This window comes from Enhydra lutris, unplaced genomic scaffold (assembly GCF_002288905.1).
Source record: "Enhydra lutris kenyoni isolate GAN:26980312 unplaced genomic scaffold, ASM228890v2 scaffoldscaffold29, whole genome shotgun sequence".
NCBI lineage: Eukaryota > Metazoa > Chordata > Mammalia > Carnivora > Mustelidae > Enhydra > Enhydra lutris.
In genome coordinates, this window is record NW_019154113.1 from 18,207,293 (window position 1) to 18,351,471 (window position 144,179).

A 144,179-nucleotide genomic window follows, 5' to 3' on the forward strand; every position below is an offset into this window, starting at 1 on the left:
ATCTTGTTACTCAACAAACGTGCATCCAATAATTTTAGCACCCATCGATGATTCTTGCCCTTTCCCTATTTGCTTTATCAGAATGGACTCAGTCTTATTTTATCCATTAGGATATGATCCATTACTGTTATTATTTTTGTATTTAAAGTATCCTGGACTTGACCTTCAAGCTGGCTTCCCTGTCCTTTTAATATGTCCCCGTCTGTTTTTTAGTTGTTTTTTTTTTTTCCTTCTGGACGCAACAAGATGATCCAGGCTCATCTTGCACTGCTGTGGTCAGCCCCAGAATCAGCCATTTCTCCAAATAACCTGGTTTCTTTTCACGGAAAGGGGTTTTTTAAGCACTGGTTTTCTTCACTTTTGGAAGCTAGTTCTTTCTTAGTTAGTTGGATTTTTAGAAGAGGAGTTATCCTTTAGTTCCTATCACATCCTCCTTTCTAGATGTGTTCTATTATGTGTCTATCTGCAGATTTTCCTTGCCCGCCAGACCTCAGTGCCTCTGGGAATGTGTTTCTCCAGAGACAAAGGCCAGTGGCTATGAACAATCTTTATCAAGTACACATGCTTACATTTTCGTATGAAAACTATTTCACAGACAATTTGGGGCAAAATAGAGAATACATATCTGTAACTTAAGGCCAAACAGGTTTAAAAAATAGTTTTACCCAACCCGAAATGTAGAATGGAATACAAAATCATTTAGCAAACGTGAGATACAAATGCCCATCTTTGCTTGTTTCCTAAGTAATATTTACTACTTATTAAAAGCTCAAGATCGAGTTGATTGCCGCTTCCCCTCTCTCCAGCATTTCAGAGTGTGTTTCATGGAACACAGAGCCTCACAGGTGGCCGACAAGAGTTTCCTGCAAAGTAAAGGGTTGGGATTGCACTGTATAATCCATTTGGGGAAAAAGTTAGGTAATCCGAAGTTAGGCAGGTTTCCTGTGTGACTTCTAAGGCTTCTTGAATTGCTGATGCCTCTTATGACTTGCGTGTAGAAAGATGGAACATGGGGTTTCCCAAACTTTCTTGACGGTAGAATACCTCCTGCTGAGCCCTTTCCTGGCTGTGTTGCACACGGTTCCATGGCTCCCAACAGCCAGCATACCGACTCCACTTCCCAAATATCCCCAGAATTCACACACTTCTGTCCATCCTATCTTTTTTTTTTTTTTTTAAGATTTTATTTATTTATTTGACAGACAGAGATCACAAGTAGGCAGAGAGGCAGGCAGAGAGAGAGAGGAGGAAGCAGGCTCCCCGCTGAGCAGAGAGCCCGATGTAGGGATCTATCCCAGGACCCTGGGATCATGACCTGAGCCGAAGGCAGAGGCTTTAACCCACTGAGCCACCCAGGCGCCCCCATCCTAACTATCTTTATCTACTTCAGCCGCTGGCCTCCCACACCCAGAACTCTCATTCAGTGAGACTTTAATTGGCCCACTTGTGTACCAGCGTCCCAGCAGGAAACAGATGGAACACTCAGACTGGTAATTTGAAGACAAGGTAATAAAGAAAGAGGGCAGGATTTAGAGAGGATGCTCCCCCGGGGCTAGTTACAGCGGTTGGCACTGTGTGCCCCACGGCCGTGGGGAGGGACTGCTTCCTGCCACAGGGAGAGGGCAGTGTTGGGTGAGAGCCACCCGCCCGGAGCTCTGGTCTTTGGTAGGGAAAGGCAGATCGTGCAGCAGCCTAGAGAAAGAAATCTGAACGCTGCCTTCTCCCAGTCCTCCAGTCTCCCTGTGATGCCTGCCATTGGCCAAACACAACCAAACACGCCAGCGGCCCTGGGGCACAGAGGAAAGTGAGGGTGGGCAGTGGGTCCAAAGGGACACACAGAAGACCTTAGCACCCATTGTCCTGAGTCTTCCCCCCCTTGTCCCCATTCTTCCTCCCTGTGTCTAAAGCCCAAATCTGAATATTTCTTGTTCTTCTTGAAATCCATCTCTTAGGGGCGCCTGGGGGCTCAGTTGTTAAACGTCTGCCTTCAGCTCAGGTCATGATTCTGGGGTCCTGGGATTGAGCCCCATGTCAGGCTCCCTGCTCAATGGGGAGTCTGCCTCTCCCTCTCCCTCTGCCTGCCGCTCCCCCTGCTCATGCTCTCTTCTCTCTCTCTCCCTGCCAAATAAATAAATAAATAAATAAATAAATATATATTTTTTAAAGAGAGAACTTATAGATGAAGATTTAGAAGACCTGTTAACCAGATGTGATATGTGTGCCTTGTTTGGCACCTGATTCAAACATATGAACTGTTTGAGGAATCACAAGACACTGGAGAAATGCAAACACCGGCCAAATAGCTGGTATTTTTATTTTATTATTTATTATTTATTTATTTATTTTTTAAAGATTTTATTTACTTATTTGACAGAGATCACAAGTAGGTAGAGAGACAGGCACAGAGAGGGGGGAAGCAGGCTCCCTGCTGAGCAGAGAGCCCGACGTGGGGCTCGATCCCAGGACCCCGAGATCATGACCTGAGCCGAAGGCAGAGGCTCAACCCACTGAGCCACTCAGGTGCCCTAGCTGGTATTTTTAAATGAGTGTTTAGGTGTGATAATGGTTTGGAGATACTTTTCTTAAGTGCTTCTATGGAAAGAGGGGGACTTCTCACCCCGGTACTACTGACATTTTGGACTGGATAATTCTTTGTAGAGGAGACTGTCCCGTACATTGTAAGGTGTTGATCAGGACCCCTGGCATCTACCCACTAAATGGGTAGCATGCCAGCAGCACTCCCTTACTTGGGACAACAAAAAATATCTCCAAATATTGCCAAATGTCTCCTGGGAACACAACTGCTCCCTAATTGGAAACACTATGCTAGAGACACATACTGAAGTATTTATGGGTGAAATGAGACTATATCTGGGATTTGTCAAAACAACCTAAGGGGGCTTGGGGTGGCATTCAGGAGGAACAGTTTGACTATGGGTGCATAACCACTGAGGCCACATGGGAGTTCATTATACGATTCCTTCTATTTATATGCTAGTTTTTCCTAATAAGAAAGTTTAAAAATTGTAGTGCTGAAGGCATATTAAAATAGTCCCATTTCCCCCAAGCGTCTTAGCATATTGGGTTAAATAAGTTGTCCCTAAGTCAAAAGGTTATGACTTTAATTCAGATATTTAATAAATCTTAGTGAAGCCCCTTGTCTACTTCCCAAGTCTGGAAAAAGTGGATGATCTCATGACTGAATAATAAATTCAGGTATTTTTTTCCTTTTTTTGGCTTTTAACAAAATTGGAAGACCTAATCGTGTTCTAATTATGATAAATCATTGAGATTCTTTGGATAAACTAAGGAGTTTCCCCAAATGGATGCCATCATTCTAACACAACACCCTCTACTGCCATATGCTTATTTGGCGGCAAAGGTTCTCAGCGCTTACATTTATAAAAATGAAAACCAGAAGAGAGCTGGCCATGAGCCCTATCTCACTCTAACAAGTAGCAATGTTTATCCACAAGTTTCTTAAACCTTCATTTAAAAACTCTTCGTTTATCTCACTAAGAAACACATTTCAAATACCTTATTTATACAACTGTCCAGACAATACACAACTTTGATAAAATATTCACTAACGAGAACTATAATGACACAAGTATCTTTCTGGATGTCATTAACAGCCTTATAGTCAAAGGAAATTAAACAAATATTTATTTCTGTTAGATAATCATGACAGACTAATAAAAAGTAGGATTTAAGCTTTAAATATTACGTTAGGATAAAATTCTCAGGGAAGTGGAATGGAAACATGAGTTTAAAGAGGAAAAAGAGGGGCACCCAGGTGGCTCAGTGTGTTAAAGCCTCTGCCTTCGGCTCAGGTCATGATCCCAGGGTCCTGGGATGGAGCCCCGCGTCAGGCTCTCTGCTCCGCGGGGAGCCTGCTTCCTCCTCTCTCTCTCTCTCTCTCTCTCTGCCTGCCTCTCTGCCTGCTTATGATCTCTGTCTGTCAAATAAATAAATAAAATCTTAAAAAAAAAGAGGAAATATGTATAAGGGTACATTTAAAGTGTACCTTTAAAAATGGATAAGGGACAAAAATAGACATATGGATCAATGGAATAGAATAGAGAACCCAGAAATAAACCCATACTTCTTTGGTCAATTAACCTACAACAAAGGAGAAGAGAATATACAATGGAGAAAAGAGCCTCTTCACAGAAGAAAACATAGGCAGTCATCTTTGACACTGGCCTTAGCAACACCTTTCTGGATATGTCTTCTTGGGCAAGGAAAACAAAAACCAATCATTGAGACTGTAATCAAAATAAAAGCTTTTGTACAAGGAAGGAAACCATCAAGAAAATGACAAGGCAACCTACTGAATGAAAGAAGATATTTGCAAATGATTTATCTGGTAAGAGGTTGATATCCAAAATACGTTAAGAACTTACACAACTCAGGGGTGCCTGGGTGGTTCGGTGAGTTAAGCCTGCCTTCATCTCAGGTCATGATCCCAGGGTCCTGGGATCAAGCCCCACATTGGGCTCTCTGCTTAGCAGGGAGACTGCTCCCGCCCCTCCTCCTCCCCACTGCCTGCCTCTCTGCCTACTTGTGATCTCTCTCTCTGTCAAATAAATAAATAAATAAATAAAATCTTTAAAAAAAACTGATATTAAAAAAAAAAGAACTTACACAACTCAAAAGCAAAAAATATCTGATCAAAAAATGAAGAGAGAGGAGCACCTGGGTGGCTCAGCCAGTTAAGCATCAGGTCATGATCTCAGAGTTCTGCGATCAAGTCCCGCGTTGGGCTCCCTGCTCAGTGGGGAGTCTGCTTCTTACTCTCCCTCTGTCCCTCCGCTCTCTCCCTCTCAAATAAATAAATAAAATCTTAAAAAAAAGAGCGGGGGATCTGAATATTTTTCCAAAGAAGACTTACAAACGGCTAAAAGACACTTGAAAAGAAGCTCACCATCACTATTCAACAGGGAAATGCAGATCAAAACGAGATTATCACCTCACATCTGTCAGTATGGCTAGAATCAAAAAGACAAGAAATAACAAGTCTGGGTGAGGATGTGGAGAAAGAGGAGCCCTCGGGCACAGCTGGTGGGAATGTAAATTGGTGCAGCCATTGTGGAAAATGGTATGGAGGTTTCTCAAAAAATTAAAAATAGAACTACCCTCTGATCCAGTAATTCCCCTTCTCAGTATTGACCCAAACAAAATGAAAATGCTAATTTAAAAAGATATATGACCCTCTGTTTATAGCAGCTTTATCTACAATAGCCAAAATATGGAAGCGGCCCAAGCGGCCCCCGATGGATGAATGGATAAAGATATGGGCTACAGTATGGGCTATGGTGAGTGCTGTGAAGTGTGTAAACCTGGTGATTCACAGACCTGTACACCTGGGGTTAATAATACATTATATGTTTATAAAAAAAATTTAAAAAAAGATATGGGCTACACACACAATGGAATATTACTCAGTTATAAAAAAGAAAGAGACCTTGCTACTTGAGATGACATGGATGGAACTACAGGGCATTATGCCAAGAGAATTAAGTCAGAGAAACAAATACCATATGATTTCACTCATGTGGGATCTAAAAAAAAAACCCAAAACAAATGAAGCAAGAAAAAAATCAAACTCTTACTTATAGGGAACAAACTGACGGTTGGGGGTGGGCGGGTGAAATAAAGGGGATTAAGACGTATAAACTGCCAAGGAGTAAGTCATGGAGAGGGGAAGTACCGCATGCAGGGCCGCCTGGTTGGCTCTGTCAGAGGAGCGGCGACTCTTGATCTCGGGGTTGTGAGTTCGGCCCCCACGTTAGGTGTAGAGATGACTAAAAATAAAATCTTCAAAAAAAAAAAAAAGGAAAATACAGCATAGGGATTAGTCAGTAGACTGTAACAATGCCTGGTGACAGAGGGGGACCGCATTTACTGTGGTGAGCACTCGGTGTAAAGAAAAATGGACAGCGGGTTCTGCTGCATACCTTCGAAAGTGAGGAATTTTTATCTTGAAATTCACAGTATGTGGGCACTTGCACGCTTCATAATTAAAAGATTACAAAATACAGATGTCAGGTTTAAAATCCATGGAGGGGTACGTCGCCCCAATTCCTCATGGGTTTGCACAGGCATCAAGGTGGGAGGGACACAGCTGCCGGGGGAACTCACTGTCTGCCTGCATCCCTGGGGCTTCCTCTCCTTTCCCCTGGTCCTGGTTTCCTTATTTAACAGTTCTGTCCTGAGAAGCACCTTTCTGCCTCCCTTGATTTCTCTGCAGGACAACATGGAGCCCAAGTTGTCTCAGTGACACAGCTGCAGAGAGCAGCTCCCCCACTTCAGGAGAAAAGTGGGGTTCAGGGGACAAGCAGCTGGGCCTGGGGGGTCCTGCTCCTACCATGGCGCCCACCACGCTTCCACTCACACGGAATGCCGTCTTCTATTTCCCACTGCTGTTTACTTTAGAAGCATTCTGTTTTCCCTCTTATTTCTTAGTCCCTAATTTTCCAATAGAGCCTAGCCACAGTTTATAAACACAATGGGATGCTTGTATACATACTTGTATTTTGAGTGAGGCTGTGCCCTGGGGCCTTACTTAAAAGGAAGCACCCCCCTCCCCTTTTGCTGTTTACTCTTTCCATATGCAGCTTCCCCAGGTCCCTTCTGGTGACTTCCCCCGAGGGACCTGGGGTGCTGCCACTCCTAAGAGATCAGATGCTGTAGCGGTTTTAAACTTCCGGCTGTCAGCTCACCAGCGGCGGGAGGACGTATGCTCTCCCCACCCTGATCTCTTCCTCTGGGAGGCTCCTTGAAGCAGGTGACACTTGAAAAAGGCTACCCTCCCAGGCTAAACATCGCTTTGCGGTGACTCAGTGAACGGGTAGCTGACTCGGGTTGGCTCCTTCAGAAGGACTGGCAAGGGGGTTGTTTTCTGTTGTGGTTTTCAATCATTAAATCTCGCTCTGGTCGACACTGTTGAACAGGAACTGCTAACAATGAAACTGAGAAAAATAAACACAAACATGAACAAATGACCTTTTATTTCATACAGAGATACAAAGGCAATTGTGTGCAGCAATCTGATGGGCGGTCCGAATGGCTGGAAGTAAATTCACGAGAAATGTCACCATAGCCAGTGGAAGAGAAGGTCAGAGGCGGAGGGACGAGTCGGAGAAGGCGGCGGCTAATACTTAGGAGGCCGAAGGGCTACGTGGTGTCAACGCCGCGATGTGAGCTCGTCTGGATGCTTCCCGTGCGATCCGAACCGTAATGCTACCCAGCGACCACCAAGATCTTGAAGTGCGTTTTGTGCTACTTTGCATTAGGAGCTGTATCAAGGGAACTACAATCCTCACAAATAATCCAAACACCATATTTTACTAAAGGAGTTGTAAACTCTGCTCGCGGTCTGCCGTGGAGGCCCGACGGGCATCTCGGATGGGTCTCCTGTTAAAGTGAAAGGGTTGATGCTTTGGTTGGTCCCAGTTTTTGAGGTGATGCTACTTGTCACAGCATCTGCTTTTAAGCTGAGGAAAATATTCACTGAAAAACGATCTTCAGAAATGCAGGAAAAAATCAGGTCAGGCTGGTGGCGCGCCACACCTCACCTCTTCCTGGCTGGGGTGCGCCAAGAACGCAGGCAACTTGCATTTGCACGGCGGTGGACCCGACTGAGCAAACGGTCTCTCAGGAAAGACACATCTCCAACACTTACATTTGTAACAGGGACACATCACATGATTTGTTATTAACGAAACAGTTTATTGGTTTCTAATATACATCAATAAATTTTCAAATGTAAGTTTATTTTGTTAAACTTTATGTTTTATGATAAAGGAATACTGAACCAAAACATCAGAGGACACAGAGGCTCAGTAGCATGATTTCTAACATATTTTCCTGGAAAAACAGTTGTTTGTTTGTTTTTTTCCTAAGTATATAACTTTTTATGTAATAACAAAAGCTTCTGAAGCTCAAAGTTTAGAACTGAATTGTTTTTGACTAAACCCAGAAAAATGGGAGCTCATAAAATAAAGGCATGGCAGGCATGGGTAGCAATAGAAGGGAAAAAAGTGGGGAAAAGCGATCTTAATACCAAGTTTATGTCCGTTGGCTGGTTTTGTTTGTTTTTGTTCGGGTCTATTTAAGGCAGGATTACGTCCCTGCAACCCTGTAGATAAATCCTAGTGTTGTAGCTATATAAGAAAGTTCTAAGAGTTCAGATATACAAATAAGCCAATTTTTAAAAACCCTTTTCTTACAGTATTCTAAAGGCTTTTAAAGCATTATATAAATCTTCCAAATTCCTATCACCCACATTTCAAGAAGTAAATCTACACTTTAATAAGGCACTCTTGAGATATAAAACAGTTTTGAAGACAATTACACCCTACGCTAGGGCTGGCCCATCCGTGCCCCAGGGACAGGGCTGAGTGGACCACCTTCTGAAATGGAGCCCCCTTCCGTGCACCAGCACAAAAAAAAGCAGGCCCAGCGGACCGTTGTGACACCCCTCCTTCCCCCGCAGCCGGGTGTTATCAGTGGGGCTCTCCCACCCCCTGATCAGAGCTACACCAACAGCACTGCTCACATTTAATGGTGACATTTGAAAGCCGTCTCTCCCCTTTGCTAGAAATGTTTCCTTTGAACCCAGAACAGGGACTTCTGTTAGCTCCTGTGCATAAAGGAAATCAGAATGGAAGAGAACCAAGGAGCCCCTGGATCCCTTCATCTGACCGACAGGATGGAAATGTACAGGAACTTCACCTTTAAATGACAAGCTAGTGACTGGAGATGATCTGACATTCGAGTTGTGTGCCTTCCAGCGTGTCCTTAGTGCCAAGTGCGCCCACTTCCAAATAACAAGAATTCAAGTCCCACCAACCCTGTTGCTAATTCACACAAACACCAAAGCCTACAAGAGGGTCATGCGGCCTCTCAGCCTGTACCAACCAAGAGGGATTTTAGTGGAGCATCTGCTCCTTCCTAAGTGACGGAAGAAAAGGAAGGAACAAGAGGGTTAGACTAAGCCTGAAATACAATTTCACTATGAAGACAGGGCAGCAGAAGTCCCATTAGATCGGGAGGGGTTAAGAGGGTGGTGTTGGGAGTGTATCAAGTTGAGGCTCTGTTCGGGGCTGGGTCTTTGCTTCCAATGAGGAAAGAAGGACCCGAGAAAGGGAACCGTGAGGAGCTTCTTTCCTTCATCCTTCTGGGCCAGCAGCAACAGATCAATCACTTCCCGTAGAACTTTTTGTTGAGGAGGAAGATCAGAAGGTTGACATTTACTTTAGCTCTATTAAATAATTTCATGACCGCGACACCTTCATACTGTAGCTGCAGCAGGTCCTGTTCAAAGAAATATTTGGACCGTCAAACAAGCCTGTGGCACGAGACAAGACACAAGGTAGGGAGGAGGGACCCAGAAGGAACGAGGAAAGACAGACGTGAAGTGGGGTGAGAAAGGAGTGCCCCACGACAGAGCCGTCCCCGGCACAAGCCCCCTGAGAGCCCGAGGAACAGGGCACACTGCTCAACAGAATGTCCTGGTCCACTGGGAGTTAAGAAGTCACATGGTTCATATCAAAATACACAAAACAGGGTAAGAAAAAGCAGCATGTTCATTCAACATACAGACTTCCTACTTCAGAAGCGACAATATCGTGTCTCCAGTTTGTCTAAGTGATGGGTCACCTGCAGAAGGTGAAGGCATTTCAATCTAAGATAAACACACGCGTCACTAAAACCAGGACACGGCCACTCGGGGCGTTGCGATGGGGTCTGCTAGAGTCTTACTTCCTATTTCACATGAGAAAGCTTTTATGTTCTGAAGGCAAGGGGGGAAAGGACCTGTTTATTAGGTGTCTACTTTGTATGAGTTCCACACTGGGTAAGCACATCAGATAGTATCTTTCTAAGTCCTGATAAAAGTCTTAGAGGTGAGATTGTCCCAAGTTTAAAGAAGAAGCTTAAAGACGGAGTGGATCTGGACCCAAGTAAAGCCCCTGCTTCTCCCACTGCCCTCCACTGTCCGGAGCACCTTTAGGAAGTGAGCAGTCTCACCCGTAAACTTCAGAAGAGGGGCAGGCGACGAGAGAGCAAGAATCAGAGTGCTTGAAAGAACCCCCAAGTTCAAGTTCAACCAGTTCAGCTTCTGGAAAAATCCTAGGGGCTCCATGAGAACGAAGGCCCTGGTGGGTCACCCGATCCTCACTCCATATTTAATGCCCCTGTGCACGGATGAGCATGCCACCCGAGGCGGGCTGGTCAGCCCGCAGAGCCCCGGGGACCCTGAAGGCCTGACGGGGTCTCCTTTCACGGAAGCACCTGGGCATGTGCACCATGGAATCATGGAATCACTGAGAAGGCAACGAAGATACACTACAGTCCTTACGGAGCTCAGTGTGGGGAGCGCTGGTCAGAGTGGTAGCATGTATAGAGGAAGAAAGGACAAGGATTTGGGGGAAGGGGGAGGTCAGCAGGTGCAGAGAGGGCCCCTGCCCAGGCCAACAGGATAAAGCAGTGAGAAGGGAACGGGGCTGACGAGGACAGAGCCCAGGAGGCCTCGAGGTACCTGGGGGCTTTGCTAAGGTGTAAAACCTAGAGATACTACAGAATAAAAATTAGCTAATATTACGTTATAAAATGATTCACTGCAGAGTTCTTCCTGAATTTAAAATGGGATTTAGTTTACAAAGACGCAATTTGCACACAGCTTGTCACAAATACACCTTTAAGCCGCTACATCAAATCAAGATGAGAGAAAACATTTCGAGCTACTGAACAACAGGAAGCAGAAGCTTCAGACAAAAGCTTGGAGAAGATATCCCGGTCTGCCAGAGCTGTCTGGGAGTGCAGACCATGGCAGAAGCACAGCAGCCCTTGCTCCTTCCCCGGCTGCATGCGGCCCAGCTTACTGGGGGTGTGGACAGCCGTCCCCGACCCAGTTCCTTTTCACCTACTCTCCTGCCTCGCTGAGAACAACCACCTCACATCAGAGCTTTCGGTTCTTCATGGTGTGTACCCACCTGATAATGCAACATAAACGTCTCCATCTGAACGCCCATGAACTTGGCTTTCACTTCAAAGTCTCCAACTTCTTCTGTTGGACTGATTTCAAAGATAACATTCTTAAACCTGTTGAAACATAACATCGTAAGGGTGTGATTTTTACGTTCTCGTATAAAAATATTTTACGAAATGTAGAAAGGAGATTAGCAATCTTCAAGGGGCGCCTGGGTGGCTCAGTCGGTTAAATGTCTGCCTTGGGCTCAGGTCTTGATCTCAGGGTTCTGGGATCGAGCCCCCTGTCAGGCTCCCTGCTCGGCGGGGAGTCTGCTTCTTCCTCCTCTTTTGCCCTTCCCCCCTCTTATGCTCCCTCTAATTAATAAAAATTAAAAAAAAATCTTCAAGAGTGAAAAGGGGTATAAACTGAAGGTCCAAAGTATTTCCACGGGTGAAGCAGGGAGGGGCTGCCACTCTAAGTGCCGCACGCTTGAAGACCTTGGGAGAGGCCACAACTTCTGCCTACAGCCCTCGCGTTCATGGCAAGAGGGACCACTGAGGACGGCCACGAAGGCCTCTGAAGGGATGACATCACACGAATTCTCTTGGCCTTCCCTGTGGCCACTGCTGAAATCTAATGATAAAAGCATAATCAAGAGGAAAGAGAGGGAGGAAGGGTGCGTGTGTGAATGCACGCGTGTTTGACGATTGCAAGGAGTGCGTAAGGAAACTAAAAGGAGTAAGAACAAGAAGAGCCATGAGGGGAGCTGCCCTAGATATCAAGGCACTGGGTACCCAGTACCACCAAAGATACACTGCTATTTCCTGAAAATATTTAAGGTATCATTCATTCTCAACCTGTTATGAATTGGCTTGGAATTTTTTTTTTTACATGAGCTTGGAAATTTTATGGCAACAGGAGAAGGTGTTGTTCCCCAGATGATCAAAGTACATCAGCCCGGATTTCTAGAACTCAACTACAGAGAAAACTTATCTCCCAGAAACAGGGCTGAGAACCACGAATGATGCAAAAGAGGCCAAGGAGAAGCTACGAGAGAGGTCACAAAGTCCCCGCACAAGAACATGAGCATCTGATTCAACAAGAGGTCCTCACTGGTCACTCCTTGAAGGTAACTTCTTGTGATAATTTTACTTTAACCAGTTTGCTTTGTTATCTTTTTTTTTTTTTTTTAAGTTTTTATTCATTTATTTGTCAGAAAGAGAGCACAAGCAGGGGAGCAGCAGGCAGAGGGAGAAGCAAGCTCCCTCTGCTTTAGGTTTTCTGATCTGAAGTAACATATTCATTACTGAACTTCGGAAATTGGTAAAGCATGAAGAAAAAGAAAAGGCACCTATAACTTCACAAGCCAAAGACAACCTCTAAAATACTTAGTGCATGTTCTTCTGCGCCTCTGTTCACATAAAGTTTATCTAACCACCCACTTACTTATCTACCTATTTTTTTTTTAGCATAAGTTATAAATATAGTCCTGTAACCCATCTTCACTCTGGTTAACATTTTGAGAGTTTTTCCACATTCTTTGAAAGCATCCTTTTTCATGGCCATGCAATATTCCAAGTTAGAGTTAAAATTTAACCATTCACCTACTGTACAATACTTAAGCTGATTTTACTGTTTACATTATTACGCTTGTGGTACATGTTTAATATGTAAATCTTTGGTTTTTACCTCTGATTGTTTTTTTATGACCGATGCCTCAAAATGGAATTTCTGGTCAGAGTATTAATATTTTTTCATTATAAAAACCATAAGACAGGGATGCCTGGGTGGCTCAGTTGTTGAGCATCTGCCGTTGGCTCAGGTCATGGTCCTAGGGTCCTGGCATTGGGCTCCCTGCTCTGCTTCGCCCTCTCCCACTCCCCCTGCTTGTGTTCCCTCTCTTGCTGTGTCTCTTTCTGCCAAATAAATAAAATCTTAAAAACAAAACCAAAAAACTACAAGACATAAAATTTACCATCTTAACTATTTTAAGTGTGTAGTTTAGTGTGTAGTATGTATATATACGTACATACATACATATATACATATGCATATACATACATACACATATACAATGGTAGCAGAGTAGCACAGCGGAAGCATGCTGGGCCCACATATACAATGGAATATTATGCAGCCATCAAAAAGGAAATCTTGCCATTTACAACGATGTGGATGGAACTAGAGGGTATTAAACCTAGTGAAATAAGTCAACGAAAGAAAGACAATTATCATATGATCTCACTGATAATGAGGAATTTGAGAGGCAGGGTGGGGGGCTGTAGGGAGAAGAGAGGAAAAAATGAAATAAGACAAAACCAAAGAGGGAGACAAACCATAAGAGAATATTAATCTCAGGAAACAAACTGAGGGTTGCTGGAGGGGAGTATACTGAAGGGATGACATCACGGGAATTCTCTTGGCCTTCCCATTGGGCACTGCTGAAATCTAACAATAGATTGGGTGGGATGCGGTGGCTGGGTGATGGGACATTGGGGAGGGTATGTGTTGTAATGAGCACTGGGTATTATATAAGACTGAAGAATCACAGCCCTGTACCCCTGAAACAAGTAATACATTATATGTTAACTTAAAAAATAGTAATTAATAATAATACATACATACTTTTCCATGTTTTTGAATTCAGTAGTTCAAGAATAGTATCCCATTTTAAAAGTTCGAATTTTTAGAGTCTGGTTGAGTTTGCATGTGTATGTGTGTTTGTGAATCATGGCATACTATCTGTATTTTCTCCAGTCCTTTTTCAGTTGGGGACCTTGGTCCTTTTGAGGGTTTTTTTTTTTGGTGTTGAGCACTTTATGTATTTTTTGAGTTTGTCTCATATTTATATCTCTTCCCTTCTTTTTGTCATTATTTTCTACTGTTCAAATGTCATCCACTTTTTCTTGCCTGTCTTTCTTCTTTTTAATTTGCTGTTAAAGGCTTTGAAACCAGGTTACAGAGACACCTTGCTGGCTCAGTCAGTTAGGCATTTGCCTTTGGCTCAGGTCATGATCTCAGGGTCTTGGGATCGAGCCCCGCATTGGGATCCCTGGTTAGTGGGGAGCCTGCTCTCCCTCTCCATCTTCTTTTGCCCTTCCCCCGCTGCTTGTGCTCTCTCTCTGACAAATAAATAAATCAAATAAATAAAATCTGATAAATAAAATAAGAAAAAAAGAGAAAAATTAAGTTTCATCTCAAACAAACCTGTTGTTTTACCAGACTCAAAATAGGCAAGCTCAGCTGCAAGAGGTCACAGGCCGCTGAGTCGGTGCGCAACAATGCCCGCAAATGAAAGCCAGGCCGGGCGGGGATCCTGTCCACAGCAAGCTGGCACATCCCAGGAAAGAGAAGGAGGTAAACCCCTGATTCCCAGCCTCAAATGGAATAAAGCAAACTCCTCTTCTTGTTATTCTAATCGATTCTTGGCTTAGACACAGGAGAATAAGAAATGGCATCCTCCTTTAAAGAGGAAAGGTTAAGGGGCGCCTGGGTGGCTCAGTGGGTTGAGCCGCTGCCTTCGGCTCGGGTCGTGATCTCGGGGTCCTGGGATCGAGCCCCACGTTGGGCTCTCTGCTCAGTGGGGAGCCTGCTTCCTCCTCTCTCTCTGCCTGCCTCTCTGTCTACTTGTGATCTCTGTCTGTCAAATGAATGAATGGAATCTTTAAAAAAAAAAAAAAAAAGAGGAAAGGTTAAGATGGGGCCCACATAAGCAGGTACGAACACAGCCTGGGGCAAATATTCCACAACAAAGGAGAAGAAATACTTTCCCTTCTGTGACAGACAAATTAACTCTGACTATTAGGCCTAGTGCTGTCCTAAACAGATATATAAGTAGATAGAATATATGAAAATGACCAACCACATAACAGAAATAAAGGCAGTAAGATAAAGAGGTAATAAAGTCAACATATAAGACAAAGTAAAAAAGTAAATACTCACTGGTTCACTTGTAGGTCCTCAATTTCCAGAAGGACTCCTTTTTCATGTAGTCTTGCTGCCGTGTATTTCAAAGAAATCTTTTTGCTTTTCTTTCCTTTCATTTCCCTAGGCTTCTTGGAGACCCTGTAAAAAAAAAAAAATCACACCATTATCACTTTTTTCTTTTTTTTTTTTTTAAGATTTTATTTATTTATTTGACAGAGAGATCACAAGTAGGCAGAGAGGCAGGCAGGGTGGGCGTGGGGAAGCAGGCTCTCTGCTGAGCATAGAGCCCGATGTGGGGCTCGATCCCAGACCCTGGAATCATAACCTGAGCTGAAGGCAGAGGCTCAGCCCACTGAGCCACCCAGGTGCCCCCCATTATCACTTTCTATATGTAACTGTGTACTACAAGTCTGTCGATAGTTCAAGGATATGAGGTCAGAAAACGAACTTCCCATACACCAGCCTAAGTAACATACTGATTCTAAAATGGCAAGTAAGTATTAGGATTAACCTGAGCAATCTCTGCAGAGGAAACATCACTAAATTGCTTTTGCCTTTAATTGTACTTACAAACCCACCATGAATTTAACCTTCTAGCACCAACATGAAGGAACTATACTGAACCTCAGGGGAGTCCCTGTAAGCCCCTTGCCCTGGCAGGGGAAAAATAAATATATCTCAGAATAAGTAATGTTTAGAAGACTTTAAACCAGTATAGCAAATACAGAGGAATGGGGACAAGTAAAGAGAAACAGACCTTAGGAGGCTATTGGGATAATCAAGGTAAGAAGTGATTTTTCAAAAATAAACATGGGAAGACTAGAGATCCCTGAGAACTGGGATTTGGGGTTCCCACAGAAGGCCCTCAAGAGATGGGGCGGGAATGCTGGTACAGGAGTTAAAGGAAGTAGCCACCATAGAAGGCAACTGAAAGATCTATAGAAATTACAACTGTACAAAATCTTTGATCCAGTGATTCCACATCTAGGAATTTATCCTCAAAAATACGCCCACATCTGCAAAATAACCTAGGTACGAGAGGTTTTGGTATTTGGTGCAGAATTTTTTTAAGTAAATAACTAGAAACAACACAAGTGTCTACCATTACAGACCTGATTACATCAATTGCTGTGTCTCTGTATGCAATGGGATACCACAGAGCCATTCTGTCTGCTTAGAATGCCTACAAGCAACGACGACCCTGTGGCAACGAGCACATCTAGTGCGTGGATTTTGGTCTCTAAACACCACTCTTCATTAGCAGATTCTTTTTTTTTTAAAGATTTTTATTTATTTATTTGACAGAGAGAGTTCACAAGTAGACGGAGAGGCAGGCAGAGAGAGAGAGAGAGGGAAGCAGGCTCCCCGCTGAGCAGAGAGCCCGACGCGGGACTCGATCCCAGGACCCTGAGATCATGACCTGAGCCGAACGCAGCGGCTCAACCTACTGAGCCACCCAGGCGTCCCACCACTCTTCATTAGAAAGCACCAGGAACGCTTGGAGAAATGGCTAATTCCAAGCGTGGGGAGGGGAAAGTACAAGTTGAGCCAGAACACCTGTGTCTATATGAAGTCAAGAAGTGCTCAAAGAATGATGGGGAAAGGCCAAAAGGTCACAGGAACCAGCCCCACAAGCTGGATTGGGTGGGCCTGACTTTCATCCCTGCCTCACCTCGGTCTTCCAGGGAGGGAAAGAGAGAGCCAGAGTGCAGGCAGAAGAGTAAGGAAGCCAGACAAGAGGAGCTCATGTGGTAAAATGCCAAAAATACGTGAAGGGTACATATTGCTCTCTTCTCTCAACCTTTCTGAAGTTGGAAAATTCTTAAACTGAAAACTGAGAAGTACAACAAAATAAACTAACCCTAGATAGCAGTGCAAGTAGAACTTGGACCTACCACCCCATCTCTCTGGGTCCTCAGTTTCCCTCCCTATAAGATGTGCGTGTTGCTAATTGTCACTGGAGCCAGCTGGGAAAAAGCTGGGGTCTGGGATCCTGGCACCAGGAGGTGTAGAGAGAGGCCAGGGGATCAAAATGTCTATCATATTCCTTAAGTGATTTTGAGGCACAGCCGGGTTTGGGGAGCACTAACTAACCCCCTTCCATGATTCTTTCATTTCTAGGGCCAAGAAGATATTTTAGAACCAGGGATGTTTAGAAATAAGCACCCTGAAGTACCCCCTCCATTATTTATTTATATCACACAATAACAAATGGAACTAGGTAATCATGCAAATAATCAGAAGCAAAAACAAGAATTAAAGCAAAAAAATAAACACATATGTTTTAAGTAAGAACTTCCAAGGACACTTCAGTTGCCTCTATTTCTTTTTCCCTTGATGCTGATTCTTTAAAAAAAAAAAAAAGAAGAAGAAGTCTATATATATACACTCACTTGCCCTTGCTGGCCAAGTTATCCAAGCAGGTTTTGATATAGCTTTTGTAGTAATCCACCTGCTCTCCATAGAAAGTGGCCTTCGAGTTCAGAGCAGCGTACGTTTGTTGCAATTTCACCAGCTCGGCCTTCCTTCTCTGTCTGTATCTCCGCTGATTCCGAATGTCCTAAGACACAATTTTCAAAATTAGGAAAATGACGGTAGATGTCACATGCTTCTCAAATCATCCACGGCAGAGCCTAGCAGTTCCTAACTGCTTGCGTGATCACATGCAGCAATTTTTAAAGATTTTATTTATTTATTAGAGAGAGAGTGTGAGCACATGCACGAACAAGCCATGGGTGGGGGGAGGGGCAGGGGCAGAGGCAGAGGGAGAAGCAGACTCCCTGCTGCTCGATTCTAGGACTGGGTGATCATGAGCTGAGCCGAAGGCAGATGCTTAACCAACTGAGCCACCCAGGTATCCCAACAACAGCAATTTATGTTCAAAAATTAGCAAAGAAATTCAGATCTCATTAATCTTTTTCGCTGTCTATATTTTCCCTGTCTATATTACAGGCAGGGAAATATGTTACTTTTACAGAGTTCCATGTTCTTGTAATTTGCTTGCAAAGCTGGTTTAACCTCTCAATACGGTGTCAGGAGAAGGAAGAAAAGATCATCTTACTGTATCAGTTAGCAAGCTCCCTAGCGTGCATGGCACTGCCTTACTGGGCCAGCAGTGCGCCAGCCCACACTCTGGGCCCACACCAGAGCCCCTTACTTGGGAAGACTGACACAAATCAAGGATTTCATGACCCACTGGATGTGAATTTATGTGTCACAGCAGTCATTAAAAAGATCTAGAGGACTTCCTTAAGGCCAAAGACAAATCAAGGCATAGGAAGCTCTAATTAGGGTCTCTCCCTAGTGACATAGGCCATGGAGTAAGTCATCAAAGGGCAGGCAAGGTCCCTGTGCTGGAGAAGCTGACAACAAGCCCTCAGAGAAGAGGTCCCTGACCTGCCTGTGCACTGAAGGCATGCTGTCCTCCAAACGGCTACAGTCACCTCACAAGCCGCTGAGACAGGCTTGCGCATGGCCAGGCCGCCCCTGCCCCTGCCGCACGCAGTACCTTGGCAATGTCGTTGATCAGCTCCTGGTATCTGTTCTTTGGGTCCACTGTCCCAAGCTCCGTTAGCTTCTTCAAGCCCGACTGGATCTTCTCCTTCTTCTCCTGGAGGGTGAGGTTGCTGTCTTCCTTTACGAATTTGGACTTTTTCATCTTGTCGGGAGTTTTGGCGTCACGAATAGCGCGCCTCTGCATGGCCCTCTGATGTTCTGCTTCCTACAGACACAGAGAAGAGAAAGAAGTCGCTGGCAAGTTCAGCGCACTAACCCAAAACCCGAGTCTACTGAGCATATCAACACCCAGATTTATACAGCTCTGACAGTTCACTCTGGAAACAGAGGGAACAAACCTGCCCTCTGACAATGGAGAGAGAAACCGCATAGAGCACGGGCAGATCTCCTCTAGAAGAGATTACATCGCTGAAGTCACAAGGCCTCATGGGACTTCTGTCCTGGATTCTCACGTACAGTTAGGAGACTGGGCTCCAGTGCTACAAAATCCCTTGTTTTTTTCCTATCACATTTTGAGACATGAGAGCCATTTAATTTTCCCTGAAACACAGCTTCGCCCTTGGGTGAATGTTATACCAACAACAAGGCGATACCAGTGCTCAGTCGATGACTTTTGCCACCTTGACCAGGCTGGATCATGCTGAAGGCCTCCCTCTGCTTTCAAGCATGCTACAAATGCCAGTGTCTAGAGAATGAAAGTCCTTCCCGTGATTCTTCTTTAGCCAGTCAACATCCAGCGTTTGCCCATTATGTCTCTGCCCAACATGACCCACATCACTAATCCATTTTTCTGGTGCTTTCTTCCTTCTTCAGCTCTCTGCAATCTGGCTTCTGCATCTCTACTCTCATGCCCAACTACCACCCCTCATTTGTACCCTCTGCACTTTCTCCCTGCCCTAGGCATGGCTTTGGTACCTCCAAGGGACCCGTGGCAGTTTCTCTCCAATTGTTCATTCTCAAAACCTCACTCATCAGATCTATGCAGACAGATCTCACATCTGTGCGGCTAAGCCTCTGGTACCGCATTCTGAACTGTCTGTACCGGGATGCTCCCATTTGGAATGGCTTGTGACTCCTCCCAAACTGGAGCAACTCCCTCTCCCAGAATGCCCCTTCCTCCTGCTGTCAAGACCACTCCGCATTGCACAAGACGAAGGGCATAAACCCTGGAGTCAGATGGAGTCTGACCCAAGATTGGTTCTGCCTCGACACGCGGACAGCCGTGGGCCCGTTATGTGATCTCTAACGGTCTTGGACTCCGTGGCTGTAACAAGAGGATGAAAAGACTCACCTCACAGGGCTGGTGGGAGGAGGACAATGAAAGAACCCAGGTGAGAGGACCACACTAGCAGCAGGCTCGCATTAAACACGGGGTCTGCCTTTCCTCCCCGTCAAACAAGCTGCAGTGGTTGGTTCTGATTCTCTTCTCGTCCCTCCCACACATCTAGTCAGTAATCAATCATAGCATGTAAGAGCTGAGAGTTCATTAAAAACAGTGATTTTCAAGGAGTCCTGGGTGCTGCGATAAGGGACACCCACAGGCACCCAGAACCCTGGGGGCGGGGTTGCAAGGGCCCCATTCCCAGTGCTGCCGGAGCAGCTCCTGTTTTTCCTGCTTCATAATCATGTTTCCAAGTAAACTCTCGTCTAACAAAAAGGATACTTACACTCAACATTTTAAACAAATGACCTATTCTTCACATTCTACAAATGCAAAAGAGGGATCTTAGACAGGAAGTGCCTCATTCACCACTTCCTACTGCCAAGCTGCCCCCCAACCAGCGGGACCAGACTTGATCCCACAGCTCGATTGCTCGACTACCGTCTGCTGTGAGAGTAGTTAATGGTCCCAGGGTTACAGAAGTCCTTTACTCTGCATCTGTCCAGTGCTTAGCAGGGGTTCTACTTAATTTTTTCTCCGGTCTTACTCCTCCCTGCTCACGCTCACCCACGTCTCCATTCTAGAAATGTCAGACCAACTATATCAGGCCCTTCCCTCCCTCATGCATCTGTTTGCGTGGACTCTCCCGCCCACGTCTACGTGCCTCTCGTCTACGTGCACACCCAGTCCCATCCACGCCTCCTGAGTGTGGCTCAAGTCCCGCGTCTTCTGACGCTTTGCTCCTCACTGGCCTCTTTCCTGAGCTTCGGCTATTTTTATAGCCAACAACAAAGACAATTTTTAATGGTTTTCTAAGTATTTCATATCTGTATGCCACATTTCTCCAACTAGATCATGAGTTCAGTGAGTTCAGGAGCTACATTCTGAAATTTTCTTCTATCTACCAAGGCACTTAACAAAATTCTAATGATACAATAATATTCAATCGATTATTAGACAGACGTGCCAATTCAGCCTCAGTTAATTAAATTAACACATACACAGACTGCATAAGCCTTGAGCCTTATGCCCTGAGAGCAGCTGCCTCTCGATGTGGGAGCCAACAACTTTCTCAGCGGGCTCCAACCACCACCTTGCCCCAGTCATCTGACAGCTCATGGACGGGATCACTGTTCTGGGCCGCCCGCAGGGAAGCATCTCCTGGGATCTGGGTCCCACCCACTCACCTGTGGCCCGCACCAATCACGGGAGCTCCTGTGCCCCTTGTTAAGTTTTACCTGTTCACTGGTGGCTGGGGTTTCCAGGATTTCCGTCAAGGTCTCGCCTGGCTGGAACCGGATGACGTCCACAATTAAACGTTTTGTGCTGAAAGGAGATGGGGGGAGAGCGTCACTGTCACCGGGTCTCCCACCTTCCCTTGAACGGAGCTAAGCAGCAACATACACACGCTGCCTCACACAGGTCCGGCTGGGCAGCTGCCAGCACAAGGCACTCGAGGCCCCAGGCTTGTTCATGCGATGACAGCGCGGGACCAGGCTGAGGACTTCTCGGGTGTGAGTTTCACCTCAGCCTCTTATTAGCAACTGAGGCAGGTAAGCCCTGCACCGAGTATAATAGATAAGGGGGGCCGGAATCACGACAGGCTTAAAAGGTCGCGGTGACGGTTTTAGGGATGAACAAGTGAACATGTCCGCCAAGGCCAAGGCATCACTGTGCTGTGTCTACCTCCTTCTTCCCACTCCCAACACTCCCAGCACTCACTTCAGCAGGATGGTCCGAGCATCCATTTCTGCATTCTCATCGCCAGGCACGTCAAACTTGTTGGTCAGCGTGAGGGACACTTCTGTCTTAGCCAGCGCCTCCTTATTGGGGTCATTTAAATTGCCAGCGCTCTCTCCTGCAGTTTGGGGAAAGGAGAGAGGATCAGCATAACAAAGAGAGGAGACCCTGGAGGAGAGATGTTGATACTCAAATGCCCGCCTAAGGAGATAGGAATGCCAGCCTAAGGGGCCTAAGGAGATACGTGAATAAGCCAGCAGCTCCGCTGTGGCAAGGACACCCTCTTGTTGAGAAATAAAGAAACTAAAGGCCAAATGACAAAAGCAAAGGATCCATAATAACAATTTCATAAATGCTAACAAGTCATTTCAGTCATTGCAATATGACAAATCTCTAAGATATCCTGTTCATTTCCTTTATAGGACTTCTAATTTACTTATAGGATTATGTGTATAATATCCATGTGTAAAAGTCCCCCTTCCACTGGACCTCAGCTCCTCAGAGACAGGGGTGGGACACATCTGTTGTCTTCCCTCAGGCACACTCAGAGCTGGAAGGACACAGAGACTGAGAAGGTGGCAGTCAAGCCTTCCTCCAGCACCTTCCCTGTCACCTTCTGGGTGGTCAAGCCAGAACTTTACCTATCAGGGACTCAATGGTGGGCACCTCGCCCAGGTCGTCCAGCAGCTCATGGATGGGATCGTTGTGTTCCGGAGCAATGGCGTCCTGATGATCCAACAGGAGCTGCATGGAACATCCAGGAGTCAAGTCCATGTGCTACACAGCCCATCGGCCCTCAGCCCCACCAATGAGGCCCGACAGCACAGAAGGGTCTGATAACCAAGCTCCTGCATTCAAAGAACTGACAGGCCAATCCCCAGCAAACCAAGCCAAGTCAACCTTATAACACGTGAAGCATCACGCTGGCCTCTGCTGGATGACTTAGGGGATAACGCACGGAGAAGAAATACCAGTACTCTCTCTACCTCGTGGATAAGAGGGATTTAAGCGTACCCTACAAGGGCGAGAACGACAAACCCCACAGACTTCAAAATCCAAAGTTATAATGTACCCTACAACAAATTCAAAAAACTCAAATGCACACTTGTACTTAATGTGTGCTGCTTACAGCATCTCTTAGTTCAGAGCAAAGTACACTGGACCCACGGCCTCATCTTGGGGGCGCTGAAGCAGAGCCTTTAAGATACTATTGTCCCAAGGGATATCCTCAGAGAGTATAGTACCTGAAATTTCCTTTACCTTTTTTTTTTGGAAGATTTAATTATTTGTCAGAGAGAGAGAGAGAATGCATGAGCGCACAAGCAGGGGGAGCAGCAGAGGGAGAGGGAGAAGCAGTCTCCCTGCTGAGCAAGGAGCCCAGTGTGGGGCTCGATCCTAGGATCCTGAGCTCATGACCTGAGCTGAAGGCAGACACTTAACTGATTGAGCCACCCAAGCTTTACTTTTTATGTATTTCCTCATTTCCTGTTCTGTTTCTCCAAATGAGAAAAGAATGAATTACAAAAATATTGGGGAAAAAAAGAGCACCCAAGGGAAATCACTCTAAGGGCCATAGAGGAAAAAGTGGGTATTTTAGATGTTGAAAAATCAACACCGAGGGCCACAACAAACAGATCAGTGCTCACAACGGTGACTCTGGAGCCCACCCATGGCTACTGTGTTTCAGTGGGCCTGTCGTGGGGTCCAGGAACTTCATTTGTGACCATCAACCCAGGTGACTCCGATGCAGAGGGCCTCGGATCACTTTGAGACACTGAGCAGATCTTGTTAATACGCAAAGGGAAACAAGGCAGATGTGATGTCAGCAAGACCAAAGGAAGGGGTGGTATCCGGCTTTCCAGAGACGGTAAGCAGCACCCAGGGAAGGCAATCAAGGACGGAGCAAGGATGTTAAGTAATTAAAGAAAAAATACTTACAGTGTGGGTGTTGATGATTTCACCAATAGAAATGTAGATCACTGGTTTGGTAAGAGTCACTAAATCAGAATATTCATCCACATTAAATTTATCCTGAAGCTCTGGGACATCACAAGCAGTTTGGAAAAACCGTCTGAAAATAAACATGAGAGCCAGATCCCCAGGTGACACATGTGTGCAGAGCCGGCGGGAAGACATCCCACAAACCTCTGGAGTGAGGCGTTCAAAGAGAAGACCGTTGGTCCAAAGATTCCGAGAAGCTGCACGTGTTCGCTGCTCTTCCTGGCCTCGGGGTGGTGGTTCTAATAACTTCTCCCTCCACCCAGTTTTAATTCCACCCACAGGAACGGCTCACCCGTAATTTAAGACCGTTTGCAAACACCGGAGTCATTAGGCAAACCAACTTTATCTTTAAGACAATGTCCTGAACTCACAACTAATGTTTAATTTGCAAATGTTGAAAGCACTCCCCAGTTCTTCTCTGATTACAAATTAACACCTGCCCATGCGGGTTCACTGCTTTTATGTTAAGTGTGGGCTATTCTGTTGGAATATATTTTAACAGCTCAAAATCCTCTTCTTCACATCCAGAGGCTATGAGCACATCAAACACATATCCGGCAGCATAGCAGGGTCCAGGGAAAGCCAAGTGTGGTACCTATTTTTGTCCCGACACTCAGAGATAGAAACACGCCCACAAGTACCTTGTTCCTTTTCCCCTACCTGAATTTCTGGTAGGACTGGGAGAGATACTCGTTAATGATGCCCAGGTGCGCATTATCTCCCAGAAACATCTTATTGGAAGCTGCATGCTGGAGCATCTTGGCAATGGAGCCAAGATTTCGGCGTTGGTCCGTGGTGAGCTGGCCTCCGGCAGACAGGTCAATGATATCAAAGGCGTCGGGAGCGACAATGGCTGGATTCATGTACCGATAGTAAAGCAAGTTACCAATAATCTGCGAACAGATGGAAAAGACAGATGGGTGTTAAAAACCACTCCACCAAGTAAGCCACAAACGACTTTGCTAGCAAAGAAAACCAGAAAATGCAGTCCTGTGGGGAAAAGTAAACACCATGCGCGCGCCCACACACGCATACATGGACACACTTCCTCTCAGGGTCTGAAACTAGACGACCAAACATCCCTCGGTTGGACACAGAGAAAAAGAGAACGAGAACAGAACTGAGTATCACTACAAGGAAAGAGCAGCTTCAGGAGATAACGATGACAGATTTAAAGTCTGTCACTGAGTGTTTTAGGGCACCCCTGTTCACATTATCACAGCGGCAAATCGGGCTGCCGCCGCCCGCATGACCTAATTAGCATAGTGTCATCTGTTCAAGCCCACCATCCTCATGCTGCAGACCTCAACGGTGGACAAGTTCATGCCTCTGAAATTAAAGTCACTCGACACACATCTCCACAGAAGAATTCAAGGATAGTCACAGCATTTCCCTTGGAGTTTCATTCAAAAAAAAAAAAAAATTTAATTCACCTGAATAGAAAGTCTAGAATCGAGGCCTCATTGTAGGAAAGCACAGAACTAGGAGAGAGAAGAAAAAAGCGTTCAGATTAAGGGGAGGAAAAAAAAAGGGAAGGAGCATAGCCAAGTAAGAAAGACAGTTATCAGCAACAGCCTTAACAGAAACAACGGCGCTTGCTGCCATTCACCCGACCACCAGCAGAGGGAGCAATTCTTCAGCGAAAAGATAGGACCTGAGAAATTTCTCTTCAGACAGGAAAATCCTCCTCTACTTGTTAGACGTCTGTGTGCCAAATAGTAAAGGAGCTACACAGGGACTAAGAGAGGTATCATTTATGATTTACGATCACTTTCAAGAGCTCACAACTAATGGGGAACTATTGCTAGAATCTGCACTTGCACAGTAGCTGAAGGTCTCAGTCGGGCTCTCCTCAACGGGCTGCCGGAGGACAAGGACGGGCCAGCGTCCGGTCTTACCTTCAGCAGCTCATCCTCACCGGCGTCAGGGAACTTCTCGTGCAACGAGTCCTTCAGCACTTTGGCGATGAAGCGCATCCCGTAGCTGTGGGACGGACAAAACTCCATGAGAGCGGCCGGGGGGCAGAAGGGCACTCACACTGGGCTCTATCCGGGCTCCCGACTCATGGCACTCACGGGATTTTGTCCACAGAGCTGATGATGGCCGAGAGAAACTTGTCTGTCACGGCCCGCATGTTCCTAATGGAGTTGTCGAGCCGTGTCTTGACCTCTTCATGAGCCAGAGCCTGCTCAGGGGTCACGTCATAGGGCAGTTTGCTGGGAAAGCAAAAATCATCCCCAACTGGGTTAGGTAACAACCAGGAAGAGCCCGAGGCAGGACTGTGTCTTTCAGAAACAGAAGGACCCAGAGAGATCAGCTAAGGTGCTGGTGCTCGTGCAGCCGGTCAACGGTGGGGCCGGAATCTGAGCTCAGGCTTTTCAGATGTGCACAAGGTACCTAGAACTACGTGCCAGGCACTGTGACAGGCCCTTGGGATAAAAGCTATCATAAGACACGACAGCTTCCCGAGTCTCTCACAGTCTGGTGGGAGAGACATGCCGATACTGGTAAACACACTACGCCATACAATAAGCCAACCGGTGCCACAGGGCAGGGGGCTGCCACTCAGATGGGAGGAACGGAAGAGACACCCAAACTCGGGGAAAAGGGAGAAACACTGTCCTCCAGGAAGGAAGCTCAAATGCAGAGCAATGGAAGAGGAGAAATGAAGTGGTCAAGTAAAGAGGGGCTGGGTTGTAGAGGGCCTGGTAGGTAACACTGAGAGGTATGGACTTTCCTGGACGCCAGGGAGAGCCACCAGAGGACAGGAGACCTGAGCCTGAGGAAGATTTCTGTGGCTCCCCATGAAGAATGCATTAAAGACGGACAGTCCCCGATGAGAAAGATGGGTTAGTGCCACAGCCTGATTAAGAAATAATGAGGGCATGAGCATGGTTGCAGCAGTGGGGACCAAGGGGACAGATCTAAGATGCTAAGGGGACACAATCAGTGGGATGTCACCACACCCTCTGGGTATTGGTAAGAGAAGTGACAGTTACATATAGAAACTGAAGCCTGAGGAGCTGATAAGATCCCTCAGAGAGAGTCTAGAGAAACTGGCAAGAAAATATAGTAGACATGCTAGGCTTAACTGGGAAGGATAGGAGGGGCTAAAAGACAAGAACGAAATGCTGGGATCAAGGTTCTGGTACTGCCAAAGAGGTCAAAAAGGAGTAACGATTATCCTGGATTATCCGGGTGGCTAAAATCCAATCGTAGGTGTCCTAACGAGACAGAGGCAGTGGGAGATTTGACAGAGAGGGAAGAGAGGGTGACGTGACTACAGTGATCCGGCCACGAATCAATGATGCCAACAGCCCCCCGGGAAACTGAAGAGGCGAGGAACGGATTTCCCACTAGAGCCTCCAAGGGGAGCCCGGCCCTGCCAACACCTTGCTTTTGGCCCGTTGATACTGATTTCGGATTTCTGGTCTCCACAACTAGGAGAGAGTAAATTTCTGTTGGTGTAAACCACCAAGTTTGTAGCAATTTGTCACAGCAGCAGAAGCAAACAGATATAAGCAGATAGGGATACAATGGCATTTGTCATATTATGTCGAATTACAACTAAGCAGACTACCAACACCAGACTTCAGCGAAAATCAGTAAAAGCATTCTGTTTGAAACAACTGGCTATGTGGAATTTGTAAGAGTAGCTATATTTTGTTATTTGAAAGTTATGTATTCTGTACCTTTTATATCAACAAAATGTTTAACTTTATGTGTAACTGACATTTGGTAAAAAATAGTAATGAGCAAAGGGAATGAAAGTGCTCAGCACAATGAGTGAAGTCAGAGAGCAGAACGTTACATTTCTCAGATTTTAGAGGCAAACATTCCCAAGAGGGGACCAGGTCCCAGTCCCTGTGTCTAGCGCCTGAAGCTCAGGGCTTCGCGATGCCCGCAGGCAGGATCGGCTCCCACTGCACTGTTACACCTCCCAGTTATCACTCGCAAAAAATGTGTTGAAATCAATTTCCATTTTATGAAAAATATAACAAAGTAGGACACTAGTTTGTGACAGGCGCTCACAGGGGTAGGGTGGGGGAAACAACCCTGACATGCCTACCAGAACTTTGATCTGAAACGGCCTGACTCGTGGACCATGAGAAGGGGTAACTCTGCACCCTTGAGCCAGTGTCCTGTCGGGCAGGGGCACCCTGGGTTGTGGGCAAAACTTCTCAGTCCAGCACGGCATTTGTCAACCACAGTCCCAGATCTGAGCCTCAGGTTACAGGGCAAAACACAAATGCACTTTCCACCACACCCAGCAATGACCCGCCTCCTGGTGACAGACACACGTTACTGAGAACAGATCAGGTGCCCAGTGATCCCGAGGAGATAAGGCCTTTCTCAGAGTCAGCAGAGCATCAGTCCTCAATCCAGAGTGCACCTTCCCCTTTGCCTGGGGGCCAGGCACCTGGAGAGCATGACACTGGGCAGCAGAGCTCAGAGTGGGAGCTTGTGCCAGTCCATGACTCCATCCGGGACGGGAAGGAGCCCGACCCAGGATGGAGTCAGCGCCCTGCTTCCTTCCCTGAGAAAGCGTGGCTATGAGAAACACCAGCCGAAGTCCACGTGTGCTGAGGGATCCAGGATTTTCAGCTACTGGCCCACAGAGGACACTCTAAGTAGCGACAATACTGAGAGCCACCCCTGCTCAGCTCCAGGGAACTTCACGCACAACCTTGACCTCGACCTGCTCCACGATTGCCTGGAAAAACCAAAACCACCTGCACCAAGCTGCTCAGCCTCTCCGCTCCCACTCAAGCTGGAGAAAACCAGACACATGCTGGCTCTAGGAACTGTAATTTCCCAGCATCGCACACTCTACTGACACACCTTTCTCTAGATGTGTTCATGCTGGTGGTTAAACGGCCGCCCTGGGCCAGAAATCCTGAGTTATGTTAGTCCAACCCACCCCCAGGGTTCCAGGGCCGCCCCACACCATCTCCTCCCCTTTAACAAAACACACTGATCTCACGCACCTAAGTCTCCCGTCCAACTGCATCTCCAGGGATGCTAGTGTCCCTTCAGGTCCGGGACCCCCAAGCTCCTTCCACCTCAGAGCGCTCAGATGTGAAGCGCCTGCCCCTGGCTCTCAGCAAGACTGGCCCCATCTTAACCTTCAGGCCGCAGTTATGTGAAATTCCACCTTCTCGGAGACGACTTCCCTAACCACTAGACCTAAGTTACTTCCCTCCTGTACTCCCCATTACTTGTCCCCGAGGCAAGACTTCATAAAACTCTCAATCTGTCATTTCATGTTTAGGTGCCTGTGCCTCCCATGCAAGAAACCATGAACAGAGGGCAGAGGGCTTGTCTGTTCCGTTCGTACTGTACGTATGCCCTACACAGAGCCTGGCACACGGCAAGCACTCAATAAATATTTGTGGATAATAAATAAATTGTGCAGGGATAAACCACCAGGTCAACAATGTAAAGAGGAGATTTCTAAGGAAAAACTATTTGAACAAGTATTACTTTATAAATCAAAGGTTAAATGCTTAAAAAAGAAAATAACAAAAATACCAAAAAGGTGTTGTAGTTGCCTTACCTTGCCTCTCCCGTCTGAGACTCCATCTGATTAACCCAAGACTTGTATATATCCACAGGGTCAGTTTTGATGTTGAGAGACTTGTCGTCCATAATCTCCTTCACGACGGGGGCCAGGATTTGTCTCAGGGCGTTCTGGCCCCGGGCGCCTCGGTTAAAACTCACAACCATCTTAATGACTGTAGGATTTCCTGTCACGATCTCTTGAATCTGATCTACTTTTGACCTACAAAACATCAGACACAAATTCAAATTAAACTAATCATGGAGTTTATCAACATACAGACAGAACATCTACTTAAAGAAGGGCCCCATCCCCTGGAAAGAGAAACCATTGGCAGGAAGGAGGTACGTGCTCTTTCTCTAGAAACACTGCCTGACACTGACCTGAACCCAGGACCTTCCTGCTGTTTGCAAACTGAATCACGGGAACATGAATGGGACCTTTACTAAGATAAAAATGTGGCATCTTCATGTTTGGATCTGCTTTTTAAAAAATCATTATCTTAATATAGAATCTTCCTAAAATCACTTCAGTGAATCTCTTACTCTACCACCTCCCTGAAGCAGCAACACTTTGTACTTGTGATTTAAAAACTGGAAGCTTCTCTTGAGTCAGTGTTTCACCTAGATCACAGTGTTAACTGAAGTCAAGCAGAGGACGGGCAGGCCTGAATCTCAAACTGTGAGTGAGTGTGACAGTGGGACGGGGTCCCAGCCCAGCAGCCGTCTGCTCGTACTTGATTTCCTCCTGGAGCGCCGTCTTGAAGAGCCGTAGGAGCAGGTACTCCTCTCGCTGGTTGGACGCGTAGTTGTACAGGGTGAAGATTACAGAGTCCATGAACTTGGTGGATTTGTTCTGGGGCATCTGAAAAATCAGCTTTGCCAAATAGGTGGGGTTTGTCTGAAATAAAACCAAGGGATACGTAATTTCTAGGTAATATAAGGGCTGGCACGGATATTCAAACTCTGTTGAACTTGAAGCATTAGAATGTGTGGAAGTAATCAAGAAAAGTGAGACAGCCCTTTTGCTCACCCCTCAGTGGAAGCCAGAAATGCTCTCACAGAGATGCATGTTAGCTAAGGTCTTCTTGTGGGAAAGGAAGCAGGTTAAGCCTTACAAGAGTGGCTCCAGGAACCACTCACCTGCAATAAATAAAAGAGGTGTTGGTAAGCCTCCAGCTTCTCTCTCTTCTCCTTGCTCAAAGCCTTGAGACCTCCCTTCTGCTTATTTAGCATCATCATATCAGACAACTGCTCCTTATTCTTCTTGGTAAGTTTTTTACTGTGGGAAACCACATCCTGGAAATGAAAACATACACATAAATCAAAAAGCTTTGAAAGATGAAACTGGGCACTGCGGGAAAGGTCTTGGAACACCAAAAAAGCTTGCAGATCCCATTAACTATTTTAGAATCGCTACACTGTAGCCTATTTTCAGCACACCCATCAAATCTCCTACTTCCAGCTCCCTCTTGAGAACTTGCAGCAGGGCTCCTGGGTGGCTCAGATGGTTAAGCATCTGCCTTCGGCTCAGGTCACGATCCCAAAGTCCTGGAATCGAGTCCCGCTTTGGGCTCCCAGCTCAGTGGGAAGCCTGCTTCTCCCTCTGCCTCTCCCCCTGCTTGTGCCTTCTCTGTCTCTCTCTTTCTCAACTGAATAAACATTATCTTTAAAAAAAAGAACCTGCACCACAAAAATGTCCATAGACTCAGAAAACCAACTTCTGGGAATCTATATTAAAAACAAAGTCTTAAGGGGAGCCTGGGTGGCTCAGTGGGTTAAAGCCTCTGCCTTCAGCTCGGGTCATGATTCCAGGGTCCTGGGATCAAGCCCCGTGTCGGGCTCTCTGCTCATCAGGGAGCCTGCTTCCTCCTCTCTCTCTCTCTCTGCCTGCCTCTCTGCCTACTTGTGATCTCTGTCAAATAAATAAATAAATAAAATCTTAAAAAAAAAAAACCAAAAAACAAAGTCTTAAATACCACAAAAGCTATGTATTCACTAAGACATTAACTACAATGTTATTTGTAATAAAAACCTGAAAATAATGAAATGTCAGGTAGGTGCTGCCATTAAAAACAGTATTTAGGACTAGTGATCACATGTGAAGCATCTTATCCCCTAACAGTAAGCAAAAATGGAAGATACAAAATGACCGTGGGGGGTGGAATTCTGGGATGATTTTTGTATCTTTTCCTCTATTTAAAATTTTGCTACTGAATTATTTTGTTTTTTTACGTAAGTTTTAAAGAAGGCATTAGCTGAGAAGAAAGCCAGCCTCCACCCTACCTGCAAGTCAGAACAGGTAAGACAGGGAGAACCAAGCAGGACAAAGGGGCCCAAGGCCTTTGCGGGCGCCAGACCATACCTGCAGAGTGATTTTATTTTTCACGAGCAGTCCAATTTTGATATCCATGAGATTGAGGTCATTCTCCAGCTGTTGGTTAGAACGAATGAGGGTAATGACCTCCTCCCGCATCTTCATAAGATCAAGTTCCTCCTGAAAATCTTGGTCACTTTGGTCAAGAAGGTGGACAAATTTTCGGACCACGATCATCGGAGGATCCTCAGCATTGACTGACAGAAAGAAAGCGTGTGTCAGACACACAATGCAATTACCAGAAGAAGTTCTAAGTCCTGGGGAAACGTCAGCCTTGTCTTAAAAAAATAACTCGACACACACATAAGATACTTGTTTATTTTTGAGATGCGCAAAGGTAACTGGCACATGTAGCCTTCTCGGTCATGCCATCACTAAGTTACTATAACAAAGGTTAAGACGGCAAGCATCAAGACATCTAGCCACGGGTTAGCAAAGGGACTTACATCACAAGCAGCACCCCAGCCCCCAAGCCTTGCCTTCAGGACCCGAAAAGAGATCCGTGGAGAATACCCAGAACCTGGTAGCTCTCAACCACTGCCTCAACTCTTGTCTGCTGAGCACAGTTACTCACTGAGAGTCTTGTAGTCATCACGAGCTTTGTTTGCCCGAATAAAGGCCTGGATTTTGATAATGTCATTTATCTAAGGAACAAAGAAGAAATTCCTTTGTTCATTTGTTCACCAAAAATAGAGCCAAACTAATTCTACTGGTCCTTATCCCCAAGGGTACTTACATGGTCTCGGAAATACTGCAGGCGATCTCTATAGCGCTTTCTAGCCTGGTGCATCCTTGCCAGGGACTGAATCTGTGGAGAAGGGATCCTGGATATTAGAACAGTCCCCCTTCTCAACACAGAGCACGTTCACGTTCCGCGCTGAGAAATGCTGCCGGACTACCATACCTTTACAACTTCATCTTTGTGGGCACGCAGGTAAGCTAAGCGATCTTGATACGCCTTCTTCTGCTTATATCCTCTCCACTGTGACTGAAACCATCAAATGTGAGCAGACATATTACTTTCCAAGGATCAGAGGGAGTTAAAAAAAAAATTTCGTCTTTGTCAATTACCCAAATGCAATTCACAATGAAGCTTTCCAAAGAACCATACCCAGAAGCGACAGAGGAATGAGGGTGTGGGCTGTCCCTCCATCAGGGGAACACAGGGTTACCTCCCACTTCCGCTACGTTAGCACAGCACTTCAGGCCTTTCAAGGCCACCCACACAGGTTCTCTTATTGGCTCCTTACAACAAATCAGGTGAGGAAGGTAAGTATTAGTATCCCCACTTACAAACGAGGAAGCAAACTGAGAGGGGCTCACCACCACCTGGCAGGGGTGGGGCCTTGATTGCTAACTTGGAATTCTTCCAGTGACACCACACTACCCTGTCACTGTTGTCAGACCAGATTCAGATCTGACACAAAAGAGCAGTGTTAGAAGACAACGAGGTACCTAGGAAGAACCCCATCTGGGTCAGACAACTCACCCTGAAAACCATCCAGCCCATGTGATCATTCTGATCACAACAATAACAAAGAGGAAGTATTTGTCAAAAAAGGGAGAGACCAAGAAGTCAGAGGGCAAAAACCACTCCCACTGGATCGTAAGAGCTGGTCTTACGATCGTTAAGCTGCTTCTTACCCCTGCTCCTGAAGCCCCCCCCCCCAACGCGGTCTGCAGAATGGGCTGAGATACCTGAATGCAGGTGATGGCCGGGATTTGTTTCTTCAGGAAGTTCATCCTGGATCGGAACTCCTTTCGAACCAAGTATCCACGGCAGCGAGCCTGCAGCCTGGTGATCAAGCCTTCGTTGGCTAGCCAGAGCTGTTCTCGGTTGTACGCAGCCGTCACTCCCGAGATGGAGCTCTGGAAAAGCACGTTAGAGGACACACACGGGGGGAACGGACACTTTAACCACTCTCCTCCGCCGCACACACACCAACCCTCACGCCTAAGTCTGTCCCATGTCTCTAATGAAGCAGTGGGAATGAAGACTTCAGGGCTATTTCCTGGGGCCAAGTTGTTCTCACATCCAAAAAAAAAAAAGTTACAAACACACATGTGACCTTTACACACTCACTGACCCAACCCTGCCTGCCAGAAGCGTGCTTGCTGACAAGAGAACGGAATGGCAGGTATAACACAGGACTGGGTACCGAGCCCCAGGAGCCCCTAGAATGCCACAGTGGAGGAAGGACACCACAGGGAAATGGCAGGACTGCAAATGGCCTTGAAAAGTAGCCCAGAGTGTGTGGATTGGGACCACAGGCACTAGAGAACCAGCACGCCTTCCAAGAGAGGAACAGAGCCAGGAGACTTATTTTTAGAGAAGCAGCACTGTTATCAGAGCAGCTGGCAGGTTAGCCTGAGTGGGTGAATCAGAACGCTGTTACTGTAATCCAAGTGAGGGGTGACCCAGGGCTGAGCGGGGTGGCAGCAGCGAGCACAGTGGGAACATGTGGTTACCCCCCTCATATCCACGTTCCCCTTTTCCTTGGTATCAGAGCCCTGGTATCATTTTCTGGCCACCAACATGTGCAGGTAAAAGACTCCATGAGCTGGGGATGGAAGCAGCCTACGCAGTGTATGCAGTTGTCTGGGGAGACCTCTGGGAAGGCTCCTGAAGAGAGACAGATAGGGGACATCCTGCCTTCTCTGCTCTCCTTCCCTTCCTCCAATTTCCTGCCTGAATTGGTAACTGGATGGCTGATACTCCAAGAGGTCACTCTGGATGACAAGGTGACCTTGAGAGTAGAAACCGCGTGCTAAGAAAGGCAGAGCAGACAGACAGACGGATCCTGGGAACAGACTGTGGAGTCACCACACCTTCACTGGACTGCCAGACTCCAGAATTATTTAATGGGAGAAAAAAATACACCTTTATATACTATTGGGGCCTGTTTTTCTGAGGCTGTGTTTGAGATGCCTGCTGGACGTCTAGACTGCAAATGGAAAGGCAGACCTGGCAGTTAGGAGAACTGAAGTCCAGAGGTACAAGATTTGGGGGTTCATAAGCGCCAAAGAGAGAGCTAGAGCCACGGACCTGAATGAGGCCCCAGAGATGATCAAGTGGAAGGGAAGGAGGCCGGGGGCATCCTATCGTGATTCAGTGGGGGGAGAGAAGGCAGATTAAGAAGGAGCCCTGGAAAGCGGGAAAACCAGAAGAGAATCGCACTAAAGAGGCCAAAAGAGCCACAAGTTTAAGGAAGAAAACACAGTGAGAGGTCAAATAGGAGGAGATCTCCTAAGTGAACCTGGCAGTTAAAAGGCTATCCGTAAGTTCTAAAGCAAGAATTCTACCAAAGTAAAAGCTGGACGGGAAACCACACTGCTGTGAGCTAAGAAGTGAATGGCAATGAGGGATGAATTAGTGAGGGGCCAGACTAACTTTCATGCATTCAGCAAGAAGAAACACATGACAAATCTGTAGGCAAGGCCAAATCAGGAAAATTCCACAGGATTTTAAAAATATTTATCCTTTTTTTCCTACAATGAAGGCAGCATGCCTACATATGTAGGCTACTATCAGAAATGTACCCTGGGGCCAACGGCATCAGCGTCGGGAAGGGGGAGTCGGTCAGAAATGCAGATTCTTAGGCCTCATCTCATACCCACAGACAATTCAGAAAAGCACAGATCCAGGTTCCATATGAGAATAACTGGAACTATGAGAAGAGAAGGAGCACAAGGTGGTTGAGGAACTGGGAGAATAAAATCAGAGACAAGATGAACGATAAGGTTTGGAGAAGAAAATGACTAAGGATTCCATGAAGATCCAAACTGCAGAAGTGGAAAGTGCAGAAGTGGAAAGTGGGAGAATCCAATTTGAGGGCCACTATTTTTTTTAAGGAGGTTAGTGCCTGCACCAAAGTGAAGGAACATCCCTCCCCTGTTTAAAATTCTATTAGGTCTATTTGCAAAACATTAAGTAGGAGCATCTCTGTGGAAGTTAATGAGATAATTGAAGGGGTGTGCGACTCAAAGTTAAAAATCACTGTTAGAAGCAGTGGCCTGGTTCCTTACTGGGGTACGTCAGGCCCTGGAAACTCACCGAGGCCTTTCCTCACATGCCAGTAAACAGGCCCAGGACTGCTCGTCTCCCAGTAAATGGCCCATGCTCTCCCAGGCTCTTTCCCCACACAGTCCCTTCCCCTTCTCCACGCCTGCTAAAATATGATCTGCGCCATCTTTCTCCAGAACAAAATTAACTGCTTCCTCAACGTTCCCTCCACATCACGGTTCTCGGGCACCTGTTTGTCTGCCTCACGCTGCAGGACCTCAGTCCCCTGCTGTCTTCACCGTCATACCGGGAAGAACAGGAACCCAGAGACTGACACATCTTTACATCCCATCACAGAGTTTGAGCGCTTTCCTTAAATTTCCTCACGGTGAAATCATCAGCAAAGACGGTGCAACACTGACCAAGAAGGTGAGAAGAGAACTTCAAGCCCAAGACAGAAACGCATCCCTCTGCTAGGTGTTCTGAATAAGGGACGATCTCACTTTCTGCACATGTAGGCACCGCAGTTTTTCTTCCCAGGATTTGGGAAATGCTGCCCAACAGAAGCAGACGGCCTGTACTGGCCTCTCCTTCTAGGAGTCTCAGTCCACAGGGCACCTGACTCTTGATCTCAAGGTCATGAATTTGAGCCCCGCACGGTACGCGTAGAGATTACTTAAAAAAATTAACTAAAATAAAATTAACCTTTCTAACTATGACCTAGGGGAGCTCCCTGAACATCTCCCCTCCATACCTTTTCCTCTCTTTTAATGTTATTAGACAACTCTGGTTTAATGCGCATGAGCCCAGGACCAAGTAATGTTAAAAGTGCACAACAGCCCATCAAGGACACAAACCCTGCAAACTTAGAGGCTCACTTTAAAAACCAGAAGTGGGCATGAGACAAGTACAGACATGACCAAAATTCAAATCCAAGTTGGTTCAATTCTGAATTACTATTAAGTTCTTGGGCGGGGGGCTTCAAATGAAGTTGGAGGGGGAAAGGAAGAGAATTTTAAAAAGATTCATCGAGGAGGGAAGCCTGCCTGGCTCAGTGGGAAGAGTGTGCACCTCTTGATCTTGGGGTCACGAGTTCGAACCCCACATGGGGTATAGAGATTACTTAATAAACTTAAAAAAAAAATCATTGAGGAGGTGACACTTGAGATAGGTAGAAGTTTGACAGATATACATGGCAGGGAAGGGACACCTCATGACAGTGGGGACCGGTGTTGTCCATGACTGCACCCCCACTGCTTAGATGAGAGCCTGCTACACTCATGGAGGTGGGAGTAACCAATGAATCCATGAGCAACCAGTAAGAATGACCAGCATAAGCAAACACACAGAGGATGGGGGGAAAGCACTTTAAAAGCGGCTATAAAAAAACACTGAGCTTATCTGAAAGCACAGATTATATTCTTTTTTTTTTTTTTTTTTTAAAGATTTTATTTATTTATTTGAGAGAGAGGCAGTGAGAGAGAGCATGAGCGAGGAGAAGGTCAGAGGGAGAAGCAGACTCCCCATGGAGCTGGGAGTCCGATGCGGGACTCGATCCCGAGACTCCGGGATCATGACCTGAGCCGAAGGCAGTCGTCCAACCAACTGAGCCACCCAGGCGTCCCCGCAGATTATATTCTAAAACAGCACAGTCTGGGGGCGCCTGGGTGGCTCAGTGGGTTATAGCCTCTGCCCTTGGCTCAGGTCATGATCCCAGGGTCCTGGGATCGAGCCCCACATCGGGCTCTCTGCTGAGCAGGGAGCCTCCTTCCTCCTCTTTGTCTGCCTACTTGTGATCTCTGTCAAATAAATAAATAAAATCTTAAAATAAATAAATAAATTAAAAAAAAAAAAACAGCACAGCCTGGAGTTTGTGGGACAGTTAGAAAAGACTGGAAAGGTAAATCAGAGATTAATAGTCACTCCATTTCACAAGCAGTTCAAGCAACTTTTCATTTTTCTTTTTTCCTGATCATCCAAGTTTTCTTTAGTGAGCACACAATTTACCAGACTTCATTCTATAGCTCAGATGCTTTACTAATATACGTACTTAGTCATCTCCTCAACTGCTAGGGAAAAAACTAGCCCACACAGTTCATTATATAGCCTTAATTTTAGTCCAGGGCTTCTTTTTTTTTTTTAAAGATTTTATTTGTTTATTTGACAGAGAGAGATCACAAGTAGACAGAGAGGCAGGCAGAGAGAGAGAGAGAGGGAAGCAGGCCGAGAGCCCAATGCGGGACTCGATCCCAGGACCCCGAGATCATGACCTGAGCTGAAGGCAGCGGCTTAACCCACTGAGCCACCCAGGCGCCCTAGTCCAGGGCTTCTAAGCACAGGCCCTGTCCTCCTCACTAGTATTGGCTCTAGAACACGTTCTCTCAGCTTTTTCTCTTTGTGAGGAAATGTGACCTACCTGGATCTCCTCCCGAGAAAGCTGCATGGAATTCTGCACGAAGTCTGGGGGTTCCTCCCATCCTCCTTCCTGGGTCTCCAGGTTGTGGTAGTAATAGTATCCACCTTTCACCCAGTGCTTCACCCACTTGCTGTTATTATCTCCTGACAGAAAATAAAGGATGGATAAAAGAGACCCGGAGCCACATCCCACACTCATGCATCCAACACTGCAGGATTATTCTGGCCCTGGTAACAGTCTAAACAGAACCATTCCAAACCCTGTACCTCGCATCCACAAGAGTAAGGGGCATCCTAAGTCCCTCTAAAATCACAGTTTTATCGTCTCATTTAGCTCAGTCATTTTTATGTTATAAAAAGAGAATATGAAGTCCAATTGTGGACCTGACCTTGACTAACTTTGCTCCTTCTAAATCAGCATCTAAGACCTTCCATGTCAGAAAACCATTCCGATAAAAAGATCTGCAACCATTCAGCCTCTCCAGTTAATAAATAAAAAGGCCATGTAACAGGATGAAAAATCTTATCTTTATTCCCAGATAAACGACTTTTAACTCTTTATGGACTTAGGCGATCAGAACTCTGATTGCCCTATGAAATGTTGCCCTATTAAAGATAAATTGTCAAATACTTGGATCCTTCTTGCTTTTTCAGAAAATTGACCTTTTTAACACAGCTGCTCTCAAAGGGGGTGGGGAGGTGAGAAAATATATATATATATATATATATATATATTTTTTTTTTTTTTTTAAATAGGGATATTATCTCTTTAGGAGCTCTAAAATAAGCCTAAATACTGTGCCTCTATACTAAAGTATATTTCCCTACAGCTGCCTCCACCCCCCATCCCCCCCAGAGTCAAGCTTTTCCTTTCAGGGCACATATTTATGTCCCCAAAACTCACCTGCTGCCAGTTTCTTCTTCTTGGCCTCAGCAAGGTCACTCTGGTAAGTCTCACCACATTCGGGGATGACTCCATACAAGCCGACATCAGGGGAACGAAGGGCACTCAGTGTCATGCCAACATCACCACCGTCCACTGCCTCATTAATGGCATAGATTCCCAGGGCAACTATCCCGGAAGAGAAATGTCACCAGAACAGTTTAGAAAGCGTCTAAAGCCACACACTACTTCACCCACTGTCCGCCTCCTGGCAAACTGCCCCTGCCCACATCCCATCTCTCTACCAAGCTGAACGCTGAAGCAAGAGCACGGCGTTACCCCCACTCGCCATGGGAACAGAAATAAACCACGGATACATACACCTCTGTGCTTCCTGGGTGTCTTTGTTGGACTGCCAGATCCCACCTTGAATTTCATCCAACCACAACACAGCTGACTCGTCCTGGGTTTCCTACGCACCATGAGAAAGCAAAACAACAAATTAGGGTACAAGACATCAAGGGGGCTTTGGGGACTCAATCACATGAAGAAGGAGTTTCAAACACATCAGACACACCAAATAGTCAAATGGAAGAGGCTGGGCATCAACAACCTGGTAGAAGAGTACAAGAGACATGCCTCAGATGCAGCTGACGTGTGTGGGAAGATGAAGACAAATGGTTTGGGAGGTCAAGAGGAGCTAGAAGTGGCAGAAGGACCAACTGGCAAGGGGCCCAGGGACTTCATTAGTATGACAGGGGCCACCCTATGAATATGAACATGTGGTACTTTTTAAAAAGCCCCCTTGGGCAACAACACTGACATTTTCTATGACGACTGTTTTTAAGAGCATCAGACTTTATCACAGGTAAAGCCAGGAGCCATTACAGGCAATCTAACATACCCCGCCCCTTTAGATTCTAAAACTTGAATGTTAAATCAGTTGTGGGAAACTTAAAAACACATTTTCACACAGAAACATAATAAATGGTGATTAGTTTCCTTGGCATGGCCAACAAAGGCCTCACAGGTCCACAGTGTAGTCTGAGTTGAATACTGGGGACACAAATGAAATAGCAGTGTTGGCTTACTTCCCTCTTTCTAAATACGTCTTGGGCTTTTTTTTTTTTTCTCCCAAGAGAGAGACCACATGAGCTGGTGGGGGTGGGGGTGAAGGGGAGAAGGAGAGAGAGAATCTAAAGCAGGCTCCTCACCTAGCACAGAACCCGACATGGGGCTCGATCTCACCACCCTGAAATCATCACCTGAGGCAAAATCAAGAGTCAATGCTTAACTGACCAAAGCGCCCCCAATTATTTTTTTTTTCAGTAGCTTACTGGCAATCATTTGCTCTGAAAGACATTTTTTTTTTTTTTTTTAAGATTTTGAGATCACAAGTAGGCAGAGGCAAAGAGAGAGAGGGAAGCAGGCTCCCCGCTGAGCAGACAGCCCGATGCGGGACTTGATCCCAGGACCCTGAGATCATGACCTGAACTGAAGGCAGAGGCTTAACCCACTGAGCCACCCAGGCGCCCTCTGAAAGGCATTTTAAGTAGAACTGGACTGCCAGAAATAGCCTTCTCTAGTATCTTCCAGTGTCCACGAATCTGGCTACCACTCTCTGATTTGGGCAAGTGGCTTTGGGAGCAGCCCCGGGACTCCGTGCTCTGGGGGCACAGGCAACACGGTCCATACCCTGCCATCCGCCTAGTGTCAGCCTGAGAGTCAGAGATGGAAACCTCTGACACCGACTTAGCTTTCAGGGATCGTACTGAGGTTATAGAAGTTTCAACTATCTCCAGCAGGGTTGTCTGTTCGCTCACGTTTCCAATTCGGTAGATGAAGACGGGAGTCTTCTCCACAAGAGGTGAGGAACCTCAGGTTTTCACACGGCCAGGCTGACAGCGTCATGTTTGAGACGATCCTGGCAGAGCCAACAAAATTAACTGCTTCTCAGGCTCAAGCTAATAGCCATCGGAGTAAATGGCAGATCAAAACCCCACTCTGACTGTCTGGTGTAAATACCATCTGCCAGTGAGACAACGGGGTGGGGGTGGGGGGGCAGGAACCACAACGATGGTGCCAGATGAAGCAGGGTCTGGGCTCCGAGGCCAAGTGGAACTTTTCACCACCCGAAGGAGGCCGACCAGCTGAAGTCGCCAAAGCTCAGAGAAGGCCTCACCTGCCCCCCACATTACTGTGGAGGGAGACACAATGTTTCACTCGGCAGAGCCAAGCCGTCCCCAATTCCTGCCATTTATAAAGCACACTGGTGACAGGAAAGGCCAAAGGCAGGCCACTGACACTGAAAGCAATGATCTACTCCTTTGAAATGCAGTTTGCAAAGAAAGATCATTTAAGCAAACTATGGTAAGTGCTGGGCTTAGAATCCCAAGGGGGCACTGTCCCAATTTTAAGAAAGTGACGGTGGGGAACAAATCACCACAGAGCTGCAGAAGCTCGCACGCTTCTACCGCCCATCCCTGTCTGTTACTGCAAACAGAAAATGGCCACACACGATCCCCCTAAAATCACACAAACAAATTCCGAACAAATTCCGGAAATGCCAAGCAAGAGTTTCAGGGTGACACAGGAGGATGAGGGAGCCACAGCTCTGGGACGGTGTGAACAGGGAGATCCTCAGCGAGAGGGCTGGAGGTGCAGGCTCCAACAGAGGAAGCCTGAAAATCCTCTCACGTAAAAACAGAAGTATTTCCACAGAACCAGGCTCTTTGGGGTTCGCTTTTAAGTTAATTATCCATCAGACAGATACCTCTGAGCAGAATCTGCTACACGCAGAGCCAGGAGGTTTGGCACAGGAAGGCACAGCTTACTAAGAATTCTGCCCATTCAGAGTCGTGCCTTCTCTCTGCCCCAGGCGGACTAGAGCAGAACCATGAATGCACATCCGTGCGTCCTCCCCTAAGAAACAGGGGGCAGAGCTACAGTATGGAAGGCAAGAGAAGAACAGATGCGTGTCGCAGGCGTGTCTGGGAAAAAATGATACAGAAATACTGGGAAAGAAAGGCGACATACATCACCTCATCCCAGGGCAAGGAAAGAACAGGTTCTCTCAGCTCCGATCAGATCCAGTAAGATGACAAAAGCCCCAGATGCCCCTGCATGCTCTAAAGAGATCACCCAAGATTAACACAAATCACTGAGCAGGGAGTTACAAACTCTGGGCTAGGTGTTGTGGAGATTACGGAAATAAAAAAGATTTAAAGTGAAAATGCTGCATAAAATATGCTGAAACACTGCCCCTAACAACGCTAACGCTGAGCCAACTGGCTCCATTTCAGGAGAGGTGAAGAGACAGAAACCAGAAATAAGAGCCAAAAAAGTGGGCAGTGACTATAGGTAAAAGAGGTGGAGAAGCCACAAATTACGGTAAAAGGAAAGGGACAAGGGGCAAAAGAACGGCTATCATACATGTACGTGCACGTGTGTGTGTAAAGCACAGACTTGCACACCTCGAGAGGGCACTTCTTACCCCTTAACACGTCCTTAGAAGTCTCTCCTGTTATATGCAGCATGGTTTGCATGTGTGAGGAAAAATAAAATCCAGGCTGCAGCGGATCATGTGTACATGTATGTAACATATGTAAGAGTTTATCTGTCGTCACACATGCAAACCATGCCACATATAAACTCTGCCACACATGCCATATACACATGTAGACACACACATACATGAACCTGAATCTCTACAACATATGCATCAATTATACACAAGCACTGAACATCCAGAATGCAGCAGAATCGTGTGGCCCGCTGGATTAGGTATAGTAATCCTTCAGTTACGGCACAGAAGCAGTGTGCCAAACAAAAGTATTTCAGTATCCCAACAATTGTGCAACAGTCACACAGGTGCATACCAGCTTATTTTTTTTTTTAAGACTTTATTTATTTGACAGAGAGAGATCACAAGTAGGCAGAGAGGCAGGCAGAGAGAGAGAGAGGAAGAAGCAGGCTCCCTGCCGAACAGAGAGCTCAACGCGGGACTCGATCCCAGAACCCTGAGATCATGACCTAAGCTGAAGGCAGAGGCTTAACCCACTGAGCCACCCAGGCGCCCCCATACCAGCTTATTTTTAGCTACATGCATGTATGTCTGTCTGTGTACACACATACTATAGGGTGGGGGAACAGAACAGAGATTTACCAGTCATTCAGATCTGTAATTATAAAATGGGTTCCTTCAGAATCTCTGATACCCATGGCTTGGCATTCGGATATTACTGACCAATGACTAGTAATTTACTTGTAGCAACTATTCCAACAACACCAAGTTTAAATGAAGAGAAAAGTGACTATTAGTGAAAATAGAGTAAGGACATCTGAAAATCCTCTCCTACATGAAAGAAATAAAATCCTGGCAAAAATCGTCTTTTTCAAAACTTGAAAAATTGACCAAGACTTGCAGCAAACAGAGTTTATTCAAGAAAAAACACTGAATTGGGACAATTCAACAACTGTGAGCTTTGTGGCACTTCAAATGGCTCCACTCCTACCTGTCTCCCACCAAACACACACACACACACACACACACACACACACACACACACACACACACACACACACACACACTCATCCTTCAGAGCCTCATCTGTTTCCAGAGAACCCTAGAAAGCCACAGCAAGGCTATCTTCTTTTGAACTTAGAGTTGCCCAGTACAAACAGTTTTTTCTCCAGGGCCATTTACCAAAAACAGAAAGAGGCACTTGTTTAATATCACAGATGTCTACAGCAGTGGATAAAAATTTAGGCAAACAATAAGTAACCAAAAAGATTTAAAAAAAAAAGTTTGAGAATGAGACGTGCAGAGAGCTTTGAAAAGTCTCTGACATGCTCCTGAGATGGAAATCCAGAAGGCCAGGTGCACGTGCAAGCTGTGCGCATGCTCAGAAAAGATCTGGTAAGGCTGTAAGGGCTCACCTCTGGCTGACCTTGAGGTTCTGTGCAAGCATGAAGCGAGGGCTAAGGCAGAACCGTAAACTGCCTGGCTGAGTACTGAAGGTGTGCCCCAACATGCACACTGGCCCTCTGCAAAGGCTGGAGCTTTACTGATTCTAGGCATTTAAAAATCCTCTGCCTACGGGTGCCTGGGTGGCTCAGTCAGTTAAAGGTCCAACTCCTGGTTTCTGCTCAGGTCATGATCTTGGGATCGTGGGACGGAGCCTCGTGTTGGGCTCCACACTCAGCCAAGAGTCTACTTGTCCCCCTCCCTTTGTCCCTTCTGCTGACCCCACTCACTCACTCACTCTCAAATAAATAAATAAATAAATAAAATCTTTTTCAAAAAATTAAAATATTCTGCATCATCATTAGCTGACCTGTAGCTAATCAAGCAGAGACTTCAGTAGCCACACATGACTTAACAGAATTGAAAGTCACCAAACAAACAACAGTAACAAACACAACAATAAACCCTGAGGAAGGGATAGACTCTTATTTCCAGAGTTACCCAATTATTAAAAGATCCAGTTTTCTTTTCTTTTTTTTTTTTTTTTGTCAGAGAGAGAGGGAGAGAGAGCGAGCGCAGGCAGACAGAATGGCAGGCAGAGGCAGAGGGAGAAGCAGGCTCCCTGCCGAGCAAGGAGCCCGATGCGGGACTCGATCCCAGGAAGCTGGGATCATGACCTGAGCCGAAGGCAGCTGCTTAACCAACTGAGCCAGCCAGGCGTCCCAAAAGATCCAGTTTTCAACAAAAAATTACAAGACATGCAAAGAAACAAGAAAGCATGATTTGACAAAATACAACATCCATTCACGATAAAAACCCATAACAAAGTAGGTTTAGAGGGAATATTCCTCAGCATAATAAAGGCCCTATATAAAGAACCCACAGCTAATATCATGCTCAGTGGTGAAAAACTGAGAATTTCCCCCTAAGGTCAGGAATAAGACAGGGATGTCCATTCTCACCACTGTTATTCTACATAGTACTGGAAGTCCTAGCCACAGCAATCAGACAAGAAACTAAAAGTATCCAAATTGGTAAGGAAGAAGTAAAACTTCCACTATTTGCAGATGACATGATATAGAAAACCCTAAAGACTCCACCCAAAACACTACTAGAACTGATAAATAAATTCAGTAGCATTGTAGGCTACAAGATCAACATACAGAAATTTGTTGCATTTCTATATGTTAATAATGAAGCGGCAGAAAGAGAAACTAAGAAAATAATCACATTTACAATTGCGCCAAAAATAATAAAATATCTGGGAATAATCTTAACCAAGGAGGAGAAAGACCTGAATTCTGAAAACTAAAAAAACAGCGACAAAAGAAACTGAAGATGACACAAACAAATGGAAAGACAGTCCATGCTCATGAATTAGGAGAAAGAAATACTGTTAAAATATCCGTACTACCCAAAGCAACCTACAGATTTAATGCAATTCCCAACAAAATATTGAAAGCATTTTTCACAGACTAATACAATCCTAAAATCTGCATGGAACCACGAAAGACACCGAGTGACCAAAGTAATCTTGAAAAAGAAAAACAAAACTGTAGGTATCACAATCCCAGATTTCAAGTTATACTGCAAAGCTGCTGTAATCAAAACAGCATGGTCCTGGCACAAAAGCAGACACGTAGATCAATGGAACAGAGTATACAGCCCAGAAATAAGCCCACGATTACATGGTCAGTTAATCTTCAACAAAGAAGGCAAGAATATGCAATGGGAAAAAAGTCTCTTCAACAAATGGTGTTGGGAAAACTGGACAGCTACATGCCAAAGAACGAAACTGGACCACTTTCTTACATCATGCAAAAAAAATAAACTCAAAATGGATTAAGGACTTAAACGTGAGGCCTGAAACCATAAAAATCCTAGAAGGGAACCCAGGCAGTAATTTCTGATATTGGCCATTGCAACATTTTTCTGATATGTTTCCTGAGGCAAGGGAAACAAATGTAAAAATAAACTATTGGGACCACATCAAAATAAAAAGCTTCCACACAGCAAGGAAACAATCAACAACACTAAAAGAAATCCTACCGAATGGGAGAAAATATCTGCATATGACATTTCCAATAAGGGGTCAGTATCCAAAATATGTAAAGAACTTACACAACTCGACACCCAAAAAAACAAATAACCCGATTAAAAATGGGCAGAAGACATGAAAAGACATTTCTTCAAAGACACACAGTTGGCTAACAGACCCAGGAATGCCAATGTCACAATCATCAGGGAAATGCAAATCAAAACCATGAGATACCAACCCACACCTGTCAGAATGGCTAAAAAAAACCAAAAAGACAAGAAACAACCAGTGCTGGCAAGGATGTGGAGAAAAAGGAACCCTCCTGCACTGCTGGGAATGCAAACCAGTATAGCCACTGCGGAGAACAGTACGGAGATGCCTCAAAAAGCTAAACCTAGCTCTCTCCTTTTGCCCACCATCATGGTACGTGCAGCTGACTGTTCCTCACCGCATCTTCTCATAAGACTTTCAGGATCAAGCAACTTCCGGCCAAGAAACAAAGGCGGAATCACTCCATTCCCCAGTGGATAAGGATGAAAACCGGTAATAAAATCAGGTACAACTCCAGGGAGGAACTGAAGAACCAGACTGGGCTCATGAGGGATCACACACGAGACGGCGCACACATTTATTCTGCATGAAGAGCACAAACTTGTTTCTTCTCTCTGTGAGCATCGCTACTACCTGAACGATAGACATGTTTTATTGGGGAAATGATTCTTCTGCTACTTGGCTTCAGCAATAGTTGGTTGGTTCAATAACATACACGTGAGACCCCTTGTTTGAGAAAAAAGAATTAATAATAGAACTGCCACAGGCGCCCGGGTGGCTCAGTTCGTTGAGCATCTGCCTTAGGGCTCAGGTCATGATCCCAGGGTCCTGGGACAGAGCCTCATGTTGGGCCCCCTGCTCAGCAGGGAGTGTGCTTCTCCCTCTTCCCCTCTCCCTGCTTGTGTGCTTGCACAAGAGTGCGCGTGCGCGCGCTCTCTCTCTCTCTCTTTCAAATAAATTAATAAAATTAAGAAACAAAGGGGCGCCTGGGTGGCTCAGTGGGTTAAGCCTCTGCCTTCGGCTCAGGTCATGGTCTCAGGGTCCTGGGATAGAGCCCTGCATCAGGCTCTCTGCTCAGCAGGGAGCCTGCTTCCCTGCCTACTTGTGATCTTTCTCTCTCTGTTAAATAAATAAATAAAATATTTTTTTTAAAAATTAAGAAACAAAAACAAACAAACAAAAAAAAACCCAGAACTACCACATGACCCAGTAATCCCACGGTTGGGTATTTACCCAAAGAATACAAAAACACTTATGTGAAAAGATATATGCAGCCTTGTGTTTTCTGCAGCATTATTTACAATAGCCATATTACAGAAGCAGCCCAAGTGCCCATTAACAGATGAATGGGTAAAGGAGATAAGGTAAATGGCATACTACGAAGCCATAAAAAAACAGACTCTTGCATTTGCAATAACATGGATGGGACTAGAGAGTATGATGCTAAGTAAAATAAGCCAGTCAGAGACAAATATCATACGACTTCCCTCATATGTGGAATTTAAGAAACAAAGCAAATGAGCAAAGGGAAAAGGAGAGACAAACCAAAAAACTGGACTCTCAATTATAGAGAATGTGCTGATGGTTACCAGAATGGAGGTGAGTGGGAGAATGGGCGAAACAGGAGATGAGGATTAAAGATCACCACCATGATGAGCACTAAGTAATGCACAGAATTGCTGAATCACTGTCTTGTATACCGGAAACTAATGTAACAGTGTATGTTAATTATACTGGAATTAAAATTTTAAAAAGGAAGAAGAAAAGATAATTCTATGAAACTACCAAAGGCAGGGGGAGGGGGGAAGAAACAGGAAAGCATGGTTCAAACAGGAAAAAAGGGAAACAAAGACTTAATTCAGATATTCTGAATATGCTCAAAGAATTAAAGAAAACCATGTCTAAAGAACTAAAAGGATAAGAACAATATCTCACCAAAGAATAACAATAAAGAGACAGAAATTTATTTAAAAAGAACGAAATGAAATTCTGGAGTCGAAAAGTACAATAACTGCAATGAAAAATTCACTAGAGGGATTTCAGCATGCAAAAGAAAGAATCGGTGAACTTGAAGATAGGTCAACTTAAATTAGTCTGAGGAGTAATCTCCAGTCTGAGGAACAGTAAGAAAAAAGAATGAGGAAAAATGAACCAAACCTCAAAAACCTGTGGACACAATTTATAATACCGATATATGCATAATGGAATTCCCAGAAGGCAATGAGAAAGAGTAGGAAGCATATAGAACACTTGAAGAAAATCTGAACCGACCTATAACAAATACAGACATGGAATTAGTCATCAAAACACATTCTACAAAAACAAAACAAAACAAAACCCAAAACACAAGACCACATGACTTCACCGGTGAATTCTACCAAATGTTTAAAGACAGTCGACACCAACCCTTTAGAAACTCTTCTAAAACCTCCAAGAGGAAGTAATGCTTCCCAGTTCAGTCTATGAGGCCAGTATTACCCTGATACCAAAACCAGACACAAAGATATCACAAGAAAAGAAAACTACAGACCAAATTTAAATTAAGATCTTTTGCTTGCTAAATTTAGAACTCAGATGATTATTTTTAAAACCACTCCCAAAATGGCTAGAGGAACTACGAAGCTAAGGCCTAAAAAAAAGCCAATTCTACCAAATATGCAGTCTACTAAAGCCAAGCCTGGCAGTATGAAGCAAATTTTCCTCTAACCTGCCCCCCTCCCTTCTCCTCCTTTGATGAACTCTCAAAGTTATTTCCCAGCAAAAGGAAATGCTTCAAACTCTAGTCACATCCTCTAAAACTTTAACTGCCAGGACCCAAACAAAAGGAGCAGTCAGGCTTACAGCATGAGTGAGAGCAGGTACAAGTTATACCCTCCAACGACTCTCTCCTTTTTCAGAGGTTGCCTTTTTTTTAGCAAACCAGATCTAGGTTATTCACCCAAAGCCCACACCTCTGTCCATCAGACCTAAGATTCCTTCCAGACTTACATGGTAGCAAAAACAAACGCCGCCACCATTGGCCTCCCCAAAACTACTACAGCCAGGCCCCAAGTTAGAGATTCTGAATCAGCAGGAACAGAGTTAAAGCTTAGGAATCTGTATTTTAAAAATGACTTTTCAAGTGTTTTAACAATCAGCCAAGTTTGAGAGGCTCTGATCCAAATGATCCCAAATTAATATCCAAGACAGAGAACTCCATTTACAACTTCCCTACAGCCAACTGCTTCTCACCCAAGTAAATGAAATCAGTTGATCCCTTTTTCTAAGTTTCCTGACTACACAACAGGAGCTGTGTTTCAACATTCAGCACAATCATGTGCCTCTTAAATGAAACCTTGTACTTGCCACATTTACATGATTAGGACATGGTAATGCCAACTACTCTCCTGACAATGGAATCAAAGGGGACTTATCAACACTATAGTAATACCCACACTCTTCTGTCCCAACCCAAACTTACAGAGCCTGCATAGGTGTGATTATACAAAAGCTCCAATAACACAGAAGCCCTGGTCTGTTTTTCTACCTTTGATTTTCCAGAAAGAATCTGACCCCCTAAATTAAGAATTTCTTTTAGAGGGGCACCGGGCTGGCCCTGTCAGTAGAGCAACTCTTGATCTCAGGGTTGTGAGTTTAAGCCCCACCCCGGGTGTAGAAGTTACATAAATTTTTTTTAAAAAATTAAAAAAAAAAAAAAAAAAGAATTTCATTTATTTCTTCTGCTTGATACCAGAACCTCATTGTAGGGAGCCTCTAAGTCAGAAAAGAAAGGTATCGTCCTTCCAACAACGAATTGTTATTAGTTAGGAAGAACCTAAAAGGAGATCAACCACAATTAGAAAAACAGAATTATGCCTTAACCATGGAACAAATATCTGAGGGTCTACTACATACAAAGCAACTTCCTACTCAGCAACATGATAAAAGGAGGTATAAATCTTGTCCATTTCCTCAACAAACTAGCTGAGAGGTAAGACAAACTTTTTAAATGATATGTTTGTGTTATAATCGGCTACAAAAGTCTCTATGTTCATAGGAGCATTGCTCCTAATAGCTATAAAACAGAAACAACCCATGTCCATCAACTGATGAATGGATAAAAGGTGCTAAAGCCACACAATGGAATATAATTTGACCATAAAAAGAAATGATGTACTACCAGTACACGCTAAAATTGGATAAACCACACTAAGTGAAAGAAGCCAGTCACAAAGGACCACATGTTAATGATTCCATGTCCGTGAAATGTCCAGAATAGGCCAATCCACAGACGGAGGTAGACTTCTGGTTGCCTTGAGCTGGAGAGATTGAGGGAAAATGAGAAGTGACTTATGAGAGCCAGGTTTCCTTTTGGGGTGATAAAAGTGTTCTAAAGTTGATTGCAGCGGTGGTCGCACAATTCTGTGATGACTGAACACCATGGAAATGTACACTCTGAAATGGTGAGATCTAGGCTATGTGAATTATATCTCAATAAAGTTATCATAAAAACATGACATTATCTGCTAAAGCTTAACACACGTGCATTCCCTATGGCACATACGTTCTACTCCTAAATGTACACCTAATAAAAATGATAAATGTATTTACCAAGAGACATGTACTAAAATATTCAAAGAAGCATCATTTGTAATAGCCAAAAAGTGGGAAACAATTCAAAATTTCCAATAACAGAATCTAGAACCACCGAGGGGAATGGGACCCAACAATAAGAATGAACAAACTATTGCTTCTTGCAACCACACAGATGAATTTCACTAATACTATTTTGGGCAGAAGAAACCAGAAGCAAAAGAGTACATAATGAATGGACTCATATACCGTTCTAATACCGTTTTAAAACGGGCAAAAATTCAACTGTGGTGTTAAAAATCAGGATGGTGGTTCCCAGCAGGTGGGGCAGTAGGAGATGGACAAAGGCAGAATGGGATGCTGCACACTGTTCTGTTAAGTTTTTCCCAGGTATGCTCAACTTTCGAAAATTGTTATACAACTGCATACTTACATAACTTACACTTTTGGATCTTACACTTTGACACAGAACTTACTTAACGAGACACAAGAAGGGGGGCACCTGGGTGTCTCAATTGGTTTAGCATCTGTCTGACTCTTGATTTCAGCTCAGGTCATGATCTCAGGGTTGTGAGGTCAAGACCCAAGTCAAGATCCACACTGGGCATGAAGCCTGTTTAAGATTCTCTTTCTCCCTCTCCCTCTGTCCCTCCTACCCCTTCCCTCTCTTAAAAAAAGAGAAAGAGATAGGGATGTGTTTACAACAAAAACAACAGAGAACCACACACACACACACACACACACACACAAAGTCGAAACATGTACTGTCACATCTCATATTCCTCCAGTGCTCTGAATCTAAAGGTGTCCAGGAAATAGCCCTACCTTTATCTTGGTTCCCAGAGGGAGGAAGTTCTCTGAACACAAAGGGACAACTTCACTCCACTCACCTGGGCTTTCTCTCTCTTGGCTCTGATCAGTGTGTCTTGGTAATGCTGGGCCACCTCTGCAAGGACGCCCTCAAGTTTGGCCGCAGGAATCTGCAGGGCCTGCAGAGTCTTTTGGGCGTCACCTTCATCCAGGGCTTCGTTAATTAAACCAATGGCTAAAATCCCTAAATATGAAGGGACAAAGGTTATTTTTTTAATTAAGAAATGATATAAACACATCAATTTTTAAACATGCTAAGTAATCAGAAATCTACCCAAGCGCTATCATGACTCAAATTACAATTTGCCACCTGTAATATTGAGCAGCATTTAAATTTTTAAAAATTTTTGGTTTGTTTCATTTAAAATAAACTCCCTGGTATCCGTAGTCCCATTGAAACCTCAAGTCTGTTTTATTTTTAATTGCTCTAACATGAAAAAGAATTTTGACAAAACTGGCTTTAATAGTATAGCTTTCAAGTATGATTGAAACCATTTCTGATTCACAAAATGTTAGCATTCAAGGGCTCGTAAAAAGTCCCTGATTCAACATCTTTAAGAAAAGACTAGGCTCAGAGATTTCTTCCTCGAAATTCCACTTTGTTTTTTTTTTGTTTTTTTTTTTAAATTAAACAGCTTTTTTTTTTTTTTAAGATTTTATTTATTTGACAGACAAAGATCACAAGCAGGCAGAGAGAGAGAGAGAGAGAGAGAGAAGGAGGCAGGCTTCCCACTGAGCAGAGAGCCCGATGTGGGGCTCGATCCCAGGACCCTGGGATCATGACCCGAGCCGAAGGCAGAGGCTTTAACCCACTGAGCCACCCAGGCGCCCCGAAATTCCACTTTGAATAAGTGGACAGCGGATCCCACCCCAGGGCTCCCCAACCCTAAGGCAAGGCTCTTCTCACCAATCAATGCACTGTTTTTCAGAGGAAAACAAATTAAAACTAGAAATGTTCACTCCTCAGGTATCTCGGGCAGCTGTGCTACTTCTGTAAAGATTCTGTGGTATAATAAAAACTCAGTTGACCTTTGACCTCAGTTACTGGGAAGGTGCCACTAACCCCATTAGAATTTCCCAAATGAGGGTGTCTGGGTGGCTGTGTTGGTTACTCGACTGCCTTTGGCTCAGGTCATGCTCCTGTGGTTCTGGGATTGAGTCAGCATTGGACTCCCTGCTCAGCGAGGAGTCTGCTTCTCTTACCTCTCCCCTATCTCGTACTCTCTCGATCTCTCTCTCTCAAATAAATAAAATCTTAAAAAAAAAAAAATTCCTAAATGACTGGATTATGTATAATTATCTGTTATTCCCACCCCGGCTTCTAGGACCACCCCAGAGTTTAGGCTAAAGAGGTGGCCTCCCCTCCTCCCACTCATAGCCTCAGCATGGGGGCTGGTCATGCTAGAAAGACCAAGCATGTGATCAGAATACGGGGGCTTTGAGCCCCTTGATATTGTGGTATCAGCCCAGCTTTCCTATCTCGAGAGAGGGGGTGGGGTGGACTGGAAATGGAGTTTAATTACGTGGCCACTGATCAATCCTTCACAATCATCCTTGAAAACCTCTGCCTGGCCAAAGTTCAGGAGAGCTTCCCTCACTGTGATTCACATCCCGAAGACGCTGCCTGGGACACAGAAGCTTGGCATTTGGGTCCCCGCTATATTTGGGATCACTACTGGTCTCCTCTTTTGGCCAGTCCTGATTTGTATCCTTACTTAAAAAACTATAATCATAAATATAGCACTTTCTTGAGTTCTCTAAGTCATTCCAGCACATGACTGGACCTGAGGTGGGGTTGCTGAGGGAAGCTCTGAATTTACAGCCAGTGGCTCAGAAGTGTGGTGACCTGGGAACGCCTCAGAGCCCGGGCTGGTGACTGAAACGAGAGGAGTCTTAGGGAAGACCGAGCCCTACGCCCACGCGGGATGACCCAAGGCGGGGTGGTGAGTGTCAGAACTACCTGTTATGAAACATTTAAAAATAACAGATCACGCTCAAGTCACTCCTGAGAGTTTTAGTTCTGGTTACATACCACCTGACTGGAGCGGTTGCCTGACGTTTTGGAAACAATGTGCAACCTTAGCTGGAGCGGCGTTTAGAAGCAGCTCACAGAACCCCACCACCTGGCACGGGTTCATTCTCTGAGGGGATGGGTGGGCCCGTTACTCACGCTCGTGCTCCTCCTGCACCACCAGATTCACATGGTCCACGCAAGCCTGGATGTCATTCCATGTAATAAACGCAGTGTTTTCTGCATGTGCCTGTGTTTTTAGTTTCATCAGCTCATCCAGATACCTGCCCCGCCCCCCAACAAAAAAAGCGATTAAGCACAATGTAAGAAAAGGGACCTTTAGGATTGTCAGGGGTGACAGGAATGAGAAGACTGGAGACACAGCATCCAAGGACCAAAGACAGCTAAGGTGCTCTGACAGCCTCACATATCTTGGGGGGCAGCTTTGAGACTGGGGAGTTACCTTCAACAAAACGAGAAAATGCAAAGATAGCACTTTTTCTTTTAAGGTTGTGCTTATTTTTTTAGTAACCTCTACACACAATGTGGGACTCAAACTCACAACCCCAAAGTTCTGAGAGAGAGAGCTGACCCCCAACACACAGAGTACAGACAGAGTAACGGTGTCCCACGGATTCCATCTACCGCCCTGGGCACCCACCTCTGACAGTTTTCTTCTTCAATATTGGTAAGGCCTGTCACAGAACTGCTCAGCTGTTTCCACACTGTGTTCATGTCCCCTGACTCCAGCGCCCTGTTGATTAGGGCCACCGAGGACAGCATTTCCACAGCGACAGAGAGCTCGGGGTGGGTGAGGCTATGCTGTACAGAGAAGGGGAGGGGAAAAGGGTGAGGACAGACAGTCTTGGATATAGAGGGAGGTCAGAGGTTCAATTAAGCCGTAAGAAGTCTAAGTTTCTGGTTTAAAAAAAAAAAAAAGCTCTGCCAAGTACACTGAGAAGTGGGGATTAAGTTCACCTCCACTCCGCTCCGCGCTCCGACACAGGCGGGGCTGACTTACCTCAGGACTCTGCTGCTGCAGGGTAGCCAGCTCTTTCTGATAAAGATCAGCAGCAAAGGGGTACACCTGGGGCAGCTGGGCCTCGGGATTGGTGAGCTCCAGGACGGTCTTCTCGGCAACACCCTTCTGGATGGCAGCGTTGATGGCTGCCACGGCTGCCAGCCCTGCGCAGAGAACGGGCCAGAAATGCAGCTGGCTTGGGAAGGCCCGAGGGGAAGGAGACGCAGTTCTCATAGGACAGAGTTATATTCTGCGGATGAACTGTGAACTGTGATGTTTGAAGTGGAACTTTCATCTTTAAAAAGACAGCCTCCCCCTTTGTGTGCAGGGCAACTGTCCGCTATGCTAACCACGTCCTAATGAAGCGGTTTCCACTCCAATTCGTCCTGCACATCTTTCTAAAACATCTCTTCCATCCCGGGCAGCCTGCAGACTCAAGTACCAGCTTCTCAAGCTGCCATTCAAAGGTTTCCACAATCTTTCCAAGCCTTTGTCTTACACAGCTCGGGCCCAGCTATCTACAAAGATCTTATTCTAACCACTGCTGCCTCAACACATCTTTCACCGTCCGCATCTCTGCTCACACTTCCCTTTCCTCTCTGCCCACATTGGGAACGTCCTTCTCTCTCTTCCACCGCCCAGAAGGTACCCACCAAGCCCTGAAGTGTCGTCTCCTCCAGTGCTCAAGTGCTTGCTAGCCGAAGTGAGCCCATACGGACTCGGGCTCTACTCTGAGAACTAGAGGAGCCCTCCTGCCAGAGGCACCCTGTACCCGATTATGGCTGGCAGGCTTGGAGTGACGGGAGCTGGCCTCAGACGCCCCAGGGGCCTAAGCCCCACTCAGGGCCGCAGGGAGGGGACCCGTACTTCTCTGATACTGTTGGGCAGCACCGTTCGCAGCGTCCACGCCACCCTGGAGCTCCTCCTTCTGCAGGGGATCGGCCTGGCCACCCTGAGAAAAGCAAAGAACATTTACGTGAAGATTCTCATGCCTCTGCCTCCAGGCCTTACGGTGGTATCTTCACAGCAGTCACAGGGGCGAAGAACCACGGCACTAAGTGACAGCATCAGGCTCCGTGCGGAGAAAGTGGCAGTCCTCCTGAGAGCCAAAGCCCCGCCAGATCTGGGGTAGAGTGACTTTTCAGACACCAGCACATTAAAAAAAAAAAAACAGTCTGTGAGAGGCATCAAAATATTGACACAAGAGGTTTTATAGACTCAATAGCACATTAATGCTACTTACTCTGGCTGGTATATGCTGGGAGTCTGCAAAATGTACACTTGCTTGTCCCCATTCAGACAAAAAAGGAAGCCACTCACATTTGTCCTACAAACCCCACTGAGTACAATTCCACAGTCCACTCTTCCTGCACGTTAAGCATTTCCCAGTGCTGGCCGGAGGAAACTAGTGATGTGTGCTTTCTTTTAAGTAGAAATCCCCAAAGTCAGAAAGTAAAAGAGACTCAGGTTTTCCCCACGGCTTTTAGTTGGGGGACAAGCAGCATGTTTCCAGTGAAGGGGTGGTTAGGTTCGGAGGGAGGTACTACCTGTTTAAGAGAGCTTACAACTGGAAAAGCGAAAGAGAGCTAAAGACAGTGTGTTTTTTACCTGAGGATATTTTAAAAACCTTCATCTGTATGCAGGGAAAAAAGTCATACTAAAAACCATAGGTTATATTCTAACTACAGGGGGAAAAGGCCCCATCAAAATCTTTAAAGGACAGCACATGAGTCACATGGCTGTGCATGAACGCCTGTGGCTTCGGCCCGCCCGACTTTTACCTGTCTCTTCTGCTCTCTGTCGCTCAGGAGCTGCTTGAGGTACCAGTCCCCATTCTGCTGCTGTAGCCCTCGAAGGCCCAGAGCTGGAGACTGCAGGGCCTTGAACAAGGCCAGTGCCACGCCCTGCTCCAAAGCCAGGTCCACGTTTGCTAAGGCAGAAGACGCTGAGGAGGGGAAAAGGCCAGTTTATGAGAACACTATGTGAGCATCACAGCCTAAAATACTCTTCCTTCCCCAAAACCAATCTCAATTTCAGATGAGGGAAATATAGTTCAGATGGCCTTTGTTCTGGAATATCACAGAAGCACAAGATCTTGGGACTGGAAGAGAACCTTAAAGTCACCAGGTCCAGGGGTCCCCAGTAAGGCTGTTCGTCAGTTAATGGATTCCTGGACACACCTCAGGCCTACTAAAGAGCTTCCAGATGCAGACACCTTGGCACCCATATGGGCAGCAACAGAAGAGGCACCAACCCAAACCAATGCATGTCTAAATGCTCTCTAAACACCAAGTTGTTATTAGATGAAACTCCTGAATAGGAGAAGGCTTCTCCCACAGCAATGTACTACATCTTCGGGCAATCTTCCTTAAAAACAAAACAAAACAAACTGAAAGCTTTCACCCTAGTGCTGACGCTTAAATACATCCAGTCCCTCTTTCCCTCTGACAGTCCAGCCGAGACTAAAGAGCCTTCATTCCTTCTTAACAGCATCAGTCTGAATCCCTTCACTACTCCACTACCTCCTGAACACACCAGGACAGTGAGTGCCCAGACAGCAGGGGCGGTCTGACCCCGGGGAATGGTAGCGGCTGTCTACACCCTCTTGAATTCTCTACTTCGAGAGGATCGTGGTCACGAGAGGTCTTTAACATCTGGCAGTGAAAACCTAGGAGTTCCTTAATCTGAAAACAATAAAGACACATTCCTCACTGTGTTGTTAAGATTAAACGAAATCACATACATGAAAGCACTTTGTATTTTGTAAAATCAACAAGGTCTTAGGTTGGCAGTCAGAGTAAGGTATTTTCTGACTTCAAAAATAACAGCCACTGGGAAGTGATCATTACTGTATTATTTTCAGTTTCCCCATTTTTAGAAGAAAACAGAGTTCTCCCACCATGCTCCACCCAAGGATCTGATTTTATCTCCGAAGTAGCAAAACAAATCAATAATAATATACTAAAAATCAAAATATCTGGAGCATAGCAGCACTTAAAAATTTTAAATGTTTCAATGTTAGTAAAAACAAAAAACAAAAAGAAAATTAATATGAGGTGTTAAAAGGAAAAAAATTTTTAATTAAAAAATTTTTAAATCTCTGTAGACGCCTAAGGGACTCTTCACTTCTTCCCAGTGATCACACCTGTAGCTCAGCTAACTCATCACCGCACCAAGGCACCGGCTCCTAGAGTCCTGGCTGCAGGTCCCTGTGACCATTAGCCAACGACCTGCCCACACTCCCTCAACAGCATTTACCCAACACCTGCCTTGTGCCCCAAACACAGCTGTGAACAGAACAAATGATGTCCGTCCTGGTAGAGCTTTTACAGGAGTGGGGACAGAAAATAAAACCAATACAGGTAAACAACCAGGCCTTCTCTAGGTATTCGATGAGAATCTGAGATTATCCATCTACAAAAGCATCTGGCCGACTATGCTTTTACTAGAAGCATTCTTACTACATAAATAAATTTAAATAAGCATGTACTAACGTTCATACTATAAAGATGATGAAGTTTAGAACATTATTTAAATACTTTCTTCCACTAAGTTCTAATTTTCCTTGTTCTATTAAAAAAGTAAATAAAAACTTATTCTCATTTTTAACTATCTGGCCTGCAGCTTTCTCCTGGGGCAGTGGCTTCAATGCTGGTCTCACACCCTCAGGGAAAGAATCCTATCTATATTTAAGATAATTCCTGGGACCTAAAGTTCCCTATCTTTCTAGCACACAACCTTCTCTTGCTCTCCGGTTAGGAAAAGATTGTCCCTCTCTGGGGAATCCTGCCTTATCCTCACCTGTCTATCCAGTGAAGGTTCTTACACAAACCTCCAAGGGGAAGTCATTATTCCTTTCTTTTTCTACGACTGCACCTCATACGCCTTTGATACCTTGTTCTAAGCAAGTTGCTCTGAAATTACTCACTTGCAGGTCCATCTTCCCTGCTACACTGAAAGCTACTTGAGGGAATTTTTTTAAGAAGTATTTATTTTAGAGAGAGGCAGTGGAGGGGGAAGGGCGGAGGGAGAGGAAAAGAATCTCAACCACAACACGGTTGCGGGGGGGGGGTCCATCTCACAGCCCTGAGATCGTGACCTGAGATGAGACCCTGTCAGGCACTTTACCCCCTGAGCCATCCGGGGCATCCCAAAAGGAACACTGTAAGCACATATGGCTACGGCTCTTCCCCCAGAGGTTTATAACCGACTCTCACTGACTTAGCCAGGTAAAGCTACAACGGTCATAAAATCCTAAACAACATAGTAGGAGAAAAACAGCCTTATTAAAACAAAGAGTGTTTTATGCAGTGTACGCAGCAAGGAACATGCTGGACTTTCTTCTCACAGAGAAAACTAAAGATAAAAGGACACTCTGGTTTGTATCTGCTGGCTTAGGATTCATACAGATAGATAAAGCACAACACATCACCCACACGTGAATGGAACAACTGTTACTCTATTCAGAAAACCATTATCTTAAATGAATCAGGATGAACAGAATACAAAGACTCCTGGTCGGGATTTAAAGCCCCCAGTCATACGGAGCTGGTAAAATCCTGTAAAGTTCTCTCTAGTTATTCAGATTCTTGGTTCAAGGGAGAAATTAGTGCCTCCCAGTGAACACAGAGGACACAGATTACTATTACTGTTGTTATTATCCTCTTTAGCAAAACAAGGTCAAGTCTGGTTGAAATCAAATAAGCTTTTTAGTTCTTCTGGTGAGTCTAACCATTACACTAGGAATTACAGGGATTTCAAAAGAAGCAGGACTCCTAAGTAATCTGTACTTCAAGGAGTTAGAGATGTCAGAAACAAAGGCAAACAATATAAGACAACATATAATTGCAGTTAGGGGGCCTGGGTGGCTCAGTGGGTTAAAGCCTCTGCCTTCGGCTCAGGTCATGATCTTAGGGTCCTGGGATCGAGCTCCGCATCGGGCTCTCTGCTTAGCAGGGAGTCTGCTCCCCCCACCCCCTTCTCTGCCTGCCTCTCTGCCTACTTGTGATCTCTGTCTGTCAAATAAATAAAATCTAAAAGAAAAGAAAAATTATGCAGTTAGTCTATAAATGCCACGGGAGAGCGAGAATGGGCGCAGGTGCGAAGTGAGGTGGACCGTGAATGCCGGGTATAATCTGGGTCAGGTAAGAGATCAGGCACGAGGGCATTATAGTGGGAATACACAATCAGCAAAAGCTGTGATAATGCCAATGTTTATGGGTACTCACTAAATACCAGGCAATTTGTATGCATTATCTCACCATCGGCAGAACAATTCTATGCCACAGGGGTCCATGTCACACAACTATTAGTAAGAAGCCCAGAGAGCAAGTCCCAGGTCCAAGCCACTCCAGAGCGAGACGCTTTCATGAGTCAAGAAAGGAAGACAATGAATATGGGACACAATTAGGCAAATGAGTTTACACAGAGAGTTGTATGCATAAAATACCACATTAAAAACTCCGCTAGGGGCGCCTGGGTGGCTCAGTGGGTTAAGCCACTGCCTTCGGCTCGGGTCATGATCTCAGGGTCCTGGGATCGAGTCCTGCATCGGGCTCTCTGCTCAGCAGGGAGCCTGCTTCCCTCCCTCTCTCTCTGCCTGCCTCTCTGTCTACTTGTGATCTCTCTCTGTCAAAGAAATAAAATCTTAAAAAAATAAAAATAAATAAAAATAAAAATAAAAACTCCGCTAGGCTAGGGATTTGCTTTTTGTTGGGCAAGTAGTGAGGAACCAATCAATGCAGGTTCTATAGCAAAAGAGTGACAAAACGAAAATGACATTTTTAAGACATAAATTCCTCAAAAGTATGTAACACATATAGAGAAAAATCAGTAAGAATGGTATAATCTCATTTTTGTTTAAATATATTTTTAAAGATATGCATAAAAATATCAATAGTAGTGGGGCACCCGAGTGGCTCGGTCAGGCTCCCTGCTCAGTGGGGAGCTGGCTTCTTTCTCTCCCTCTGCCCCTCCCCACTGCTTCTGTGCGTGCATTCTCTCTCTCAAGTGCATTCTCTCTCTCAAATAAATTAAAAAAAAAAAAAAATCAATACCGGTTATTTCTAGGGAATGGAGGTCTAATTTTTTTTGTGGTTTTGGTTTACATCTGGATAACTTGCATTACTCTTTGAAATAAAGATGAAATTATAATATTACTTTCAAAAATAGGAAAAATATGGGTGCCTGGGTGACACAGTTCATCAGGCCTCCGACTCTTGGTTTTGGCTCAGGTCCTGATCTCAGGGTTGTGAGACTAAACCCTGCTCTGGGCTCCACTCACAGCATGGAGTCTGCTTGAGATCTCTCTCTCACCCTCTGACCCTCTCCCTGCTCTCACTCTAAATAAATAAATAAAATCTTTTTAAAAAATAAAAATAGGAAAAATAGGAACACCTGGGTGCCTCAGTCATTTAAGCGTCCGACTCTTGATCTCAGCTCAGGTCATGATCTCAGGGTCGTGAGTTCAAGCCCTGTGTTGGGCTCCACACTGGGCATGGAGTCTACTTAAAAAAATAAGTAAGGAAAAATAAAATCCCTATTTAGATTTTTTTTTAAATGTGTTAATACAGGGTAAAAGAGTGAAATTAGCCAACAAGAGGAGTTCTAGAAGCTATAGCAGATAGAGGGAGGGCCTGCCTGAGGAAGACAGCATCTGAAACAGAAGACATATGTACACAAAAAAAGGCAGAAGCAATAGTTCGTAAACAAATCCACTAATGTCTAAAATAAACTTAGGGATGCCTAGGTGGCTCAGTCAGTTAAGCATCTGCCTTCGACTCAGGCCACCATCCCAGGGTCCTGGGATTGAGTCTCAAATTGGGCTCCCTGCCCAGCGGGAAACCTGCTTCTCCCTCTGCCTGCCTCCTCCCCCTGCTTGAGCTCACTCGTTCTCTCGCTCTCTCTCAATCTGACAAATAAATGAGTAAAGTCTTAAAAAAATAAAAATAAAATTAAGGTAAATAAACCAACGTGTCAGTCCAAGAACAGATCAACACCCACATTATTCTGCAGCATCCCTGCAGGTACCCAACCCAGGGACGTACTTACTGTTGACTTTGTTTATATTGCCTTGAATTTCAGCTTGAGTGAGCAGCTCCTCATAAACATCCCTTTCTCTCTCAGAGTTTTCTGTCTGAAAGTGAGTAAAAAGTGCAATGAATCAGTTCAGGTCTCTAAGAAGACCTCAGAAACACTCTTATACTGCTCCCCCAGCCAGGAGAGAACAAAGAATAAGGGTGTGGCTTAAAATCCTTAATGGAGCACACAATGCAATGCTACACAGCTCTTAACTAAAAACATAAAAAGCAGACCCACTTGTTAACAACAAGCCCAAGGAAGGTTCCAGAACTGGGCAGGAGCAGGAAGCCCTGGTGAACTCTGCTCACTCAGGAGCCTGCATCCTTGCCTTGGACTTGAGCGGAACGGCACACCCAAAGACCAGATCTCAGAACTTCTCATTGGTTCACACAAAATTAAAGAATATTAGTCAAATTGGAATCTAATACCAAAAGACTGTATACTATGTAAATCCATTTCATTTATATGTAATTCTTAAAAGGGTAAATACAGTGATCGATTCAGACTGGAGGTTGCCTGGGGTTAGGGATGGGGAGTGGAGGCTGATTTTGAAGAGGGACCGGGGGACTCTGGGGGTGATGGTTTTGTAACCACACACGTTTGTCAAAACCCATCGAACCATACATGTAAAATAGTAAATTTTACTGTGTATAAACTATACTTCAAGAAAACTGATTTTTAAAATGGACTCATATCAAACAATGAAAGAATATAAATCAATTAGAAAGAAAAATGTTCCATTTTTACCCTATTCTTAGCGTTGGTCATTTTCTCCTGCTTGGCCCGATAAAGCACATCCTGGTACGTGGAAGCCAAGGGCTCTTCAAGATTTACAAGCATGGCATTGGGGTTTCTCAGAGCCGCAAATGTGTCGGCTGCAATTCTACGGTCAACAGCCTCATTAATGGCAATAACGGCAGCATGCACTAAGAAAATAAAATTAAATTAAAAAATCAAAACATGGAACACTGGGGTTATATAGAGTAAGGGAGGTACATGACACACCCAGAACAACATCATACCCCCTACTGCAGGAAAAGGCTCACTGTGATAGAGAAATGATGACTGGAGTTGGAGGAATGGCTCCCTGAATCCAGTAAGCCTAGTCTCCTCTTGGATGCACAGAGCCACAGCTCTCCCTGCGATCCCATGTCTGGGATGCTGAGTTTGGAATCTCACAGGGAAATACTCGTTAAAGAGCTTTGCAAGCAGGTATTATAGCAATGTTCACCCTCAATCATCACGTAAGTACCATGACAAAAATAACAAACCCAAAGAGACAGTGAAATGTAGAACTCACTTTCTAATGCTTTCATTTTCATCAAAATCACTCACTTCCAAATAACAGTAGCAGAGAAGACCGCAGCAGTGTTGACCTCCCTCTACCGACCTAAGCTTGCTAGCAAAACTCCTAACGTCTGGGACCATCACAGTATTCCTGATTGAAGGTGGTAGCAACAAACCCATCTGAACCCACAAAGTTTCTCCTTGCTTACACGCAGCTTCGTCCACCGAGAGCTCGTTAGCCAGGATGCCCCCTATCTTGCTGAAGGCGGGCATCTGGATCCCGTACTTCTCCAGCTCGATCTTCATGTTGTTGATTTCCTCTTCTACAGGAAAAGATGAAGACCCAGGCGAGCAAATTAAGCACCTTTCCAGAACTCAGAGAAGGAAAGAGATTCCCCAACTACACAATGGGATGAAGTGGCGGCAACCTCCTAGGACTGTTACGAGGATTTAATGAGATGATATACGGAAAGCACTGAACATAGTGCCTGGCACAAAGCATACACTCAGTAGATATTAACTATTATTACTATTATCAAGAGCACCAAAAGTCAGTGTAACATGAGAAAGAGCCCTACAGAAAAGAGTTGCTCAAAACTGCTACTTGTGGCATTTCCTACAATGTACTTGGGAAGGAGCAGCTGTGAAGGGAGCTCAGGAACAAATGACCCACAAGCCAGCCAGATGTCTTTACACACCAAGTCAGAAGCTGCTATGGGACCATTCTGCTTCCAAGGCAGGAAGCCAAATGATAAAGAAAACAACATGTAAGGTTTGGCCCTTTTCCCCAGGTCTGGTGAACAACTTCCCCAGAAGGAAAAATGTCACAGATAAAAGTTTTATTAAATTTAAAATTCCCAAGTCTATAGAACAATGGCCAGTTCAAAGGATTTGAATCTATATTACCCCAACCAATAATACCACTGTTCTTTTTCTCCCAAAGCCCCCATCTCTTCAAGCATCTGACAAAAGCAAACACATACAGAATAAGGTAAACAAATTAAATTTTTAAATTACTAAATTGTCACCCCTTGTTCTGCCCACTGTAGGTACTTCCTAAAATGAGAGAACAGAGTTTGAAATTCCCAGTTTACCTGTCTTCTCAATGCACCAGGAGAAGCAAGTTACACTTCTTTGATCTCTGTTGCCAGAGTGTTTTTTTAAGCCCTATGTCTTTAAGATTGGTATTGTTGACTCTCCAGGCTATTTCCACATAAATCAAGCATATCCTGCCAAGTCTGTAACTCCTTACCTGTGAAGTCAACCTTTCCATATAGGTCTTGAATCTGAGGAGCCAGGCCCAGTTTGAACAGGTACAAACTAGAATACACGATATGCAAAAAGAGTTAGGCCTCCCAGCTGCACCCAGCTGCTGCTCTTAGATTAAGGAGGAAAGTCAGCATAAAGAGAACAAACATTCTGAACATATATATCCCTGCATGCTGCCATATCCCCCTTTGCAGTTATTGTACTTTATCTCAGAACCTTTTCTGAGTTTTACATCATATTGTCCTAGAAAGTCACATAATGCAATGCAAAAAGCACTGGGCTGGGAATCAGAAGACACAAGTTCAAGTCCCAGTTCTGGTACAAATCCAGTGTGCAATTAGATGTTATCATACATGTGAATGTAGTATATCTAGGTGGAGAAACCTTCACTTCTGTACACCCTCCTGTGATCAATAAGTTTTAACTAACAAGATATCTATGAAAATGGGGGCACCTAGGTGGCTCAGTGGGTTAAGCCTCTGCCTTCACCTCAGGTCATGATCTCAGGGTCCTGGGATTGAGCCCCGTGTCGGGGTCCCTGCTCAGTGGGGAGCCTGCTTCCCCCTCTATCTCTGTCCACTGCTCTGCCTACTTGTGATCTCTGTCTGTCAAATAAACAAATTTTTTTTTAAAGTGTCATGAAAATGATTTAAATAAAAAGTCTTATTTAAACTGAATTCAGGGGCACCTGGGTGGCTCAGTGGATTAAGCCGCTGCCTTCGGCTCAGGTCATGATCTCAGGGTCCTGGGATCGAGTCCCACATCGGGCTCTCTGCTCGGCGGGGTGCCTGCTTCCCTCTCTCTCTCTCTCTGCCTGCCTCTCCGTCTACTTGTGATCTCTCTCTGTCAAGTAAATAAATAATCTTTAATAAATAAATAAATAAATAAATAAACTGAATTCATATTACTGATGGAAAAGTTTCAGGTAATTCATGAATTTTAAATAAACATCTTATCTTTATTGTTTAAATAAAAAAAAAGAAATCTATTCAACTTTAAATCTCATGAAGGCAGGAACAATAAAAGTCTTGTTCACCACTGTCTACCCGGAACCTGACATATATTAATAAATATTGACATTTCAGACAGGTGCATAAGAAAATGTCTACAAGCCTGAATGACCATAACTGGATTCTAAGGACCCAGCAGATCAGAATCAACAAGAAGTGCACTTGACAAAGATGGACATGAGCAAGACTCGGACGGCCTAGCAGTAAGGGAATTAAAAACGCTTAGGAAACAAATCACAGAAACTCAAGAGAGTGACCTACAATTTGTGTAAATAATCTGTAAACCTCAGCTTGATCTAAACACGAATACGGATCATGTATGTTGCATTCACAGAACTGATCAGCACTTAAACTGTATATGATAAACACAAATGTATAATCTAAAAAAAGTCAAGTATTCGGAAAAGACATTCGAATTTATACATTCAGAGTAGCTAATTATTTTCTCAGATAACTACAAGTATGAATCATATGCATATGATTAAGTGTTTTTTAGAGTAAGATGTTCAAAATGGAATTATACAATGTTCTTCTCTCAAATGACTTTAAATCTGTTCAACAAAATTTTCCAAAGCAAAATAGCCAATAACATTCTGGATCTATACCATGTACCCACTATATATATTATTTCTCCCATATAATATGTCCTACCCACGTTCCAAATTTCTTCAGGAATTTCTCACTCTTTTATTTCTACATGGACAGCAGAAAGTGATTGCCACACATCAAGAAACTTCAAGAATGTCACTTTTATAAGCCCAAGAAGAGTGAGTTCATTTTTTAGGTCTTTCAAAGGTAAATTAAAGTTGTTAAGACATTCCAAGCTGCTACGAGTAGAGCAGAAGAGAAGCTAAGACATAGGCACCATCTTTCTTTTACCTCAATTATTGAGAATATTTTAAGGAGGTGCTGGAGTTATGAATATAACCACAATGGTCACTCTGACCCTTTTGCCCAGAACCAAGAGTAGTCAACTGAAACTGAAACTTTCAATCCTACCAGTAAACACCCCTTTCCAATCTTTGCTCCTGTTCTCCCGTTTTACAAGTAAGTGTTAGGGGACAACAGTCAGCCTATGATTGAGCTCAGGTTCATTTTCCTTTTCTTTTTTTCCTACTGAACCTGTACTTTATAGTAATGGGGAAAGGAGGGTGTGGATTCCTCTTATCTTCACTGCCTGCAGAGCAACCTAGAAGTCACTATGCTGATCTCAAAGATTGTTAATAAAGGCTCTTAAACACAAACACAGCAGCTGCTTAGGAAACCGAATCTAGTACCGTCCACAGTCCGTGATCTAAATTCTTTGGGCCAGATATGAATTTAGGATTTCTCAGATATTAGAAAGGTTTTATAGTGTATACAGTATTATACAATATCTGTTCACTTAAGTATATACAGTATTACAAAACACACCAGCAAGCCTTGAGGCAGCACCCCTGAAAAAATATATTATTTTTTTATAATTATAATTTTATAATATATTACTCTGCAGAGAAACATACACATAATCACAGTAAGGAGACAAATATTCTAAATAACTTTAATTAATTCTGATCAGATTTTGCCAACAAATGAGTTTGAAACAAACTTCAAGATGATTTTCAGCTTTTACATTTCTTTAGGATTATGGGCTAATTTAATCCCAAAATCAGTTCTTAGAAAGATAAAACATCAGAGGAAATGGAAATAAAGAACTGAGGTCTTGGGGCACCTGGGTGGCTCAGGTCATGATCCCAGCCTCCTGGGATCAAGCCCCACTTTGGGCTCCCTGCTCAGCAGGAAGCCTGCTTCTCCCTCCGCCTCTGCAGCACTCCTGCTTGTGCTCGCGCTCTCATAAATAAAATAATTAATTTAAAAAAAGAATAAAAGAATTGGGGTCTTATCTGAGGGTGGAATGTAATCCAGAAAAGTAATTTAGCAGGACTAAATACAGTGACTATCTCAAAAGAGAAGAAGAAAGAAAGGCAGGAAGGGAGAAAACAGGGAGCTAATAATACTTTTCTGTTACTGCAAATCCAAAAGGGAGAAGGGGCCTCACCACACACAGTGAAGCGAGGTGCCTTTCTCGAACACTGCTGTACCACGTGCTGAAGAGGAGACTCCCAGCAGGTATACACTGCCTGCCTATCAACAGCGGTCAGCCCTTTGGGAAAAACACTCCAGGGAGGAAAGAAATCATAAATCACCAAACAGAACACACTGCTCTGTATATAATTTCCAAGCACAGGCTGTATACTGAAGAGAAATGAATAACAATAGCAGACTTCCTCCCTTTCCGATTTTGAGAAAGGCACAGTTAATGCTTCATCTCCAATTCAGGGACTTTGGGGCCTGGGACCCTGGTGACGTTGGAGAGAACCGTGGCTGCAGAACTCACAGAGAGGAGCTCCGCCAGCAGGGCCTCCTGCCGGCCACGTTCAGATATCCATTGTAGGTGCGACCTTCACAAGGTTATCAACAAAGGCAGACCTCACTGTAACACTGAGCCAATCACAACACTCAGAATTAATCTGATTTTGGCTCAGACACAGACACTTGAAATTGCTACAATCTGAACATTCCCCTAAACAACACCCACTTCTAAGTGTTTTTTATTAAATCTTGTGTTACTTTTGTTTGTCCGTTATGACGTGTACCTTGGTACAAAGCAATGTAAGGCATGACCTCTGTCCCTAAGATGCTAATAATGTAATAGAGAGAAAGACAGTGAATGTATGCAAGAAACAACAGAACTAAGAAACAAAGAAACATAGGTGTTTAGACAGAGGAATGAGCGGGAGTCACTGAAATCACAAAACCTCACCAAGAAGATGGGAACTGAATTAAAATTTGACTGGATGGGCGCCTGGGTGGCTCAGTGGGTTAAGCCTCTGCCTTGGGCTCAGGTCATGATCTCAGAGTCCTGGGATCAAGCCCCGCATCGGGCTCTCTGCTCAGCAGGGAGCCTGCTTCCTCCTCTCTCTCTGCCTGCCTCTCTGCCTACTTGTGATCTCTGTCTGTCAAATAAATAAATAAAATCTTTTTAAAAATAAATAAATAAATAAATAAATAAATAAAACTTGACTGGATACACTGAGACAAACACGAACAGTCATCTGGTAAAAGAAAGTACCATTTTCTTTTTTCATTTATAGGGCAGAAGATATCCCCTTGAGCTAGAGAAGGAGAAGGAAGGCTTGTTACAATGTATGATTTTGACTGACCTAGTGCATGTGAGGCATCTAAGTACTAGAGACACAAAGATAGGGGGAGTCCTGCCCCCAAGGAGTGCAGGGCAAGCCAGCAGCAAGAACGAAACACCCGAGGATGATGGAAAGCCACGCACTTGAAGAGGTCTGTGCAAACGCCAGAAGAGCACAAAGACGGGAAGCAGCTAATTCTGAGGGAGAAAAAGTAAAAAAAAAGGCATCCAGAAATGTGGCAATCCACAGTAGCAGCTGGAGAAGAACGTGGGTTAAACTCGGAAGTAAAGGGAATCCAGGCCGTGCAAACAGAATAAACAAAGGCACAAGAGCGTGGTGGTGCACTGGTCCTCAGCTACATTCGTTCTTTTGTGGGTTTCACATGGCTTCCAGGGATCCAAAGGGTCTGGCACATATTTGATCAAACCTGAGACAACAGGCTTCTCATGGGTCAATATGATACATATATTCATGTATTTATTAACATTTATTAAGCACACATAGAGGATGCCTTATAATTTCATAAAATGGGCAGCGCGAGCAAAGAAACCCCAGCCACATGTCCCGCTCACTTAGACCACCTTCTCATATAGCCCTGCAGCCACCAGGTAAATCTGTCCCGCTGCGCTTGGTGCTATCATATCTACTGAACCCCACGCTCCCTCCACACACATTGCCTCTTCCTTCCAATACAGTATTTTGCCGATTCTAACAGCCAAGGGTCTGAAATTAAGCCATCTTCAGAATCTACTATGAAATTATGAAAAAATTATATTTTGTTTCAGTGCCTATTTGTTATATCTGTTTCGCATAAACATTACTTAATGAACAAATGGCTTGGTGAGGACCTAGAAAACTAAGTAAATTAAAAATCAACCATTTGACAGTTGCTGGCATTATCTGAAGATGTTGATAAAATTTAATTACACTACTAAATTATTAAGACATGGTGAGTGTATTTTGTAATTCAGCTACTGGCTTGTGGCAAAACAGTAAACAGTGATAAGTTTTGAAATGTACATCCTTTTTGTAATTCTTAAGAGATTTTAATTAAAAAGAAAAGAACTGCATCCCAGCTGAAATGCACAGTTCACAGGAATACTAGATCAACAATGAAAGACTACACTTTGTTTTCAGAGCCAAATTATCTGCTATTATGGAGATAAATAAATCCCTTCTCCCTATTCCCTAGAAAAACACAGCTGTTTCTCACCACTTTGTTAAGACAAAAGTATCCCATTCTATTTGGAAATCCTGAAGCTAATGCAAGAACTTTCTCGTTGCACCATGGACAAAAAGCTATACATTCAAGTCAGACATTATTCCTACACTGCTTTCTTTTTTACTGAGACAGAACTGACACGTAACATCACATTAGTTTCCGGGGTACAACATAATGATTCAATATATGTATATATTGCAGAATGGTCACCTCAGTAAGTCTCACTAACATCCATCATCACACAGAATTACGGATATTTTTTCCTTGTGCTGAGAAACTTTTTTGAAGATATATTTATTTAATTTAGAGAGAAAGAGAGAGAGCGTGTGTGCTTAAGTGGGGTTGGGGGAGGGACCGAGGGAGAGAGAGGGGGGAAGCAGACTCCCCCCCGAGGGGGGAGCCTGATGCAGGGCTTGATCCCAGGACCCCGAGATCATGACCTGAGCTAAAACCAAGAATTGGATGCTGAAGCGACTGAGACACTGAGACGCCCCATGCTGAGAACTTTTAAGACCTACTGTCTCAGCAACTTTCAAGCACACACTATACCATTAATAACGCAAATCCCTGGGAAGTAAGTTACAACCCCAGGGCTTAGTTGTTTTACAGCTGGAAGTGTTTTTTTGACTCCCTTTACCCATTTCGCCCGCCCCCAAGCCCCCACCTCTGGCAGTTTAGCAGTCTGTTTATTTTACCAAGAAAATCTGATTACCTGAGTGCGTGGATACAGTAGATACATCTTGGCATGTTTTTTCGATCATAGATATCTGTAGTTTCTGGGTAAAAAATCTAAGGAGGAATAAAAGAAGCAGAGTAAGGTATCCATCCACTGGATTGTTCACCAACCACCAATTATACAAATAAAACGATTAGAAAACATTATTGGCATTCAGCAAGTTACTTCATTAGGAACAGACAATTCATCTTAAGTAATGCAAAGAATAAAACGCTATAATACAGAATAAAAAGCACGAGTTGGGAAAGCCTTATTTGGTTAATCCACTGAGTTTCACCAGGTACGTGAAAGGGATTTGCTTCCTGCAGACTCAGAATGGGCAGATGACACGCAGCGCTGAGCAATTTAAACCACTGGCCAACGTGGGAAGCTCTGGAGGACTGCGATCTGCCCAGTTACCATCTACCATGCCTAGACACAAAATAACTCAACAATGAGCATTTACTGGCGTGCTTTCAGTTGTGTGAACTACTACATTTAGACATTGGAAAAAAGCTATAAAATATTAAAATGTGTTATATGCAAGGACGTCTGGCTGGCTCAGCTGGTGGAGTGTGTGACTCGATCTCTAGGTTGTGAGGTTGGAGCCCCACACCAGGTACAGAGATTACTTAAAAATAAAATCTTCAAAAAAAAAAAAATGTGTTACATGACTGGGAGAAGAAAAAAGATACACAGATGAAGTAGGTGAAAGAGAGGATATTGTATGGGAATGTGGAAGGCCGGTGGTTCTCCTTAGCACTTGTCACAAATAATCAATTACTTGTGTTATTATCTGTTTGACTAGACACTACATGAAGGCAGGGATCAGGTCTATGCAATTCATTGCTGTATCTTCAATGCCAAGCCCAGAGCCAAGGTCATGGAAGGGATTCTACATTTAATGAATTAACAAATGAGGTCAAACAGGAACATAGTAAGTTTAGACTGGGTATAATCCTGAATTTCAAGATCTATTTATTTTCATGGTGATGTGGCACCACGTAATTCGTTCTATAATTTAGGGAGAAAGGAGATGATAATGGTCTGGAGAAGTGAAAGACTGAATTTTGAGGCCGTCAGAAGAATCTGGATGAGCAGTGAAAGGCAGCAGGAGGAGGCCTGCAGCGCCGTGGGCCTGTCAGAGCCCTCGACCCACCATGTTTGTCTGTTTTCATGCATTTCCCACAATACCTATGACTCTCGACTAGAAAGAACCGCCCCCCTCGAGAGATGGGATGCACCAGAACTGTCTTTTGATCATTTTTCAAACTCTGCACGCTCACTTTCCAAGATGGAGATATCATCATCTCCTGAAAGGTGAAGATCACGGTCGCCCTGAGCCACCCTTCCCGAAAACAGCACAGAATACATTTTAGAAAGTAACAGAAAGATACAGCTGGGTAGGGTAGGATGCAATCTAATTATGAGGGCCTCGAAAGTCAGACAAGTCTGAACTTGATATACAGGCCCCAGAGAAGTCCTAGCTGTGGAGCCAGGGATAAAAACAGAGCCTCAGAAGATCTGACTGGAGACAGGACACAGGGTACATTGAATCATGGAGAAACTGAAGCTCAGGAGGCACACTGATAACCTCTCTGAACAGATAAAAGAAACATTTCAAATACATGAGGAAGGCTTGGTGCATAACTGCATTTAGGAGTTCAAGGTAACCTCAAGATTCTGAGATGGGATGACAGGGGAATTGAGGACAGACTACCATTTAGTATAGAGGAGGGGAGGTTCACTTGGGGGAAAAGGAAGGTTTACTCTCAGACAGGAGGAATTCTAGCTAATAGAAAACTATCCGAGAGCTGTCCAGCAGCCATGTGAAACAGTGTGTTTATCTTATAGCAAAGCCTTCAAAATAACTGAAACCATGAGAACAAGAATGTAAGTAAATAAGGACAGCAGCTTAAGGAACCCCCACAACTAGGAAATGGGAGGTAGAACACAAGAGGAAGATGGAGGAGGAGTTGAGTAGATTGAAAACAATTTAAAAATCAAAGTCAAGGGGTGCATGGCTGGCTCAGTGAGGAGAGCACGCAACTCTTGATCTTTGGGTTATGAGTTTGAGTCCTACACTGGGTCTAGAGATTACTTAAAAAATAAATTATTTTTAAAGATTTTTAAAAAATTTATTTATTTGACACAGAGAGAAACAGAGAGAGAGAGAGGAAACACAAGCAGGGGGAGTGGGAGAGAGAGAAGCAGACTTCCTGCTGAGCAGGGAGCCCGATGCAGGGGTCAATCCCAGGACCCAGGGACCATGACCTGGGCCGAAGGCAGACGCTTAATGACTGAGCCACACATGCGCCCCTTAAAAATAAGATCTTAAAAAAAAAAAAAGAAAAAATTAAAGACAAAAATCACAAAATATTTTCTGGAAGAGGTGGCTAACAAGACCAATTATAACAAAAAGACAAAAGTGAGAAGAACGAAAAACTTACCACATTAAGCTTCTATAATAGCCTACATGTACCATATTAAAAAATTAGGGAAGATATCCCTACAGACACTATATATGTATTGTCAATTATATATATTATTATATTATATTATATATATTATATATATTGTCAATTATATATCATACATTGTATTATGGGCAACAATTTTTAGGCTAAGTATCATTAATACACATTACAAGTCTTCTGGACCTAAATCATATACAGTGGACATTTCCAGGCTGATAGCCATGATGGCCCTATTGTCTCTGAAAGCCTTTGGGGATCTCTATGTTTGTTATAGCTGTGGTCCAGGACAATATACTACCATTAGTAAACAAAAGAAGTAGTAAAATTATATCAGTAAAAAAGCATTTTGTAGTAATAATACTACTAGTAATAGTATATATTAACAAAGCTCTTAGTACCATTTAAAAGAGGTTAAATCATCATTGCCCGTCGGCATACTACAAAAGAAACAGGTACAACAAGATACAGGTGCACAGAAAGGCCAAGTAGGCATAAGAAGTTGACACACTGCATTTCCTGACATTTGTGGGCCTAATTCTCAAACCTACCAGTGTGAGGAAGAGAGCTTCAGCATTCTGCTCTGAAAAAAAGAGGACAAAGGCTAGTCTTCTGCCAAGACTTGGCTCTGGATTTAACTCAATTCAAAACAGATATGCAAAACTGAGCTGGTGCTAGCTAAGTACCGAATATTCGAATGTTCGTCTCCCAGTGGTTCTAGCCCCTCTCGGATCCTCCCTACCTCACTTCTTTCAATCTGTCTTTGGTTACAAAAATTCAGACTACACAGGAAGTTATAAAGAAAATAAAAACGTCCCTTAATGCCATCACACAGAAATCCCATCCCATTACAGACTTTTCCCAAGAATAAAAGGGAAATTTTTTACATAAAATGATACATACATAAAAAGAGATCTATTTTTTTTACATAAAAATAGTGATCTCACCTTAGCCAGAACACAAACTCTTACAACCTTAGCCCATTCGGGTTTTTTCTCCCACTTAACACCTCACAGACAACTTCCCTTGTCAATACAGAATAATATCACCCTTTCTAATGAGCTGTACTAGTATTCGACTGGCTGCCACACAGTTAATGCCCCCAGTGAAGGAACATGTGGCTGCTATCTTTTCTATTCTAAGCAATGCCGAAAAACCCTTATGTGCCCATCTTTTCGGGTTTGTCTGATTTTGGGGGTGGGATGAATTCCTAGAAGTAGAATTCTTAGGTCAAAGGATATGGAAAACAAAAAAGATGTCCATGCCTCTAAGAGTTGATGTCGCATGGCCTTCAGGGTTCAGGATAGGACCGGGGGTGGGGGGCAGAGGGGGATGCAGAGGCTGGAGATGGCAAATTTCACGAAGAGTGGTGTAAATAAAATAAATTCCTGAGCAGAACACTCGAGGACACACACTCACTCCAAACCCATTCAACTGTACACATGCAGGTTCTGCATACCAACTGTACCTCAAGAAAGATGTTTTAAAAAACGAAGACTACAGCCTTGACCAAAACAAGATACGGGAGGTAAATGCCATCATATTGCCTCTACAACTTGAAACATAAAACAATAGCCCATCATGTTCTCTTACAGACAAAGGAGTATTCTGTAGCTGTAAAATGACACTTCTAAAATATTTCCTCCTATTTCCTAAAGTCAAATTTTAGTGTAACAACATTGTGAATAAATAAAAACACTGAATTGTAGACTTTAAAAAGATGGGATTTCACGGCATGTGAATTTTAATGTAAGTCTACAGTTTGATGTAGTAAAAGTCAATGACATCATAAGGAACTTCTCTAGGGTGAGGTGAGCAGGGATAGGGAATAAAAAAGAGAAAGAACAAAACTATTCCCTAAAACAAACAGAAGAAAGAGATCCTTTAGTACTTAAGAAAAAAAATAGAAAGAAAGAATATCATTAAAGGTTCAATTGAGAATAACTTTACAAGCAGAATGACAACTATGTGCCAACATAGCCTCACGTAAGCCAGAACTCGGAATCTCACATAAGTTACCTTAGGCAATCCAATCTCATCCATGGCATTCAACCACTGAATCACGTTATCAGTATGTCTAAAGTGCAGGCCAGTTGCCTAGAACAAATAAGAGACCGTTAGGCACTGTTGGCAATATTGAAGCAAATACCAAATAAAGACTCTCTTTGCAAAACTTCCCTTATGCGACTTTGCAAGGTCCCCTTAAATTGAAAGTCTATAGCATTATGTTCACATTCCAATCCCAAAAAGTCGAATCCACACATCTCAGCTCCCTTCATCTGAGAACCATCTGGAGAATCTTCCTGTGTAACGTGGTCTACAGAACACGGTCTTCGGGCTTCAATTATCCTGGATTCAGTCCCCGGCTTGGCTGTCTACTGGTGACACTGAGCAAGTCGCTTCACCTCTTTGAGCTTCCTCATCTGTAACACCTACTTCACCAGTTTGTTGTAAAGATGAAATGGGAAAATGTACATAGAGCACTCAGGGTGGTATGTAGAAAATACTCGCAAACCGCCAGATACCATTAAATATATCAATCAGGGTTTTCATACTACACACACAAACACCCACTCTACATCTCTAGGTCTGTTATTTTAGAGAAAGATTTACTCTCAAGGGGAAGATGGGCAGGACTACTATTTCTATTGCCACGCAGTCTTCACTCTTGTTTTAAATGTCTTGTTGCCTGAGTGGCTCAGTCAGCTGAGTGTCTGACCTAGGTTTTGGCTCAGGTCATGACCCAGGGTCATGGGATCCAGATCCGCCTTGGGCTCTAGTGCTCAGTGGGAAGTCTGCTTGGGATTCTCTCCCTCTGCCGCTTCCGCCCACTCATCCTAGCGCTCTCTCTAAAGATACATAAATCTTTTTAAATTAATTAATGAATGTCTCACTGCTCTGTCCACACTGTAGAGTGCTCCACAGAACAGCTCCAGAACTCTCTTCAGAAAAAGGAAAGTTTCTCTTTGGGATGTTAATTTTGGTTGAGGACCTGTACCTTCCTTGTTGTCCTTTGAACATAAACATAGAACATAAAAACCTCCTTAGACTCTGTCTTCATCCTTAGCTCATTCCAAGTTCTGGCCCAACTCCACAGTCAACCCACTTACATCTTGTCCTTGGTTTTGCAAACTTCCTCTACCTTTTACACTCATCCTTTTCCAAATAGCTGCTTGTAAGAAAGCTCCCCCACAGCAGATTCTGGTCCTTGTCAACATCCCAACTTGATTTTTCTTTTTCAGGGCCCTGGGCCACAAGAATCAAAGCCTCTCACCAACCTCGATTTCCTGAAATTGGACTGCTTTTCCAATTTACCTCAAATTTTAATGTCACAGAGGGATCTTTTCCCCCCCCCTAAAGTTGCAAGGCTATTGCTTTAATTTGCCAATAGATCTCAGTGCTTGGTTAAAAAAGTTGTAATTCCCCCTAGTTACTTCCTCTACCTTCTAAGAAATTAAAAAAAAAAAAAAATCATCACGTACCATAAAGATTTCCAGACATACCCCATCACAGGAATTGTATCAAAAATACAGAGAGTTGGGGCACCTGGGTGGCTCAGTGGGTTAAAGCCTCTGCCTTCAGCTCAGGTCATGATCCCAGGGTCCTGGGATCGAGGCCCAAATAGGCTTTCTGCTCAGCAGGGAGCCTGCTTCCCCCTCTCTCTTTCTGCCTGCCTCTCTACTTGTGATCTCTGTTTTCAAATAAACAAATAAAATCTTTAATTAAAAAAAAATACAGAGAGCCACCTTTCATTACTATACCTGACTTTGCATTATCTTCTCCACTCTGCCAGGTGTTTTATTTTAAAGGAACACACACACTCACACATATTTCTCAATAACTCTGGGACAGGATAAAGTCCACAAATCTTCTCTTTCAAGTTTAAGGAAATTTAAGCCCAAGCAAGGAAGGACTCACCTTGTATCTGGTCTGCTCTCGATCATAAATCTTCTTCAAGGACACCACTTTGGGAGAGAAGAAGTTTCCTAGTTTGGCAAGGTAGACCCCATTCCTAAGCCCCTCCTCCAGTTCTGTGGTGGGAGGCAGGTCTTCCCCGAGGCACGCTTCCATCCACCTGCACGAAAGGGAGAGGACATGACAACAGAGGGAAGGTCTGATCCCCTCCTTAAGAGACTTTTGAGACTCACTCCATTCTCCCTGAGGAGTTTAAGTTCCACATAAGCAACACTCTTTTAAGATCCAATTCACACACATCCTTGTCCTGACCCAGTCAGATCTTAGGAAAACTCCTGAGCAACAAAGCCACCTTCTTCTCTACCCTGCTTCCTTCTGCGGCAGTAGAGCCAACTGGCTCCCCAGCCCCTGACTGCCCAGAAACCTCAGGCCCTAACCCAAGGTCACTCCTGCAGAACTCCTAAGCAAAGTCATGTGCAACTGACGGCAGCACTTCAGTTGATCAAAGATTCAAATGTATGTTCTCTTCCAGTTTCGGAATCCACAAAGAATTTCTAGGTCCAGCTTTTAAGGCTGTTTGGGGGTTACATGAATAGTCAATGATCTCAGCTGAAACAGGGAAGGAAATGCCAATGGAAGCAGTAAAAATGAATGTGTGTTTGTCAGAGGTTGGGGAGGAGACTGCATTTCCCCCTAAAACATTTCTCAAGAGATTTCAGGGAGGCTCAAGATAAAACAATGCACATCTGCATGTATTTTCTACCAACATAAGTGTAGGAAAATAAAAATCATTTAAAGACGATGCTTTGGCTTTTTTTTTAAGATTTTTTTTTTTTTTACAGAGAGAGACAGAGTGAGAATAGGAACAAAGCAGGGGGAGCAGCAGAGGGAGAGAAGCAGGCTTCCCAGCAAGCAGGGAGCCCCATGTGGGGCTTGATCCCAAGACCCTGGGATAATGACCTGAGCCCAAGGCAGATGCTTAACAACTGAGCCATCCAGGCACCCCAATGGTTCTGCTTTTTTTAAAGACTATTTATTTGAGAGAGAGAGACCAAGGGGGAGGGCGAGGAGAGAGTTGAGGGAGAGGGAGAAGCAGACTCCCTGCTGAGCAGGGGCTTGATGCCAGGACCACCAGGACTCTCTGAGAGCATGACCTGAGCAGAAGGCAGATGTTTCACCAACTGAGCTACCCAGGCTCCCCATATGCATTTTTATGTAATTCTTTTATTAATAAATTGCTTGAATGATACACAACAGACCTTAGATTTATGGTAGTTCTAAAAATTGCTACTTTTATAATTCAGAATAGACTTTCTTATATTAATTCTGACTTTCCAAACTGAGATTACTGCTCAGAATTTTTACAAAACAGTAAGGAAAAGGAAAAATTTCTCTGTGTTTCTCAAGTTCTATAAATAGTCATAGTATGTACTTAAATAAATACTGGCTGGGGTGTATGCATGGGCCAGAGAATTTTCTCATCATTCCCTATACCCAGTGATAATAAGTTTTTACCTCTGGCTTTTCTTTCAGGTACTGGGAACTTAAATCACGGTGGTAAGAGGCGGGGGGGGGGGGGGGCACACAAATGAGTTTTCCAGAAGGGCTGCCATGGTAGTTAAGACAGATACCAATGGGTAAGAGCTACAAAATCCAAACCTCTGCAAGAGCCCAACGACCAGAAGGGCAAAGTGGAAAAGAATGCACCTCACTGGCATGGAAAACAGCTGTAGTCCAGGATTCATCTCCTGTTATCAGCCTTCCAATCTTTTATTGCTAAAAAGGATATGGTAAATGGCTCCTGCCAATCCCAGCTCTCAGGGGACAGTGGAACTTGTGTTCTCATTCACAGAAACGAGCCTAGAACAACTGCAGTCTAAGCCAAGAACAGCCCTTCACGTTATGAAGAAAAAATTACTTATTTTCTCCTCAAAACAAGGTAACACATAGACTATGGATAAAGAGCACAGCACATTACTTTTGCCTTGAATGAGGCTAGCTACCAAAGGCGTTTCGGTTCTTCTCTGAAATGACTACATCCAAGTCAAAGTCAAAGGAGGAACCATGTCGTCATCTCCCACAAGCTTTTATCCGCACCTTCCAGAGGCAAACTGCTGTAAAGCGGGCCTGATTAACAGCTAGAAGTTTTGTAGAGTGGAAGAGAATACCTTGCGCATCACAGAAATGTCAGGCCAGAAGAAGAAGAGGCAACTGTGATCTGATGAAAAGGGGTAAGGGAGAGCTAGAATAAACAGGCAAAATACAGAAGTGTCTCTCTGTGCCCCAAACCCAAAGCTGCCCTCCATATTCCCACACACAAGGCGGGAACCTCTGTCTCACAAGAGAGTATCAACGGGTTTCATTTATAAGATTTAAGTTATAAAAGTAAGTTAAATCGGGACCATATTGCTTTGAAAAATGAAGAGCACTCAGTAGGGCGCTATGTTACTCTAATTTTTAATATTAGCCAAAGTCTAGATTCTACTATAGTCCTGAGAAGATTCAACAAACCCCCCTTTCTGTCCTCTACAGCCCATCTGAGATTTCCCCCTCTGCCACTAAACCACAGAATCACAAGATGATAGCCAAGAACTTAAAGCACTTCTAGGGCAAATCCCTTTGGGTTTTGTTTTGTTTTTCAATATAATAATATGTATTCATTAAAGAAAATTAGTAGACACCTCTCAATATTTTATGAATATTTTCCATGTTACTATATAATTTCTAAAGACTGAGTTACACAAAAATTCTCCAAAGTGCTTAACTGGTCACCTACGTTGGACACTTATGTCACTTCCAAATAGTTTCAGGTATTAAATAATACTGCAAGGAACATCTTTGTGCACAATGTTCTGCTGTATTTAGAATTAACTCCTAAGGAAAGGACCTTAGAAGTCTAACTCCAAAATTAAAGAAATATAAACATTAAAGAAACTTTTTTTATTGTTCAAAAGCTTGGCCAAAGGCTGTGTCTACTTATATAACCCCCTCATTTTATAAGTACAAGGTCTATCTGTCCAAGTCAACTACTAGCTACTGGCAAAGGCAGAATCAATCAGGTCCCTGATTCCTAGTTAAGAATCCTCTTCACTAGACCACTGTTACTCTTACCCCATCACTCCAAAAACCTAACAGGGCTCAGCCCCACAGAGCAGAATGAACAGGGCCAAGTTGCAGGTATCCCATACAGGAAAAAGTCTAGTATCTCTCCAGATTCTGTCCACTAAATAGGGTTTTAGGTATTTTAGTGTAAGTCCACACTATAGTCCTGAGAAGATTCAACAAACCCCCCTTTCTGTCCTCTACAGCCCATCTGAGATTTGCATTATCTTCTCCACTCTGCCCTGAGGCACGCTTCCATCCACCTGCACGAAAGGGAGAGGACATGACAACAGAGGGAAGGTCTGATCCCCTCCTTAAGAGACTTTTGAGACTCACTCCATTCTCCCTGAGGAGTTTAAGTTCCACATAAGCAACACTCTTTTAAGATCCAATTCACACACATCCTTGTCCTGACCCAGTCAGATCTTAGGAAAACTCCTGAGCAACAAAGCCACCTTCTTCTCTACCCTGCTTCCTTCTGCGGCAGTAGAGCCAACTGGCTCCCCAGCTCAGCAGGGAGCCTGCTTCCTCCTCTCTCTCTGCCTGCCTCTCTGCCTACTTGTGATCTCTGTCTGTCAAATAAATAAATAAAATCTTTTTAAAAATAAATAAATAAATAAATAAATAAATAAAACTTGACTGGATACACTGAGACAAACACGAACAGTCATCTGGTAAAAGAAAGTACCATTTTCTTTTTTCATTTATAGGGCAGAAGATATCCCCTTGAGCTAGAGAAGGAGAAGGAAGGCTTGTTACAATGTATGATTTTGACTGACCTAGTGCATGTGAGGCATCTAAGTACTAGAGACACAAAGATAGGGGGAGTCCTGCCCCCAAGGAGTGCAGGGCAAGCCAGCAGCAAGAACGAAACACCCGAGGATGATGGAAAGCCACGCACTTGAAGAGGTCTGTGCAAACGCCAGAAGAGCACAAAGACGGGAAGCAGCTAATTCTGAGGGAGAAAAAGTAAAAAAAAAGGCATCCAGAAATGTGGCAATCCACAGTAGCAGCTGGAGAAGAACGTGGGTTAAACTCGGAAGTAAAGGGAATCCAGGCCGTGCAAACAGAATAAACAAAGGCACAAGAGCGTGGTGGTGCACTGGTCCTCAGCTACATTCGTTCTTTTGTGGGTTTCACATGGCTTCCAGGGATCCAAAGGGTCTGGCACATATTTGATCAAACCTGAGACAACAGGCTTCTCATGGGTCAATATGATACATATATTCATGTATTTATTAACATTTATTAAGCACACATAGAGGATGCCTTATAATTTCATAAAATGGGCAGCGCGAGCAAAGAAACCCCAGCCACATGTCCCGCTCACTTAGACCACCTTCTCATATAGCCCTGCAGCCACCAGGTAAATCTGTCCCGCTGCGCTTGGTGCTATCATATCTACTGAACCCCACGCTCCCTCCACACACATTGCCTCTTCCTTCCAATACAGTATTTTGCCGATTCTAACAGCCAAGGGTCTGAAATTAAGCCATCTTCAGAATCTACTATGAAATTATGAAAAAATTATATTTTGTTTCAGTGCCTATTTGTTATATCTGTTTCGCATAAACATTACTTAATGAACAAATGGCTTGGTGAGGACCTAGAAAACTAAGTAAATTAAAAATCAACCATTTGACAGTTGCTGGCATTATCTGAAGATGTTGATAAAATTTAATTACACTACTAAATTATTAAGACATGGTGAGTGTATTTTGTAATTCAGCTACTGGCTTGTGGCAAAACAGTAAACAGTGATAAGTTTTGAAATGTACATCCTTTTTGTAATTCTTAAGAGATTTTAATTAAAAAGAAAAGAACTGCATCCCAGCTGAAATGCACAGTTCACAGGAATACTAGATCAACAATGAAAGACTACACTTTGTTTTCAGAGCCAAATTATCTGCTATTATGGAGATAAATAAATCCCTTCTCCCTATTCCCTAGAAAAACACAGCTGTTTCTCACCACTTTGTTAAGACAAAAGTATCCCATTCTATTTGGAAATCCTGAAGCTAATGCAAGAACTTTCTCGTTGCACCATGGACAAAAAGCTATACATTCAAGTCAGACATTATTCCTACACTGCTTTCTTTTTTACTGAGACAGAACTGACACGTAACATCACATTAGTTTCCGGGGTACAACATAATGATTCAATATATGTATATATTGCAGAATGGTCACCTCAGTAAGTCTCACTAACATCCATCATCACACAGAATTACGGATATTTTTTCCTTGTGCTGAGAAACTTTTTTGAAGATATATTTATTTAATTTAGAGAGAAAGAGAGAGAGCGTGTGTGCTTAAGTGGGGTTGGGGGAGGGACCGAGGGAGAGAGAGGGGGGAAGCAGACTCCCCCCCGAGGGGGGAGCCTGATGCAGGGCTTGATCCCAGGACCCCGAGATCATGACCTGAGCTAAAACCAAGAATTGGATGCTGAAGCGACTGAGACACTGAGACGCCCCATGCTGAGAACTTTTAAGACCTACTGTCTCAGCAACTTTCAAGCACACACTATACCATTAATAACGCAAATCCCTGGGAAGTAAGTTACAACCCCAGGGCTTAGTTGTTTTACAGCTGGAAGTGTTTTTTTGACTCCCTTTACCCATTTCGCCCGCCCCCAAGCCCCCACCTCTGGCAGTTTAGCAGTCTGTTTATTTTACCAAGAAAATCTGATTACCTGAGTGCGTGGATACAGTAGATACATCTTGGCATGTTTTTTCGATCATAGATATCTGTAGTTTCTGGGTAAAAAATCTAAGGAGGAATAAAAGAAGCAGAGTAAGGTATCCATCCACTGGATTGTTCACCAACCACCAATTATACAAATAAAACGATTAGAAAACATTATTGGCATTCAGCAAGTTACTTCATTAGGAACAGACAATTCATCTTAAGTAATGCAAAGAATAAAACGCTATAATACAGAATAAAAAGCACGAGTTGGGAAAGCCTTATTTGGTTAATCCACTGAGTTTCACCAGGTACGTGAAAGGGATTTGCTTCCTGCAGACTCAGAATGGGCAGATGACACGCAGCGCTGAGCAATTTAAACCACTGGCCAACGTGGGAAGCTCTGGAGGACTGCGATCTGCCCAGTTACCATCTACCATGCCTAGACACAAAATAACTCAACAATGAGCATTTACTGGCGTGCTTTCAGTTGTGTGAACTACTACATTTAGACATTGGAAAAAAGCTATAAAATATTAAAATGTGTTATATGCAAGGACGTCTGGCTGGCTCAGCTGGTGGAGTGTGTGACTCGATCTCTAGGTTGTGAGGTTGGAGCCCCACACCAGGTACAGAGATTACTTAAAAATAAAATCTTCAAAAAAAAAAAAATGTGTTACATGACTGGGAGAAGAAAAAAGATACACAGATGAAGTAGGTGAAAGAGAGGATATTGTATGGGAATGTGGAAGGCCGGTGGTTCTCCTTAGCACTTGTCACAAATAATCAATTACTTGTGTTATTATCTGTTTGACTAGACACTACATGAAGGCAGGGATCAGGTCTATGCAATTCATTGCTGTATCTTCAATGCCAAGCCCAGAGCCAAGGTCATGGAAGGGATTCTACATTTAATGAATTAACAAATGAGGTCAAACAGGAACATAGTAAGTTTAGACTGGGTATAATCCTGAATTTCAAGATCTATTTATTTTCATGGTGATGTGGCACCACGTAATTCGTTCTATAATTTAGGGAGAAAGGAGATGATAATGGTCTGGAGAAGTGAAAGACTGAATTTTGAGGCCGTCAGAAGAATCTGGATGAGCAGTGAAAGGCAGCAGGAGGAGGCCTGCAGCGCCGTGGGCCTGTCAGAGCCCTCGACCCACCATGTTTGTCTGTTTTCATGCATTTCCCACAATACCTATGACTCTCGACTAGAAAGAACCGCCCCCCTCGAGAGATGGGATGCACCAGAACTGTCTTTTGATCATTTTTCAAACTCTGCACGCTCACTTTCCAAGATGGAGATATCATCATCTCCTGAAAGGTGAAGATCACGGTCGCCCTGAGCCACCCTTCCCGAAAACAGCACAGAATACATTTTAGAAAGTAACAGAAAGATACAGCTGGGTAGGGTAGGATGCAATCTAATTATGAGGGCCTCGAAAGTCAGACAAGTCTGAACTTGATATACAGGCCCCAGAGAAGTCCTAGCTGTGGAGCCAGGGATAAAAACAGAGCCTCAGAAGATCTGACTGGAGACAGGACACAGGGTACATTGAATCATGGAGAAACTGAAGCTCAGGAGGCACACTGATAACCTCTCTGAACAGATAAAAGAAACATTTCAAATACATGAGGAAGGCTTGGTGCATAACTGCATTTAGGAGTTCAAGGTAACCTCAAGATTCTGAGATGGGATGACAGGGGAATTGAGGACAGACTACCATTTAGTATAGAGGAGGGGAGGTTCACTTGGGGGAAAAGGAAGGTTTACTCTCAGACAGGAGGAATTCTAGCTAATAGAAAACTATCCGAGAGCTGTCCAGCAGCCATGTGAAACAGTGTGTTTATCTTATAGCAAAGCCTTCAAAATAACTGAAACCATGAGAACAAGAATGTAAGTAAATAAGGACAGCAGCTTAAGGAACCCCCACAACTAGGAAATGGGAGGTAGAACACAAGAGGAAGATGGAGGAGGAGTTGAGTAGATTGAAAACAATTTAAAAATCAAAGTCAAGGGGTGCATGGCTGGCTCAGTGAGGAGAGCACGCAACTCTTGATCTTTGGGTTATGAGTTTGAGTCCTACACTGGGTCTAGAGATTACTTAAAAAATAAATTATTTTTAAAGATTTTTAAAAAATTTATTTATTTGACACAGAGAGAAACAGAGAGAGAGAGAGGAAACACAAGCAGGGGGAGTGGGAGAGAGAGAAGCAGACTTCCTGCTGAGCAGGGAGCCCGATGCAGGGGTCAATCCCAGGACCCAGGGACCATGACCTGGGCCGAAGGCAGACGCTTAATGACTGAGCCACACATGCGCCCCTTAAAAATAAGATCTTAAAAAAAAAAAAAGAAAAAATTAAAGACAAAAATCACAAAATATTTTCTGGAAGAGGTGGCTAACAAGACCAATTATAACAAAAAGACAAAAGTGAGAAGAACGAAAAACTTACCACATTAAGCTTCTATAATAGCCTACATGTACCATATTAAAAAATTAGGGAAGATATCCCTACAGACACTATATATGTATTGTCAATTATATATATTATTATATTATATTATATATATTATATATATTGTCAATTATATATCATACATTGTATTATGGGCAACAATTTTTAGGCTAAGTATCATTAATACACATTACAAGTCTTCTGGACCTAAATCATATACAGTGGACATTTCCAGGCTGATAGCCATGATGGCCCTATTGTCTCTGAAAGCCTTTGGGGATCTCTATGTTTGTTATAGCTGTGGTCCAGGACAATATACTACCATTAGTAAACAAAAGAAGTAGTAAAATTATATCAGTAAAAAAGCATTTTGTAGTAATAATACTACTAGTAATAGTATATATTAACAAAGCTCTTAGTACCATTTAAAAGAGGTTAAATCATCATTGCCCGTCGGCATACTACAAAAGAAACAGGTACAACAAGATACAGGTGCACAGAAAGGCCAAGTAGGCATAAGAAGTTGACACACTGCATTTCCTGACATTTGTGGGCCTAATTCTCAAACCTACCAGTGTGAGGAAGAGAGCTTCAGCATTCTGCTCTGAAAAAAAGAGGACAAAGGCTAGTCTTCTGCCAAGACTTGGCTCTGGATTTAACTCAATTCAAAACAGATATGCAAAACTGAGCTGGTGCTAGCTAAGTACCGAATATTCGAATGTTCGTCTCCCAGTGGTTCTAGCCCCTCTCGGATCCTCCCTACCTCACTTCTTTCAATCTGTCTTTGGTTACAAAAATTCAGACTACACAGGAAGTTATAAAGAAAATAAAAACGTCCCTTAATGCCATCACACAGAAATCCCATCCCATTACAGACTTTTCCCAAGAATAAAAGGGAAATTTTTTACATAAAATGATACATACATAAAAAGAGATCTATTTTTTTTACATAAAAATAGTGATCTCACCTTAGCCAGAACACAAACTCTTACAACCTTAGCCCATTCGGGTTTTTTCTCCCACTTAACACCTCACAGACAACTTCCCTTGTCAATACAGAATAATATCACCCTTTCTAATGAGCTGTACTAGTATTCGACTGGCTGCCACACAGTTAATGCCCCCAGTGAAGGAACATGTGGCTGCTATCTTTTCTATTCTAAGCAATGCCGAAAAACCCTTATGTGCCCATCTTTTCGGGTTTGTCTGATTTTGGGGGTGGGATGAATTCCTAGAAGTAGAATTCTTAGGTCAAAGGATATGGAAAACAAAAAAGATGTCCATGCCTCTAAGAGTTGATGTCGCATGGCCTTCAGGGTTCAGGATAGGACCGGGGGTGGGGGGCAGAGGGGGATGCAGAGGCTGGAGATGGCAAATTTCACGAAGAGTGGTGTAAATAAAATAAATTCCTGAGCAGAACACTCGAGGACACACACTCACTCCAAACCCATTCAACTGTACACATGCAGGTTCTGCATACCAACTGTACCTCAAGAAAGATGTTTTAAAAAACGAAGACTACAGCCTTGACCAAAACAAGATACGGGAGGTAAATGCCATCATATTGCCTCTACAACTTGAAACATAAAACAATAGCCCATCATGTTCTCTTACAGACAAAGGAGTATTCTGTAGCTGTAAAATGACACTTCTAAAATATTTCCTCCTATTTCCTAAAGTCAAATTTTAGTGTAACAACATTGTGAATAAATAAAAACACTGAATTGTAGACTTTAAAAAGATGGGATTTCACGGCATGTGAATTTTAATGTAAGTCTACAGTTTGATGTAGTAAAAGTCAATGACATCATAAGGAACTTCTCTAGGGTGAGGTGAGCAGGGATAGGGAATAAAAAAGAGAAAGAACAAAACTATTCCCTAAAACAAACAGAAGAAAGAGATCCTTTAGTACTTAAGAAAAAAAATAGAAAGAAAGAATATCATTAAAGGTTCAATTGAGAATAACTTTACAAGCAGAATGACAACTATGTGCCAACATAGCCTCACGTAAGCCAGAACTCGGAATCTCACATAAGTTACCTTAGGCAATCCAATCTCATCCATGGCATTCAACCACTGAATCACGTTATCAGTATGTCTAAAGTGCAGGCCAGTTGCCTAGAACAAATAAGAGACCGTTAGGCACTGTTGGCAATATTGAAGCAAATACCAAATAAAGACTCTCTTTGCAAAACTTCCCTTATGCGACTTTGCAAGGTCCCCTTAAATTGAAAGTCTATAGCATTATGTTCACATTCCAATCCCAAAAAGTCGAATCCACACATCTCAGCTCCCTTCATCTGAGAACCATCTGGAGAATCTTCCTGTGTAACGTGGTCTACAGAACACGGTCTTCGGGCTTCAATTATCCTGGATTCAGTCCCCGGCTTGGCTGTCTACTGGTGACACTGAGCAAGTCGCTTCACCTCTTTGAGCTTCCTCATCTGTAACACCTACTTCACCAGTTTGTTGTAAAGATGAAATGGGAAAATGTACATAGAGCACTCAGGGTGGTATGTAGAAAATACTCGCAAACCGCCAGATACCATTAAATATATCAATCAGGGTTTTCATACTACACACACAAACACCCACTCTACATCTCTAGGTCTGTTATTTTAGAGAAAGATTTACTCTCAAGGGGAAGATGGGCAGGACTACTATTTCTATTGCCACGCAGTCTTCACTCTTGTTTTAAATGTCTTGTTGCCTGAGTGGCTCAGTCAGCTGAGTGTCTGACCTAGGTTTTGGCTCAGGTCATGACCCAGGGTCATGGGATCCAGATCCGCCTTGGGCTCTAGTGCTCAGTGGGAAGTCTGCTTGGGATTCTCTCCCTCTGCCGCTTCCGCCCACTCATCCTAGCGCTCTCTCTAAAGATACATAAATCTTTTTAAATTAATTAATGAATGTCTCACTGCTCTGTCCACACTGTAGAGTGCTCCACAGAACAGCTCCAGAACTCTCTTCAGAAAAAGGAAAGTTTCTCTTTGGGATGTTAATTTTGGTTGAGGACCTGTACCTTCCTTGTTGTCCTTTGAACATAAACATAGAACATAAAAACCTCCTTAGACTCTGTCTTCATCCTTAGCTCATTCCAAGTTCTGGCCCAACTCCACAGTCAACCCACTTACATCTTGTCCTTGGTTTTGCAAACTTCCTCTACCTTTTACACTCATCCTTTTCCAAATAGCTGCTTGTAAGAAAGCTCCCCCACAGCAGATTCTGGTCCTTGTCAACATCCCAACTTGATTTTTCTTTTTCAGGGCCCTGGGCCACAAGAATCAAAGCCTCTCACCAACCTCGATTTCCTGAAATTGGACTGCTTTTCCAATTTACCTCAAATTTTAATGTCACAGAGGGATCTTTTCCCCCCCCCTAAAGTTGCAAGGCTATTGCTTTAATTTGCCAATAGATCTCAGTGCTTGGTTAAAAAAGTTGTAATTCCCCCTAGTTACTTCCTCTACCTTCTAAGAAATTAAAAAAAAAAAAAAATCATCACGTACCATAAAGATTTCCAGACATACCCCATCACAGGAATTGTATCAAAAATACAGAGAGTTGGGGCACCTGGGTGGCTCAGTGGGTTAAAGCCTCTGCCTTCAGCTCAGGTCATGATCCCAGGGTCCTGGGATCGAGGCCCAAATAGGCTTTCTGCTCAGCAGGGAGCCTGCTTCCCCCTCTCTCTTTCTGCCTGCCTCTCTACTTGTGATCTCTGTTTTCAAATAAACAAATAAAATCTTTAATTAAAAAAAAATACAGAGAGCCACCTTTCATTACTATACCTGACTTTGCATTATCTTCTCCACTCTGCCAGGTGTTTTATTTTAAAGGAACACACACACTCACACATATTTCTCAATAACTCTGGGACAGGATAAAGTCCACAAATCTTCTCTTTCAAGTTTAAGGAAATTTAAGCCCAAGCAAGGAAGGACTCACCTTGTATCTGGTCTGCTCTCGATCATAAATCTTCTTCAAGGACACCACTTTGGGAGAGAAGAAGTTTCCTAGTTTGGCAAGGTAGACCCCATTCCTAAGCCCCTCCTCCAGTTCTGTGGTGGGAGGCAGGTCTTCCCCGAGGCACGCTTCCATCCACCTGCACGAAAGGGAGAGGACATGACAACAGAGGGAAGGTCTGATCCCCTCCTTAAGAGACTTTTGAGACTCACTCCATTCTCCCTGAGGAGTTTAAGTTCCACATAAGCAACACTCTTTTAAGATCCAATTCACACACATCCTTGTCCTGACCCAGTCAGATCTTAGGAAAACTCCTGAGCAACAAAGCCACCTTCTTCTCTACCCTGCTTCCTTCTGCGGCAGTAGAGCCAACTGGCTCCCCAGCCCCTGACTGCCCAGAAACCTCAGGCCCTAACCCAAGGTCACTCCTGCAGAACTCCTAAGCAAAGTCATGTGCAACTGACGGCAGCACTTCAGTTGATCAAAGATTCAAATGTATGTTCTCTTCCAGTTTCGGAATCCACAAAGAATTTCTAGGTCCAGCTTTTAAGGCTGTTTGGGGGTTACATGAATAGTCAATGATCTCAGCTGAAACAGGGAAGGAAATGCCAATGGAAGCAGTAAAAATGAATGTGTGTTTGTCAGAGGTTGGGGAGGAGACTGCATTTCCCCCTAAAACATTTCTCAAGAGATTTCAGGGAGGCTCAAGATAAAACAATGCACATCTGCATGTATTTTCTACCAACATAAGTGTAGGAAAATAAAAATCATTTAAAGACGATGCTTTGGCTTTTTTTTTAAGATTTTTTTTTTTTTTACAGAGAGAGACAGAGTGAGAATAGGAACAAAGCAGGGGGAGCAGCAGAGGGAGAGAAGCAGGCTTCCCAGCAAGCAGGGAGCCCCATGTGGGGCTTGATCCCAAGACCCTGGGATAATGACCTGAGCCCAAGGCAGATGCTTAACAACTGAGCCATCCAGGCACCCCAATGGTTCTGCTTTTTTTAAAGACTATTTATTTGAGAGAGAGAGACCAAGGGGGAGGGCGAGGAGAGAGTTGAGGGAGAGGGAGAAGCAGACTCCCTGCTGAGCAGGGGCTTGATGCCAGGACCACCAGGACTCTCTGAGAGCATGACCTGAGCAGAAGGCAGATGTTTCACCAACTGAGCTACCCAGGCTCCCCATATGCATTTTTATGTAATTCTTTTATTAATAAATTGCTTGAATGATACACAACAGACCTTAGATTTATGGTAGTTCTAAAAATTGCTACTTTTATAATTCAGAATAGACTTTCTTATATTAATTCTGACTTTCCAAACTGAGATTACTGCTCAGAATTTTTACAAAACAGTAAGGAAAAGGAAAAATTTCTCTGTGTTTCTCAAGTTCTATAAATAGTCATAGTATGTACTTAAATAAATACTGGCTGGGGTGTATGCATGGGCCAGAGAATTTTCTCATCATTCCCTATACCCAGTGATAATAAGTTTTTACCTCTGGCTTTTCTTTCAGGTACTGGGAACTTAAATCACGGTGGTAAGAGGCGGGGGGGGGGGGGGGGGGGCACACAAATGAGTTTTCCAGAAGGGCTGCCATGGTAGTTAAGACAGATACCAATGGGTAAGAGCTACAAAATCCAAACCTCTGCAAGAGCCCAACGACCAGAAGGGCAAAGTGGAAAAGAATGCACCTCACTGGCATGGAAAACAGCTGTAGTCCAGGATTCATCTCCTGTTATCAGCCTTCCAATCTTTTATTGCTAAAAAGGATATGGTAAATGGCTCCTGCCAATCCCAGCTCTCAGGGGACAGTGGAACTTGTGTTCTCATTCACAGAAACGAGCCTAGAACAACTGCAGTCTAAGCCAAGAACAGCCCTTCACGTTATGAAGAAAAAATTACTTATTTTCTCCTCAAAACAAGGTAACACATAGACTATGGATAAAGAGCACAGCACATTACTTTTGCCTTGAATGAGGCTAGCTACCAAAGGCGTTTCGGTTCTTCTCTGAAATGACTACATCCAAGTCAAAGTCAAAGGAGGAACCATGTCGTCATCTCCCACAAGCTTTTATCCGCACCTTCCAGAGGCAAACTGCTGTAAAGCGGGCCTGATTAACAGCTAGAAGTTTTGTAGAGTGGAAGAGAATACCTTGCGCATCACAGAAATGTCAGGCCAGAAGAAGAAGAGGCAACTGTGATCTGATGAAAAGGGGTAAGGGAGAGCTAGAATAAACAGGCAAAATACAGAAGTGTCTCTCTGTGCCCCAAACCCAAAGCTGCCCTCCATATTCCCACACACAAGGCGGGAACCTCTGTCTCACAAGAGAGTATCAACGGGTTTCATTTATAAGATTTAAGTTATAAAAGTAAGTTAAATCGGGACCATATTGCTTTGAAAAATGAAGAGCACTCAGTAGGGCGCTATGTTACTCTAATTTTTAATATTAGCCAAAGTCTAGATTCTACTATAGTCCTGAGAAGATTCAACAAACCCCCCTTTCTGTCCTCTACAGCCCATCTGAGATTTCCCCCTCTGCCACTAAACCACAGAATCACAAGATGATAGCCAAGAACTTAAAGCACTTCTAGGGCAAATCCCTTTGGGTTTTGTTTTGTTTTTCAATATAATAATATGTATTCATTAAAGAAAATTAGTAGACACCTCTCAATATTTTATGAATATTTTCCATGTTACTATATAATTTCTAAAGACTGAGTTACACAAAAATTCTCCAAAGTGCTTAACTGGTCACCTACGTTGGACACTTATGTCACTTCCAAATAGTTTCAGGTATTAAATAATACTGCAAGGAACATCTTTGTGCACAATGTTCTGCTGTATTTAGAATTAACTCCTAAGGAAAGGACCTTAGAAGTCTAACTCCAAAATTAAAGAAATATAAACATTAAAGAAACTTTTTTTATTGTTCAAAAGCTTGGCCAAAGGCTGTGTCTACTTATATAACCCCCTCATTTTATAAGTACAAGGTCTATCTGTCCAAGTCAACTACTAGCTACTGGCAAAGGCAGAATCAATCAGGTCCCTGATTCCTAGTTAAGAATCCTCTTCACTAGACCACTGTTACTCTTACCCCATCACTCCAAAAACCTAACAGGGCTCAGCCCCACAGAGCAGAATGAACAGGGCCAAGTTGCAGGTATCCCATACAGGAAAAAGTCTAGTATCTCTCCAGATTCTGTCCACTAAATAGGGTTTTAGGTATTTTAGTGTAAGTCCACACTATAGTCCTGAGAAGATTCAACAAACCCCCCTTTCTGTCCTCTACAGCCCATCTGAGATTTGCATTATCTTCTCCACTCTGCCCTGAGGCACGCTTCCATCCACCTGCACGAAAGGGAGAGGACATGACAACAGAGGGAAGGTCTGATCCCCTCCTTAAGAGACTTTTGAGACTCACTCCATTCTCCCTGAGGAGTTTAAGTTCCACATAAGCAACACTCTTTTAAGATCCAATTCACACACATCCTTGTCCTGACCCAGTCAGATCTTAGGAAAACTCCTGAGCAACAAAGCCACCTTCTTCTCTACCCTGCTTCCTTCTGCGGCAGTAGAGCCAACTGGCTCCCCAGTTTGTTCAAAGATTCAAATGTATGTTCTCTTCCAGTTTCGGAATCCACTTCTATGTTTAAGAATCATTTCACGCGGCACCTGGGTGGCTCAGTGGGTTAAAGCCTCTGCCTTCGGCTCAGGTCATGATCCCAGGGTCCTGGGATCAAGCCCCGCATCGGGCTCTCTGCTCAGCAGGGAGCCTGCTTCCTCCTCTCTCTCTCTGCCTGACTCTCTGCCTACTTGTGATCTCTGTCTGTCAAATGAATAAATAAAATCTTAAAAAAAAAAAGATCTCCTCCTGTACCCCAACTCCTCCAATCCCTCCACCTCCCACTCATTCCCACTTTCATGCCTGAATGCTTTCAAATCCTCTCATGAGCCTGACTGCTGCTGCTGATGTATAACCAAACATTCATTTCTGGATTCTAGCAGCCAGAAGTTTTTACTAAACCAGCACCTGTTCCCCTTTGGCACCCTAAGCTGCCTTGTGGAGCAAGACAACACATGGAATTCAAAATATAATGTGGCCACGATGCACACTGGGGGTTACATGCAACTGACGAATAACTGAACTCTACATCCGAGACCAATGAGGCATGATACAGAATTTAAATTAAAATATATATATATAGTACACACACACACACACACACACACACACACACACACACACACGTGTATATAACGTGGCCTGAACTGGACTTTAAGAGACCTGGGTTTAGGGGCAGCTGGTTGGCTCAGCCGGTTGGGCATCCAACCCCTGGTTTTGATTCAGTCATGATTTCAGCATCCTGGGATTAATCCCCACATCAGGCTCCCTGCTCAACAAGGAATCTGCTTGTCTCCTTCTCTCTGTCCCTTCCCCTACTCGCACACTTTCTCTCTCTAAAATACATAAATATATCTTCAAAAAAAATAGAATTAAAATAGAAAAACAGAGAGAGAGAGAGAGACCCAGATTTATAACCTGTCCCTTATCGAGACAGTCATGTAGCCAGTTTGTTTGTTAAAAGGGAATAACAAGGGGAGCCAGGGTGGCTCAGTGGGTTAAGCCACTGCCTTCGGCTCAGGTCATGATCCCAGGGTCCTGGGATCAAGCGCCGCATCGGGCTCTCTGCTCAGCAGGGAGCCTGCTTCCCCCTCCCTCTCTGCCTGCCTCTCTGCCTACTTGTGATCTCTGTCTGTCAAATAAATAAATAAATAAAACCCAAACTCTATTGTTACAATCTACTGTCTCCTTCAATAACTGTAATAGCTACCACCTCAGAACATTCACTAACAAAACCTCGGGTTCCGAAGCTGGGCTTCCTGAAGCACCCCGTCCCACAGCACTCCACCTCATCAGCAGACTTTCCTATATCAAGCACCCAGAGAAAAGCCCATTAAACACTAAGCACTGGTGACAATGACACAATTAGTGTGAAAAATGAGAGTTTATATAAAGGTTTGTTTTTAATATAAATAGATCACAATTCTCATAAGTAATAATCTTATCTACCTCTCACATGTAGCCTATTTCTATGGAGCTCTGTTTTATACATACTTTAAGTCAACTTTTTTTTTTTTTTAAAGATTTTACTTATTTATTTGAGAGACGGAGACAGAGATAGCGAGAGAGCGTAAGTGGGGAGGAAAGGGAAAAGCAGGCTCCCCGGTGAGCAGGGAGCCTGATGCAGGGCTCAATCCCAGGACCCTGGGATCATGACCTGAGCAGAAGGCAGATGCTTAACCCACTGAGTCACTCAGGCGCCCCTTAAATCACCTTTCAAAAAAACACCTGTCCACTCTGATGGCTACACATCCATTCAGGGCACATTTTTTCCCCCTTTTTTTTTTTTTAAAGATTTATTTATTATTTATTTATTTATTTATTTATTTTAAGATTTTATTTGTTTATTTGACAGAGAAAGCACAGGCAGGGAGAGTGGCAGGCAGAGGGAGAGGGATAAGCAGGCTCTCCACTAAGCAGAGAGCCCGACCTGGGGCTTGATCCCAGGACCCCGGAATCATGACCTGAGCCAAAGGCAAATGCTTAGGGGTGCCACCCCGGCACCCCTAAGATTTATTATATATACAGAGAAAGAGTGGCGGGGGCAGAGGGAGAGAGAGAATCAAGCAGACTCCCCGCCGAGCTCGGAGCCCAGTGCAGCCAGAGCTCAGTCCTAGGGCCTTGAGATCACGACCTGAGCGGAGAGCAGGAGTGGGCCGCTTAACCAATTTAGCCACCCAGGTGCCCCAGGACACATTTCTATTTTTTTTTTTTAAAGATTTTATTTATTTATCTGACAGAGAAAGAAAGAGCACAAGTAGGCAGAAGAGCAGGCAGAGGGAGAGGAAGAAGCAGGTTCTCTGCTGAGCAGGGAGCCCAATGTGAGGCTCAATCCCAGGACCCTGGGACCGTGACCCGAGCCGAAGGCAGACACTTAACTGACTGAGCCACCCAGGCGCCCCTTGTCCCCCACAGGACACATTTCTAATGGACTACACCATGCAACAGCTATCAGCAGCTTGAGATGTGCTAAATGCCTGCGCCCACCTTCAAGGAGATTACCCCCTGGGAACAGAGATGATTAAACAACTAGCTACAGTGGGATGATATTTCAACTAGGCTTTACAAGATAAATTGTATTTGGAGAGAAGAAAAATGGGAAAAGGTGATATCTGAGATAAAGCAAAAATGAAGGGCAAAAAGGCACGAAAACAGGAGCACCCATCTGGCTCAGCTGGCAGAGCATATGACTCTTGATCTCAGGGTTGAAAGTTCAAGCCCCCTATCGGATGTAGAAATTACTTTAAAAAAAAAAAATAAGTAAAGCATGACTATAACTGGTGTATTTGGGGAATGATGAGTTACCATAGTAGAGACGTATCTGGAGCACCAGCATTTTAATTCTCAGGCAGTGGGAACCACCGAAGTTTTTGAACAGAAGAGTGGGTTGGTCAGAGGAATCCACTAAGGTCCTTGACTAGGGCAATGGTGGGAAGGGAAAGAAAACTGGTGAGTAATTACAAGGGAAAAATTGACCCCTCCTGACAGCTGGTTAGACAGCTGGGAGTAAAGGGTAGGAGGGGGAGACAATGGCTTTATAGACAACAGGAAAAGAAAAAGAAGGGGAAAAAAAGCAAAGTTAAGTCCTGACTTCACATCTTGCTAATGACACAGAACATCAAATGGATTCAGGGGCCTGGCTGGCTCAGTCAGTGGCGCACGCAACTCTTCATCTCAGTCATGTGTTCTAGCCCCAAGCTGGGGGTAGAGTTAACTTAAAAAAATTTAAATTTAAATTTAAAAAATGGATTAGAGAATTTAAAGAGTAAGATAAAAGGAGGAAAAAAATACAGATGAATGGTTGTACAATCCTGAAAGGGGAAAAGCCTTTTCAAACAAATTTATGGCAGCAGATATAAAGGAAGAGGGAGGGGCGCCTGGGTAACTGAGTCAGTTAAGGAACTGACTCTGGATCTTAGCTCATGTCTTGAGCTCAGGGTCCTGGGTTTATGCCCTCTGTTAGGCTCTACAAAAAAACAAACAAACAAACAAACAAAAAAAAAAAAAAACAGGAAATAAAGTGGCTACATAAAAAGCAGTTAAACTTCAGGACATTTGGGAGGCTCAGTCGGTTAAGTGCCTGCCTTTGGCTCAGGTCATGATCCCAGGGTGGTGGGATCGAGTCCCACATCGGGCTCCTTGCTCACAGGAAGCCTGCTTCTCCTTCAGCCTGCCACTCCCCCTGCCTGTGCTCACTATCATGCTCTCTCTCTCTATCCCTCTGACAAGTAAATACATAAATTTTTTAAAAAATTAAACTTAAGGCAATTAAAAAAATTTTTTTAGAGAAAAGATAAACTGGAGGGGAAAATCTGCAACATAACAAGAAATTAACAATCTCCTATATACATTTTAAATGCTTGAAATAAATAAAATGACAAGTATTTCCCTAGAAAAATCTAGAAATAAACAGGCAACTCACAAAAGAAGTAAATGGCCATAATTACAGGAAAAATTCTAATCTCACTACTAATCAAAGAAATGCAAATTAAAGTAACAATAACACCATTATTTGGCTATCAGACCGGCAAAGATAAAAAGGAACAATAGCGACTTATTATTGTCTAATACGTGGGGAAACCCCACATTCTCACACTGTTCCAGAAGAAAATCTGGCAACATGTACTATGTTTAGTAAACTTTCAGAAACTTCTATAAAAGGCAAAAGGTTGTTTTATTTTAAAAGATGATGTGGCGACTTGCGGCGCGGATGACTAAATGAAAGAGGACGCCAGGCAGCGAGGCGGGGCCACAGGCAGAAGCAGGCCAGAACGATAAATTCAGGCCGGAAACGTGTTCAGCTCGAAACACGAACAGGACATCAGGTGGTGACAACCTGCAGGCTGTGGAAACACAAGTCTGGAAAACTCAGGGGACAGACCCAGCTGGAGACAAGGCAGGAAGAGTGGCACCATGGGGGGCGGGGGGTGGGGTGGGGTGGTGGATGAGCTCACCAGAGAAACAGACCGTAAAGCAACATATAATACGGCCAGGGGATGCCTGGCTGGCTCAGTCAGAGGAGCATGTGACTCCTGATCTTGGGGGTTGTGAGTTCGAGCCCCATGTTTGGTGTAGAGGTGACTTAAATAAATAAATAAATAACTCTTAAAAAAAAAAAAAAAGTCAAGACTGTGCCTCAGAGAACATCAACACCAACACTTAAATGTATTACAAATAGGGGCTACTAAGGTAAAATGAGAAACATGAGAGAATCACATGACCGCAGGGAAGGAGAACTTTGCAGGAAGCCGGGAGAGGTCACCAACTTCGTTGCTGCAGAGAGACGCATGGCCTAGGAAAAAGGATGTACCAAACACGGAAGAAGGCCATCTGTGACCCCCATGAGGGGCATCTTAGTGGAGTGGTGAGCAGGGGAAGGGAGATTACAACCAGAAAAGCAAGTTCTAGGGGGAACTAGAAACGGCAAAGGCAGACTTCAGGAAGTTTAAGGAGGGAAGAGAAATTGAAGGAATGGAGAAAGGGTTGGTCTGAGGTGATGCCATGTCCTAGGAAGGTACCTCTCTCTCTTTATGACTCAGGAAGAGGCACTTAACTGCAAGCTGCAAGAAAGCAACAAGTGCTGAGGGGACCGCAGAGACAAGAAATAAAGAGCCAAGGAAGAAGGCAACGTTCTAAAGAACACGGGGGCACCAGCTATGGAGAGGAACAGACCCAGTTCTTCCCTGAGTAATGAGGGAAGGAAGTTAGAATGACAACTTACCTAACTAGCCTCTCTGAGCTTCAGTTTCCTGTCCGTAAAAACACGGTAGTTGCGAGCATTAACTGAGATACTATATGCAAACACACACCCAGGGGCCCTAAGTCATGGGCGCTGTGCACCCGTGTTCCACACACAGGAGGACGTGTGTGCAAGAGCCAGATCCCAGGAACACCCAGTACCCTGCCTTCCTTGTCCTGCCGAGACCATTTGTCAAAGGGACTAGAGGCTGGGCCCTACCCGTTCCACCCCGCAGCAAGACAAAGAAACCAGTATTCAGAGAACTCCTGGTGCGGTAAGCCCTAAAACAAGCCCAGACCTCCAGCACACACTGGGAGAAAAGAATCAGGGTGGGAATGTGAATTAGGGGTCTGTGAGGAGGAAACAAGTTGAACGGGTTCTGCTGAGCACGTGACTTCAGTGGTTTCCCAGCTCGGTGCAATACAGAGGGGAACATACCAATGCCGGAAATGACTACTCCAAACCATCGAGATTCGGTTCCTCCAGGAGCCGCTCCTCTGGTCACCACACCCCGCTTGCACAGCAGATGCCCCCACATGCCAGGGTTACTCGCTGCTGAAAACGTCCCAAGCTGGGCAGTCTCTTCCTGGCAATCAGGATTCTACTCAGACACCAACATGTCTAAGCACCATCGAGGCACTGGAAACAGCCTAGTAATTTCAACCCAGCGTGGTAGGAACGCGTCTTAAGAGAAACAAAGGCAGAGTATTCAACTGAGAACTCCTGACCAGCTAAAGAAGGAAGGGCATTAGCACTACTTTCTCAGAGAGAAGGGCATTTAGGTCTTGAAGGACTGTGTGTGGGGTGGGGTGGTGGTGGTGGTGGTCAGGGGGGCGAACACGTCAGGCCAAGTGGAGAGAATGTGCAGACCCTCTGAGGGATCTGAAACGGGAATGAAATGATCAGGGGCGCCTGGGCGGCTCAGTCAGGTCTTGAGCTCAAGGTTCTGAGTTCAAGCCCTGCACTGGGCACTGGGCTCCACGCTGGGCATAGAGGCTCCTTTAAAAAAAAAAAAAAAAAAAACGGGAATGAAATGATCGGATATAACTTGAGAGGTCACTCCCAGCACTACGGATCACATGGATGAGGAGGTATCCTAAGGCGTGAGGAAGATGGAGGGAAGCACCAGCAGTAATCCAAGCAAGAAATGATAAAGGCTTGTTTTCCAAGCCCTGCAAGCACATGAGAAACCTTGACAGTTTCTCTTTTAAAAGAAACTTGAGTGTGAACTAAGCCAATCTGAACAGCTGTTAAGAAAGAGTGAGAAACAGAAGGGAAACTTTACTCTTTGCCGAACGGATAAATTGTATCAAGTCTATGGATAAATTGTATCAAGTCTACAGGCAGAAATTAAATGTTAATGGTTATCCTATTTCAAGAGCCCCCTTCTTCCTGGGGTGACGGAAACTACTCTAAGGTAACAACTGCACTATTTGGTCAACTTACTAAATATCATTAAGTCGTACATTAAAAAATAGGAGAACTTTATGGCATGTAAATTATTACTTCAATGAAGTTTTTTTAGAGAGTCCCTGGGCTAAGAGGATTAACTGCACATTCCCAGAGTCTTCAGATGCGGACCCCAGGGAAACACTACCACGCTAGCCTATCAAGCCCTCCGTCTCTACTTTACCATCTATCACAAAGCATGAAAGACCTTTTAACCTTAAGTGGAAAAATAAAATAAATGTTCCAGCTGAGCTGACCTCAGGTGATCCGAATTCTCAGCAGCTGCAGTCACGGTCACGGCTGACCGTGAGCAGCGTGAGAGAAAAGGACCAGGTGAGAGTCCTCTACGAGGCAGAAGACAGCTAGTTATTTCTTTGCAAAAGCACTTCTCAGTCCTCAGCACCTACGGCTGCAGCTGCTGGAGCCCTGGGGGAACAAGGGGAGTCTTCAGAACAAGTCATGGGTCAGAAATTTAATTTTCAGATCTAGTACTTAGTGAGAACAGATCACGGAGAGGTTAACTGTCATACTCACTGAGGACATACTCCTTGCCCTCTGAGGCTCACAGTATATTGGGGAAGAGAAAAGCATAAGGCATTTATAATATATTGTGAAAAGCTATATAAAAAAGAAACGGTGGTGAGGAGTGGCAGAAACACAAGAAAGGAACATCTAACTCAGACCTGGGGTAAGGGTGGGTGTTCCCTGGAGGAGGTGCTACTTTACTTCCACTTTACTTTCTCTGACAGGCAATATATATACAAAGGTTAAAATTCAAAAAGTATAAAAAGCTGGGGAGCCTGGGTGGCTCAGTCAGTTAATTATCTGCCTTCCGCCCAGGTCATGATCCCTGGGTCCTAGGATCGAGTCCCTCATCAGGCTCCCTGCTCAGTGGGGAGTCTGCTTCTCACTCTGCCTGCTGCCCCCCCTCCCGCTGTGCTCATTCTCTCTCTGACAAATAATAAAATCTTAAAAAAAAAAAAAAGGTATAAAAGCCACCCAGTTAAAAGGGAGAAAATTTCATGAAGTGAACAGAGTAGAGTGTCATATGCCACCAAGATTAGGAAAGCTACATATTGGGGCACCTGTGTGGCTCAGTCAGTTAAGCATCTGACTCTTGATTTCAGCTCAGGTCCATGATCTCAGGGTTGGGAAGACTGCACCCAGCACTGGCCTTCTCCCTGGGCGTGGAGCCTGCTTAAGATGCTTTCTCTCCCTCCCCCTCTGCTCCTCCCCCCTCAGTGTGTGGGTGCATTCTCTTTCTCTCTCTCTCAAATAGTACTGAAAATTTTCCAACGGACATAACAATTAGGTCATCAGTGATTTGAGCAAGAGAAATTTCAGTGGGGGAAGAGGGCACACAAATCACACCCACAGGAGTTCAAGATAAAGAAGTGGACAACGGGGAGTAAAGACAAATTTTTCCTAAAAGAAGAAAAGAAGGGACAATAATCAGAGTAGGGCCTAGTATTAATGGAGTAGATCTTGAATGGATGAGGATGTTTATTACTACAGAGAAAAGAATCAGCAGAAAAAAACATAAGTTATAGTTAAGAAAACAATACCGGAATAACGACCTAGAAGACAGAAGGGATAGGATCCAAACCATGCATAGAAGATAGAGACTTGGGTGCCTGGGTGGCTCAGTCAGTTAAGCACTGGCCTTCAACTCGGGTCATGATCCCAGGATCTTGGGATCAAGCCCCACGTCTGGCTCCCTGCTCAGCGGGGAGTCTGATTCTCCCTCTTCCTCTGCAACCACCCCACCCCTCCGCTCGTGTTCTTGTGCTCTCTCTTCCAAATAAATAAATAAAATCTTAAAAAAAAAAAAAAAGAGTTAGGAAGAAAGATACTTCTCCAATTGCTACAGGGAAGGTAAAGCTGACAGGCTAAATGACATGGGATAAATTTGTTAGGATCAGAGAAATTAAGAGTTTGTAGAGAGAGTGAAGGTCATCAACCCATAACGAGAAGCTGGGGATGGAGGAGACTACTGAGAATACAGATTGGTAAAATTTTTGATCAGCCTCACATCTGACAATTCAAATGTTACTTTCAGAAGTCACCTCCTCCATGCACTCTTCCATGATCTACCCTTGACAATAAGCTCTCCTTCCTCCAAACTCCCTCTAAACTTGACCTCTTGGGCGCATGAGTGGCTCAGTTGGTTAAACAACTGCCTTTGGCTCGGGTCATGATCCGGGGGTCCTGGGTTCGAGTCCCACACTGGGCTCTCCCTGCTCTGCAGGGAGCATGTTTCTCCTTCTCCCTCTGCCTGCCACTCCCCCACTTGTGCTCTCTCTGTCAAATAAATAAATAAAATCTTTAAAAAATAAATAAACTTGACCTCTTAACCTCTTAATATAGTTATTTAAGTATATAAGGGTGGGATCCTTTTCTGATTTATCTCTGAAGCATGGTGCTCAGTAAGTAACTGAAAGACACAAAGTGTTCCTTCCCTCTGGCTTCAGGACTATAGTACTTAGGTCTCAATCATAACCAAGTACTAATACTAATTCATCATAAGCTCCTATCCCCACAATACTGAAATTCCCTTCACCACCCCAACGCCCACACTCCACACACTTTGCCCCAATTCAAGTGAGCATCTACTTTGTGGAAAAGCCCTGTGGAAGGGGGGCTCCTGGATACCAAGGAGAAAAAGACACTCTCAACTCTAAAGGAAGACAAAAACATGCGTATTTAGGCTTTGCCTTCTCTCCCTTCTAATTTCAGCTTACCTTGCAAAACTCAGCCATAAAATAACCTTTCCCTCATCTAAACTCTCACACATTTAACTGCATCATTTCACTGGCAGCTGTAGGTCGTCTTGTGACATCAGTTAGACCTTTCAGCCTTTGATGTTGAGTAACTTCTGAAATGGTGATGCCCTATCTGTGCGATCAATCTGCACACCCCCTAAGGACAGGCTGCGTTAAGCTGCTGTCATCTTCTGCAGTTCTAGTTCAGAGGGGCCTGAACAGAGCCCAGAAATGCTTTCTACCTGTTTTATTTTATACAAAGTGCTTTTCCCCACTGTTTCAGCCATGTCAGAAAAAAGAAGAGGAAGAGCAATAGAATGTTATCAAGTTACTTAGGGGCACCTGGGTGGCTCAGGCAGCTGAGTGTCTGCCTTCAGCTCAGGTCACAATCCCGAGGTCCTCGGATCCAGCCCCACATTGGTCAGCCTCCCGGCTTCTCCCTCTTCCCCTCCCCCGTCTCGTGCTCTCTCTCTCTCTCTCTCTCTCTCAAATAAATCATGAAATCTTTTTTTTTTAAATGTTCATTTAAAATAAAAGTACCTCTTAGTAACACAGGAAATGAAAATAAAAACTGTTCTGAGTAACTCAAGAAGTACTTAGGTTAGAACAAAATCTTCCATCAGCTGTTGTACAGTCTATGCTTAAAAATCTTCTGCAACATGGATTTTTCCAAAGCACATTTTTCGGGAATTTTTTTTTTTTTTTGAGATTTCTTACTGTTAAAAAGTTCCTTATATTTGGTAAAGATTTTACCATATCTTTATTCTTTTAAGGTTTTATTTATTTATTTGACAGAGAGATAGCACAAGCAGGAGAGCAGCAGGCAGAGGGAGAAGAAGAAGCAGGCTCTCCACTGAGCAGGGAGTCTGATGCAAGGCTTGATCCCAGGAGCCTGGGACCATGCCCAGAGCAGAAGGCAGCCGCTTAACGGACTGAGCTACCCAGGCGCCCCACCATATCTTTATTCTTATTGTTATAAAGTTCCTCGTATTTGGAGCCTGGGTGACTCAGTCGATTAAGAATCTGCTTTGGCTCATGGGGACCCTGCTTCTCCCTCTCCCTCTATCTGCCACTTGTTCTTCCTCTCTCTCTTTCTCTCTTAAATAAATAAATAAAATCTTAAAAAAAAAAAGTTCCTCATATTAAGCAGATTTCCATTGCTTGGTTCTGTTCCTCTGCGACCACACGTGACAAATTAAACCCCTCTTCCATTTTTCAGGGATTTTTAAAATGATGTATGCAAAATGTTGGGGGGCCTGGGTGGCACACCAGTTAAACATCTGACTCTTGGTTTTGGCTCAGGTCGTGATCTCAGTGTCATGAGATCGAGCTCTGCACCCAGTACAGTCTGCTTAAGACTCTCTCCCTCTCCCTCCCCTCTGTGCACATGCTCACACACTCTCTCTCTCTCAAATAAATAAATCTTTTAAAAAATAACGTAGGCAAGATGTTAACAGTTGAACGAATTCCTATACTGGATGACTATTGCACTTCTGAGGTTCTACATTTCTAGAGTCCCCCTAACTCCTGTCTCCATATTAAATAATCTGAGTCCTCTCAATGATTCCTCATACATTATAATTTATAGACCTCTGATCATTCTGGTCAGGCTCATTCAACATGCCCTAGTCCTTGAGCGATAATCATGTCTCAACCAGTGGACCAACTCCCACTGATTGGGAGTGGCTCCTCAGGTCTTATGTTGAAAAGGATTCTGATTTATCAGCAGGGCCTGCTAAGGTATGAAAGAATCCCACCACTATCTACCATCCCTACTCTAGACTATTGTCAAGATCCCTCTTAAATTATGGCCTCCAGACCTGAAGACCAACTTCAGGTAGCCCCTGACCAACACAGAGGACAGTGAAAGAACCTCTTCCTTTTGCATATGACACATTTCTATTAATTTAACATAAAAAGATCATTTCAGAGAAATTAGCTAGAATTTTCCAGAGTACATTCAAGCAAGTTGTATTGTTCCATAAAAAAAGATTAATAGTGTGTAATGAAGTTGGCATTGAGGAAACAGGTTTTAGATTAACAGCTTTGGCATATATACTGTTTAGAGATGAATCAACTTGCCAAACTACCATAATTTATTCTTTGTGCTAAAGGAGAATACAATTCAGGATTTGAACACTGTGTGGCTGACTTTCCAGATCACTATTTTTTGAGGTATATTCTACTAATGAGTGTTATGGCATTAAGAAAGAAAGCGTTTAGTAGTCAAACTTTAGAAATTATGGATTAAGCCAAATTAAACAGATTATTTCCTCTGTGGGTTAATCATTATCATGGGCTGTAAGTTCTGACTCTCCAAGGGAGAAGATAGTGTAAACAGTATTTCTCAAACCTAGTTTACTATCAGACTCTTCTCACAGACCATCCTTCTTAAAAGAACTGGTGTTCCAGAGTTGTAGGTTTTTGTTTTTAAGATTTTATTTATTGACTTTAGAAAGAGGGAGAGAGGGAGAGTGTAAGCTGGGCAGGGGCATAGGGAGAGCAAAAATCTCAAGCAGACTCCCTGCTGAGCACAGAGCCAGTCCCGGGGCTGGATCTCACCATCCAGAGATCCTGACCTGAGCCCAAACCAAGAGCCCAATGCTTAACCAACTGAGCTACTCAGGCACTCCTGCACCAGTATATATTGGATTGGGAAATGCTGTTCTTTGCCAGAATAATGGGTTTGAGGGACTATTTCATGTAAGAATTTGGGGCATGTTTATGGTCAGTTCTCAACTGTTACATGTTTTATCTGTAGTTTCTTTCTATTCTTCGAGTTCTCATGTTCTTGGCTTAGCTTAAATTAAAGCCATCATCGTAGGTATGACTGATGAGCTGTCATCAGTAATCTTTAAGGCATTAGGCAGAACAGAATTTTGGATTTTTTGTTTTTTGTTTTTGCTTTGTTTTGTTTTGGTTTTAATGTGGTTTTTAAAAGTGGAGAAGGGCAGATGTATTAATTATTAAAAAGGAAGAGAAGGTATCACAAATTGTAGTCTAGCAAATGAGTCTCAGGCAGAATTCCTAGCATAGCGTCAAACAGATGGCTTATGAGCACTTAGTGAGGAAAGAAGTGACACTCGGGATTCAGCCAGGACTTCCCAAGACAAGCCCTTTCACATTAACATCATTTCCTCTTGGACAGGGTCACCAGATTGGTGAATCAGAGAAACACAGTAATGTGTAGGTTTTAGCAAGGCATTTACAAGTATGTCTCATGCAACTTCAATGACAGGTTGGATAAATGTGGACTAGACTGTAAGGGGTTAAGATATACAGCCGGTTGAATAAACCATATTCAAAAAGAGCTGCTAGATGAGGAGTGACTGCCTAATGGGTGTGGGCTTTCTGGGGGTGAAAATTTTCTGGAATTAAATAGTCATGGTGGTTGCACAACATTGTGAATATATTGAAAAAAGTATTGAATTGCATACTTTAGAATGGTTAAACATGGTGAATTTATGTTTCGAATTTTATCTCAATGAAGAAAGAGCTGTTAGGTTTTAAATTCAAAGAAAGCTCTTTAGGGAGTGTTACAGGTAAAACATTTTTATTGGCACTTATCAGTGATGTGTATTGATTGAATCTGAGTTTGCCTTATTGCTGGAGGGATGGTTAATACACTGCATGACAGTTCTTTCAAAATACCTTGAATCTAATGATGAGCTTTAATAGTGATAAAATGTGACATCCTATACTGGGGTATCGTTGCAAATGGGGTGTCTAGGTACAGGACAGAGTAGTTCCATTAATGGGAAATAGCATTAGTGGGAAACCTGAACAAAATGAAATAAAACTATGTTGTTAAAACACATTCCATTAATGAGTCAATTTTTTTATTCTCTATTGACTCTATTAATGAGTCAATTCCCTCAATATATAAAGAATTCTTACAAATCAGCAAGAAAAGCCAGAAACTCAGGGTGCCTGGGTGGCTCAGTTGATTAAACACCTGCCTTTGGCTCAAGTCATGATCCTGGAATCCCAGGATCGAGCCCACAATGGCCTCCCTGCTCAGCAGAGTCTGCTTCTCCTTCTGCCCCCAACCCACTTGTGCTTATTCTCTTGACGCTCTCTCTCAAATAAATAAAATCTTAAAAAAAAAAAAAAAGAAAGAAAAAGAAAGAAAGAAAAGCCAATGACTCAACAGAAAAATGAGCAAAGAGTTCAACTAAAACAACTGACAGAAAAAGAAATACATCTGGCTTTTAGACACGTATAGAGACTCTCAGGGATGGCTGGCTGGCTGTGTTGGCAGAGCACATGACTCTTCAGCTCATGGTTTTAAAAGTTTGAGCCCTACACTGGGTGTGGAGCCTACCTTAAAAAAAAAAAAAAAAAAAGAAGGGCGCCTGGGTGGCTCAGTGGGTTAAGCCACTGCCTTCAACTCGGGTCATGATTCCAGAGTCCTGGGATCGAGCCCCACATGGGGCTCCCTGTTCAGCAGGAAGCCTGCTTCTCCCTTTCCCACTCCTCCTGCTTGTGTTCCCTCTCTCACTGTGTCTTTCTCTCTGTCAAATAAATATATAAAATCTTAAAAAAAAAAAAAAAGAAAAAATTAAAGTTTTTTTTAAAGATGCTCAGCTTCACTCAAAATTAGATAATCTGAAAATGAAACTACAAGGAAATACCATTTTTCACTTACAAAATTCACAAATACTCAAAAAAACTATTAATACTCCAGGCTGGTAAAATTATGGGTAAGCCAGCCCTCTCATATATTGAGGATGGAACAACCCCCCACCGAGAAAGTTGACAATATTTATCAAAACTAAATGTACACACTCCCTTTGACTCCGAAATTCCACTTTTAGAAATTTACCGCCCAAGAATATGCACAAGTGCAAGATGGCAAACACAAAAAGTTGCTAACTAGAGAACTATTTATGATAGCAAAGCTGGGGGGCGCCTGGGTGGCTCAGTGGGTTAAGCCTCTGCCTTCGGCTCGGGTCATGATCTCCGGGTCCTGGGATCGAGCCCCGCATCGGGCTCTCTGCTCAGCAGGGAGACTGCTTCTCCCTCTCTCTCTACCTGTCTCTCTGCCTACTTACGATCTATGTCAAATAAATAAATAAAATATTAAAAAAAATAATAATAATAGCAAAGCTGGGGGAAATGTGCACCGGTAGGTTAAATCTATACACAGAAGAGCTGTGCAAATGTGGAGACAAAAATGAGGCACTCTAGGGCGCCTGGGTGGCTCAGCTGGTTGAGCGACTGCTATCAGCCCAGGTCATCATCCTGGAGTCCCAGGATCGAGTCCCACATGGGGCTTCCTGCTCAGCGGGAGTCTGCTTCTCCCTCTAACCTTCCCCCTCTCATGCTCACTTGCTCTCATTTTCTCTCTCTCTCAAATGAATAAATAAAATCCTTAAAAAAAAATGCAGCACTCTAATGTACTCACGTGGAATAAGTCACAAGATGCAAAGCAAAATGTACAGTGCACTATCGCTTCTAAAGAAGGAAATAAAAGTGACTTGTATCTATACGAACTGAATACTGAAGCACACGTATTCATGACAGTGGCTCCATTTGGAGAAAAACTGGGTGGCTGGGACACAGCTTTTCACTGTATACCCCAGCATAGACTCTAAGACAGGTTCATGTAGTTTCTCTTTTTTTTAGATTAGGAAAAAAGTTTTGGTTAAAAAGCTAAAATCTGCCTAAAAAATATTTTGGGGGGAATTCTCAAGTTTTTAAAGGAAAACCCTCAAAGTCAAACCACTGCTTAGCACTACCAATTCAACCAATGATTAAGAAACACTGTCCAAACTAATGATAGAACAGTATGTTTTCAGGGCAGAAAGACATTTTGTTACAATAGTCCTGTAAGTAGTAAGTAAATTGTTTCTTTATAGCTATTCTAAAGGTCATCTGACCTGCATGTTATTTGGGTTTTGTTTTGTTTTGATTTCATTTGACAGAGACAGAGCAGGCACAAGTGGGGAGAGCAGAGGCAGAGAGAGAGGGAGAAGCAGGCTCCTTGCTGACCAGGGAGCTGGATGAGGGGCTTGATCCCAGGACCCCAGCATCATGACCTGAGCAGAAAGCAGATGCTTAACTGACTGAGCTACCCAGGCACCCCGGCATATGTTATTCATAATGAAATGACTGGCTATACTGTGAGGCTTTTTCTTAAGATTTGTTATTTATTTATTTGACAGAGAGAGACAGCAAGAGATGGAACACAAGCAGGGGGAGTGGGAGAGGGAGAAGCAGGCTTCCTGCTGAGCGGAGAGCATGATGTAGGGCTCTATCCCAGGACGCCAGGGTCATGACCTGAGCCAAAGGCAGACACTTAAAGACTGAGCCACCCAGGAGCCCCGAGGCTTTTTCTATTTAAATTATTTTCATATCATTTTACTACAGTGATCATCGGTTTTTCCTCCTCCTTTTCAATTTTTCCTTTTCTAATTTTTCCCCATTCCCTCCCTTTATACTTCAGTTTCTTCTGCTTCAGTTTTTAGGAACACTAATTAATCCTATTCTAGAAAATATTTTGATTTTTATGTGGCTGAGTAATGATCCCCAGAAACAGGTATTTTCTACGTTATGGATAAATACCCATCACAACAATAGTATTCTCCTTCCACTACAAAAGTCTTGCAATTTTGCCTAAAGCCAGCATCCTCTCAGTCCCCAGACATCTGCCCCAACAGAAGGCAAGCCCTGGGTTGGCAGCTGCCTCTCCAGCGCTCCTTCTGCTTTTCGTTATGATTTCCAGTGAGTCAACAGGAAGGTATTCTGAGTAAAGAAGAAATAGAGGCCTTTAGACAGGACTTTCCTCCACCCACAACACCAAAAAATACAGCTCTTGCCAAACGATCCAAGGCAATTTCCAATCCAATTTGCCACTCCTGTCTGCATGAGGTCATTATTTAAAAAACAAGCAAGTGGGAAGAAGAAATGCTTTTCTAAGCTAAATCAAAAGTAGATCCCAGGCTGTGAACAAGAAAACCAACTGGGAACTCTCTGGCCTCCCCAGAGCCCCCATATTTTACTCCATCATCTCTACTGCATCCATTTCCACTTCCAGGGAAAAGTCTTTGTAAGCAGGAGTTAGGTCAAAAAAGTTAACCATACACATCTGTCACAGGACAGTATCGTGCTTCTAGACACCTGTAAAATTCCCTAAACTTAGATTTTCCATTTATCATGTTTTTTTTTTAGATTTTATTTTTTAAGTCATCTCTACACCCAACTTGGGGCTCAAACCCACAACCTTGAGATCAAGAGCTACATGTTCCACTGGCTGAGCCAGCCACGAGGCCCTATGTTTACTACATCTCTTATAAGCATGACTAAATCTTTTACCGATCAACAAACATTTAATAGCTACTTATGTATGTCCATCACTATCTTTAGCTCTCCACTGAATAAAGAAAGTATAAGACAGAGTCCAACACTCTAGTCAGACATTAAGCTATGAGACAAATCAAAACAAAACAAAGACATGAGACAATCAGAGAACTGTCCTGAGACAGTCAGAGGGGCAGGCCAGAGACCGCAGTGAGCGGCAGGCAGGCACGGACAGTACCTCGCCCGTAGGACAGCCTGGCAGTTACCAACTCCAGGAACCAGCAGACTTAAACGGTGAGGACTGACATGTCGCCCCTTCCAGGCCTAGAGAGGATGACGGCATCAGTAGTACTAGGGTCACCCAGAGCAGGCTCGGAAGTGAGCAGAGAGTTACAAGACCATCAGACAAGGGATACTAACTCATTTTTTCCCCTCCGTAAAAATAATGCCTATCTCACAGTCGTGCTGTATATCAAGTCTATCATCATTCTGCTGTGTTACCGGTAGTGACGGTTGCGGTCAGTATTTTTAGAAGCAGTAGGACTAAGTGGCAGACTGACCCTGTAAGTACTTGCCAAACCTGAAATCCGGATCTACCACTTACTGGATGGGCCAGTCAGCCTCCGGAGCCTTGCTTTCTTTTCTGTTAAATGTAGATAAGAATAAGTACCTCGAGGGGCTTCAAGACTAGCTGGTCAGAGCACACACGGAAAGCGCTGAGCACGGCGCCTGGAGTGCAGTAAGTGCTCAAGAAATAGTAACAAATGGTCCCAAGGGTGACAGTGAAGAGGCAGAGGAGGACCGTGATCTTGGGGCAGACAGAAAATACCTTCTAGTATGACGTCCTTGCAAACTGCAGGGTTGGGTTTTGGGGTTTTAGTCTGTTTCCTTTTAGCTGTTGTGAAAGTATCTATTGAGGTTTCTGTAATAAAATGCCTTATTAAAAAATGACAAAGTAATTCTTCCCGACATAGAATTAGAAGAAAAAAAAAATTAAAAACATTCAAGCTTAAGCAAGTAAACTTTTTCTCCAAAGTAAAACATTAACCAGATCTTTCACTTATTATACGTTTACGATGTTTGAATCACACACGTCAAGGCAAAGGGATCAAATCAGAATACCAGGACCTCCTCTGGAAGAAAAACCAAGCGGCAGAGTCGTGATTCAATCAGGTGGGGAGCTGAGCCTCGTACTCAAGTGGCACTTCACTCAGTCTGCTCAGAGATATCGTCTCTAGGCAACCAAGTCCCAAATTTTAAACAAACAGCCCCAGTCAGATGAATCACTTCCGGATGGTCTCAATTTGCCTACCAGCACTTTCTTATACAAATACTTCCCGAGAAGGAGTTTATTCAGCAGCTCAATTGGAAACAGCGAGGAGTTCATCCAATGCCACATGGCTTAAAAATGTTCCAAACAGGTCCTGCCACCGACCGATATCCCCAAAGTGCTAAACTTTGAAGCAGAAGAAATTACGCTGAAATCAGGGACAGGTCACCATGCAAAGCCAGAAAATTAAACTCCTGGAACATGCCAATGTAGGCCCTCAAATGTATTTTTACTATTTTTTCATTGGGAACATTAAAATATATAAACACGACTGTTACTCTGACCTCGAAGACCAGAAGAAATACACACCAAACTTGATCAGAGGACGGCCCACTCAGCCCAGTTACACTTCCCCACCCTTGACGAGCGACAGCCCATACCCAAGCCTGCTGACTGAGGCTGGTTTCCTGTGGCCACGCCCACTGCAAGACTCACTGAAAATAAGGGGAACAGGTGAACTATTTAACCCAACTCCTGGCTGCAAGCTCCTTTCTTCTGCCTGAAAAGAATGCTATATGTGTCACACTATTCTTCATGAACTAATTAAAGACCATTTCATCTGTTAACAAGAACAGAGAGGGAAAAGGAGTTAACAGTCCAAAATGAAAACTGCAGTAGGACAGAGCAACTGTCATTAACAGAACCAGGAAAAAAATCAAGACATTAGAAAATCAAGTCAGGGGGCGCCTGGGTGGCTCAGTGGGTTAAGCATCTGCCTTTGGCTCAAGTCATGATCCAAGATCCTGGGATTGAGCCCTGAATTGGGCTCCGTTATCAGCATGGAGACTGCTTCTCCCTTTCCCACTCCCCCTGCTCGTGTTTCCTCTCTCGCTGTCATCTCTCTCCATCAAATAAATAAATAAAAGATTAAAAAAAAAAAAGGGAAAATGAAATATATTTCGCCATAGAAGAATGAAGAGTCTAGAAACAGAACTATACACAATTTAATATCTGACAAAGTAGATATCAATTGCCAATAGCTAGTAAAAAGATTGTGGGTTATTTGTTTTGTTTTTTTTGTTTTTATTTGAGAGAGAGCATGAGGTGGGGTGGGGGCAGAGGGACAGGGAGAAGCAGACTCCTCGCTGAGTAAGGAGCCCAACTAGGGGGGCTCAATCCCAGGAGATCATAACCTGGGCCAAAGGCAGAGGCTTAAGCCACCCAAGCGCCCCAAGATTACTTTCAAATGACAGAATAATTTAGAAAACACTGTAAGATTTAAAGGCCTAGATTTCTAAAAAAAATTTAAACCATTAAATCAAAGAAAAGCCAACAATACAAACTTCACACTTTAGCAAGGCTTTAGAGAAATGAAACTACCTATGCATTGAATTTATAGAAGAAATTACAAAGAGAAAGATTTAACACCTCAACTGCATAAAATTTAAAACTTCTGTACAAAGGGCACCTGGCTGGCTCAGTGGACCACACGACTCCAGATCTCGGGGTTGTAGGCTGGAGCCCCACAATGGGTGTAGAGATTACTTAAAAATAAAATAAAAATAAAATAGTCAGAAAAAATTAAAATAATAAAACTTCTATACAGTGGGGAAAAAAATAAAATAAAATAAAATAAAATAAAATGGAAAACCAGGGGCGCCTGGGTGGCTCAGTGGGTTAAGCCTCTGCCTTCGGCTCAGGTCATGATCTCAGGGTCCTGGGATCAAGTCCCGGAGTCGGAGTCGGGCTCTCTGCTCAGCAGGGAGCCTGCTTCCCTGCCTCTCTCTTTGCCTGCCTCTCTACCTACTTGTGATCTCTGTCAAATAAATTAAAAAAAAAAAAAATCTTAAAAAAAATGGAAAACCAAGAGAAAATGTTGGTTGTAAATACAACGGAAGGGGGGCACCTGGGTGGTTCAATGGGTTAAAGCCTCTGCCTTCAGCTCAGGTCATGATCCCAGGGTCCTGGGATCAAGCCCCACACCTGCCTCTCTGCTCAGCAGGGAGCCTGCTTCCCTTCCTCTCTCTGCCTGCCTCTCTGCCTGCTTGTGATCTCTGTCAAATAAGTAAATAAAATCTTAAAAAAAAAAAAAAAAAAAAACAGAACGTTGATGTCCATATTATAAGACAGTTCATGAAAGTTAACCTCATGACCCTACTAGACAAACATCATTAACAGTTTGCACAATAAAATAAAACTGATAACAGGTACATGGGAAAAATGTTTAAACTATCCAGCAATCAAAGCAATGATTTTAAACTGGAATTAGCCTAAATAACTTACGAATGTTATGTAACCACTGAAAATAGTAATTAAGACAATACTAGAGCAATTTAAAAATCTAACTTTGTGAATGCCACTATCTAAAAATTATATAGATGGTTTTTCCTTTTACTTAAGCCCTTTCTTTCTTCTGTATTGCAAAATTTATTATCACTGTAAAAAGCATTTTAAACATACCAAAGTGTTCTAAAATAAAAAGGAAAAGTCTTCTCACACCCTCCACCCCCACACTCCACTCCCTAGAGGTACCCTCTATTTCTGGTGTTTCCTTCCAAACAAAAGCTTAAATCTGAAGTGAAAAACTAGAGCTACCAACCATTAGGACCTTGAAAGTGCCCAGATAATTCTCCAGAAACGTTTACTAACACCTCAACATCTTCGTATTACATCTGCTTTTGCCCCAGGGACCAGGACAGACAACATACCTACTGAGTGTTCACTGCAGCCCTACCGTAGCTCAGACACTGTGCCGGGCACGTAGCCCTCACGGCACCTTAGGCACCTCGGTAAGATGCGGGTTGTCTCCTTTCTGCAAAGTACAAACTTGGGCTCACTCCAAAGGCAGATGCTTAACCAACTCACTTTGCAACTTAAATAACTTGCAAAACCAGAATCAGAAATCACACCTGCCAAAAATGAAAGCCCTCATTCTTTTCACTTCACGTATCTCAACGGTCAAGATTTTAAAAACATTTTGTTCAGACTTTTAAAATGTCTGTTTCATTTAATTATAAGTATTATGAGACTAAAGTCATATGACCTTTCTTAGTACTTACTTAGTGCTTAGTACTAATGGCAGATGACTGCCTAATATGTATCAGGTTACTCTCCACATTTTTTTTTAAAAGATTTTATTAATTTGTCAGAGTAAGAGAAAAAGAGAGTGTGGGCACAAGCAGGGGGAACAGCAGGCAGAGGGAGACGCAGGCTCCCCACTGAGCAGGGAGCCTGATGCAGGACTCCATCCCAGGATTGTGGGATCGGACCTGAGCCGAAGGCTGACATTTAACTGACTGAGCCACCCAGGTGTCCCTACTCTCCACATTTGTAAATTGTAACTTTTGCTAAGTGTCTCAGCTACACCACAGGGTAAAGAGCAGTAAAACATTTTCCTGGCTACACTAGGAGCTAATCTTCCCATTTGTAACATTATTACCACGTGCAAAAGCACTCTTAGTTTGAACTTTAACAAATACTTCTTTTTTTTAATACTTTTAAAAAAATATTTTATTTATTTATTTGACAGAGAGAAAAAGAATAGCAGGGGGAGCAGCAGGCAGAGGGAGAGGGAAAAGCAGACTCCCCACTGAGCAGGGAGCCTGATGCAGGGGTGGATCCCAGGGCCCTGGGATCATGACCTGAGCCAAAGGCAGATGCTTAACCACTGAGCCACCCAGGCACCCCAATACACTTTTAAATGCAACCAACTTCTTACTAGTAAGTCTATCCAAGGCAGGTGCACCAAGGTAAGCTTCAGAAAAGAGAATAGAGATTTTTTTCATCTGTGTCATCATTTTAAGAGTTAAGACTAGGGGTGCATGGGCCAGTCAGTTAAGTGTCTGCTTCAGCTCAGGTCATGATCCCAGGGTGCTGGGATTGAGCCCCACATCAGGATCCCTGCTCAGCGAGGAGCCTGCTTCTCCCTCTCTGCCTGCCGCTCCCCCTGCTCTGTGCTCTCTTCTCTCTCTCTGTCAAATAAATAAATAAAATCTTTTAAAAAAAAGAGTTAAGACTAAATCCCACCCCATACTTTACTTGAGTAACTATGAATACATGAGTATACCCAGCTTTCAGTCAAACGTGCCATTAAGTAACTACATTAACGTGGCCCCCTTATTCACACAGGGTCTCACGAGGCAATTAAATTAGTTTTCCCATCTGTAAGAGGAGAGCATGGATCAGCCTCCTACAAATGAAGTGATATTCCTCCATTTGGGGATTCTAGAAGCCGGTGGGCAAGCTGTACTTCTGAGCCACCTCACCTATCCATTTTTTATTTTCTTGCCTAATTAAATGTCTTTAACTTATTTTCATGATCGCGGTGTGCCAGCCTGGATATATCCAGATGTTACTGGAATTCTGATCCCATGAAGAGGAGAAGAGATCTGAAGAGCCCATCCTGTTCAATGCCAACAACAAAGACATAAGCACAAAAGAGAATTTGTTCTCAAGACTGGATTTCTTTCCATGATACTTTCTCAATTCCCCCAAATTACAGAAGGAAGAGTGTCCCTATCTGGTGCTACACTCTTGTTAACACCATGTCATCTCTGATGGTCTCCAACCAGCCAGAACCCCTAGTTCCCCTTCTACAAGGGGCTGGGGTACCCTGCCCCTTCAGCTGGGGTAGGGACACAGCAAGAGGAAGGTGGCCCAAGACAGCAAGCCTCTGAAAGAAGGCACACTTCATCGTCAAACTCAAAGACTGCTAGGATCACCCTTCTTACTGGGACCTTTAACCTAATTGAATTCTCTCCTGGCTCCGCTCAGGCACTGTCCTCACCTGCACGCTGCCTGCTCTGCCAGGCCCGATGTGTTCTCTTCTTGGGGCTGCTCACGTGTACATTCTGACCTTTCCTTCGATTACTTCCTTCTGATCAAGACTCAAGAACTTCCTGTACCTCATGCATTTAAATTTTGCCTCCCCAAGTGGAAACGTTATTCACCTCTACAACTGCCCCTTAGCCAAAACAAATGTAAGGCACCATCAGAACAGGCAAAAAGATAAAAATAAACCCATAAAAATACACCCACATTAGGGAGCCTGGGTAGCCCAGTGGGTTAAGCCTCTGCCTTCGGCTCAGGTCATGATCTCAGGGTCCTGGGATCGAGCCCCACTTCGGGCTCTATACTTGGAGGGGAGTCTGCTTCCCCCGCTCCCTCTGCCTACTTGTGATCTCTCTCTCTCATCAAATAAATAATTTTTTTTTAAATTAAAAAAATAAACCCACATTTAAAGTGCCGGTCTGCTCTGCAGTCCTTAGCAAAAAGCCCTGAACCCTCAGATGATATTTTATTCATTTCTATATTAAAACTACTCTCCAAAACATAGGAAAAAGCAAAATCTCTATATTCTCTTTTTTCAAACCACTCCTGGTGCACTCTTCTATGGAACCACTCCTGAATTCTCCCACTTAACCTTTGAGGGAAACACAAATCCACACCACAACACACTGTCATTTCTCTACAAGCAGCCTTCCACTCACTGTTTCCACACACTCATATTCATGCTCTCTACACAATCTCCTCTCTTCTCGGGAAGGAGCTCTGTTACAGGTAGGGGAGAAAACGGAGTGTCCTAGGATACACAATGGAGCCCCTGTACTCGAAGGGGAGGAGCATCGGTATTATAAATAGAACCAAAGAGGGGAACCTTTTCTCCCTTGGATCTCTCTGATCTTTCCCCCTGGACTTGGAAGGGGTGTAAATTCCAGACTCTGGGGCTCCTCCAACTTGGGAGGTGTGGAGGTTGTGAAGGAAACAGGATGCGGGCCAATCCGAAAAGGTAAGCCAGGCTCTGGCTAGACGGGAAAGTGCGGCCCTCGCTGCACACAAGGTGGAGCCCAGCTCACCAGGGCAGGAAACCCAATAGGAGCTGAAGCCCCAGCTAATATGGAAGGGCAGGTGATTTGCCTGTGGTTTACCTCAAACGCTTTTTAGGGGTGGCAGCACCCACTTCAGATGGCCAGTAGGGATCGTAGTTTTCTTTTCTAGGGGTTTCTTCCGAGCCCTTTCTGGTAGTACAATCCAAATACACGCCTCCAAAGTTGATTTTCTCTTCAAAGCTTTAAACAATAACCACCACCACCACGGCATCCTGTGACTGCCTCCATAAAACAAACCAGGCACATTTCCACAACGCCAGGCCAAGAGGGCAATGTGCCACGATTATACCCTTCCTTATAACCCAAAGCATAAAAAATAAAGACCGTAACCAATGTCTCACTGCCTGGGTCACTTCCTAAGTTTGCAAAAGCGTCCAGCTAAAGAACCCTCCAGGTGATCATGGATGTTAAGGAAATAGGCTGCTTTTCAGTTCTGGGAAAAACACCTGACAGAAAGGAATGCACTCCAGAGCAGATGGAAATGCGCCTTGCTGCTACAGCACTCGGAGAAGGAAATGTGACTGACAGAAAACACCATTCTGGTCAGACTATCATAATCCAGCACAAGGCCGAGTTCTAAAAGCTTTCTGGATCTTGCTTCTCAGTGAAGGGGGCCCAGCAGCACCACAGGAAACCTTTAAAACATACAGATGTAGGGAACCCTGGGTGGCTCAGTCGGTTAAGCGTCTGCCTTTAACTCAGGTCATGATCCCAGGGTCCTGGGATCGAATCCCACATTGGGCTCCTTGCTCGGCAGGGAGCCTGCCTCTCCCTCTGCCTGCTGCTCCCTCTGCTTTTGTGCTCTCTGACAAATAAATAAATAAAATCTTAAAAACAAAAACAAAAATATACAGATGTCTAGACCTTCAGCCCAGATTTTCTGAACCAGAATCTCTATGGTAAGGCCCAAATATCTGTATTTTTAAGTTCTCCAGATGATCTAACTAACTACACATTTGGTTAAGAACCACTGTATGAATTTTTTTTTTTTTTTTTTTTGGAGAGAGAGAGAGAGAGCTAGCACAAGCGGTGGGGAGGGGAAGCGGACTCCCCACTGAGCAAGGAGCCTGATGTGGGGCTGGATCCCAGGACCCTGGGGTCAGGAACTGAGCCAAAGGCAGATGCTTAACTAACTGAGCCACCCAGGCACCCCTGAATTGACTTTTTTAAAAAAGCTACTGCTCAGTCAAGAAAACTACAAGTAGACCATGCAAACGCAGGCTCTGGTGTCCTCGCTGAAATGAAAGAGTTCAAGCAGAGGAGTAGCTGAACTACATCAGTGGCAGCCCAGACAGCCTGTGTTAAAAGGGAATTTCAGTGTGGAAACCCAAGATTAAAACAAAAGCAGAAGTGCTTCAGATGGAGGAAGGAAGGGAGCTGGGGTTCTTCCCTCTCATTCCCAAGTCACCTTAACAGAGACACCAAAGGCTTAACAGAGCACAAGATGGTCTCCCAGATGCCAGCTGCAGCTTTCAGATTCTTTGACCTTCCAAAACTAGATCTAGTTCAGTTTAAGTAACAGAGGACTTAATCTTCTCCCCCTCCATGGGGCCCTTACAAACTCTGTATGAGAAACATCCCCCCACTTTTTTTTGAAACATCCCCTTTTCTAATTACATATTCACTTCCTGCTGTTTAAACTTTCTATTTAGAAAAATAAGTATTATTATCATTCTTCCCACCTAAATCATCATTAATCCCCTCCCCCCAGTCTAAAGGAAAAGCTTTAAAGCTCAGAAAAGAAGCCCGGATTCAAGACACCTAAAGCATGTCAGAGGTAACACCAGGGATAGAAAAAGGAAAAATGGGACCAGGGAGGGGCACAAAAGGGACTCCAACTGTGTCTTTTGACAGGAAAAGGAAAAGGACTAACACTTGTAACTTCAGAAATATGAGGATTTTTTTTTGTATTGTTCTCTGAACTTTCCTAGACTGTTTTAAGATTTTCAGAATTAACCAAACCAAACAAAAATACCTTTGTTTATTAGCACCATTTGAAACACCCTTGATTTTCATTAGACTTTGATCACAAATACCTTCCATTATCCCACACTGGCCTTTTCCACCAAAGCTCACATATAGGAAACATGATCTGTAATTACATCTATCTGCCCTGGGGCCTTGTAAAGGAGCACAGGCAACAGAACAAAAGAAATGAACCACTGATTGCGAACTGACACTCTAAGAATAAGACCGCAAGGTGTTGGAGCATCTGAAAAAAGGAAAGCTGCCCTATACACTCACTTTACAAAGAAAGCAGAGGATGCTGACTTTGGTAAACTTTGAACATTGCCAAATGGATGGGCCTGTTCCCAGAGCACTACCAAGCAGAAAATGAATCCAATTCATATATTAAAACCAGTGAAGAACCCGTGAAACATTAAGGCCAGGAACTTCAAACTTCAAAAATGCTCTTTCTGGGGCACCTGGCTGGCTCAGGCATAAAGCATGTGACTCCTGATCTCAGGGTCCCAATTCGAGCCCCATGTTGGGTATGGAGCCTACTTTAAAAAAAAAAAAAAAAAAAAAAAAAGTTTAAAAAAAAACACACAAAAACTGCTATTTCTCCCAAACAGCTGGTAGTGCCCAAAACGTGCATCATAAGCACAAAACCAAACAACACATATCTGGAAATTTTTCAGAATACTTAAGTCCCATCAAAGAGTTTCACAATAAACTGCCATCAAGGCTACTTGCTCCCATGAATAAATACCTTACCTATACTTACTCCTTCAAACTACCAGCCTCCTCCAGTCACACCTACAACACATTCAGAGAGATCTTTATCTGTGTTCACACCATAACAGCTCCCTTCTCTCCAGCCGGCCAGTCTTTACCTCTTTGCTTCTTCCAAATGACAAAGGTACTCATAAGCCACATTCTGACGTCTCCTCTCGTCCATCTCCTCTGCAGTGAGTCTCTCATTATCCAGGACAGCTAAAACATGAAAGAAAAGAACGTAAACAGGACCTGTAACCCTTCTGAGCGATAAAAGAATGCCACAGCATCAAATTCCTGTTAGTCACCGAAAGAGGCAGGGTAACCTGTGGAGATACATGGACAGCCAGATGTACTACAATGACTTTCCTAGAATGGCAATTACGGGGTTTCAAATACATTCATCCCCTATGAGAACATAAACATTATTTACTATATAAACAATAAATTTTATTGTAACTTGAAAAAAGTATACAGACTTGAGATTTTGGCCCAGATCTGCTCTGGTCTATCTGCCAGACTCTGTCTTGATACAGAGCTGATCATGTCGTTTTCCCTTTTTTATTAATAACCAAAGCCAGCAATCACTGAGAACTAAATGGCAGTACTGTGCGAAGCATTTTCCGTGCATCCTCTCACTGCAGTCCCACAGCAGTCCTGTGATCATCCCTCCTGTTTTACAGATGAGGTAACAGGCTGGCTTGGTCTTAGCTCCACCGCTAATCAGCGCTTGGATCCAGATTCAAACCCAGGCAATCCGTGTCAACCTGCCTCCTTCATGGACACCCAGGATAGGGCATAAACTCCAAATTCCTTGGGATGGCACTCAAGGCCTTTCCCAGTTTGGCCCCAACTATTTTTAGAAACTCTTCTCCCTCTCCCGGCCCCTTCTCATCCCACCACTGTGCCCTTCTACCCTTCAAGACCTTAATTCATGCTCTTTCCTCGAGTTTCCTCTCTGACCCCGCCCTGCCCCGTCGGACTTTCCGTCCTTCAAGGCTCCCTGCTAAAATGCGGCTACCTGTGTTCCCACTGCCTTCCCCCAGGCCCCTCCTCCTCACCCACCCTACTGCCGGGCCGGTTCTGCCCCTTTTATCTTTATTGCACCTGCCTGTCATTGGGTTGTACACCTGTCCCTGTCTGATTAAAACGTTCTTGGAAGGCAGGGCCTGATCTTACTCATCTTTAATTTCACAAAGTGACACAGTACCGCACACATAACTGTTGAGTGAAAGTACCCTAAAAACGGACCCTTATCCTGAGAATACACACTAAAAACGAAATCTCCGGGTTCCGAAGGGCTCGCCTTCGGCCGGCGGCAGAGCTCTCCCACCTACAGTTCAATGACGTCCCACCGACAGCGGCAGAAAATGAGGTTCAGAAAATGAGGAAGTCATGGGGTTGGGTTTTTTTTTCTCTTTCTTTCTTTCTTTCTTTCTTGTTTTAATTTTTGAAATTGTGCGAGGGAACTAAGCCCGAGAAAGGTGAAGTGCCTGCCCGGGGCCGCCCCTCTCCGCTGGCCTGGGGCCCGGCAGGTCCGCACCCCGGGGCCAGCTCGCAGGCAGCAGTCGGGGCAGCGCCTCCCCGCGAAGCGCGAGGGAGCCCGGGTCTCCGGGACACGCCCTGCCCAGGCCTCCTGCCACCTCACCCGAGGTCGTCCCCCCCGCGCCAAATCTCGGCGGCTCCCGGAGACGGACTCCGAGGCGGGAGGCGCTGGGTGGGGCCGAGGGTCGTGGCGTCCGGGCCCCGGAGAGGAGGACGCCCGCGTCCTCGCCACCGCCTCGGAGACCCGGCTGGGCGCCTCGCCGCCCACCACCCCTCCCTCCAGCCGCCCGGCCCGGCCGGCTCTTCCGGGTCCGCGCGGCCCGCAGCCGCCCTGCCGCACCCTCCCGCCCGCCCGAGCCCCCGGGAAACCGGCGCCCCGGAGGCAGCGAGCCCGGCCCCCAAGCCCCGGTGCCGCAGAGCCCCCGCACTCACAGCCATAGTGCGGCCGGGCCACGCCCAGTCCGTCAACCTCGTCCGCGGCGGACATGGCGGCCGAGCCCGGGTCTCTGCTAAGGAAGCGGTGAGACCTTGAAGGCGCGGCGGGCGGCAGCTACAGCTCCTGCAGAGCGCGCGGGCTGCCGGGCGGGCTGAGGCCCCGCCCTGCCGTCCGGCCCCGCCCCCGCGCCCCGCCCTGCTGGCCCCGCCCCGCGCAGCGACGCCCTCAGGAGGCGGAAGGAAGGAGGCAGGTCCTCTCGGCTTAGCCGGGGTGGCCGCCCCCGCCCTGGAGCCCTGCCCTGCGGGCCACCGCCCCATGGGCAGGTCGGGGACTGAAAAGGCCGATTTACGGGGAAAAAGAGGTGTTCCTAAACCAGAGTAGAGTAGAGTAGAGGTTGCGCGGAAGAAAAAGGTGTTACAGAAGAAACAAGTGCTTATGGGCCGGGATGAAATTCAGCATTAAATAAATCCACTTCAAAGTTTAAGAAAGGGGCACCTGAGGGACTCAGTGGATGACGCCTCTGCCTTCATCTCGGGTCAGGATCCCCCCGGGTGCTGGGATGGAGCCCCACGTAGAGCTCCCTGCTCAGCCGGAGCCTGCTTCTCTCTCTCTCCCTCTCTCTGCAGCTTCCCCTCCTTGTACTCTCTCTCTCTGTGTCAAATAAATAAAATTTAAAAAAATAATAATAAAAATAAAAGTTTAAAAAAGTCTTGAAATCAGGTGCCTGGGTGGCTCAGTAAGTTAAACCTCTGCCTTCAGCTATGGTTATAGTCTCAGGGTTCTGGATCTAGCCCCCATGGGGTTCTCTGCTTGTCAGGGAGCCTGCTTCCCCTTGTCTCTCTGCCTGCCTCTCTTCCTACTTGTGATCTCTCTCTCTCTCTGTCAAATAAATAAATAAAAAAGGCTTGAAATAAAAGGATGGTCCCCTCTTTTCTCCTGTCTACCCAGCTAAACTCCTTTGCACCAAAGGGTTGGAGGAAGGAGTCCTTTGCAGTGGCCCAAACTTCTTGTGGGATGAAAGCAGGACCCAGACTGCCACCACGGATGCACAGTCTGGCCTGTCCCCTCCCAGATTCACTGGCAGACGCCAGATTCAAACTGCTCAGCCCCGCTCCTATCTGAGAAGTGGTGGCTAAGGCAGGAGATCTGTCCAAGCTTCCTTCCCTTGGTTTCCCTGCCTCTGTTCTTGGCAAGTTCTTCTTTTTTTAGGGGATTCTTTGCCCTTTTTAGGGATGTCCCTTCTCCTTTTTGGCTTGTGGCCTGCCCTTAAAGTACTGGTATTCTACGGAATTCTGTCCTTAACCTCTTCCCTTTTTCCTTTGCCCACACTTTCTCGGTATTTTTATTCCTGCTCACCTTATACTGCCCAAGAGCTGTAAACGTACATCTCCAGACCAGACTGTGGATGACTTGACTCAGTCTTTTCAGCTGTGTAATGGACGTTTTCACCTGTAAATCCTGTAGACACTTCAAATACAATGTGTTGAACACAGACTGTTCCTGCTATCTTCTCTGTTAATGCAAGTGCTCTTTGGCCTTCAGGACACAGTCTGGCTCCCTGCCTCACGCCCTACATCCAGTCAGCATTCTGAAGTGCCTTGCTTTTGTCTCTATCATCTCTGTCCTACTGCTCAGACTGTCACCATCTCTATGGCCTCTTCTGTCAGGCAGCTCCCCAGTGTCAGAAGCATATTCTTCCTAAAGTGCAAATGCCCTTGCTTTCCTCCTTTTTATATTGTTTCCTTATTATACCCTTCAGAATACGGTCCAAGTTCCTTAGCATGTCAAATAAGCCCCTTCACAACCTAGCTTTTTTTTTTTTTTTTTTTTAAAGTAGGCTCTGCCCCCCAGTGTGGGGCTTGAGATCAAGAGTCACAGGCTCTACAAACTGGGCCATCCAGGCATCCCCTGACTGGAGGCTTTTTGATCTAGCCATTTGCAATCTCTTTGGTCTTTCTTCAAAATAAAGTGAGAATCTTGAAAACCTAGAATGAAATACCTTTCATTAAAAAACAGGCAAGGAGGGCACCTGGGTGGCTCAGTGGGTTAAGCCTCTGCCTTCGGCTCAGGTCATGATCTCAGGGTCCTTGGATCGAGCCCCACATCGGGCTCTCTGCTCAGTGGGGAGCCTGCTTCCTCCTCTCTCTCTGCCTGCCTCTCTGCCTAAATAAATAAAGTTAAAAAAAAAAACAGGCAAGGATTTGGGGTGTGGGGGTGGTTCAGTGGGTTAAGCTCTGACTCGATTTTGGCTCCTGTTATAGTCTTAGGGTCGTCAGATCCAGCCCCCCACACCCGCCCACACTGGGTGTGGAGTCTGCTTGGGATTCTCTCTCCCCCTCTCCACCTCCAACCCCCTACTGGTGCTCGCTCTCTCTCAAAAAATAAATAAATAAAACAGGCAAAGATTTGATTTATTACAAATTCAAAAGTTCCTAAACGCTCAAGTTCAACTTAGAAATTTTATTATGCTACACCTGACATATTTTACCAATCACTTTTCAGAAACTTTGAACAATTTTTGGTCCCATTCACAAACTTAGTTAATTCAACATCTCCAAACATTTAAAATTATGTCTATAAAGTTAATTTACTGGGTTTTCTATACAATTTCTTCAACTGTCTAACCTAGGAACTTTCAAAGCTTAGCAATCCTTATAGATCAAACTTACAAATAAATGAATCTAAATTTCTCTTAGATGGCCCAGTTATGTGTGCAAAATTAGTAAGAGTTCAACCCGAAAGCTTAAGTCCAAAACCAACTCAGTTATACATATGAGGCTGTCACTCTACTGAGCCAAATTTTCTTAAACATGCAAGTTCAGGAGCACGTGGCTGGCTCAGTTGGTAGAGAATCTGAGTCTTTTTTTTTTTTTTAATATTTTATTTATTTATTTGACACAGAGAGAGAGAGAGAGATCACAAGTAGGCAGAGCAGCAGGCAGAGAGAGAGGGGGAAGCAGGCTCCCCGCGGAGCAGAGAGCCCGATGCGGGGCTCCATCCCAGGACCCCGAGACCATGACCCGAGCTGAAGGCAGTGGCTTAATCCACTGAGCCACCCAGGCGCCCCCCCACCTTTTTTTTTTTTTAACATTTTATTTATTTGACCCAGAGAGCACAAGCAGGGGGAGCTGCAGAGTGACAGAGGAAGCAGGCTCCCGACTGAGCAGGGAGGGGATTGTGAGTTCAAGCTCCATGTTGGGGTTGGAGATTACATTAAAACTTTTTTTAAAATCTTAAAAAGAAAAACATTGACATTGGGATGCCTGGGTGGTTCAGTTGGTTAAGTGGCTGCCTTCAGCTCAGGTCATGATCCCAGGGTCCTTGGATCAAGTCCTTCCTCAGGCTCCTTGCTCAGGGGGGAGCCTGCTTCTATCTCTCCCTCTGCCTGCCACTCTGCCTGCCTGTGCTCTCTCTCTCTGTCTGTCAAATAAATAAATAAAATCTTTTAAAAAAAAAAAAAGAAAAACATTAACAGTGCATAAAATGTGAAATATGCACACATTTCTTCTTAATCCCAACATATTAATCCCATAGTTTTTACCCCATTAAACTCTTCTGAACTTAATTTTAAAGCTTCTCTGAGTTGAAAGGTACGGAGCTGCTAAGAAAGTTTCCAAACTAATTAATTAAAATTACTTTTGATCAGAGGTTTCCACCAGACATAACTCCTGGACCTGCAAACTTTCAGAGCCATTCTTTTCACTGTGCCAACTGTCACTTTGAGCTTCTTTTCGTATTATGTCATAGATTGCAAAACTTGTTATCTATTCCTCTGACTACTCTTAGAAATCTTCAAGTCCTCCCCAGTTTATCTTTTGATTTTATTTTGTATTTCTTCGCTTTTTAAAATACATACATGTGTTTTTATTTGAGTTCTAAAGACCTTTGTAATGGGTGGAATCCAAATACATAAATGTTTTTTCTAATGATAAAGGTTATGAACCTAGTGGGCTCATGCATTTTTTTTTTTTTAAGTAAACTCTAGGACCAAGTGCTGCTTGAACTCATGACCCCAGGGTCAAGAGTTGCGTGCTCTACCCAGTAAGCCAGACAGGCACCCCTCATGCATTCTTTCTTATTCCTAGGACCATGCAATTCTAACTGGTATTTAAATCAATATTCCACTGAATTTCAGATATGTCACAAAGCTTCATCTGAGGGTCACAAATTAAGTCATTCTTCATAATCAGAATAACTGAAAGGTACTAAGGCTTTACTGGACTAAATATTTTGTATTTATTTTCTCATCAGAGTCTCATAATAATCCTACAAAGTAAGAACTATCAGGGCCGCCTGGCTGGCTCAATTAGGAGAGTAGAAATTACTTAAAAAAAAAAGAAAGAAAAAGAAAAAGAACTGGGGCACCTAGGTGGCTCAGTTGGTTTAGCATCTTCATCTTCATTTTAGCTCAGATCATGATCTCAGGGTGGTGAGATGGAGCCTGGCATTGGGCTCTGCACTGGGCATGCAGCCTGCTTAAGGTTCTCCTTCTCCCGGGGCACCTGGGTGGCTCAGTGGGTTAAAGCCTCTGCCTTTGGCTCAGGTCACGGTCTTCAGGGTCCTGGGATCGAGCCCGGCATCGGGCTCTCTGCTCAGCAGGGAGCCTGTTTCCCCCTCTCTCTCTGCCTGCCTCTCTGCCTACTTGTGATCTCTCTCTCTCTCTATGTCAAATAAATAAATAAAATCTTAAAAAAAGAAGAAGATTCTCCCTCTCCCCCTGCTCCTGCCTCACCCCACCCCCACCCCTGCAAAAATTAATAAATAAATAAACAAATAAATAAAAAGAACTATCATTATCCATTATCTCCAATTTATAGATGAGAAATGGAGAACTGGTAATTTAATGGAAGCCACATAGCAAGAGGTAGATCTGGAACTCAAACCCCAAGTCTAATGACAAAGCCCAAGTGCCTGGTCAATAAACAGGAGATTCAGGAAAATGCACATTAAGATCATAATTGGTCCCTTAGTACTTCTTGCCTATCAGAGTAGCAATGTTTTGTTTGTTTTAATTGATACTGTTGGCAAGGGGCTGAGAAAAACCACCTTCTCCTGCACAGCTGGTTGGACTAAATGGATACAATCTTGCTGAAGTCCAATGTGGCGCTAAGCAGCTTTCCTTCCACCAAGAAGTCCCTCTCTTGGAATGTATCACAATGGAATTTTTTTTCAAAGATTTTACTTATTTATTTGAGAGAGAGGGGGAGAGCGATCACAAGAGGGAAAGAGGGAGGAGGAAGGGAGAAGCAAAGGGAGAAGGGGAAGCAGACTCTCCGCTGAGCAAGGAACCCAATAAGGGGTTGGATCCCAGGACCCCAGGATCATGACCTGAGCCAAATGCAGGCACTTAACCGACTGAGCCAGCCAGGTGCCCCCTCTTTTTTTTTTTTTTTTTAATAAATTCTACCCCCAACATAGAGCTCAAACTCACAACCCTGAGATCAAGAGTTTAATCATGCTCCTAAGCCATCCCAGAACCCCCCATAATGTAATCATTTTTAATGTGCAAAAATTAGCAAAAATTTACTTATTGGAAATGAGCTAAATGCCCATCACTAGGCTTTTAAGTCAGCAAGGGCTTCCACACAATAAAATGCTCTATAGTCATAACTGGGATGATCTGTTGTTCTGGTCATGCTTGACTGGCTACAGGAGATAGAGACCCACTTGTTCTACCTCCAGAGAAAATAGACTAGAAGAGAGGCCATTATAATAAAGATATGTATGGATGGGAACTGGAGCAAGAAAAACAGGACTAGAGGAGCCTGGGTGGCTCAGTTGGTAAGGCGGCTGACTCTTGGTCTCAGCTCAGGTCATGATCTCGGGGTCCTGGGATCGAGCCCCATGTCAGGCTTTACTGTCAGTGGGGAGTCTGCCTGAGGATCCTCTCTCCCTCTCCTTCTCCTCCCCCTGTTCACTCTCTCTCTCCCTCCCTCCCTCTCAAATAAATACATAAATCTTTAAAAAAAAAAAAAAGAAAGAAAAACAGGACTAATGGAAGGTTGAAGGCATCTCCACTTCTCTGCAGGTCTGCTCCTACCTCTTTTTGACTATCAGCCTCCTCCGTTCTAATTTTTTCTGCTCCTTCACAACTCTGACTTCTATTTATTTGACTTGCCAGGGCTTTAATTCAAGGTCACAGCATCCTTACACCATCAGCTTCTTTGAGGATAGTCTCAGTCGCCCAATTCTATAACCCAGAAGCATGATTGGCCCAGCTCATCTTTTCACCTCATGGGTATGTCTCTGACCGCCCACAGGTGGGCTGTCCTGCAATCAGATGCCAACCCTTTAGTTCAATTAGTTGTGGTCAGGAGATAGAGCCAATTAAGGATAGAAAACTATGAGCTAGGCAGTATTTCCTCCAATGGGATGCTGGGTATGCAAATGATGATCCGTATTTCTAATACGATGATTTAGTGAAAATAGCAAATTATGAACTGATAAATATGATACCATTTTTGCTTTAAAAGTATAGAAATAGAAAGCCTTGAAGCATATACACCATTAACAATGGTTTCTCCAGGTGGTGGAATTCCAATGGATTTGTGTGGAATTTGTTTGCTTTTTTGTATTTACCAAGTTTTCTGTGATGAATTACGCAAAATACTCCTTCTGTCAGTAAGTATAAATATGAATCAACTTAGTAACTCTGAAATAGATTAATCAAATAAAATTAAATTACAAAATAATTAGCCAAATGGTCATTTTGGGAGATGGAATTGGTTCATGACCTCAAGGAATTTACAGACTCATAGAAGTAGAGTAACATTAACAGTATAGCTTCAGATAAGCACCAGGACAGAAGTTTTTCTGGGCCTGGAATACCTTTAATCCCCTTATCTGCCTGGGAAAGTCCTATTCAACTTCCTAGATCCAAGTCAAATGTCACGCCTCACCCAGGCAAAATTTTAATCACTTCCTCATTCATGTTTCAGTAGCCTTTAGAAACCATATATCTTCAAAAATAAGCCCCAAGTTTTTCACATTCTAATACTTCTGCAATCAGGATAGGTCTTACAATCAGTATTGGAAAAAACAACAACAATAGAAAAACAAAAAACTAGTCAGCTACCAGATTGAGAAGTAGGTGGAAAAGTAACAGGATGGTCGTTGTTTGCACATCTTAACAAATTTCTCAGGAAAGGTCAAAGAACTTTCAGACTTAGAACTGATGACAGATTCACTCTTCAAGAAAAGTTTAGTGGGTCCAAAAAAGTTAGAGTCTTTACTCTAAGTTTGGTTTAGAGAAGAGGCTAGTAAGTAATTCCAGTGATAAACATATGCTATTGTAAGTCAAGTTTTTTTAAAAACATATACATTCGAGGGGCACCTGGGTGGTTCAGTGAGTTGAGTGACTGACTCCTGATTTTGGCTCAGATCATAAACTCAGGGTTGTGGGATCGAGCCCCACGTTGGGCTTCCCCACACAGGGGAATCGCTTGGGATTCTCTTTCTCCCTCTCCATCTGCCCCTCCCCCGGCTAAATAAATAAATAAAATCTTTAGGACATATACATTTGATAGAATAGTCTTTTTTTATTAATATTAAGTAAACTCTACCCTCAGTGTGGGACTCAAACTCATGACCCCAAGATCAAGAGTTCCATGAGCCAGTTTGTGCCCGTAGGATATTCTTAATGTCCCAAAAGGCTGTTGGAACTTGATGATGCAACAACAAAGTTGTCTTTGAGGGGCACCTGGGTGGCTCAGTTGGTTAAGCTTCTGCCTTTGACTCAGGTCACGATCCCAGGGTCCTGGGATCCAGCCCCACATCAGGCTTCCTACTCAGCGGGGATTCTGCTTCTCCCTCGTCCCCTCTCCCCACACCCCCACACCCCCAACTCCTGCTTGTGCTCTCTCTCTCACTCACTCTCTTTCTCAAATAACAAATTAAATATATATATTTTTAAAGTTGTCTTTGATTCCAGGAAGTCTATAACCTTATATGAATCTACGATAGCACTTAGCTCATTGAATTATAATTAGTAATTTATTTACCCATCTTCCCAAACAGATCATTAACTCTTCAAAGACAGACATTTGGGTAGATAAACTCAACGTGAATAGTTAATAAATGTGGCATCCTTAATGTCAGAATTTTAAGATTTGCTTTTTATAGAGTTTATACAGAAATCTTCCAGAACGATGCATTCCCTAGGACAGACAGTAACACTTTTGACTGATTTGGTCCCTTGTATGAGAACTTACAGGGTTTTGGATACCAGCATCTTGTGAATGAGGCTGAGAAATCAGAGGCAATAGCTTCTCAACACCCCAAAGGTCCCGTGTCAAGGAACTCAAAGGACTGAGGGGTGGTGGGTTTCAGGGGATTGTAACTATGCTGTGACAGGCAAAATTCTAAGACGGCTGCCCAAGATCTCCAGTCCTTAGGCATCCAGTCAAACACAAATCTGAGGGGGTAACTGGGTGGCTCAGTTGGTTAAGCGTCGGCCTTTGGCTCAGGTCGTGATCCTGGGGTTCTGGGATTGAGCCCCACGTCAGGCTCCTTGCTCAACAGGGAGTCTTCTCCTCCTTCTCCATCTCCCTCTGCCTGTAGCTCCCCCTGCTTGTGCTCTCTCTCTCTCTCTCTGTGTCAAATGAATAAATAAAATCTTTTAAAACAACAACAACACTACTCAAGGTACTCTTTTGAAGAGATCTTGCAGATATAATTAAGGTTACTAATCAGTTGATGCTTTTTTAAAAAAGATTTTTTTATTTAGGGGTACCTGGGTGACTCACATGATTAAATGTCTGCTTTCAGCTCAGGTCATGATCCCAGGGTCCCAGGATTGAGCCCCACATCAGGCTTGCAGTTCAGCAGGGAGTCTGCTTCTTCCGCTGCCTTTTCTCTCTCCCTGTTCATCCTCTGCCTCTGTCTCTGTCTCTCTCTCTCTCAAGTGACTAAATTAAATCTTTTTTAAAAATATTTTTTTAAAAAACGGGGCACCTGGTTGGCTCAGTCGTTAAGCATCTGCCTTCAGCTCAGGTCATGATCCTAGTGTCCTGGGATCGAGCCCCACATCAGGCTCCCCACTCCGAGGGAAGCCCGCTTCTCTCTCCCCTCCTTCCCCTGCCTGTATTCCCACTCTCACTTTCTCTCCCTCTGTCAAATAAATAAACAAAATCTTTTTTAAAAATGTTCTTTTAAAAAGATTTCATTTAGTCACTAGAGAGAGGGACAGAGCATGAGCAGTAGGGACAGGGAGAGAGAGAGAATCTCAAGCAGACTGTGCACTGTGGTTGGAGCCCTACTGGGGATCGATCTCATGACCCTGAGATCACAACCTGAGCTGAAACCAGAGGCAAAAACCAAAACACCCCTAATCAGTTGATCTTCAAATAGGGAGATTATCCAGGTAAACGCTTGAGCCTTCTAACAGCAGAGTGTTTTCTCCAGCTGGCAGTAGAAGTCAAAGAGACTCAAAGCACAGGTGGGCCATTGCCAGTTTTAAGAATTGGGGGGCCACATAGAAAGGACCTGACAGCAACCTTGAGGAGCTGAGAGTGACCCCCGGCTAAGAGCCAGCTAGAAAAGAGGCACCTCAGATCCACGTTTACAAGGGACTTTTTTCTGCAACGACCTAAGTGAGCTTAGATTTGATTCTTCCCCAAATCTTCAAGATAAGAGTCCAGTCCAGTGAATATTTTTACTTTTGCCTTATAAGACCTTGAGCAAAGAATCCAGTCAAGCTTGCCCAGATTTCAGCAGGAAACTAATACATATTCCTAGGGATATTTGGGTGACTCTGGAGGGGAATGAGGTGGTTCAAAGGTAGTCTTACCAAATATGCTGACAATTAAGTTTTGCATGAAATGGGGGTGCCTGGGTGGCTCAGTCGGTTAAGCATCTGCCTTCAGCTCTGGTCATGATCCCAGGGTCCTGGGATCGAGTCCCGCATCAGGGTCCTTGCTCAGCATGGCGCCTGCTTCTCCTTCTGCCTGCCACTCCCCTGCTTCTGCCCTCTCTCTCTGACAAATAATTTTTGCCTTGTACTTCAGATTCTCTGGATCTTACGTCTGAGCAGAGCCCCTGGCAAGTAGTCTGACTTTAGACACTTCAACCTCACCGGTTTTCAGAAAGGAGCAAAGCGTTTTAACTACCTGTTCATGATTGCAGCCATTTACCAACTGCTGGCTATGTTCTAGAATGTGCTAGGTGTTTTATATATATTGTCTTATGTAATCTTCACAATAACTCTATGAGAGAGATATAATTATCCTCATATTATAAGTGAGGAAACAGGTACACATAGATTAGGTATTTTGCTCAAGGTGATAAGATTCAGACTTAGGAACCAAGCCTAGGTCTTTCTGGTTCTAAAATCTCTGGCCAATTGCTATTCAGTACCACCTCCCAGTTTATGGGCCTCTATCAGTGAGGAGTTGTTACTCACTTTTTACACATGCCTGATTCCCTCTGGAAACCCTTCAAAAAACATTTGTGAACATCTGTGTCCTGGCCTAGGGACAACTAAGAACAGAGACCCGGAAGCTGTGGGAGGAAGCCAGGAAGTCAGCCCAGAATGGAGTTGGGGCATTGGTTTCCGGACTGGGGTTAGAGTAGGCCGCAAGGCACTAGTACAGTTTCAAGGCGAAAGAGAGAGGACAAATGTAAGGACCCGTGAGGAACCAGGAGCTCAGAAGGTAGCCTCATCAAAGTCTGGAGAGAAGAGGAGGCTGAAGCAAGGAGCTACCTCCTTGGCAGGCCTGGATCCTGAGACAAGCCCGCACCTGCCGGGTTCCCTCACCACACGCCTTTTAAACATCTACAGGACGACAGCGTGTTGCTCGTTACAACAGCTAATTTGTAATGAGTGCCTTCCAGGTCCGGCTCTAAATCCTTGCTGTGAGTCATCTTATTTGACTGTCATAACAGGCCTGTGCGACAGGAACTACTATAATTCTCCGAATTTAAGGATAAGGAAACAGACTCAGAAAAGTTAACTCATTTTCCAAAGATGACACAGGTGATTAGCGATGTACCCTGGATTCACACTGCACTTGACCGAAAGCCGGCATGCGTGAACACACTTGTCTGCTGATATGCCTCCCCCTGTCTGTGGTAGCGTCTACCAGGAGAACTGAGCGGGAAGGTTTGTGAGGCCGCATCCACCAGGGAACATGATGAGTACAGACATGATGAAGGACTCTCATGTAGCTTTTGGACATTGAGAAATCATTAGGAGCGCTGAGCAGAGAACAGTTGATTTTTAAGATTTTTATTTGGGGCTCCTGGGTGGCTCAGTTGGTTAAGCGACTGCCTTTGGCTCAGGTCTTGATCCCAGAGTCATGGGATTGAGTCCCAGATCAGGCTCCCAGCTCCATGGGGAGTCTGCTTCTCTCTCTGAACTTCTTCCCCCTTCAGGCACTCTCTTTCTCTCAAATAAATAAATAAAATCTTAAAAAAAAATTTTTTTATTTGTTTATTTTTGAGAGAGAGTGATCACAGGCAGAGGGAGGGGCAGAGGGAGAAGCAGGCTCCCCGCTGAGCAGGGAGCCCAACAAGGGGCTCAATCCCAGAACCCCCGGGACCATAACCCGAGCCGAAGGCAGATGCTTAACCGACTGAGCCACCCAGGCGCCCCAATTTTTTTTTTTTTTTTTTAGTAAACTCTACATCCAACTTGGGGCTTGAACTCAGGACCCCAAGATCAAAAGTCACATGCTCTACTGACTGAGACAACCAGGCACCCCAAGAACCATTGGTTTTTATTAGATGGTGGAAGGTTTCCTAGAAGAGGTGTTACTTAAGTCTTCCAAGGAATGACCTGTGGAAAGTGTGAGAAAGCTCAAGTTGGACAAATAGTGTCAACAAAGCCAGGGAGTTGTAAAAACGTGTTGTGCGTGGGCATACCCATGTGTGCATGTGTCCAGCTTACCCCCAGCTCCCTCACTCGTCTCCAAGAGCGGAGGCCACTTGATGCTTACAGAAGTCCAAGTGGAACCTCTTTAGAAAGACACCCAGTCCTTGCAGGGGGTGTGACCTACTCTTTCCTCAGTTATGATGGGTTATCGGTTGGGTAATGGGTGGATGCTTCAGGTGAGAGGGGTTATAAATGCCGTCTCCCCTCACCGTTCCTCATTCCCTTTAAAGATTATACACAGGTGGCAGAATGCTCAGGTCCTTGGTGGAATGCCACTCTCCTGTGGGCTCCTGTATATATGGAGAAGAGACAATCTTACTAGGCCTTTCCCGAGATTACAGGCAGACTGGGAACATTTCTACCACCACTTCTATTGCTAGAATAGAGCAACTTAAAGTACCGCAAGACTTGAAGCATATGTAAAGACTATCGCAGAAAAAAATGACACACACACATATGCCAGCCATGTTCTTCCCTAAGACACTAGTTAGCTGACCCACATCCAGTCTGGTGAGATAACGGCCAAGTTCTAGGTTGTTCTGCACAGTACAGAGCGAGGCTCTCTGACCCATAAGTACTGATCGTGTTGTTCATTTTAGTGGAATCATTGGCAACACCCTCATGTATCAGAGCATCTGATGGAGGAGAATTCACGTGTAAGCTTAAACAAAGCTTAATTTCATGATTGTGCCTCACATTCATCTTGTCAGTTATATACCAGCTCCCCTAAGCGACACCCTCCTTCAAAGAGCCTTCCCTGATGCTCGGGATAGCCCTTCTCTAGCTCCCATATTCTTTTCTTTCTTTTTTTAAGATTTATTTATTTGAGAGAGAGAGCGAGCACATGTGCACACGCATGAGTAGGGGGAGGGGCAGAGGGGGGAAGGAGAGAGAATCCTTAACCAGACGCCCTGCTGAACACTGAGCCTGATGTGGGGCTGGATCCCAGGGTCCTGAGATCAAGACTTGAACCGAAATCAAGAATCAGATGCCCAACGGACTAAGCTATCCAGGTGCCCCTCACATATTCCTTTTTGTATCTGTGTAGGTCTGTTTCCCTCAACTATTCTATGTGTTTCTCTCTTTTTAAAATTTTTTAAAATGATTTTGGGGGTGCCTGGGTAGCTCAGTGGGTTAAGCCTCTGCCTTCGGCTCAGGTCATGATCTCAGGGTCCTGGCACTGAGCCCCGCATTGGGCTCTCTGCTCAGCGGGGAGCCTGCTTCCCACCCCCTCTCGCAGCCTCTCTGCCTACTTGTGATCTCTCTCTCTCTCTCTCTCTGTCAATAAATAAATAAAATCTTTTAAAAAAAAGATTTTGAACTAATTAATTATTTCTTTATTTTACGTAAACATTACACCCAATGTGGTGTAATGTGGGGCTCAAACTCACAATCCCGAGATCATGAGTGGTATGCTCCATCAACTGAGTTAGCCGGGGGCCCTTCTATGTACCTCTTGAGAGGACTGTCCCGTTTATAGCTGTATCCACAGCACCTTGGGCTGGGTCTGGATGTCATAGGCACGTAATTACTGTTTACTGAATTAAACTGAGCAAGGTGAAGAGATACAATGTGGGGTTGGTCCCGTACTTCTATATCCTGTTTGTGAGACACCTGTGACCCTGAAGAGCTGGGACAAGCTTGGCTGGGGCCTAGACTCCAGGCTAAAATCTGAAGTGCTTTGGGTTTCACATGGAGGAAGAAATGTTATATACCCCGACCACAGATGACAGATTCAGAGCAAAAGCTCTGCTTAGGAGTAAAAGCGAGCTTCTGGCTTCAGGGTCCCCAGATTGTGTTTTAGAGAATCTGACGGGCCGCTAAGACAGGTGGGATGGAGAAGCATCGTGGCTGCAGGGAGAGTTGCTGGACATCCGTGGCCTGGGGCCTCACTGTAGATGAAGAGTCGTATCTGGGGTGAACAGTAGGGTCATACCAGAAGAGATGAGAATGGAGGGTCAGAGCCAGAGCTCATGTCAGAGTCTTACTTTCTACAATAAGGAGAGCCAACTCTCTCCTACAGACAGTAGGAAACTATTAAAGATTTTATAAGTAGGGGAGGAGTATGATTCAACAAAAATTTATGAAATGTTTACTTTGCACCAGGTACAAACAAGGGTACAAAGTGGAATTAAACATAGTCTCTGCCCTCTAGACAAGTACACAGGAAGAAATAAAAAGTAGGTGAAACCCAAGATATAGAAAGTGTTCCAGAGATCCAGAGGAGATCCTGTCTGCCTGATGGAGGAAATCTGGAAATATTTCATGGAAAAGGAGTACTTCAAAGGGGCTTTAAGAAACAGGTGCTTTATGGGGCTCCTGGGTGGCTCGGTGGGTTAAAGCCTCTGCCTTCGGCTCAGATCATGATCCCAGGGTCCTGGGATCAAACCCCGAATCAGGCTCTCTGCCCAGCAGGGAGCCTGCCTCCTCTCTCTCTGCCTGCCTCTCTGCCTACTTGTGATCTCCAGCTGTCAGATAAATAAATAAGATCTTAAAAAAAAAAAAGAAATAGGTACTTTATGAACACAGAATTCACTAAAGAAGCAACATGAACAATCAATAAACTTGTTTTCTGCTTTTTTCCTTTTCAGTTAAAAAAAATTTTTTTTTAAATTTATTTAAGAGAGAGAGACCACAAGCAGGGGGCGTTGCAGGAGGAGAAGGAGAAACAGACTCCCTGCTGAGCAGAGAGCCTGATGCGGGGTTTGATTCCAGGACCCTGGGATCATGACCTGAGCCGAAGACAGATGCTTAACCAACTGAACCACCCAGGTGCTCCTTCTTTTCAATTTTTAAGTAAGCTGTACGCCCAACATGGGGCTTGAACTCAACCCTAAGATGAAGAGCTTCATGCTCTAGCGACTGTGCCAGCCAAGCACCCCAGTAATCAATAAACTTGTAAAAGGTGCTCAACTTCCCTACTGATCAGGGACATGCATATTAAAACCTATAATGATATGTCATTTCACATCCACTGTATTAGAAGCATTTAATAGTCTGAGAAAACTAAGGGTTGACAAGGAAGAATAGTGAAGGAAAGTTATACATTTCTGGTGAGAATGGAAGTTAGTACAACCACTTTGGAGAGCACAGTAATTTGGCCATATCTAGTTAATTACCCTAGGACCTCAGAATTGCCCTTTTAGGTATATATGCATTTCTCTGGAATTCCTACACGTGTACACAAGGAGACATACCAAAATGCACATTGGAGAAATGAACATTTTTGGGACAGCAAAACCCAGAAATGACCTAAATGGCTATCATCGGGAAAACAAATAAATTGCAGTGTGATTACATACTGAATATGAAAGAGGGGAATGAATGAAGTATAAGTCCAGGTACAAACACAGATGAATTTCATAAGCATGATAGTGAAAGGGGAGGGGAAGCACAGAATACTCACTTTGATACCCATTCACATACAATTTAAACAAGTTCATGCAAATCAGTGTCATACATTGCTTAGGGATCTATACCAGTACCTCTGTGGAGAAACACCTGGCTGGCTCAGTTGGGAGAGCATGGGACTCTTGATCTCGGGATCGTGAGTTTGAGTCCCACTTTGGGTGTAGCATTTACCTAATAAAATATATATATATTTTAAAAATCTCTAGAAAGAGAGAGAAAGCATAAATAAATGTAAAGGCATAGGAGTGTATTTTGAGACCCAAATTCCAAAACGGGGTTCCCACACCAACAAACAACACTTCGGACTCCAACAGGATGTCTGAGAATTCAATGCAATTCAACTCAATTCTGACATTATCTACATCTACATTAGCTACACGATCTACATCTGATAGCATCAGATTCCACAAATTAAGGACTCACCTACAAGGTGGGCCCCACCCCAACCCCCCTTCAGACCTGTGGTGAGCTTAGATGGTTTACCTGTGCTCCTCTGACCAACTAGCTATAAATCAGACATTTCCAGGACCTCCTTGCTCCTCAGCTTAAGTTAATTTGCTGGAGTGGTTCACAGAACTCAGAGAAACACTTTACATGGTAGATGAATGGTTTATTTTAAGAAGCTATGACTTGGGAGCAGCCAGTTGGAAGAGGCACACGGCGGGGTGTGGGGTGGGGTGTGGGGAAGGGGCGCCAAGCTCCCAAGCCCTCTTCAGCAACACTGCTCTCCCCATCGGCCCTGCATTTCCCAACCTGGAAGTTCTCTGAACCCTGCCCTTCTGGGTTTTTAGGGAGGCTTCATTAAGTAGGCATGATTGATTAAATCATTGGTCATTCAGGATCGCTTCAAGTCCAGCACCCTCTCTCCCCGGGGTCAGGGGGTGAGAGTGAAAATTCCAACTCTAACCCATTGGTTAGCTCCATTGGCAACCACAACAAGCAGCCCCCCTGCTTTCCAAAAGTCACTTCATTAATATAAGAAAAGACACATTTAACACATTTAACACTCTCTACACTTAGGAAATTCCAAAGGTTGGGGAGCTCTGTGCCTGAAATGGGGGTAAGACTATATATATATATATATAAAGACTTATATATATATATAAAGATTTTATTTCTTTATTTATTTTAGAGAGAGTGAGAGCACATGCAAGCAGAGAAAGGAGTGGAGGGAGAGGGAGAAAATCTTGAGCAGACTCAGCGCCAAGCCTCCATCTCACAACCCTGAGATCGTGACCTGAGTAAAAACCAAGAGAAACTGACTGAGCCACCCAGGTGCCCTTAAATATCTGTTTCTTATTATAAATCGCAGTATCACAGAATGAGAAATTCAAATTCAGGTGAGCATAATATGGATTGGGAAAGGGATAGTAATTGAGGAAGTAGTCAGAGGAACCTTTATGTCATCCTATCAGTAAAATTCTTTCCTTTTTTTTTTTTTTTTTTTTTTTTTTTTAGTTTATTTATAATCTCTACACCCAGTGTGGAGCTTGAACTCATGACGCTGGGATGAAAACTCACATGCTCCACAGACTGAGCCTGCCAGGCGCCCCTAAAATTTTATTTCTTTAACCCACTGAGCCGCCCAGGAGCCCCTAAAATTTTATTTCTTAAGCTGTGTGCTAGGTACACGGTTGTTCTTTGCACTACCCTTTATATCTTTTCTCTATCTTACACATTGAATTTTTTGAAAAATAGAGTGGGTACTTGTTCCGTAGGAAGACTTGCAGCGGGAAGTCATTCTAGAAAGAAGATGCCATTCTGCAGAGGGTGGGCAGTGATCAGGGAACCAAGTGTCCCCCTGCTTAGCAGAATAAAGAGTATTTGATTAATAGCAGCAAGTTCCTTTTATATAACATCCTGAACTTTATAAATCACTTTCATGTGCACTGGCTTATTTCATCATTAACTTGAAAGACAAGTAGTCCTATTTTATGGACGAGGAAACAGGCTCAGAAAGATTAGGTGATACATTTGTGACTATTTTTGTCAGAGAAAAGTTTAAAAGGATATACAATAAGTGGAGGTCATCTCTAGAAGGTGGAATATCAGGTGATTTTACCTACTTTTGTTTGTTTAATTGTATTTTCCGATATTTTAAAATATTTTATTCAAATTCAGCTAATTAACATATAGTGCATTATTAGTTTCAGAGGAAGAGTTCAGTGATTCATCAGTTGCATATAATGCCCAGTGCGCATTACATCCCATGCCCTCCTTAATGCCCATCACCTAATTACCCCATCCACCCACCACACCTCCAGCAACCCTCAGTTTGTGTCCTAGGGTTAAAAGTCTCTTATGGTTTGTCTCTCTCTCTGATTTCATCTTGTTTTATTTTTCCCTCCCTTCCCCTATGATCCTCTGTTTTGTTTCTTAAATTCCACATATGAGTGAAATCATATAATTGTCTTTCTCTGATTGATTTATTGCTCTTGGCATAGTACCCTCTAGTTCTATACACATCATTACAAATAGAAAGATTTCCTTTCTCTTTCTCTCTTTCTTTCTTTCTTTCTTTCTTTCTTTCTTTCTTTCTTTCTCTTTCTTTCTTTCTTTCTTTCTTTCTTTCTTTCTTTCTTTCTTTCTTTCTTTCTTTCTTTCTTTCTTTCTGGTGGCTGAGTAATATTCCATTGTATATATACACACCACATCTTTATCCATCCGTCTGTCCATGGACATCCGTACTCTTCCCATAGTTTGGCTATTGTGGACATTGCTGCTGTGAACATTGGGGTGCAGGTACCCCTTCGGATCACTACATTTGTACCTTTGGGCTAAACCCCTAGTAGTGCAATTGCTGGATGGTGGGGTAGCTCTATTTTTAACTTTTTGAGGAACCTTTACACTGTTTTCCAGAGCGGCTGCACCAGCTTGCATTCCCACCAACAGTGTAGGAGGGTTCCCCTTTTCCTCATCCTCGCCAACATTTGTTGTTTCCTGGCTTGTTAATTTTAGTCATTCTGACTGGTGTAAGGTGTTATCTAATTGTGGTTTTGTGTTGTTGTTGTTTAAGATTTTATTTATTTATTTGACAGAGAGCGCAAGCAGGGGGAACAGCAGGCAGGCAGAGGGAGAGGGAGAAGCAGGTTCTGTGCCAAGCAAGGAGCCCGATGTGAGGCTCAATCCCAGGACCCCAGGATCATGACCTGAGCTGAAGGCAGCCGCTCAACTGACTGAGCCACCCAGGCACCCTTCATTGTGGTTTTGATCTGTATTTCCCTGATGCTGAGTGACGTTGAGCATTTTTTCATGTATCTGTTGGCATTTGTGTGTCTTTGGAGAAATGTCTGTTCATGTTTTCTGCCCATTTCTTGACTGGATTATTTGTTGGTTTTTTTTTTTTTTTTTTTTTGGATATTGAGTTCAATAAGTACTTTATAGATCTTGGATACTAACCCTTTACCTGATAAGACATTTGCAAATATCTTCTCCCATTCTGTAGTTTGTCTTTTGGTTTTGTCTGTTTCCTTTGCTGTGAAAAAGCTTTTTATCTGGATGAAGTCCTAATAGTTCATTTTTGCCTTTTTCCCCTTGCCTTTGGAGACATGTCTAGGAAGAAGTTGCTGCCACCAAGGTCAAAGAGTTTCCTGCCTGTGTTTTCCTCTAGGATTTTGGTGTATTCCTGTCTCACACATAGGTCTTTCATTCATTTTGAGTCCGTTTTTGTGTATGGTGTAAGAAAATGGTTCAGCTCATTCTTCTGCATGTGGCTGTCTCATTTTTTCAACACCATTTGTTGAAGAGACTTTTTTCCACTGGACATTCTTTCCTGCTTTGTTGGAGATGAGTTGACCAGAGTTGAGGGTACATTTCTGGGCTCTCTACTCTTTTTTTTTTTAAGATTTTATTTATTTATTTATTTATTTGACAGAGAGAGAGAGAGACAGATCACAAGCAGGCAGAGAGACAGAGAGAGAGAGGGGGAAGCAGGCTCCCCGCTGAGCAGAGAGCCTGATGTGGGGCTCGATCCCACGACCCCTGGGATCATGACCTGAGCCGAGGGCAGAGGCTTTAACCCACTGAGCCACCCAGATGCCCCCATGTATAACTTCTGAAGTGAAAAAAAAAAGTAGTATAGCAGGGAGAGGAAGGGACGGGAACAGGAAAAACGTGACTTTCTCCATGTTAAATAGTCAAGTTTTTGTCTTTTTTTTTTTTTTTAAGGAAACCTCACCCTCAACATGGGGCACAGATGCACAACCCCAGGATCAGGACTCTCACGCTCTCCTGACTGAGCCGGCCAACCAGGTACCCCTCAAATAGTCGAGTTTGATCCTGATCCCAAGGCTAAGTGCACAAATGACTAACAACTGATAAATAACAAGAAAGAGGCTAACATGTGAAGAATAGGCTTAACCTCACTAGCAATCAAAGAAATGCAAATTAAAACAATACGTGAGAATCAGGTCTATTAAAGCAGCAAAACTATCTCTCAAGGATAAGGGTGTGGTGAGACTATAGTCATTAATTATTGGTAACATTGTAAATTGGTACAATTTGCTCTGAAAATTATTCAGCAGCAGGTAACCAGAGCTGTAAAAATATTCACACCCTATGGAAATAATCTACAAGGTGGAAATATTTTTTTCCCCTGGGGGAAAAAAGTGTTCATAAGAGCATTATTAATGGAGCAGAGCCCCTCATTTAGATGGAGGGTCCACATTTGGCTGTTTATAGAAGGGTGGGCCTGTAAGCTTCTGAACATTTATTCGTGCTAGTTTATCCACAGAAGGGTTTGTTTCTTTACCTGAAAGAAAAATGAAGAAGTATGAGGTCGTGACTGAGGAAGAATGGTGGGGATTGGCCTGGTGTCTGTTTAGGCCTTGGTTCTTGGGTTGTCTCCCCCCGCCATAGTATACCCTAACTTTATGAGATTAAAATGGAAAAGCTCAGTGTCTGGAGGAGTGTTCTGTTTTCCTATTTTTTTTTCCTTCCTTGTGAAATATCTTGTAAATAAGAAGTATGTCAATAATGCATTTAATTCGAAGAATTATGGTACAAAGCAAACCTGTGTGCTCAGCTCCCATCTTAAGAAATAGAAACTGAGCATTCTTTTCCCCCATCCCAGTGAACCTCTACTTTGAATTTCGTATTTATAAATCCTTTACTTTTGATTATACAATGCATGTTTACCCCTACAGCTCAAGCGATCCATTGTTTAATTTAGCCTGTTTTTACCTTTATTGTATTTTGACCCTTCTGTGTGTATTTTTTTCTTATTTTGGCTCACACTTTGAAACATATCCTTAGAGGATAAGTCCAAGCTCCTTCTCTTCAGTCCTCCCATGCTCTACGTCTGTCTTTTAGTTTCTTCTTTTTTTAAAAGTAATCTCTACTACATCCAACAAAGGGCTTGAAATCATGACCCTGAGATCAGGAGTCGTATGCTCTTCCCACTGAGCCAGCCGGGTACCCCTCTACCTTTTAATTTAAATTAAACTGTTCGTCCTCTCTTTTCCAAAAATATTTTCCCACCGTTCTTCACCTAGATAATTCTCTTAAAAAAAATTTTTTTTTAGATAATTTCTACACTGGGGCGCCTGGTGGCAGAGTCCCTTGGGCATCTGACTCTTAATTTCAGCTCAGGTCGTGATCTTAGGGTCCTGGGATCCAGCCCCATGTCAAGCTCTGTGCCTGGCAGGAGTCTGCTGAAGGTTCTTTCTCTCCTCTCCCTCTGCCCCTCCCTCCTATGCTCTCTCTCTCTCTCTCTATGAAATAAATGAATAAATCTTAAAAAAAAAAGTAATCTCGACATTCAATGTGGGGCTGGAATTTACAGCCCCAAGGTCAAGAATCACATGCTCCACCTACTGAGCCAGCCAGGCGCCCCTAGATAATTCTTATTCTTCAAGTCTCCCCATTAAACTATAAACTCTTCCAAGGTGAAGATTATCATCATTACCATTGTTGTCATTGACATTTATGGACCAGATAAAAGCGGGTACTACACAGAGAGTTTTCTGTGTGTCATCTCATAGATCCCCACTCAACCCCATGAAGAAGGCAGAGGGACTATTCTCATTTTGCAAATAAGGATATAAGGGTCAGAAAGAGTTGGTAACTTGCTCGAATTTCAAGAGCTCTCACATGTGGACCTATTTCACTGTCTTGTCTAGTGTAGGATTTGGTGTGTAGATGGACTCAGTACATGTTTGTTGCACTGAACTGAAGGGAAAAGTCAAGATGGAAAACCATCTCTTTAGTTCAGATGATGACAGCAGGGGTGCAGAAGAGGAGCCAGAAACAAGATGTGGTTTGCCAGGCTATTACAGAGTTAAAATCTGGGTAGTGAAATTGTTTTGTTTTTGTTTTTGTTTTTGTTTTTAAAGATTTTATTTATTTATTTGACAGAGATCACAAGTAGGCAGAGAGGCAGGCAGAGAGAGAGAGGAGGAAGCAGGCTCCCCACGGAGCAGAGAGCCCGACGTGGGGCCCGATCCCAGGACCCTGGGATCATGACCTGAGCCGAAAGCAGAGGCTTTAACCCACTGAGCCACTCAGGCGCCCCTTGTTTTTGTTTTTAAACACTAAGGGACCAAGGGCACCTGGGTGGCTCAGTCAGTTAAGCATTTGCCTTTGGCTCAGGCCATGATCCCTGCGTCCTGGGATCGAGTCCCACATCAGGCTCCCTCCTCATTGGGGAGCCTGCTTTTTCCTCTCCCTCTCCCCCTCCCCACGATCATGCGCTCTCCCTCTCTCTCAAATAAATAAATAAAATCTTTTAAAAAATATAAACACTCAAGGGCTGGTATTTTTCTCTTATTTAATTTTTTATAAAGTTTATTTTTTTAGTATTCTCTGCACGCAATGTGGGGCTCGAACCCACAACCTCGAGATTAAGAGTTGCATACTCTTCCGACTGAGCCTGCTAGGCACCCTTCCACTTTTTTTTTTTTCTTTTTTAGTTTGGGCAGTTCTGTATTCGTGGAAAATTGTAAAGAAAGCACGTGGTTCTTTTACAATTTAAGAAGAGAGAAAGCAAGGCAGAGGCAGAGGCTATGTGACTTGGCACCAGCAACTTATAGCAAATAAGGGAGAAGAAGGAATCTAAGCCAAAGGCATGCTGGGGGTGGGAAGCCCTATTAAAAGAGCCTAGAGGGGCGTCTGGGTGCCCCTGCCTTCAGCTCAGGTCATAATCTCAGGGTCCTGGGATTGAGGCCCACATTGGCCTCTCTGCTCAGCAGGGAGCCTGCTTCCCCCTCTCTCTCGGCCTGCCTGGTTGTGATCTCTCTCTGTGTGTGTCAAATAAATAAAATCTTAAAAATAAAAGAGCGTAGACATGACAGCCCTGAGACTAGCTACATGTACTAGCTAGATAGTAGCTACGCACACATGAGGAAAGGGAAAGAATGTAATAATGGGGCCTAGGAATTATCCTGAGGTAGAAAGATTTCACAATCTTGCCTTTTTGTTCTGGTGTCTTCCGGGGCCTGCCACGGTGCTCAGTGATGCCACACACTTCTTGGAGACTTACTGTGGGGCCAGACATCATGCGATAAACACTTTATATCACAGATCGTCTCGATGCCTTCAGTTTCTCTCTCTCTAATATAACTTACATATAGCTGCTGAATCACATTTCCTCAACGGCTGATCATGCCCGGCCGCTACCAGGCCTTCAGCAACACGCCCTGCCCCAGAGAATAGTGTCTGAAATCCTCAGTTTGGCAGCTAAGAGCTTTCTTGGGGTGACCCTCACTCACCTGTCCAGCACTGTCTCACACTGCTACTTTTCCAACACAGTAAGTTCCTTGCCTGTGAGTACGTGTCCATTAACCCTTCTGGGGAGCATTCACTAACCACCGGCTACATGTCAGACACTATTTAGGTGTCGGGAAGAGAACGGTAGACAAGAGAAGTGCCTCCCTCCTCTCATGGAGCTTACCCAAACAAGCGATAAACGAGAAGCTGTCAGACAGGTGTATGGATTTTGATGACAATAAGAGAGGTTAATGGGATAGTGAGTGCAGGGAGACGAGGACTGACTTAGGTGGG

General features: G+C 44.0%; 1 protein-coding gene across 2 annotated transcripts; it reads right to left on the bottom strand.

Moving 5' to 3' along the window:
* Positions 1-6,995: 6,995 nt before the first annotated feature.
* Positions 6,996-121,038, bottom strand: LOC111152707 (IQ motif containing GTPase activating protein 1). Of its 2 annotated transcripts, XM_022511279.1 has the most exons (38): positions 120,898-121,038; positions 119,040-119,139; positions 88,653-88,809; positions 86,754-86,831; positions 82,258-82,334; positions 63,929-63,996; positions 62,886-62,999; positions 62,137-62,315; positions 61,360-61,444; positions 56,091-56,254; positions 55,177-55,261; positions 54,310-54,473; positions 53,950-54,110; positions 53,448-53,572; positions 51,298-51,461; positions 39,162-39,252; positions 38,802-38,969; positions 37,899-38,041; positions 33,178-33,348; positions 32,384-32,467; positions 32,216-32,287; positions 32,054-32,123; positions 31,468-31,676; positions 30,246-30,401; positions 29,840-30,003; positions 29,101-29,325; positions 25,619-25,759; positions 25,442-25,526; positions 24,204-24,436; positions 23,481-23,613; positions 22,184-22,286; positions 21,525-21,660; positions 21,041-21,128; positions 18,414-18,626; positions 17,299-17,465; positions 14,921-15,043; positions 11,001-11,109; positions 6,996-9,321 (listed from the first exon to the last, which is right to left on the bottom strand). In XM_022511279.1, the coding sequence occupies exons 1-38, from the start codon at positions 120,950-120,952 to the stop codon at positions 9,208-9,210; spliced, it is 4,974 nt and encodes a 1,657-aa protein (XP_022366987.1). In that variant the 5' UTR covers positions 120,953-121,038; the 3' UTR covers positions 6,996-9,207. The 2 variants fall into 2 exon arrangements, with proteins under 2 accessions (XP_022366987.1, XP_022366988.1); XM_022511280.1 differs by lacking the exons at positions 82,258-82,334; positions 86,754-86,831; positions 88,653-88,809; positions 119,040-119,139; positions 120,898-121,038 and adding exons at positions 70,072-70,148; positions 74,568-74,645; positions 76,467-76,640.
* Between the last annotated feature and the right edge of the window lie 23,141 nt (positions 121,039-144,179).

Coding starts and splice junctions, on each gene's coding strand:
- LOC111152707 (XM_022511279.1), bottom strand. CDS start 120,952: ATGTCCGCCGCGGACGAGGTTGACGGACTGGGCGTGGCCCGGCCGCAC. Junction 24,437..25,441: donor GTGAGGATGAGCTGCTGAAG/GTAAGACCGGAC, acceptor ATCTGTTCGCAG/ATTATTGGTAACTTGCTTTA. Junction 22,287..23,480: donor AAATCATCAACACCCACACT/GTAAGTATTTTT, acceptor TGTTCCATGCAG/CTCCTGTTGGATCATCAGGA.